At 38.9% G+C, this 118,616-nt stretch overlaps 2 protein-coding genes across 15 annotated transcripts; both read left to right on the top strand.

Moving 5' to 3' along the window:
- Positions 1-11,060: 11,060 nt before the first annotated feature.
- On the top strand, positions 11,061-86,146 carry ABCC9 (ATP binding cassette subfamily C member 9). 14 transcript variants are annotated; one of them, XM_080596780.1, is made up of 41 exons: positions 11,077-11,248; positions 12,610-12,647; positions 18,939-19,104; positions 22,375-22,516; positions 22,885-23,006; positions 24,113-24,279; positions 24,941-25,183; positions 31,062-31,256; positions 34,424-34,588; positions 36,066-36,221; positions 39,006-39,140; positions 40,375-40,537; positions 41,155-41,195; positions 42,085-42,227; positions 44,942-45,050; positions 46,239-46,349; positions 47,284-47,356; positions 49,004-49,109; positions 53,278-53,316; positions 54,898-54,996; positions 56,519-56,603; positions 57,991-58,071; positions 59,075-59,212; positions 59,699-59,824; positions 60,375-60,471; positions 62,105-62,352; positions 63,318-63,466; positions 64,274-64,343; positions 65,181-65,338; positions 68,201-68,293; positions 71,056-71,158; positions 73,451-73,552; positions 76,288-76,408; positions 77,519-77,649; positions 79,012-79,090; positions 82,038-82,146; positions 82,379-82,482; positions 83,160-83,293; positions 83,667-83,729; positions 84,821-85,000; positions 85,860-86,146. In XM_080596780.1, the coding sequence occupies exons 3-40, from the start codon at positions 18,960-18,962 to the stop codon at positions 84,956-84,958; spliced, it is 4,683 nt and encodes a 1,560-aa protein (XP_080452906.1). In that variant the 5' UTR covers positions 11,077-11,248; positions 12,610-12,647; positions 18,939-18,959; the 3' UTR covers positions 84,959-85,000; positions 85,860-86,146. The 14 variants fall into 14 exon arrangements, 11 of the variants coding, with proteins under 11 accessions (XP_080452904.1, XP_080452906.1, XP_080452900.1 ...); XM_080596774.1 differs by having other exon boundaries at positions 11,078-11,248; positions 54,895-54,996; XM_080596771.1 differs by lacking the exon at positions 84,821-85,000 and having other exon boundaries at positions 11,079-11,248; positions 36,066-36,149; positions 54,895-54,996.
- A 10,427-nt stretch (positions 86,147-96,573) lies between these two features.
- KCNJ8 (potassium inwardly rectifying channel subfamily J member 8) lies at positions 96,574-105,444 on the top strand. The gene is made up of 3 exons (XM_080596891.1): positions 96,574-98,106; positions 98,360-98,808; positions 102,545-105,444. Exons 2-3 carry the CDS (start codon positions 98,444-98,446, stop codon positions 103,443-103,445), a joined length of 1,266 nt encoding a protein of 421 aa, XP_080453017.1. The 5' UTR covers positions 96,574-98,106; positions 98,360-98,443; the 3' UTR covers positions 103,446-105,444.
- Positions 105,445-118,616: the final 13,172 nt, after the last annotated feature.

Below are 118,616 nucleotides of genomic sequence, written 5' to 3'. Positions count from 1 at the left end.
AAGAACTCTGCTAGATTACCCTTCTTACTCTAAGAATGATGCTGATACATGTCCATGGAGAACTTAATAAAATCACCAGCTGTTTTTACTGTAGATATATTTCCAGGCAGGCATCTATGATTATTACACAAGAAATAGCTTCTGTAGATGCCATTATTCTATTACGGTATTCAGTTCCTAATTACTGTATTTTATGTTTGTTTTATGGTCAGGTTGAGTTGGATTTCCTATTTTTTACATACCAAAACTTTCAGGTACAGACCAGATGGTGGTTTTCCTTTAATGAAATGAATCACTTATACACGCATGTTGCTCTTCTTCCTTTCAATGTAAACACCCTCCCTGTATCTAGGCCTCAAGCTGGATGGGAAACGAGTACAGTAGAGTGTTGTTGTTTGGACTGGTTCCTATTTTCAACCTCATTGCTGGCTGATGACCCACAGAGCAAGCATAGATAGAAAAGATAGATATCTAGATTTTCTATCTATCTAGATTTTCTAGATAGAAAGCACATGTGAAGTCCAAACATCATTTTGCGGGGTCAGATAAATAGTCCTCTTAATAATTTTCTATGAGCATGTGAATCACAGAAGAGTGTACAAAAGATCAGGCAGAGATCCGGGTCTTCTGATACTACCTTTGTAATTCATGCTGTTAGGAAATCTACTTCCCACTCCCCATCACTTACACAACAGCCGATAGAGTCAGAAAGTTATTTCTCCCGTACCCCTGTGTTTAGCTGTCTTCTCAGACCGAAAGATACTTTGTGTCATGTTTCTGTAGGGTCACTTGCCTCAGCGCAGCTGCTGAGAGTATTACAGTGCTCAGGTCTGCACATACAATCTTCCTGTTTCACTACAATGGAAATTTTTGAAAGATGGTTCTCACACTGCAACTGATCAGTTAGTGAGTAGTCATTTTGGACAACCCACACCAGAGCATGAGACACATCTCATGCGTAATTGCTGCTGGGAAGTCAAGTCATTGAGTATGTGTTTGCAGAAGCTAACATAAAGCCATATAACATTTGGGATAGTTTTTACTTTTTCACAACCCTCTCCCCTCCCCCAAAATGTACTGTGCTGATTATGGATTAAAGAATCATTTTAACTTGATAATAAAGACATAGCACATTCAAACATCTGCAATATAATGTGATTTTATGGATTTTTTAAAAATAGTTTCAGTCATGCAATTTTCATCGATTTTACCCTGATTTTACAGATAGCTGAAGTGACTGGTATGGCCAAGAGGTGACTAGAGTGACCAGGTACCTTAGGTGACTCATGTACTCTCCACTTTTTCCTTGCTGTGTCTTGGAGAAGAGTTGGACACACAAACTTTGTAGAAAGAGACATTATCTATTCATCTTATTGTCTCCCATTTTACGATACGGTTTTCTTATACTTGCCTTTGCAAGGTTTTTGACATTTTTCAGTAAAATCTCTGAAAACATCTCAGGAATTTTTGATAATGTGGAACTAAAAACTTTAGTCTGTTCTACAATGTAACCTCAAATCATATTTCAAAACAACATTGAAAAGCCTTTTAAATTTTCTACGCTTCATTACAGTGGTCTGCTTTCAAATATTTGGGCTACAATTTGCACGTATCATATATCGTGTTGTATACTATATCTTAGAGCAATTTCAGAGATTCACAATTGTTTGTTCTAAGTAATGCAAAACAAAGATCTCTGTTTAAGCGCAGGAGTGAGCTTTCCTGGGGAGACTAAGACAAATCAAACACCACTTCTGTACCATGTTTTTGAAGAAATGACTCCTGAAAAAATAGTAACTATTGACAATACTGCACTTACAGGGATCTATGTGGTGCGTGGTGGTACCAACTAAATGCTAATCTCTTGCCTGTTACAGTGTTTGAAAAGCATTACATCTTCTTTAATGTCAGAAATTGTTAAAACTACCTGAAAATAGATATTTGACATAGGAATAAGGATTTTTCTAAGGTTGGATTAGCTGTGTCTCAAGGAGAAAGTGCACAGATGGCTGCAAGGGGATGCCGTTCTGGAGCTGGAGCTCCTCCTGGTGCTGACCATAGCCACGCTGACCAGGACAATTAGCATCCAATTGCTCTGTCAACTATTTTTCTCTTCAGGCTAAATTGTCCGTGTAAATAACACTGTAGGCTAATTTTCTCCATGTCTTTCTTCTCATTTTCCTTAATGAGCTACTCTGTTAGCTCAGACCAAGAATTTTTATATCCACTGAGGTGTTTCTTAGAGCTCAAAGGGAATGGCACCTATATGGTCTGACAGCAAGCACTGTTCATAGGGAGGAGGAACCTGAATCATGTATTGAATGAACATGATGCTTTAGCTTCTGAAATTCCAGCAACCTCAATACTTGCTTCAAAAGGACTACAGGAGAATGTTGTAGATATCTACATAGGATGGTTGCTCTATCAACATGTTTATTGGTGGTAGTTGATAATGAAATACAGAACATTTTTCATAAGGGGACTATTCTGCCATTGTTACAAGCTTTATAAATTTTCATGGTGAAAACTGAAATGCATATTTGCAGGACAGAAAGCTTTCTGAACAAGAATCCTATTTTCTACTGGTTAACGTGTGTACAGAAACTGGGGTAAATGCAGTGGGAATATAATCTATTGTAAAACAGTATTTCAGTTTGTTTTACTTATCAGGATTGCACTTTATGGGTTCCCCAGACATAATTCAATGTGTTAGTACATTAAGTAACTCATTCCTCATGTTCATATTCTTCAATTATTACATAAGTCTCTTTATAGCTTTGTAAGTTCCTCAGAAAAGGTGATTCTTGCAGATGCCAGGAACCAGCATCTCCTCCCAGCTTCAGTGGAAACGTACTTAACAGAATTAGCACTTGTTCTTAAGGAGGGAAGTTAAGATTTTCAAAATACGGGGTCTAAACTTAGTATCCAGTATCTTGAAAGTGTTGAAACAAATGTCGTAAGAATGAGAATAAGAATTTTTCATGTGTAAGACTTCTCACAATTTTATCAAACTTTTCATCTCAATAAATATGAGATATCAAGGACCCGCAAAATTCCAAATATTAGGTTTTCCAACTTCTTTCTCTGCATTTTGCTACTAAAAGAAGGAAGGAAATAAAAGAGGAAAAAAAAAAGAAAAGAAAAAACAGCTCTATTTTTCACAAGTAAAAAATGAAAAACTTACAAAAATATTTTGAACTTTTTTTTTCTTTTAAACTAGCAAGACAAAAGTTTTTCAAAGCACAATTTCAATCAACTCTACTTGTCATGGATTTCCTACCAGCTAGTATAAACCAGCCTGATTAAACACTAGTTACCTGGGTGAATGGTAAAGAGCAGAACAAGGTATCCTTTACAACCACAGGCAGCATATGAATTTAAGAAACTTCAGAACACAGTTGCCATGCAGTGGACCTGCCAGTCTTCATCATTATTCTGTTCTTTTCTGAAACTGACCAAATTCCTTTTTCTTTCTTTCAGTCCAAATGAAGTCACCTTATCTTACAAGAGTGTCTGCTAAATGCAGGTAAAAAGGGGATGAGCAACCATATTTTTCCTCAAAGACACAAATGCTCCTAGTCATCCTTTATAGCGTCTCCACTTTCTCTTCCCTTCACAGTGTAAATAAAAGATTGCACATATGCATCAGTTGCTCAGGACACAATACAATCTATGAAAAATGTATTGGACATGCTGCATTCCAGTTTCGTGAACTCATATTTCCACCCAAGATTTTCTGAAAAGGGACAAGGGAGTTCTGCCTCATGACGATATCATTTCCTCTGTTCAGATATAACATCATATGTATATGATTCTTATAACTAATGGCTGTTGCTGTATGTTTCAAATGCAAAACTGCATTATACTGCTCTCAGATGTCCCTCAGACACATCTAGCAGTTAGTTGCTGCAAGATGACACACAGAATCTGTCCCATTGTAGATAATAAAACACCCTTCAATTTAAAACATCTGCTGGGTGATAACACATCTACAAACCAGATCTGGATCTGAGCTGTGCAAATGGGGTTCATTTTTAATTGTGGCTGGAATGACAAGCAATACATGACTTAACACGTAGTGCAGACTCACATACATGTACTAGCTTGCTTCCTGAGATAACTGAGAGGAGGAATAAATTAATTCATCAGAATAGCTGCGTTCAAGATTGTGTGCAATCAACTTACAAACTGACTCACAAACTGAAAATTTGGCTAGAGTGATTCTGGTCATATTTGTTCAACAATGTCCAGATTGCCTCAGCATGTCAGCATTTTGTATGCAAAGTTACAAAAGAATCTGCTGGTCTACTTGAAATGAGGTAGTACTCCCTATCAAGTCCATTACTGTCGCAGGGACAAGATGTAAAACAGAGAATGAACACTAGCGAAAGTCTGTTTAATTCCCTTTTACATTTCTCAGACCATTTGCTTTATTGCAGCAAATATGATGTAAATCTCCCTGAAGTCATATTAATAAATCTTACGGTGTCTGCTGAGAGTCTGCCTGGAAGCATTATATATCTCATGGTGTTCATTTTCTACTACTGTTCTATAGGAACTGTTATTTTCACCCCAAAGACTCTTTTATTTTCTACCATTTTGTGCCATATGGTATCATGTTATTGCTGTCTTGGAACTGGACTGAGTTGTGCTGTAATAATGTTTCCCACTTTTTCTGTATGTATACAATCCCTTTGACGATGCTGTCAGACTGCTGTCACAGATCGTGATGAAATATTACAGAAGCACCTTAGATATACCCTAATGAGGAGCTTTCAGAAAGTGTTTTTGGAGAGTCTATGGGGATATCATTCCTTGTGACGTGGTGTTTTTACAGTGTGCTGATTGCTGGACAGTTTAGGATATTTTTATTTATTTTGATTTGAGGTCTTCTGTGTCTTCTGATAAGACATTGCCTTCCACTGATGTGCCATTGGCATATCCTTCTGTACAGAAGTAGAATTATTTGAAATTAATCTTTATGCTTTTAGCTAAATTTTTTTACAGATTTTAATCCTTGTAACCATGGGATTCAATAATGTTCTCTGTGCTGTAAGATAGACTTTAAACTGGTTTTACCATTTGCATTTCCAGCAAAGGTCATAGATGGCATCAGCAAGGAGAGAAGATGAAAAGGTCACAGATACAGAACACTAGTATTTAGTACCCACTAGATACAGAAGTAGTTGATAAGTCAAAAAGCATTTTAAGACCTGAGATACTACACCCATACTGCAGCAGTTAAATTACCCAGATGACATACTATTAACTCAAATACAACATAAAGAGTGATCACAATTAAATATATTTTAAATTTGCCTTTTTTTATAAAAGTGAATTTTAATAGTTGTTTTTTTTTTTTTAAAAAAAATTATTATTTTTTTAGTTTTTATTTCCAGAAACCTAGACAGAGACTTTGTTAAAAAGTTTCCAGCTTCGAGATATGCAACTTCAGAGACTGGACTATGAGGATTTAGATAAAAGGCAGATGTGGGACCCTTTTTTTTTTTAGAATAGCAAGAGACTGCACTACATATCTTGCTTTGGGAAAAAAAAAAGAGAGAGAGAGAGAAGGACCTTCTTAAGGATTGAATGCATTCTCTTACGGTAGTGACTTTTAGAAGAATGTATTATATCTGGTGGAAATAACAAAACAAATGCTGTATTTTGGATACAGCAGATGTCAAATTTTAGGGTTAGTATAGGCAAATATGGACTCTATGTTTTCCTGTAGAATGTATTTCTTATAAATCTTTCTTATTTCTTATAAATCTTTATTTACATTTATACATTCATGCTAGCATAGAGCAAAATACTGCTCAAGTATGATTAACAAGTTTCAGAACTACCATCAGAGATCGTAAGGCATATTGGAGGAGGCTTGTGTGGGTTCTACCAGGTCTAGTAAAAATGGTAAGGATTACTTCTATAAGACACTTATCATGATTATTACTCTTTTTATCACATTCTAAAGGACTCTTGCCATATAAAAAAACATAAAGTGGACCACATGCAAAAATATCTCTTGTTGATAATTATTTATTTCCATACCTCAAAGAAAAAAAAAAAGATATAGGGTAGAAAAAGATTTTTTTTTAGAAAAAGGTAGAATTTTCAAAAATGCTCCAGCTATCTGGATTCATAATTCTCATTTCTAAATGTAGCATAGAAGCAGGTGTCCACTTCACTAATTCTATGTGTTTGAGAATTACTTAGGCTTAAAACAATCATACAGACTCTCTGTTAGTCTATGGAGTGAAATAGTGAAATATCCAGAGGGTAATGAGTCCCCAGTATCTTATATGCTTGCTTTATGATGAAAAGAATATATTTTTCTCTCCAAATTCTGTATAGATAGTCTAGGCAACTAGCCAAGATGTAAGCAATCAATTATCAGCCATCTAATTCTAGGTAAGGTGAGTTCTGTTTTCTGGGATCCCCTTTCAGGAGTTCACATTTTAACATCTTTTTGTTCCTGTCTATGATGTATCTGAAAGCCAAAATTTGAAAAAAGGTGACTTGTCAAGGTAGGTGGCTGGTTGATTTCTATGGGAGAAAATGATTCTCTCCCTAGTTTAGTCCTGTCATGTTCGCAGAAAGGATAAAATCAGACCAGTAGGTTTGCTGGTTTAGAAGTGAAAAGAGATTTTATGGTCAACATGCAAGAACAGTCTAAATTGTCCAATGTCGGCCCCAAGGACACAAATTCAATACAGCACAGATAAAAACAAAGAAAACACTAACACTTTGCTCCAGCTCCAGCCAGACATACACACACAACATCCACAACAGTGTTGTCATTTATACACGTGAGTCTAAGCATCTAGTAGAATTTAAATTGTAGTACAAAAGACTACTTTATGAAATTTAGGATCAAACACCTCTATGCTTAAAGGACATGCAAGTCTTCTATTGTTCTTGACAGCCTCAAAAAGCCCTCCAGTATTAAAAGAATAGCTGTCAGGTTTTGTGATTTTTTTTTTTTTTTGGACTAAAAATGTGTAACTGAATAAAAATGTGTAATTTTGGATAAAAATGTGTAATTCAAACCATACATGTTTTCTTGCCCATGTGACTGCACATCAATACCTTTACCAAACAGAACAAATAAAACTGGAGATCCTAAAAGTAATACTGTGTTTAACATTTAAACATATAACTAATTTTTCTGTATTTATTCTAGTGCTTTACTTCATATTTCTGGGATCTGAGACACTGAGACTCAGCTAGTCTATCTCATTTTTGCTTGCAGTCACTTTCTAGTTAATGCTCTGTGTACAAAGGCATTTTATTCAAGTGTTCCTGTTGCAACTTAGAATTTTTTAACTCTTTATGTGATTGGACTTGTGTTTTTGAATTCATACAAAAACTACTTGGGGCTGGAAGTTTGGCAAACCAATGTGAGGAAGCATCATGGAAGGATGTGCTAACAACAGTAAGTCGTGGTCCAGGCTTGTGTTTATGAGCCTTACACGGGGCAACCCAGATACCTGCAGCAGTGCAAATCTCTTCTGCGGATAAACTGCAATTTTGCACCCTGATTCAGCCAAGATTATGAACTACTGAGATGAATGTAGCATTGCATTTGGTGCCTGGGACTTCACTACTGCACCACTTAGACTTAGTTGTCCGTCAAAAGATCAGAAGGATGGTACATCCCTGCTCAAGTCATGTGGCTGTATACACCTTTTATAGTGATGAACTCCGAGTTCTGGGATTTTCTTGTAGTTCTCCATATAGAGCTCTTTTCCACTTAGGTTGCTCTGTTGAACTTTTGCTGTATATATTTTCCACAACACTTTTCCCCATAGAAACCAGGAATAATAACTTTTTTTAAAAGCTGTGGAAAATATTTGAAATAATGCTAAGCTTCTGCTGCTTCTCCTCTCCAAGCTTAATCACAATAAATATTTAAAAGGGACAGAGAAGTTATTCAAAGAGCAGGCTGCATTTTCTATTACATTAAAAAAAATAAAATAGAAAATTGAGGTTTTGCTTCTTCTTTAATGTGTTCTTGGCAGATCCATTTTTTGAGACAAAATTAACACAAATGCAGAAAACCTTTCTTTTATTTTAAATAGAACTGTAAGCATAGATACAATTAATCTTGAAGGTGTGTCACTCTGGTCTTTTTATATGATGGCAAGAGTCCTGACACAGAGCTACTAAAGGCTAGTCACTGTGACAAATTTAGAAGTAAAATAAAGACTTGATATGCCTTAGCTTATATAATTTCCTCCTAGCATTGCCTATGTAGCTATATTAGTGTAAGACTCTGGTGTAAATGATACACATAGGTTTAAAATAAGTCAAGTAATTTATCCGCACTTGTTCAGCTGAAGATCCGTGAGAGGTTTTCTCAGAAACAGCTGGTTCAGTGTCAACAGTTCAAACAAAACCTGCCTGTATATGTGAAACAATGATGATTTCAGCTCTTTACCTAAGGAATGGGAGAGACTGAGGGCTAGCATGCAGCTACCTGAGTTGGGCTAATGAGCAATAGTTCATTAAAGTCCAATTACTTGATTGCTAGTGTTGGTGCGCCGTGAAGTACATGTCGAAGGACATCTATGGACTGGTCTGCAACGTAGGAGAGAGCTGTACTCAGCTGAGACTCCACATATTGCAAAACAGCTCGTTATGTGAACAGTGTGCAAAGCACAGGTAAACTCTGCCGTGTGGTGAGTTAAATAATCCAAGATAATCAGAGTGGAAAGTACTCAGCTGGGAGCTGTGGCAAATTAATCCATGGCTGCAGTGGATTGTATTCACAAAGGTGAGTGCTATTTCATGAAAACCTTTTCCCACTCCCGCTACTCCTTCACCATTTAGATTCCTTCGGGTTGAGCCGGTCAAGCATGATGCAAGCCCGCAAACAGCGCGGAAACTGTTGCCAGCATGTTAATGGGCTTTGGCACTTGATTTTTACCTGCCTGCGAGCCAGCAGCCAAAACTCGGCGGTTTCCTAAGATCCGCACACTTTCACCCCAGAGTCATCAGGTAATGTGGCTGGCGGCGCTGCGCTCCGCAGCCCTTCAGCCCTGATGGCCGCACACCCGCTCCCCGAGCAGGGACAGCGGCGAAAGGCTGGGGCCTAGGCCGGGGCTGGGGCTGGGGTCGAGCCCAGGGGACAGCGGCCTGCAGTGGGGGGCATCCGGGGGCTTCTGAGCGGTGGGTAGCGGGCCTTCGGGAGGCGAGAGTGGGAAACTGGGCGGGAGGTTTTGGGCAGAGATACCTAAAAATTGCCCTGTTTTTCCCATTTAGTTACAGATCTGAACACATCTCGAACCATTTCAAATTCCTTGTTATTTATTTGTTTATCTGGCGAATCAACAAGCCCAAATGCAAAAAAAAAAAATAATTCTGGATCAGAGCAGAATGTTTTCTGACGTCTTAGAGCTTTCCGCTCTCCTTAATCCTTCTAAACATGCATTTATTTACAAAGCATTTTACTAAAAATTAAAGCATTCAATTGGTAAATAGAAAATGAAACATGCTGGTAGCTGCTACGTTTATTTTCATTTACTGTACCCTTTTTTCCTTCCTTTTAAAACAGTTTGATGGAAATGGGTGAACCAAATTTTCATGTTTTAATTAAGAAATTCTTTCCATTAATTTTGTCCCCTTCTGTCTGAAATTATACTTTTTTTTTTTTCAGAAACACCACATGATGGGTTAAAGATTTTATTTTACATCATCTTTAATGAAACATAGATATATAACAGAACTCAGATCCTTTCCCTTCAAAGTTATTTTTTTCTGAAACATTAAATATTAATACGTTAGAGAGAAGGAAAGAAAGTAAAAAAAAAAAAAAAGTAAAACAGCAAGTACTGTGGAGGACGGTCAAGGGCTGCCTCAGTCACTCAGTGTAATGGTCTGTTGATGTTTCAAGTCAATGGGATATATCAAAAGGCAGTACTTTTCTTTAGATCCGAGGTTTCCACTTTTTTTCCCCTACAGTCGTAAGGTAAAAAAATAAAAATAAAAAATCTCAGAAAAAGGAGAAGGCTGGGTTTGTCAAGATTTTAATGATTCTACCAATGTTTGGCCCCAAGCATTCTCCCGCATACTCAGCTCACAGTTTTCTGTAATCCCTTTCATAGCATGAAAACATATTTGACCACAATCCATTTGAGACCGTCTGCTCCCCACTGATCTCAGTGCAACCCCTGGATTCTGCTAGGTCTGAGCAAACTTTGTCCCAGAGGCCTCCAGCTCTGGTACTCAACCCCAGACCTGCTGTGCTCGTAAATGCTCTGAGTATTTATGCCAAGCCCCAGGTCTAGCCCTAACAACTTTGCCATTTTTGGCCTCAAGCTGTATGGCTTGATAAGATGAAGTTATCATGACAGAAAATCTGAACCTTGGCATATCTTGGTTCAATGGCACTGAAAGAAAATAGGCAACAAATCAGCCTGTAGGCTCTCGAGGACCTCTTTATCTTTAAATAAAGAAACATATGCAATGTAGCAACTTCCAGTGCTGCCAAAAAATATTATCCCTTATAAATAAGGGCAATTGTATTGAAAATTATATCCCTGGAATAAACATAAAATTTACTTTGAATTTTATTTCAAGATTGTTTGTTTTAAATCTGTTTCAAAAGAAAAGCTATCCAGTGCTTTAAGTGATAAAAAAGTGGGATTTGTTCTATATGTTAAGCTGGAGAGTCTGGAGGGATATAAGGTAAAATATCTGAGTAGACTTATCCTTTCTATTTTGCTCGAGATGATGGACAATGTACAAAATTATGTTGTCAAATTCAAATTAACCAAGCTTAATTCAAAAGAATTCAAAAACTGAAGCTCCCATGCCTGCCAAAAGTTAGACTACCTTGTCCAAATCAATTATTTCAAGATAACCATCTGATAATAGCCTGCGCGTTTTAATGCAGCCTCTTGGATTCTTACCACTCCAGCGAGTAAGAATGAAAATAAAAGCAAGCAGAAGAAATCCCAGGGGACTGTAGCTTCAGGAGGCAAAAAATTGGTGCTTCTTGCTTGCCTGTCTCTTCCCAGTTTCCTGCCCCCTTCGGCGTGTGAGAAAGACAAGCAGAGTTTGTGCGCTTTGGAAACTCGATAGGAGGCAGCAGCTGATCTTCCCATCACCAGCCTAAAAATAATCCACTCCAGGGCTTGGAGCTGCTTCATTAAGTGGAGGAAAATCCTGCCACCGGGATGATATTGATCACATAGCACAACCGAGTGAAAATTTGGGTTGGTATTTTGTTTTTGTGTTTGCAAAGGTAAGCTACAGAGTTTGCTCTAACATTCAGCAAGCAAGCGGGGCATGCAGTGACCCCCCCGTCATCCCCCACTAACCGTCTCCTCCTCCTTCGCTTTATATCTGTGGGACAGGGCTTCTCCTTGTTCTTTCCTGGGATTACAACTCAGATCTGTTTTCCTTTTCCTTTTCCATTCTCAGGCATTCTCAGGCTTTACAGTCCCCTACCGCTGATGTTTTCTTTGCTGCTGTGTGCAGGGTTACGTTTCTTTTTTTAAACCGTCCTGTCTTAGCATGTGAAGCCATAGGTTTTGCAGCAGGCAGCGTAGCACGCTGATGGTTGAAATCGCCTTGTGTTAAGGAGCTTACCAAAAAAGAAAAAGCATTGTCTTAGATGCATGAGAGCACTGCAGATGTTTGTGTGAAATGCTTTTCAGCATCAGTATTGTGTTTAGCAGCCTTGCTGTTGTGATTTTCTCTGTGTTTGGGGCCTGATCCAAAACCTACTGAAGTCAATGAGATTCTTTGCATTGACTTCAGTGCAGTTTGGATCGGGCTGCTGGTATACACCAGTTAGCGATGAGAATGCTGACAGGTATCAGAAGTAATTCATCACCTTAAGGCCCAAGGTAACTGGGACAGTGCTTAGCAAGGAAGCAGGGTATATCTAGGGTAGCTGGTCAAAGCCGAAATAGAAATGAAAAGGAAAAAGAAATTTGGTACAGGATGATTTTGGGTAAAAGAGATTTTATGTGGGCAGCACTTTTTTGCCATTGACTTAGCAGAACTCTTTGCAAATAATGCATATCTATGATTTTCAGATTCCATTAGATCAGGTGCTTTTAGGGAGGTAAAAAAAAAAATGAATGAATAGGTTTACACCTGGAAAGGAAAATGATTCAGAGCACTAACTGAAAATCCATGGCAAGTTAGACCTTCCATACTGCTTATCCAACCTAAAAATAATTTGATCTTTGTTAAAGTTTTCTCTGTGAATTTCAGGAAAGAAGGAGAAAAATCTTACTTTTGTAATGACTCCATTACTGAGAAGTTGAAAGCCAACTACTTTCATAAAACTCTCAGTACTTTCTCCATCCTGCATCTGTATGTGTACGCATATACATATATATATGTATACATGTGTACTTGTATATTTGCATATATGGGCATATAATGCAAATTCTAAGACCAAAAAAATATGAACTGAGACCCAAGTATGCTCTGTAAGCTGATGTATTTTAATCAGGAAGTGCAGCTATTGATTTTATTATTTTTTTTTTAATATAGGCAACTGAACTACTGAAATAAACACTTTTTTAAAGTTCCATATTTCCCCCAAGCAAGGTCCACCTGAGAACTGTATTTATGCTCTTTCCTTTACAGTCATATCTTGCAAAGCGTGCAGAACAGTGATAATCCAGGTAAGATAAAACTCTTGAATATGAAGACTTTTAAGCCCAATTTTGAAGTCCCTAAGTTAATTAAAATGTCTGTAACTCGAATTCTTAACAGTTTTGCACTCAGTGAGGATGTTCTTATTGTTTTTATGGAAATCTACATTATCTGCCATTTTCCCATTTTATTCTTTTCTATAGCTTATGTAAAATCTATCTCAGGAATGCATTAAGAATCCCAATTTCAGTTTGTTAAAATGAGATTTGTAAGTGTTTAGGTTAAATGCTACATCACATTCATGCTTAATTTGTTGTCCTATTACTTTTTTCTTCCCAAAATGCTTTTCTTATTCACAATGAGTATATTTTCCTAAACTCTTTTGTACTGATTTCTGTTTATTATATTATGACAATGTCTGTACACCTTAACTCAGAACCAGAAAGTCTCAGTTTGCCAGTGATGGAGATTTTAGGATGAAAATTTAAATGCTTAAAGGGCATAAACTTTTTTAGCTATTTCATTGCAGGGTGAGCTACTGTTCAGACAGTTCACATCCTCATTAAAGCAAACCAACAGGGAATCAGATTCCCAAATGATGTCAAGGAGAGATGAAACTCTGTCCACTGGCACCATTATGGACTCATTCTCCTGACTGTTCTTTTCATTCCTCTACTCTGTGAAGTTCTGCTCATTGCTTTAGCTTGCAGCAGACTGTTTGCAAAGAGAGAAAGAAAAAGCACCACTGAAAATCTGTAACTAGTTCTACTGTTTGCAAAGACTGAAGTTAAGCTGAACAAGTTGTCATTAATTTTGAAGAACAAAGCCCTCCCATTGTACAAGTGATAAAACAAAAAATTACCAGGTATTTGGCAGCCTTACTGGGGTGCTGAATGTAGCTGCTACCCTCAGATAGTATGCACTTGTTATCCGAAGATCTTTATCACATTACTGCATTTCCCCTGACTGAAATGCTAGGTTAAGCCTAGTGTGCTTGGCAATGTTATTATAAAGTGTAGTATTCCTACTATAATTAGTAGTAAAGCAAATATATAATGATATCCTCACTTTGGTGCAATCAGCCCAGCATAGTTTGGTGGCCTACTGTATTCAGCAGAAAGAGAAATTATCTCTGGGAAAGCCATTTTTGTAATAGCCATGACTAATACTGTTTTCTGAAATGTTAGGATCTCAACAGGCATCCTGAAAGGCTACTGCTACTTGATGAGAAATAGTGGTCAATAACTTCAGATGTCCAAAAAAATTCAGAACAACTTGTTACCCTTTCATCTGTCCTCTCCTGAATATTCATGTTTAGGTTATGCATTTTGTTGTTTTGTAGTGGCAGTTAGACTGCTCCCATTTATTGCAGTCATTCCCGTACGCTAGACAAAGCCATCTGCCTGTAAATAAGCCTTCAGGTCCAAACACTACAAACTGAGTAAGAACTTAGAAAAAAGTTCTTGGTAATTCATGTGAGAAGAAGAGGTCTGTGTGCTTTCCAGAGGCTGTCCCTTCCTTTAGAATACATAGGTAAAGATTTGCTAAGAAACCAGTGGACATTTCCCTGCTGTGCTATTCCGCATGACTCATAGGTCCTTGAGCTTGTCCTAAGTGAACTAACATTGAAATTGAAGTATGGCAGCTGCAACAACTCAGCACTGATCTCGTCTCAGGATAGCAGTGAGCAGAGCTTCTTGTCTTGGAAACAGTACTGTGGTAATAGAACACCGTTAACTCTGAGACTGAGTTAATATTTTTGTGGTTCCCCATTGGACCTTGTAGAGTACAGCAAAGCAGGCATCTGCCTGGAGCAGCAGGCTGCTGGGGAAGATAAAGCAACCTGGCTTTGCTGCTTAACTCACCTACACACAATTCCAGGAAGAGAAGGTCCGTGCTGCTGCCAGTGTCGCCAAGGAAGAGGGCTTGGCACGCATAGGAGGGCAACTGCTGCTAGGGAAAGTGATAACCTCTCTGAGTTGTAACAACCTCTGCTGTTCTCTCTACCATCCCTTAACAACAGAAATATCCTCAAATCTCTCCTCATGTGGCTCTGCAGCCCAGCTTTTCCTCTTTGATGCCTCATTGCATACATACTGCAGCCTGAAAAGTCTGTCTCCACATTTTTGGTAAGGAGAAAAGTCAGCTTTGGCTACACCGTGTGGAAAGCTTGAGTGAACTTTGTGTTCTGACTTGCTTAGAGCTAAAAGAGCTTCAACATGGCTATTCATTTCAGGCTTAGACTGTTTTTCAGTGTGGCCAATATTCTGTCTTTGGCAATGATAAAGAACTGGTGCTTGGGAAAAACATAAGTCGTCTTTGGAGTATTTAATTATGTTCTAGCATGATGCTCGGCACTGAGCGAAACAAATAGCACTTCCTCATTTAGGCAATATACCTCTATCCATCTCTCTATAGGTCTAGTTCTAAATGAACCCTAGCATAGCCTTACTAAAGCCAATGGAAGAGAAGTCTAATTATTAATGAGGAACCCAAATTTGGTCAGTGGTCAGTCATAAGTGTTCCATCTTCCTTTCTAAATCTAGCTGTAGTTTTGATGAGTTTTAGCAGTAGGAAAAACTGCAATTCTTGATATTATTTCTAAATTTGATGTTCTTCCATTTCACATTTTCATTCTGTGAAAAGAAATCTTATGGTATTACAGAACAGGAGGGATTAGTGCTTTTTCATTCTGCCTTTTATCAGTTATCTGCAGGTGAGATCTTCCAAGCTGTCTTCATTTCCAGGGTCAGTTTTTTGACTCAAAATTTTCAAATGTGCATCTGTGCATCTCCAGAGCCGCCTATGGAGATGAGTTTTCCAAAAGTCAGAGCTAGGTCTAGTGGTTTGGGTCACATAGGCAAAAGGATAAGATAACCTCCTCCACATAGGAGGTTATATCTGATCTTATCTGATCTGATACCTTCTGCACCTGAAGTGGATGCAAAAGGAATGCTGGAGTGGTTTGTTGCTCCCTGTGAGGCACACTGGAGGAAAAATTATTTCTCTGTCTCTAATGTAATGCGGTGTATTTTCATACATCACTCTTCAAGACACAAAGAACAGCTAGCAGCCTGTCTTCAAACACCAGAAAGCATCCATGAAAGCTGGCATGTACCAACAGATGCAGAACATGGGTCCTCCACTCACAGCCATAGTTCAGGTCTAGCTCAATGACAGATGAACAGTTGGAAGGAAGGAAGGAAGGAAGGAAGGAAGGAAGGAAGGAAGGAAGGAAGGAAGGAAGGAAGGAAGGAAGGAAGGAAGGAAGGAAGGACAGATGGACAGACAGGCTGGCAGACCACTGGAATATTAATGTTTCCTACCAGCCTTATCTCTTCTGTTCCCTATCACTGCCATAATGTACCATATGTGCGTCCTGAAGCAAGTGCTGATAAAAAGGGAGGTTGCACCTGATGAGCATTTCTTAAAGCCAAATCATAAGTTGTATTGGGTCAACACTGCATCATGACACTGATCAGAATGCTTTAATAGATTTTAAGCCTGAGGAGCATTAATAATGGTGGTCACTGGATGTGCTGATTAAGAAAGAAGTATTTTCTGATTTAATAACTTGGGAATTAATAGTCAATTACTTTATTTCATTTCATTGACAATGCGATCTTTTTGATTGTCTGTTTTTGTTTGTTTGATTGTTTGTTTGTTTTAACAAACTAACCAACCTAGACTCTGATTTCTCTCATTTTAAGAGAAGAAAATTAAATTATACCTCTTTGAACCTGTATCAGAAGTGTTGTAAATAGACTGCTTATGCATGTCTTGAAAATGATGATCAGTATGACAGACACTGTCTGTCTGTATTGGTATTAATGATAGAAACAGATTATTTCCTCAGCCCTATCAATGTACAAAGGATGGTTGTTTTTAAGACAGTATATTTTTGGACATGCTCCACCACAAAACTGAGCACAGCAAAGGTGCTATGCATCTTTCTTGACAGCTTCTAGGGACCACTGTTTGAGGTGTAATAAGAATCCTCTACAAACTGATAGTTAGGTCCTAGCTATCAGAGAGCACTCTCCATGCAGATAATGGCCTATTCTTCCATGGGAACATCTACTGCCTATATTCCATTTCACTTCCAGAAAAATGGAAAGAAAAAAAAAAGGCAAAACAGTTTCCCTTTGCTTCTCTTGGACACAGTTTTAATCCTTTCTCCCAGATTTATTTTTGACTAGAAGCCAAAAGCTACACTTAAAGTCAGTGATTCAGTACTCATTTGAACCCAGGATCCCCCTGCCCTTCAGTACCAATCCAACCACTAGACCACAATAATATCTTATGCTGTCTCAGAAAAGAGCCCTACTTGTGGGAAAGGGAGGAAAATTCCCAGCAGAACTCCCTTGGACTTCTGACCTTCGATAAAAATGAGGAAACAACACTACTGATTTTCAAGAGATTATCATTACCATTATGTTTCTCTTAAAGGAGACATGTCAAGCTTTTACAAATTAAAAGCAAACAAACTCCTTGTAGTTTTTTTAAAAAGCTTTTTGTTTGTTCTGTTAATAACTTCTCAGACTACTTAGAACGAATTCATGTATTCAAAAGAATACTTATTTTGCATTACTAATCATTTAGAATTTTGAATATATTTTATATTAAAGTATAATGTCAGATTGATAGTGGTCATATCATGCTATTCACTTTGGAGACTGGGTCAAATTCTCCATCAAATTTTGTTCTACTGAAAATTGAGTGGGTTGCCCATCATCTGTTGTACCACAGTAAGTACATGAATTCATGTTTGCAGAATGTGGTCCACCGTATGACACTGAGTTATGCTTAACTTCTGGTAAATATCAATCCACGAATCCCTGATATGTTTAGAAAAGGGGCTGCATTTATCACATTCTTTTCAATTAAACTCCTTTACAAGTTTCAGTGATATATTTCAATAGGGATTATGCTTTCTGGACCCAGCAAAAAACTGCTTAAAAGCAAAAAGAGGGGGTTAGCAGAGGTTCAGAGTGCTTCTTTGAACTCTATTCTTTTGAAGATCTTTGTATTTGTGTTCTCTCCAAGGGAGTACTTGATTAATTTATATTTACCTTGTCATACTTACCGTTTTTAAACAAGTAAACTGATAAAACTAATCTGAACTATCTAAGGAAATAAGGAAAGCATTTTTCCTCATTGAACTAAACTTTTCTTTTTTAAATTGTATTCATGTATTTTTTGCATGTCTTCATTGTTCTGATTATGCAAAACTCATTAATGCCAATGTTATTACAGAAAGATGCACTCACCAAAACATACAATACACTTTGCTGAATTAAAGGCATTCTTTTCATTTAGTATGTAAAATTTGGAAAACAATGTTGTGAGCAGATAAGTTTACACAAGCTATTCTACAGCGCTACATTTCTGTGTATAAGTTTTGGGAAAAGAAACCAGCAAGGAAACATTTTGGTGGCAATATTTTTTGATCTTCCTATAAAGAAGAATGAATAAATAAATAGTGCACAGGGTGATAAAAGCCAGAAACTGCCCATAACTCTGGGTCATATTGTGGCCCACACTCTGCAAGCACGAACACGTGAGTTTATCTTGGTGTACAAAGATAATCTCATAAGAAAACATGGAAGCCAGAGGCTGGCCTAGATGAGGCTAAGCAAGTGCATAAGGATTTGCAGGATCAAGCATGAATGCTGATTTACTGCCCATGCTATCTTCAATACAACCTTCTTTGATTAAGAGTTTCGCACTTTATCTGGAATGACTAGTGTATATGATCACTGTTGTTCAATGGGACAATGAAAAAATGCAAAATATCAGGGAATTCAAAGCTGCCAAACAAAAGGTTCAATGTGCTTGCACTGAAAGTGTAGTGCAACAAATCATATGAACAGAGAAGTTGTGCAGAGAGTGTTGTCTCATCAAAGAAAAAGTAACACACAGGATTCAACTAATGTGAACTTGAGTTTTCTTAGTAGGAATGAAAGTATTTTTTCTCAAAACTTTCTTGTTCTTTTTCCACATCCTGTTATGAATATAGAGCACTTTCAGTCTAACTCTTGTGCATATAATGAACACTAGAAGACATTGCACAGTATATTTAATTAATGCATATTCGTTTAATATATTTAATATAAACACGGCCTTCTTTCCAATGTGCTTATACTTGAACAGGCCCCAGAGCATTTTCGAAATACAACAAATTTATCCTTTGTCAATTGCTCAGTGTGTTCCTCATGTATCTCTCTCTCTCTCTGTATGTAGCTGAAAGAAATGCTAGCAGTCTTGGTAGTCAGCTCTTGCTTCAACATGTCTCTTGTATTCTCTCTTTTTTTTTGTAGTAGCCAGACCTACTGGAAGCCATGAGGCTTGCATTTTGTGGTAATGACAATGCTTCAGCCTATAACATCAGTGCTGGTGTTCTTAGAAATGTCTGCTTTGTGGATGCCCTCAACTTGGTTCCCCATGTCTTCCTGCTTTTTATCACCTTTCCAATTTTGTTCATTGGTGAGTTATTCAATGGAGCTGTGCAATCCTACAAACACTTGAGCGTGTGTTTAAACTCAGACATGTTTACATGTGCTTGGAGGCCTGTAGTGCAAACTGCTAGATGCTTTGTATTTAATAATTTTAAGAAAGAAGAGAAAGAGTGGTTTGATCCAGAGGACCTGAAGCAAACCCACTTGACATATTGGGAATTTTAGATACAAATCTGAAGTAAGCAACAAGAAAGATGGATGAGAACCAGAGAAACCAGTTTGCAGTGCTTTGAGAGGCTTTCTTCAGATTTAAAATTAGCAACTTGCAAACTTTTTTATTTACAGATGCTAGAAGAGTTAATACAGTGGGTTTGAATTCCCTTGAAGTTATGCAAATTTTGGAGAATATCTTGGATCTAGCACTAGGAGAAGTGTAGGAAACTTTTAAAACAGAACAATTCTCTCTTCTGCCAATATTTGGAAGCAAAGGTAGAGCAAAGGTTACAATCTTTGCCTATGGGAATGAAAATAATAAATGATAAATATCTCTCGAAGAATTTAGGACAATGAAATGGCTCTAATTTATATACTTTTGTTAAAAGCCCCATCAAAACTAGTACTCTAATGATATTTTTTTCAGTATAGTCTTCTCTTTATCCTAGTTACTTGTAGTGATGAAATAAATACCATTTAATGATTGTAGAAGATGAAGACACTTGAATGACTGTAAAAAAAGGCAATAAATATTAATAAAAATTTAATACTCTCCTGACAATTGCATGAGGTCACTTATTCCATATTCCCTTCATGGTGTTACATATTTGCATAGTAATGCATTTCTTACATAAGGAAGATTTGAATTTAGGATTATATTTGAATGAGAGATATAAGGACTTCCATTATTCAAAATTAATCCAAAGTGATTGAATAACAGGCTACAGGAGCCTGTGGGCTAAGACACTTAATAACTAGCAGTCAAAGGTATCGTAAGGTCCAGAGACTGAAAGCTAATTAAATAATTAAACAGGGGAATAAGAAACAAATTTTAACAGAAGGATAATTAAAGACAGGAAAAAAAAAAAAAAAGAAAAAGAAAAAGAAAAAGAAAAAGAAAAAGAAAAAGAAAAAGAAAAAGAAAAAGAAAAAGAAAAAGAAAAAGAAAAAGAAAAAGAAAAAGAAAAAGAAAAAGAAAAAGAAAAAGAAAAAGAAAAAGAAAAAGAAAAAGAAAAAGAAAAAGAAAAAGAAAAAGAAAAAGAAAAAGAAAAAGAAAAAGAAAAAGAAAAAGAAAAAGAAAAAGAAAAAGAAAAAGAAAAAAACACCTTCAACAACAAAGGTTATGGAGGACTGCCTCCAACTGAAATCTTAATATCAGTGCTGGATCTCTCTCTGAGGTAAGATGTGAGCCATCCTTGAATTACGGGGCTTGCTGCAGAAGTGTTTGATTGAAACTCAGTACAGGGTCTGAGGGCTGACATTATCTTTTACAACTTTCTGTGTTGTATCAACTTGTAGCAGGCTCCTGTAATATTTTTACAGGTACTAGCCAATTAATTTTGAAATAGTGTTGCGACCACTGAGAATTCACTTTGTTTTCTGACAATGTTAGGAAAAAAACATGGTAGCTTAAATTGTATGGCATGCGATTATATATACGTGTGTGTGTGTATACAATTCTTTCTTTTCTATTTTGTACCATGATTGCCAGGAGAAATAGGTATTGGACAGAGCCTTAAGAGCCAGCTGGAGTCCACAATATTGACTGAATCTAAAATTGAAAACTGATGATGAAACGTGTGCAGATTTATGTGTGAAAGGAAATAAATATGAAAAGCAGCTTGGAAGAGACAAAGATAAAAGCAAGGTCAAAGGAAGACATATTAGACTAGGAAAATCTTTGGAAACTCTGGAGCGTGCTTGAGTTAGAGGGAGAAGAGAGGATATTTTGTTCCTGCAGTACTTTGCGTATTAAAGGATGAAATGGGGATAAACTGACAGTTTCCAAGAATGAATAAACAGGGGTTCTTGTGTATGTCTTAGTCACCTGATAAGCTCTGTGCATTATGAGACACTACCTCCATCCATGGCAGGGACTTAGAACTAGATGAGCTTTAAGGTCCTTTCCAACCCAAACCTTTTTATGATTCTATCATTCTGTGATCCTTGTGTATCAAAGGTATATCCTCAACTTTAAATTCAGTTCTGCACCATCTGAAAGAAACAGATGGAAAGCTCACTACCCTGATTAAAAATGTTTTTGTTTGTTTGTTTGTTTGTTTGTTTTTTCTTTACTTCCCCTAAAAATTGGTGTTCTTGAGTTTCTCTCTGTGATTTGGGAAGTCCATCAGTGAGTTCCAGAATTTGCCGTATAGTAAGAGGGACATGTACAGGCCAGAGCATTTAGGCTGAATGGTTCAGGACAGGCCTGTACCAGAATGGGAAAGGACAGAGGACAAGTTGCCTTACAAAGCAACATGCAAGAAAGAACTCGACACCATGAGAGGCTAACCTCTGATCAAACTTCAGCTCCCCACAGCACTGACACGTCTGTCAGGTCCCTGGTGTCCAGCTTGTTTTCAGGTTACTGGCTTACAGACAATCTTCTCTGAAGAGGATAGTTGATATCTGAGGTGATGAAACTGAAATAGGCTTCAAATTTAATTCATTGATTAAATCAGCTAAGTTCTGGTGGCCTAGTGGGAGCTTTGAATGTGCAAGGAATGCACACCACGAGGCCAGGCTGCGCCAGAGGAGACTGGGAAATGGCTGCCTGGTATCCCCTGAGACAGTGCTCCCAGCCAGGCCTGAGAGAGACATAATAAATTTTATTTGTTTGAAGTAAATATATCTCTTTGAGGCCTCATTGGAGGATGTATTTTTATATCAGTTGGCAACTTTGCCCACTCTTGATCTGTGGCTGGGAAAAACATGACGACACCACCATTTCAGTTCTGTCAGCCCCTGTTGTGCAAGGGAGAGACTGAGATATTTCTATTGTCTTTTTCATCTTTGTTCTTGGCCAGGAACCTCTTCTCTTTGATTGGAAAAATCAAAGAGAAATATTTTGGAAAGTCTATTGTCCTGTTATCTGCAGGGTCAGATCTAAATTATGGAGGGCTACATGGCAACTCAGACACTCTTGGGTCACAAGGGTAGCAACAACAGGTCTTGTAGCTCTTTTATGCTGTTGATAGTTGATTTGCTTTTCTACTGATGAAGCATGACTATGGCTTAGAATGGATAACCAGATCTCTTGCTGGCTGAAAGCTAACTTTATTCCTTCATTAATATTATTTTCCAGGCTGGGGAAGCCAAAGCTCCAAAGTCCAGATTCACCACAATACATGGCTACACTTCCCTGGACACAACCTACGGTGGATCCTGACATTCACTCTCCTGTTTGTACATGTGTGTGAAATAGCAGAGGGCATAGTTTCTGATACGTAAGTGACAGTGATGGGTGGCTAGCCAAGCTAACCAAATTTGTTAACATACACTGTTAACATGTGACACGCTTGCTAGTAAGGTCTAAAGAGTTGCTTTTTTTTTTCCCAAAAAAGATGGAGCATCAATTCAGAAACTCTTGATTTCAATGGGATAATGAAATGATTGTTCTTAGCTCATTGTTATTCTTCTTTCAAGCTATAACAGTAAGTAAACATTGACAGAAGTTAACACATACACATGGAGAAAAAAATGCCACTAGGAAAGTCATATTTGTCCTCTTAAGTAGTTTAACAGAATACCTAGCAATGTAACAGTGGTGAATAAAGACACCGAATTCACTAACTTATACCTCATTTATTTTCAGACAAATGAAATCTCGCCATCTCCATCTATTTCTACCAGCTATAATGGGATTTGTGGCTGCTACTGTATCCATAGTCTATTATCATAATATTGAAACATCTAACTTTCCAAAGTTACTGTTGGGTAAGTTTGAGTCTGATATTTCTGTACTCTTACAAAAAGCAGTAGGTTAGCCAAAGTCAGCTTGCTTAGATTGAAAAGGAAGATGAAATCCAGGGGAATATTAAAAGTAATTTTCTGCTCCTAGAACTAGTATTGTTGTAGGAGTTACTACACCTTTTATTAGGTACACAGTGAAAACTATTTTAAAAAAACTATCACAAAAGGGAAAGCACAGTATGCTTATTGTATTTCTAGCACGAGCTTTTAGGTGTTTTTTGACACTGCTCATTAATTTTGGGGAAAAAACTTACTCAACTCAAAAGGGCTATTTTGAAAGGCCATTTTTAATAGTAATCTGTTCACAAGCCATCCTGTGCAGATGGCTGTTGTTTCTTAGCATCTATTGCGGCTTACTCTGCATTTATCCAGTCTAATGAATGCCATCCCTTGCTTTTTCCAAATACGATTGGCAGGTAGGGGATAAGGAAGGTTTATCTTTGAGAAACACAGCTACCTTGTATTCATGATATCTATCTCAGTCAGCAGGTGGTCAGAATTTGACTAGTCAATGCAGGATAATGTTTCATGGAACTATACTGTCCAAATTACATGTAGCTCAACAACCTGAACTAGTAATTGTCAGATAGAAACCAGGGTGCAGGATATAATTAAACTATATATACTTTGTTTCAAAATAAACACATTTCCAAATGCACACGTATGATGAACCCTACTGTTTCAAAGAGGCAATTTGAATTATTGAGATATTTGTCATGTTAAGTGATTTTTACTTCATTTTAATAACATAGTTTTCCATCAGATTATCTTCAATAGACTTTTGTAGTTGTGCAAAGACTCAGCATGGTGGATCTCTTTGAAAGGTGGTAGCCCAGAAAAGTAAACAGTGACTTGGGAAAAGAAAATGCAAAGCAAATCTCTCAATCCCGATCTCCTGACTTTGGCTGACATTACCCTGGGCCAGCCTGCAGGCTGGTGATATAGAGGATCACCATGCTTGCATCAAATTAAGCGTAAGAATATTTCTGCTTGAGAAAGCTACAGCTTCTGCAGCATTAGCATAGCTAAACTATGTATTTTATAATGATGCATGTGCACCTGTTTTACAGCTCTCTTTCTTTATTGGATAATGGCATTTGTCACCAAAACAATTAAGCTTGTCAGATACTGCCAGGATGGTGTGCCTTTTTCTCAGCTGCGTTTCTGCATCACTGGAATTATGGTCATTCTCTATGGACTGCTGATGGCTGTGGAGATCAATGTTATTCGAGTTAGGGTATGTGATTTCTTGATCAGGTTCTGAAAAGATATCTGTAGTATCTCAGGGATGAAGATGGATCATTAGTCCCAGTAGTTGTAACTTGTGTCAAGTTTACATCCAACTTTGTCTTAACCATGAATATCTCATTAATTCTGTAGAAATCAATGGGACCTGGCGTCTCTTTTAAATATATCCTTGATTTAGGCCCTAGACTTGTTATGTATGTGTGCATATGCATATATATACATACAGAGAATACATATGTGTATATGGATATACAAGCATATTTGTGCATATATCGGTATATGTGTGTATAATCTATACAGTATATGCTGTGCTAATGCAGATAAACTATATATGCATAAACAAGCATATGCTTTTACCCATTGTAATTTAAAATATATCCCAAGAGTTCTTTTGTTGCTATTCAGACAGAGATAGGTGGTACTGGTAGGGTATAGTGGATTGTCTACATACCATAGTGGTCAATTATTTCACAGTTACATTGTCAAAATGGAAATACTCCTGTTTAAATGTAAATGTATATTTAAAGTTAATGTATAATTGCTTTTACATGCAAATTTGTCACTGCAGTTATATTGTACATATTTTTTACTAGAAATTGCCCTTAATAAGATAATTCCTGGGGACATGCTGTCTATTTTCTTCTTTCCAGAGGTATGTATTTTTTATGAACCCTCAGAAAGTAAAGCCACCAGAGGATCTACAGGACCTGGGGGTGAGGTTTCTTCAGCCATTTGTCAATTTGCTCTCAAAGGCGACTTACTGGTGGATGAATACTCTCATCATATCTGCTCACAAGAAACCTGTGGACTTGAAGGCAATTGGGAAGCTCCCAATTGCAATGAGAGCACTGACAAATTATGTTTGCCTCAAAGAAGCATATGAGGAACAAAAGGTAACCAGAGATGTCCATGTCAGTGTTTTGGCTTTCAGAACCGTAAAGTCACTGTGAATTTCTACTGCTTCTATGAAATCCTAGTTTTAGGATTTTTAACTTAGGACTGTTTGTTCCAAGGTAAAAACTTGGCATAGGAAGTTCCAATCCGATAGTTACTGTTTGGTTTTAAGTGAATTTACAGCAGGGAGAGTTGCCAAATTGAGAGCAAGTGGAAACTAAAACCATAACAGAATGATCACTTGCTAGATTCCTCTTTAAAAATGAAAGCGTAGTTTAAATATTAGATATTCATGACAGCATGTTAATTTAGAAGACATTTTAATTTTCCATAGTTTCAACTGGAAACACTCATCTTCACTTTCTCCTCAGAAATTGTGCCTTAGAAATATTGCATATTTAAGTAAATGTTGTCCTTTACCCTTGCAAGAGGGTACAAACTCATGGACAAACCTGTCCATATGAGGTAAGGGCTCAGCTGTGGTTTTCCTCTAAGATGCACGTTGGAAGGGGAGCATATCCTTCCTTCTTTAGACAGAAAGTGGTGTTTGAACACAAAAGTCTTTGGGCATACACAAATTTTAAACCTCCTCCATTTAATTACACCCTAATTTCAAAAACACACACAAAGAAAAACATGGTGGGTTGGCCCCAGCCAGCAGCTAAGCACCCAGCCACCCACTTCTCCACTGTCTCATTGGTAGGAGAGAAGCAGAAGGGGAAGAGTTTCTATAGTATCTTCTGCATGCATTTAGGCAAAAACATGGGAGTTTCATATGTGCTTAATGCTGGTGATTTCTGCATGTGTGCACACACAGTCAAGAAATCCTTTGTTTTGTAGAAAAGAGAGATGATTATAGAGCCTGTCTTCCGGATTTGTACATAACATGTCAATTTTCAAGCATAACCAGAGAGGTTACAAGGAGTCAGAGGCCACTTTGGACAATGTAGCACATAAGACAAAGGCATGTAAATCCCTTTCTTGTACACATCAGATAAACTTGTTACCAAGCAGCATACAATTAAGAATGTCAATGCAAGGGGAAGCTGGAAAGAGCAGCTCTCTCCACCCAGTAGCTGGTGGAGCTTAAGACTCTTTTGTGGTCTCTGATGTGAAGGCCTAATTAGTACAATTCTTTACATTTTAGTAGATTGAAGTTGCTTCTTTTGCCTTTTGTAATGGATTTTTACGCTATCAGAGAGTCCAAGACCCTTCTACTTTAAGCAGAAAAATACTGAGTCATCAGAACTGGGCTTTTCACACCAAAGGAGAAGTGCATCTCTTAGACCAGCTCCTTAAAGAAGCATTTGGTGCCTAAATCTTAGTGAAAGAGACCAACAAGCCTTAGGCACCTACATATCCCTGAAGAGCTCAGTCTTGTTCTTTTCTTTATCACAAGCATGCATAACAGTGCAAGCATTTGTCTGTAGCTCATTTATATTTGCAGATACAGCGTGTGCCTGCACAAATATGTGAGTCAGATTCCAAAAGGCAACTGAAGTGTGTTATTGCTTCTGTGCATGAATGCAAGCATTCAGTGCATAGCTTCCATCAATGTGCACCATGAACATATGAACACTTGCAGTATTTTGCCCTTACATTTGCATGCACCTACATTTATAAAGATGACTTACATCAGATTTTTTTCTTCCCGTTTGTTTGCATAAGTGTTTAAAGTCTCAAGATTATGATAGCCTCTATTTGTGCTAATATTCTAAAACAGGCTGTAACCCTTAACTGATATTTTATAGACAATGTGGAAGTAAACCAAAGGGCTAAAAGCAACGTGTTGGTTTTGTACATGGCCAGGTCAGAAAATAGCCACAGAATTTGGAAAATTGCATGGTCTGCAATCTGGAATAGATGCTACTTCACTGTCTCTGTTGACAGGGTGTATTTTACACTAACCTTCCACAGGTGGTGAGGGGAGCCCCCATATCCACTGGATTAAGTTGGGTTACCCCTGCCTGTGCCTGCACAGAGCTGATCTCAGCTGTACTCTCTGGCCATGTGGGAAGAAAGCTACTGTTCCTTTCCAAAACCTTTTTATCGCACCTTGATGAAAGACACTGTGCAAGAACATGAATGTTCTGTATTGTAAAATGCCTTTGACACAGCTCACATGAAGTGTGGTTTGTCGTTTTGTTGTTGTTGTTGTTTGTTTGTTGTTGTTGTTTTTCTGTCCCTTCTGCCTGAAATTAAATTTGAAGGCATACCAAAAAGTAAAGCAAGGGAAATTAATTAGGTTAATGACTGTTTGCTCAAAATCACTGTTTTCCTAGTCTGTAGCCCAAGCATATCGGACTGTAGGTTTGTAGGGCTGAAACAAATGTTCTATGGCTGCTGTATTCTGCTAAAATAATATTATGCCACTTGAGTAACGATGAAGTCTGTGAACACTGAGTGAAACCTTTTCTTCTTACCTCTGATGCCAGTAGAATCACTCCTGAAATCTGTATTCAACTCTGTTGACAGAATCCTTCTGGCTCCTTCCAGATGAGGGTTTGCCCACTGACACATGAGACCACAGTTAACACTTCTTGGTGACAAATCTGAATTCACTATTCTTTTCTTACATTTACCAATCTGCATCAAGCAGTTCTTGGCATTGTTAATACAAACACTGCTCAAAATTCTTTAGTTATAACTATTTTTTCAAAGCATCAAGTCATTTAATTTTAATATCACTTTCATGCTGCATTATATTTTATAGACTATTGAAGTCAGTTATCAGTAATGTTATTATAATATAAAATATTTTAAAACAGTGCAATAAAGGCTAAATAACTGGAGATCGACATTCTAATTGTCTGTTAGTCTAGTAGTCAATACTGCAAAAGGCATTCCAGCTCTTACAATAAGATATAGGTTATTTGTTACTGGATTTGGAGATTGTTTGTAACAGGCAACATAAAATAGAATATCATAAAACGGAATACAGCATGTGTTCTTTCAAAGTAGAAAATATTATAAATTAACAGGTAAAACATGCTCTTTTGATAACCAAGCTTACTTAAATATGTTTTTTCCTAAACAATGTATATTCAACAAAACACACTGCAATTGGCTTTCCTTTACATTATTTTTTTCCATCAGTAAATATCCTAAAAGATAGACACAGTATATTTTCTTGCTTTTCTAGATAGTCTGCCCTAGAAACTGAAATACTTGATCTTACTGTATTTTAATATCACCTTTCTAAGAATTGTAACAGTGGATGTGAAGGTTGCTTCTGCAAAATAAGCTGTGGTGCACATCATGCACATAGGGTTAGACCTTTAATGCATGTTCCTAGTTCCCACTATATAAAAGGACATTTTGGCTAAAGATAAAAAATTCTTTAATAAGATTAAGATGATAAAAAAGTACTTAATAATATCAAACTAATCTCTCACAGCCAAATTTTTGGACCAATGTACTACATGTGAGTAGGACTTGTCATATAATCCTTAAAAATATTTTGATTGTGTTTCTGCTGTTGCTTGATGGTTATTTTTTTTGGTAACTGTACAAGTGGTCTAGATGTTTCAAACCACAAACTAATGCATATATCACATATCCAGGAGAGATTTGCATTGTACACCATACTATACTGAAGTGCATAACATCAGGCCTAGAGGACCATTCCATAAAATCTCGTGATTATTAAAAAAAAATTCACTCTTCTTTCTCCTCCCATCACGTTAGATACCTCAGTTATGTTGAAGTCCTGATTAAATACAAAAAGAACAAACATTGTTAAGCAGTAAAGATTAATAGTCTGACAACCTATTGACAGATATGTCTAATGACGTTTCTATTTTTCTGTTAATAATTAATGTCTTTTTTTTTTTGGTAGAAAGTTCTTTGAAGGAATATGGAATGACTTCACAAATTTAAGTGGCAGATATCAGGGAAAGAAAGTAACTCTAAGGCTTACATTTGATCTTTTCTTTTTTTTGTCTTTGATATACTTATCTTGAATAGCAAGGAGGATGACAATTACACTTGTAATTAGAATATTAATTTAGTTAGTAGAACTCCAGTGAAGAGTAAATGCATTACATGTAGTGATGACAATTATGTGAATTTTGTGTAAGTAATGAAAATGGCAATTAAAATATCAAAAATTAATTAAAGACATAAGAATTCACCATTACCATTTCCCAAATTTGCCATTGATGGAATGCCCAGAATAGCATGTGTTGTTGTTTCTAAAAGACGACATGCATTTTCCTAAGAAGGTAACTTAGCTCCTATCAAACTGTTAAAGTGCAGGTCTCTGTAGCTGTCTGGTGAGATACAGATGTGTAGGAGTGCCTGGGTGCAGAGGTGACCACCATCTGCTGCTGTGGTCTGGATTGCCCCCAGCAGCAGTGAGGATGGGGGCACACTGCAGGGCAGAACATGTGTAACACCCATTCAGACCAGGTCACTCTGTCAGTGCCGTAGTTTCAACAGGAGAGAAGAGGTTTGAGAAAATTGCACTCTAGCTCCTAATTCTAAATTAGTTCAATGGGATTTTTGGTCTGTCTGATTCCACCTGTATTCATTTATTTATTTATTAATCTGGTTGTTTCATCTTCAAGTTCCAAAACATCTTTAAAATTTGGTCTCTGCTACCTGAATAACCCAAAGTTTGTCTGTGACATACATTCTACTTGCCTACAAACAACAAAAAAAGAGAATTACTTCTGTGAAGCGGTAAGCCTGAAAACAGCCTGTTAGCTCTAGTTTGTCCCCATGCTGCCTATTTCTCTGTACTACACTTATTGCCATTGGTTTTGACCAGCCTGGCGTATTCTCTAGAAGTCAGCAAACATTTATCTGCCCCTCCAGTACATTTGTACATTTTTGGCACCATGGGAACATTCTACCTTACTGTTGAAGTGGCACAAAAGGAAAAAAATGAGAAAAGAGAAAAAAAAATACATGAACCAGACAGACAGTACAGACATACTAGCTTTTCATTGGTTAACTTGCTGGGGCAGGGGCCTGTTATTACTGGGCTGTACTTAAAATGTCTCTGTGAACACTCAAGAGTGCTTGGCTTAGGTTATAACTTGCAGGCATTTGTGCTACTTGAAAAATGACAGATGCTTTTTTACAGTGTCAAAAGCTGCTGCCCAAAGTGCAAGACAGCACTCTGCAGACCATGGATCTGTTAAATAAACCTCTTTCTTCTTAAGATTAAAAGGGCCTCAGCAATATCAGTACTCCTCTGACAAGGCTCAGAGATATCCATTGGCTGGTGTTTTAGTGCAAGAGTCAAGATATTGCACAGATTCACAGAACTGAAGGCTCAAAGGGACCACTAGATGATTTAACCTTACCTCCTAAAACAGCCCACTGCTTTCACCTTTTTGAGTGCAGTAATTAGTGATCAGCTGAAGTATAATCATCCTGAAAGGCATCCAAGAGAGAGAAAAAAATCCAGATAAATTAAATTAAACGATATTCTTCTAGGTGTCTGACCATATTTTTTCGCTCTCATATCAGAAGCCTTTGGATGAGGTGGTTTCACACCTACTGTGAAAGTAAAGGTTATCCAGGAGCAAGGGCTTGAAAGGTCAGACCCTTTCCTGAGCACACATGTGATGAAGAGCAATATCTACATACCAGTATGCTTAATCTGTATTTGCATTCCTGTGTTCATGGGTTGAGAAAAGTTTTAGGCTTTAGAGGTGAAGAACCACAGTTACCAAGAGTAGGCAGAATTTGAATTTGCTGTGAAGAGTGTCTGAAATCTGCTGATACCTACATCATGTTTGATGCTTTGTCTACTCTACAACACACTGCAGGAACCATTTGGGCATCCAGACAAGAATGAAATAGAAGTTGCCACATACTGCCAAGGAGGCCTCTTGGTGCATTGACACCTTTCTCTCTGTTTTCCAGAAAAAGGTAGCAGACCAGCCCAACCGGAGTCCCTCAATATGGTTAGCAATGTACAGTGCTTTTGGACGACCGATTCTTCTCAGTAGCACCTTCCGTTACTTGGCTGACTTGCTGGGTTTTGCTGGGCCATTATGCATTTCTGGCATTGTCCAGGGCTTCCAGAACACAACCAATAACACAAATACAACAGAAAAGGTAACCCGACAACATGGATTAAAAGATTTTGTTTGGCACAAGTTCTTGATTGATATCAGGTATTTAATACTGTATGTTCCTATATGCCTATGATCATCATTGTAATGTTTCATTATTACTTTCAAGCAAATCGAGTATTTTTTTGTGAGAGACCATCAAGTTATAGACCTGAGTAGTGAAAGTCTTGGGTATGAATGCAGCACAGGTACAGAGATAGTGCAGGCTTCCCCCAGCAGCCCAGCTGTCTGCCTCTTTGTGGAGTCTGTTCTGAATTTCTGGGGAGAAGGAACAGTTTCTGTGCATCTCTTCAACTGTGCCTCCTCATTTCAGGCAGGACACCTCACTGGTAGTGCCCCAATGATGGATCCAGCAAGGAAGAGTCTGGGGATTCTGCCTAATTTCTGTCCATCTGTCCATTTGTCAGTCATTGACACTTTGAACAATTTGCAATCCATTTTCCTCTGAGAAGCCAAGAGTAGTCACCCTCTATGACTGATCATTCTGCTTGTTGCTGTGATGAAATACATTGAGTATGTGCAAAGTTGAAGACCATCCATTTTGTTCAATAGAATCCTTTCTTCTAGAGATGCACACAAGTTGCTAGTTCACATATCATTTCAAGTTTCACTGAGACTGCACTTTCAGATATCATCTCTCAGAGCGCTGAGCAAACCTCTGATGCAAAACATTTTCTGTCGTAAGAACAGGAATTTGTTAGTAACTAGTGAAAACATAAAGACAAAATTTATTTTACTAGCTGACATCAGACAAAACACAAAAAAGGTATTTTCCTTTGTCTTTTTTAGGGTATGGAAATACAACCATACACTTTATATAGTGAATGTTTTATATTTGAATGAGCAGATAGGTATGTAATGGAATAAAATTTTCCTCTGCAGATAAAGCATTTGACTGTCGTCGCTATCCAAGCATCTTCTTGGCTGCTTGCTCCTAACATTCATTTTCTTGACTGATTCTCTGAATTTGGCTTTAGACTCTCATCCAGCCATTACACTGAAGAAGCAGAGTGTAACTGTGCAGCTTATCAAATAAAGCTTTTTATCATCTTTGAACCTCCACATGTTGGATTTGAGCCACACAGTTAAAAGGCAAAGTACATCTTTTGCCTCAAAAATAGGTGGTGTTTTTGTTTTGTTTTGTTTTATTTTTGCTTGTTGAACAAACAAGACATTTTAGTTTGGAAATGATCATTTCTGGATCTAAAATTTAGCAACCTGTACCTTTTCCCCTTCCTTTATCTGTTGCACTCTTTGGTGAAGTGTTTTATTTGGTTGCATTTTAATCACCACTGCCTAAAAGGAAGATTAAAATCATTGGAGAACTTGAAAGTGCTCCAAAAGGCTGGCTTGGTGACAGACAGTCACTATTTCTGTTGGATATATTTCAGAATACATTTGCTTTTAATTTACAGATTTTGATAAACTTTCCCTTGGTTGTTCTTGCTGTTATGTTTTTCTCCTTTAAATTATTTCTAGCTTCAATTAATGTAAATTACTTGAATTTTATGTTCATTCTGCCTTACTTCTTGAGAACCCTATATATATATTGATAAAGGTATCTAAAATGGTAGTTTGTTATTGATATCCCTACTATGTAGACATGGGGAAGTTAGATGCAGCAGAACATTGAGAGAAAATATTTATCTGACCAATTATGCACTTAAGCAGCCCTCATTTCAAAGAGTCTTGAGCTGGTAACCAACTCAGTCCTATTATTTCAGCAGGATTTAGGTGTCTTACAGACTTTGGCTCTTTGGAAAACACCATTAGGTACTTACAAACATTTAAGTACCTCCATGACTTTTGGAATTTTATGGTTTAATTTGTACAGAAGATGTCTGACTGGGGATGGGAAATGATTCCCCCCCAGCTCCACGACGGGTTCAGGCCAGACCCAGGCTACTCATCCACTGTGTGTCTCTGACAGAGGGAGGAGAGTGGAGTGAGGTTAGAATAGAATAAAACAGAACAGAACAGAACAGAACCAGAACAGAACAGGAAGAACAGAACAGTTCAGTTGGAAGGGACCTTCTAAGATCATCTAGTCCAACTGCATGACCACTTTAGGGCTAACCAAAAGTTAATGCATATTATTGAGGACATTATCCAAACATCTCTTGAATATTGACAGGCCTGTGGCATCAACCACCTCTCTAGGAAGCCTGTTCCAGTGTTTGACCACCCTCACAATAAACAATTTTTTCCTAATGACCAGTCTGAACTTCTCCTGGTTGGGTGACCATGGTGAAGTGCGCCTGCAAGCTCAGGGCACCTCTCTCCTCCCTGGAGTCCTCTGGCAGGTTACAGCAACCCAGAGCAATGAAAGACTCTTTAAGAGTGTAGGTACGCAGCTTACCTTTCAGTATTTCCCAGACCTTTCATCTCAGCATCAGGCTGGGGATTTCAGTAGAACAGGCTTTTCCTTTCTTCTTTTTTTGTAAGAATTCCAGTACATCCTGCTTCCAGCTGGATCGAAAATGCTAAAGGAACAGCCTTCCATGCAGTATTTTGGTGCATTTATTTCCTTCTCTGGCTGAAACAGAGCAGCACAATGAACATAAAAAAATAGAAAAGGAAAACAAATTAAGTGTTTTAAACAAGAATTGTTTTTCCTCATAGAGACATTTACATGTCATTTCATGGGAAATACTGGCAGCTAAAACATTTCTTTATTCAGAGTTCACAGGTGAAATAGACTATATTTCTGGAAGGAATTGCTTCCATATTGTACAAATGCAACATACTCAATATTGCAATATCAATGCAATAAACCAATCGTGTTACAGAAAATACTATTTCTGCAACTTCTTCATGTGCAGGTAGAATAAGCTTTATCTTCTGCTGAGTGGTATTTCTATCCTCCAACTCAGAATTCAATGGATAAACTAATGATAAACCAAGCATGGTAACCTCACTGTCCCTTTTCTGCTAAAAACAATTTATTTCAGAACTGCTTGAAATTAGTGTGCTAAATCTTTAGAACAGGAACAGACAGTTTAAATTCTGCCTAAATGATTGTGATATGTACAACAGTAAGAGCTATAATTCCTGTAACTTTCCCATATTACTATCAATATAGTTTATTCTAATGCAGAACAGACAATCCCTCCTTTGCCATTGTTGTCATGTTTTTCCTTTTCTTTTCAGTTGAAGGATCCATCAAATTCATATCTCTCCTCAGAGGAATTTCTCAGGAATGTCTATGTTTTAGCAGTTCTCCTCTTCCTGGCCCTTATCCTGCAGAGGACATTCCTGCAGGCTTCCTACTATGTGACTACAGAAACTGGTATCAACCTACGAGGTGCTTTACTGGTGAGCAAAGATGTTCCCATGATCTGCCAAGAAATTTACTGACATTAGCTCCCACTTTGTACTTTCATTTATCTTTTTTTTTTCTTTTCAAAAGACTCAGTTAATAATAATAGTTTGAGAGAAGATATGCACTGTATTTTTACACAGAAAACTAGAAAATGTAATATCACCGACAGAGCCAAAGTCATGGTAGCAATTCCTTTCACTGAGAACTAGACACATCATAGTAATACGGAGAAGTTTAACAGTCTGTGCATCTAAGAACATATCTCTGCAGATAGTATTAGTTGTATGAAGATAAGCAACATTATTCAGCATACTGATGTTTGAAGCTCTGTGTTTGCCTTGTTCATCTGCTTATGAATTTATTTTTGCTGACTGTGAACAGAGTCATCTGCCATATCATTGGCTGAGCTATGTTTTACTGGAGAGCTGTCCATGAATCATGAGTGGTGATTCTGAACAGTTATGCCCTTTTGCACAGAGCCCTGTGGGATGAGACAGGAGTGATTCATCTCCAAAATTGTCTTTAAAACCAGCATCTATTAACCCTCTGTGAAAGTCATGCTTATGAACTAAAGCCAGCAGCTCCAGCTCAAATTGCGGGCTGTAGCTGGAACATCCACAAACCAAACTCCTCAAAAAGTATCAGGACTTTGAGCAGAACAGAAGTTGGACTGATGTTCTCCCAGGTGTAACTAACCACAGGAGTATTGTGCCGTTGTGGAGGCTTCTCTTTCTGTGTGCACAGTGACTGATGTAGCTGTTTTAAACATTTTCTCTCTTCTCTCAGGATAGAGGGTATAGACTTGGTGAAGAAAGAGTACCTGATTATTTCCTTATGTTTTTATGATTCCTGGTTGCCAAAATGGCGGTTCTAGGATCTACCTTGCTCACAGACAAAACAGGGCAAAGAGTACAAATTATTTTTAAAAATTCCCTAAAGCTGCACTGTGTGAAATTTAATCATAGCAGTGACTGGGCTCACAGCATTTGTCTTTAAAATTCTTGTAGGTAGAAGCCCTAATTAACCTTAAACCCTGTTAAGCTCCTACAGATTTTATGGAAATAGATGGCTAGGTACAGGAGAGAAATGCAAAGGAATATAAATCCACCCTGTTCAAAACTTCATAGCTTGAATTCAACTATTTCACTGGAAACAAGAATTTCTTTGACAGTGCCCAGAAAACCAGGCTCACCACGTGTTTATTAAAAAAAGATCTGCCCAGTCTCCTCAATGTTGATGTTTTCTTGTCATTTTGTTCTGTTTTAGGTCAGCATTAAACAGCAAAGCTTTTGGAGTTTTTAAAAGTCTGTTCTCTCTGGTTCTTTTTCTCATTCTGTCTCCATCTCTCTTTGTCTCAAATGAGAGTCTGTGCTAGGTAATCACTGATGCTGAAATGTGAAACATCCTGCTGCTGCTATTACTTTATAATGACATCATTTTCATATGTGCCATTTTATTCCTTTCCCACAGGCAATGATATACAATAAGATCCTGAGACTTTCCACATCAAACTTGTCCATGGGAGAGATGACACTGGGACAAATCAATAACTTGGTAGCCATAGAAACAAATCAATTAATGTGGTTCTTGTTCCTGTGCCCCAATCTGTGGGCTATGCCTGTTCAGGTAGAGCATCAAAGTAAGGGCCAAATGTCAGGATCCTCCAACCTGTTTGAAAAGAGTATACATCTTCTGTGAGACTAACACCAAATTCAGAGGGGAACTGCTAGCACTGGACTTCATGCTCATTTTCCTGGAAGAGGACTAACAAGCAGAAGAGTGGCCCATCATCTCCTCCAAGAACTGGGAGGCTGTCTCTTTAAGGGCCGATAAAGAGAGGATTTATTTTTTTTTTTGAGTAGGATTTTGCTGTCATTGATATGATCTGTGGCTTTAAAATTATGACCTGTCATCTTTTCCCTGCTCATCTCTCTTCCTCTACTGACACAAGTCATTGCTTTTGCTTCTGCCACATAGCAGCAGCATGGGCATCTCTGCAGTGCCAAGTGTTGCATTTGCAGTGCCCACTTGTAACTGCACTTTGTGGCAGGAACAAAAAGCAATTGAATTATGCTCTGTGACTGATGGCAACACCAACAGTGTGCTGCATAAAATGCTCAGAGGTGCTCTGACACAAACACCTGGTTTTTATCAAGGCTGGAAAAAAAGGAAAAGCAGATGTGTAGGAAGGAAAGGTAAAAATTATTAGCCTGAAAGAAATCTTGAGAAGTACATAGATAACTAAGGTCCTAAGCCACACTCATTTTCCATGAAGCTTGAAACCCTATAGCATCTTCAAAATTTTAGCTTCAGGTGGGATTGGCATGCTCCTAACCTATAGGTGACCCCATCAACACCAAACAAGTTAAAAATGGGATAGAAGCCATTCTTTTTGCCTGGAACTGCGTCAATAATTGATTATAATAGACAGCAGTAAGACTACTGCTAATGGAAACAAATATTGTTTTTATGTGTAGATTGTAGGATATGGTAGGGTTTAGAAGGTCATAAAATAACTAATAGAGAAAAAGACCAAAAAAAAAAAAGAGTTTGCATGGTAACAGACCTTAGAAATAATGCAGAGGATTCCGTCTTAAGTTATAAATCAATAAAAAGAGGTTTCCATTTCACATCCAGGTTTATTTGGAAGTGTTGCTGTTAATATTGGAGTGTTACTAAATGAACAGGCTGTCTAGTTCCACTGAAGGAATGTAATGGCCATCCTCGTCAGTACTGTAAAAGGCTGGTGTGAGGAAACTTCTGTTCTTGTATTTCACTTTCAGGGAATCAGTAGGCAGTGAACACAGGGACAACTTGATCATATCTTTGTCCAAGAATGAGCATAACATCACCCAGGAATTAGCACCTGATGATGAATTTAGTGAGTGTCTGTGGCCTGGGTTATACTAGTCTCCTTCTGTGCTTAAGCACTATAAATTGTAGTGAGTACTTTACAGCTCTGCTTCAACAATAAAATCAGAAGAAAAATACTATTTCCTTCTCAAAGTGTTATGCAGATGATGTCAATGGTACTGTTATTGTGATAATGTGTCTTTATGCCTGTTCAGTTCAATTGGCAGCTCTTTGAAAAAAAGAAGAAAAAAAAAGAAAAGAAGAGAACGAAATAACCCTTGGTAACTGTGGGCTGGATTAGAAACATACTGCTTTGGAAAAGATGATGGAACTATCCTGTCTTGCCTTATGCAAAAGAGATGAGCTTCCAGGGATGTCCCAAGAAACAACAGTTGTAAAGGCTGCCCATTCCTCAAGCAGAACAGCTTCTAGCAAATACTGAATTTATATCGACCCAGTGTGATCAAATGTAGTGTAACTGGCCATAGCCTGCTGAAAACTGTCACTAACCTTAGGAAATGTATTGTGTCTCCACCGATATATTTGGCCTACTATCATATGCTATTTTGCCCTACTAGGGCAAAAACTCATTACAGGATTGGGCCTGCAGTAAGGATTTTGGAGTTTACCCCAAGTAGAAATTATTACCTGTAACATTGTACTATTCTGCTAAGAATAAGGCATCTAGGTATGTTAACTTGCATTACAGATGCCTAGAAATGTAAATAATGCTTTCAAAATGTTGAAATCCACTGATTCTTATTTTTGATACTGTATAATAGGGCAGATTTAAAGAGAGAGCTGAGTCACGTGAGGGAGAGCAAAACAAAGTGGGGAACAAGTTCTTTGTGTCCTATTATCACTGAGGATCTTTCTGTACCATAAAGTGAAGCTTTATATGAAAATACTTATGTTGTAGAGCTTGTATTAACTCTGGCACCAGAATCACAGTAATTGCATCAGAGTCATTCCCAAGTAAACCTTTGTGGGTACTGTTCCTAAACATTTTGTAGTGCTCAGCTAGCACCTTGGTACTTTCCTACAGAGCTACATGGTATTGATGCACAAGCTCATGCTTGTGTCACTCCCAGCACGTCTGCTTTGTGCTTCAGTGCCTGTCTTAGACATGCCTCTGTCTGCAGTTGGAAGAGGACCCATTGTACAGAATGCAAAAGTGATTCATGACAGTACCATGACCTTTGAATGCTTCCAGCTTGATGTAAGGAGCTCTAGTGTAAATAAGACTTGAGGCCAGTGATTCTGTCAGATGCCTTGGGGCAAGCACCATCTTTTTTGGCGCTACTTCAGTTCTTTGGAATCATTGTCTGGAATTAGGACTACCAGGCACCAAAACAAACTGTGCAGTTAATGTCAGAAATAAAGGCATCTGGGTTCATTTCCCACACTTTCTAAACATGACCTTCTGAAATAAGGTCTAACTTAATTCCTAGGAAACATTTAGCTGTTTATTAGAAGAATAAATATATAGATATATTTGCTATCATTCCCGTGTATTGAAATCTACTTTTCCTTCTATATTTCTTTTTTTCTTCATAGATAATAATGGGTGTAATCCTACTCTATAATTTGCTTGGAGTGAGTGCCTTGGTTGGTGCAGCGGTTATTGTACTGTTAGCTCCAATACAGTACTTCATAGCTACAAAGTTGGCTGAGGCTCAGAAGAGCACACTGGTAAGTAATTTATATCTGGGGCAAGCCATCACTTAATTCCATCATTCTTCCCTTTCTGTTTCTCTGTGGCTCAGCAGCCCTTCCTGTCTGAGAAAAGCACCTCAATGTTTGTCAGAAAGAATCCAAAGAAATTGTGTGGGCCTTGACTTGTCCTCTCCACAGAGAGTATTTTCACCCAAATGGCACAGTTTTCTCTGAATTCAGTTCCATGAAAGGATGTTACTCCTAAATTCAAATGTTGTATTTCATGGGATGTTACCAAATAGTACAAATGACTGATAAATTATGGGAGTATGTTATTAAAGAATGTGTACAACCCCCCTCTGAAATGGCTGGAGGTTACATTCTCATTCCAAGCCTTTGCATTCTCTAAAACTCAGCTAGCATTGCTGGATTAATATCTATTTTGCCCTCTTCAATGCTGTGAGTTTATTTTATCATCTAATCTAGTTTACCAGTTGCACGTGTTTTCTGATACTTTGTCTAATGTTTAACCTTATTCTCATGGTCCTTGAACTTTTTTGATCAGCCTTTGAAGTATGAGTCCTCAAATATTTAGAGATCATTGTTACCTTAATATTCAGTAAGCAAATTATAGCTAAGTGTATCTACTCTTCAACATACTTCAATCCTGTTGAGTTATTGCAGTTTATAACAACAGAGGATTTATCTTCTGCACTGTTTCAGAAGTCTTTCTTTCACCATTTCTGAATCTTTCTTTTTGCTCTCCTCTGAATTCCTTCTGACTCATAAAATCTTTTGGGTTATGATTTTACCTGCACATATGAGCAATGTTTTCTGGTGAGGAACAATTAGGTAAATACATGAATAAACGTCTCACCTATTTTCATGACCATTCTGTATGAATCCCAAAATGAATCTTGTATCAGCAATTACACGTGTAGTTTTCCGTCTGTTCTTATGGACACCATCGACCTACTAATCCACCTTCCCGAGTTTCAACCTGTTTGAGGGATTCAGGTATTTTGTTTTATTTCTCTTCTCATAACAGAGTCACTTAATTTTCCCTCATGATTGTAAGTATTTTAATATCTCCAAAGAACCTGAAATTGTATGTTGCCTTACTCTGTTTGACTACTGAAAGCCTGTGCAAAATCACAAATAAAATTATAATTCTTTAATGAATTTTACAAGAGAATTAAAAGGAAAAATATTCTCATTAAAAATACAAAACATTGTCAATTTCTTATCCTTGTTTTCTTTTGAAATAAAGGACTATTCTACTGAGAGATTAAAGAAAACCAATGAAATACTAAAAGGCATAAAGTTATTAAAGCTCTATGCCTGGGAGCACATATTTTGTACTAGCGTAGAAGAAACAAGAATGAAGGAACTCACCAGTCTGAAAACATTTGCTCTTCATACATCTCTTTCCAGTAAGTAACTGTTTTTAGCTCTTGGAAATGCATCCTGTTCCTCATGTCAACATTCCTTCTGACTTCAGCTACAGTGAGATACAGCTGTGTCTATGACATTATTCTGTGTGGAATGTATTACAATAAAAAGACATGACAAATATATAGCACAGAAACTTGAGAAGACGTCTTGTTGATTTTTGTAGTAAGTTTTCTGTCACCTTAATTATGACATTACAACTACAAGTTGTTTTATAGCAACATATTATTTGATATTTATATAAATATATTTGATTACAGCAAAGATAAATTAGTGTCTAAAAGAAATTGTATTCCTTGTACTGAGGAAGAGCTGAGGGGATAATGTTTTAGTTATGTTGCATAATAATTGTGCACATAAAATGTTTTATCCCAGTTCACTAAAGTATACAAATGAGATAATTCTTTGGCTTTTTCATTTGTATGTTTAAGATCTCTCTGTCACGGAAGGAAATTTCTTCCTGCAGAGGAATTTTCCCTTGGGAGTTTTAAGTACTTGAATTGGAAATATCTGGATTATTCTAGTGCCATACAACTAATTGTAAGAATGTTTTTTATATGTCATGTAATCTGATGCCTATTTTATCTCTCTTCCCCAGTTTTTATGAATGCAGCCATACCAATAGCAGCTGTTCTTGCAGTAAGAAATGCTTTTTATCACTTTTTCTTAAAAAGGGGGAAAGAAAAAGAGAGGAGGAGAAAGAGAACAAGGACACTGGTGTTATTGTAGGACCATTGTTAATGGTCGTAAAACCAGCACGAGTTAATGCACGTGTGCTGGCTGGAGCATAGCATGACATTAGAAATGCCCATTCCCAGTACTGGTATTTCACCAGCTGTAATTCAGAAAAAATGAAAGGCACATTTTAGAAACTCAGAAGGTCTCGTTTTGAGAGCTCTCATTGTGAGCTCTCATTTAGGTGGCTTTGCTTTTCTGTTGTCTAGCAGTGAAAAAGCATTCCTGTTACACAGTGCATTGTAAGCCTCCATTTAAGTATTCACAAAAGCATACTACAAAGTTTAAGGAGAAATAAATTTTGTTTGTCCTCTGGCCAGATCTAAATCTCAGCCTATTCGCTACAGTAGTTATGGCCTGCTGGTCAGTAAGAATTCTGCAGAGACCAAATTCTGGCCGTACTCAGAGAATGATGATGGTGTGTACCAGAATTCAATGAAATATGATTATAGTTCTGTATCTGTGAAAAAAGCGTAACATTTAGTAGATTTTTTTCTGAGTTGTCTGTTTTCTCTAAACACTGAAATCAGCTACAAAACTTTACAAAACTAAATGCCTTGATTTTACAAAGATTTTTATTTTTCATTCTTAATTGCTTGAGTCACTTGAAATTACTGGCAAATGTTTAGATTCTTTTTTACTTTAACAGGACTCACCTTTTTCTTCAATTTTCTGGAATTCCCAGCAAACTGCGATATGTAGTTCTTTGCCTTGTTGAAGTAAAACATTTTGTTTGCTTTCTTTGTTTTCAAGAGCTTTTATACTAATATGCTCTGTTTTTCTGATGTGACAGACATTTGTGACTTATGCATATACCAATGACAAGCCACTGCAGCCTGCCCAGGCCTTTGCATCACTGTCATTGTTCCACATCCTTGTCACACCATTGTTTCTGCTCTCCACTGTGGTTCGTTTTGCAGTCAAGGCTATCGTAAGGTAAGCAGTCCTTGTAGTTTCTCCAGCTCTTAACATCTACATTCATTAATACAGCAGGAAAGGTGCTGGAGAAAAAGGTTGTTCCTACCTGGTCACCTGGAAGAGGATTTAGAGGTGGGACTCAGAATGTCTATAAACCTGAGAGAAAACAGAGTAACCGTTTCTCTTCACTGCATGATACAGAGACAAATAAGTTTTCTGTTCTTTTTTATAACTTCACTAAGTTTCTAAGTCTGGATTCAGAACCAGGCCAGTCTCTCTTGTGTTGAGGTTGCTTCTCTTCTCACATTGTTGCCACCTATCATCGCACTCACATAGTACTTTTCTGGGCTGTAGCCAACACAGAGGATGATAAGAGAGGCTGGGTTGCAGCTGTCTAGCAAGGCTTGCCTTGCTGGTGCAAGGAAGAGCAACAGGCTGAACTTGACCTCCACAAAGGATACATTGTGCGTTAAGTGAGAATTTAGTATAATCCTCTCTCATTGTCTAGTGATAACATGGACTCTCTTTGGAAAAAGAGTGATCGGAGGAACATTAGGCACTGAAGAACTAATTATGCAAGAGCAACAGCACTACAGAACTTTTCTTATAGAGGAAATTCTGATTTTTTACTGCCATTCCCCTGAATGACATTAAAGAGGTGAAGGAGAGGAAGCAGAGAAAGGCAGAAATTTGGGAGTTTAGTCTCCAAGTGCAAGAGATCTTCATGTCAGGACAGCAAGGAAGCTGGCACGAAGTGGAAAAATTAAAAAAAAAAAAAAAAAAAGAAAAAGGAACTCATAAAATGTGTTGCTTCATCAGAAGCATGTGTGTGCCAGGCATACACTTCTGCAAGTAACCTGACAAAACAGCTTCCTTCGTGCTGGGGTACAGAACACTTAATCTCAAGGAAGCTGGTTGGTAGTAATTCAAATTTCAGATCTTCAGCTATTGCATCAGTGGTCTGTATGGAAAGAATCATGGTCATAGGGCAGTTATCTAGATGTAGACACTGCCAGGCTGTCCGAAGAGGAACAGACTGACATCTGATGGGCAGTAACATATCAGAGGTCAAGCACTAGCAGGACATGAAGATCAAACTAGCCTTCCCACCTGGAAGTTCCTTAAAATAAAAATCAGTGTGACTTCAGGCTACACAGCTGTAATTTACCAGCACCACACTCACTAAAAAACAAAAACAAATTAAACAAACAGTGTTTATTTTTATCAAAGCAGCATCAGAGCCACATGAGAGATTTTCCCTAGGTTGAAAATGATTTCTGACTAGTGGAAAATATCAAGTCTGCCTTATAAATCATCCTAGCCTATACATCTTTGTACTATATTTACACAGCCTTGATATCAAAATGGTGTGGGCATTTTCCTTAGCACTGCTGGCTATCCCTCGGGACATTATTTAAAAATATATTTGCCAAAGCAAACTTTATCCTTTGGCAATCTTCTTTGATACCGTCTTTCTCCCATGAGCATCACATCCCCCAAGTAAAGAATGAAGAATGCCTTCTGTCAGTTAAATATATGTATACAAGTATGCACTCATTTGTGTTACGGTTAAAACACTAATAGTTTGGTCAGAATCTCCATTTCATTTTAAAGAGTAGTTCTAGTAATACAAAAACTTTTGAGGGTACCTGTCCTCTTTCAAACACAAAGTAATGTTTGATGTCTCATTAGGCAGATGATTGGAGCAAGGTTTCTTATCTTCTACAAGATAAATTTTTGCCTGATGCAGATATACTTATGAAAGTCTGAAATTCTGTTATGTGAGTTAGACAGCTGAAGAACAGGTATACCAGCAAGAGGAAACAATGACAATAGCAGTACATTCTTGCTAACCACTACCTCTGTAGCTTGAACAGCTACTGGTTATTCCATACAAAATGCTCAGACAGGTCTTGAAACAGGTCTGCTTTCCCATTTACAGGTTCATGTTCAAATCATTGATCTAAAGGCATATATCCTCCTGCTTTCTCCTGCACCTAGATCTTAGTTTTTGCAAAGTGTTGTAGCTTCACCATGGCAGGTGGGAGCTTATGTTCATCCCTTCCTCGGAATGATGGAGCCAAGTAATTATGGCAGTCTTACAGGAAGTGGGACAGAAGAAAGATCAAGCCCTTCTGTGATGAAGAATTAAATGAACCTTTGTGGTGTATTTCCCAGGAAGCAGTTTTACGAAGTAGGCATAGAGAACTCTTTCTGTATTTCTTCAAAGCTCGTCATGGCTGTGTTGTTTTGTGTGGTGTTGAGTCCTGTTAGTATGTAGTTTATGCCAAAGCTGTGTTCAGGATGCACCTACTGCACTGATATTTTCAGAGGTAGGTGAATGACTCATTTATGCATCCTGACTGTGTGTAGAAATGGCAGAGGCACAGAAGAGAGAAGTCTGCTGAGATGGAAACCATATTCACAGGGTTCTAGCAGCAAGCACATGACTTCAGCTCTCCTCTTCATTTCCAGCTACCACTGCATTTATTTCATCTGTCCTCCTGATAGGTGAAAATTGCCCCAATGGCAAGTGAAAACTTGCAGACAGTTGATAGGAAGAGGAAAATATCCCTCAAACTTTTATTGAAATATTTTTGGTGTATCCTGCTGGCTGGACTGTAGATAGCTGGAAAAGTACCTGTGGAAACCTGGGCTTATTTAACTCACTGTCCTGTGGTTGTTTTGTTGTTGTTGTTGGTTTGTTTTGTTTGTTTGTTTGTTTGTTTAAGTGTACAGAAGCTGAATGAATTTCTCCTCAGTGATGAGATTGGAGATGACAGCTGGAGAGGTGGGGACAGCTCTGTGGCTTATGAATCCTGTAAGAAGCACACGGGACTTGTAAGTTCTCTTTCATGACACTGAATTTCAAAGCAGAGAACCCATACAGCCCAGGACAAGGCCAATGGCCTGGCTGATAGGGTTCAGTTTTTTTGGCTTCTTACCTGACGTTACTGTTGACCAGTTTTATAACTGTCCCAGGTGCAATTCCTGTGTTTACAAGGATTGTTCTGTACATTGACAGTACAATCCATGGTACATTGGGCATTTTTAGGTAGGGCAACTCCCTGCTCTGGGAAATTCAGGGCTGGAAGTGGAAAAAAACAACACTGAAGTTTGTGAAATAGGAATTCATTCCAAAATGCTGTTGCTGGAGTGCTAAAAATCTAGCGAATTTGGGTAAAATTCGAGGAATAGTTCTAGCCAAGACAACGACAACAAGGAAGATGATTTAGGAAAAGACATTTTTTCATTTCAAAATTTTTCTAAAGCTAGCTAATTCAACTGTTTCAAACTGATGGTATCATTTAAAATGTGACTAGAACTCGAAGAAAGCAACAGAAAGAATTAGCACAAAATAAGTTTTATTTTGAGCTGAACTAACCTTTCCAACCCAAAACAGCATTTTTTTTTCTGGCTTAACAATTATAATAAAGGAAATAAAACCAAAATTATTTCAGTGTTTATTTTGTTTCTTTTGTCTACCTACTATGCCTATTCAGCTCAATACAGTGCTGCTTACAAATACCCCAGGTAGTTCTAAACAAGCTAGTTCTACAATCACAATTATGCATTAGTGGAGGATTCTGCACAAGTTAATATAATATGCTTTTCACTGTTGCATCTATTTTGCTTCCAAGAACCAAGCTGGTAACTCTGCGTGTCTGTAAGTCACTCTGTGTGTCTGTTAGTGACTTTTACTGACACAGCTTTGTTTGGAGCTACCTCAGGTAGGGCAGATGCACCTAGTAGTTTGAGGAGGATGACAGAGCTGCAATTTGGGATGGTTACGCATGGGAGACCAACATCAAAAAGATCAATTCCAGTTCTTCACTTAAGGATGTTTAAAACATTGCAATATATACAACACAGTATAGTGTTTTATCACACATATTGAAAAGCACTCTTTTCTTCTTGTGACAAAGAATGGTGAGAGGAAAGGGAATGGACTTTCTTTTTTCTACGGAACCAAATGCTTTCCTTTCTTGAGAATTCCAACTTTTCTCTTCTCTTCACCTCACTATTTAGCACACCAAGGCCATCAACAGGAGGCAGCCCTTGAGGTATCAGCTTGAAAGCTATGAACAACCATCAAGGAGGCAAACACGTCCTGTGGAAACAGATGACATCGCAATCAAGGTGGTTAAAAAAATCAACACATACTGTCCTCCTGCTAAGTACTACAATACTAGAAAGCACCTAATTGCTGTTCCTCTTCCAAAGGCAAATTGTCCATTGCAAGAACAAGAAAAAATAAAAATAAAAATATAAGCACTTTATCCAAAAATAAAATGTGAAGAATTGTCTTCAGACCACCTATTTACAGTGTTTCCCTGTCTTTTCAGGAAACAAGAGGCATCATGAGTCTAAAGGAACAAAAGCTAGATAATCTGATTTTCAGAAATTAATACAGATTTTTTAGAGTTTCCCTTCATGCACTTCTTTTTCACTCTTAGAACCAGGATCAAAATTTTGTGTCATTTTTTGTCGTTTATTCTGCCACATTATTTTAAGTTATTTTGGACAACTTTTCACCACAAATGTCCTTGTTCTCTTTGCAAATAATGTTTCATGGATCTGTTAACTCCAAAGGAGGTATGCACATAAAGGCCAGGTTCTACTGGGGAATATTTTTCTTATGTCCAGCATGAACCTTGAGGATATTTAATGTGTACTTTGGGAATCCATTCACAATAGGCCATATATCACAATATGCAGAATTACTCATTCCTTGATGAGCTATGGTATTTAGAATGTCACCTGTGAGATCTTGTGATCATTATATTCAGTGTTTAATCTTTTACTTGACAGAATGAAAGTGTTCGGTACAGCTCAAGATCACAACTTTATTGCCTTTCATGCTGTGTATATATTTGTGTACGTAACCTTTCTTATTCCCAAACATTTCTGAGTTTGACAATCTTTTCTAACCTAACTTGCATTTTTATGTGTCTGTGTGAGAATACCTCATCATTCCTCATAGGTTTTTTTAGTAACATATTTTAAATACAAACTAGACATTCTAGATTTTGCTCCTCATGTTTCTGTATCTGACATGATAGTTGTTTTGTAGGTGACCAATGGATACTTTTCATGGGGAAGCGGTTTAGCTACGTTGTCCAATATAAACATCAGAATCCCAACAGGTATGATAAATGCACATCTTAAAAATGAAATACGTAATATCAGATTGCTAATAATTCCATTTCTTGATGTTGTGAAAGGCTCAAAAATACACATTTAGTTTTTTAAAAGAAAAAATTAAGATTAAAAATATACACAAAGTTATGAATTATATTGGGCATGGAACTTTGTCATCAATATAAAGTACTATATATACACAGAAAAAAAAATGTAGTTTTTATACACCTGTATTGTTTATATTACTTTTATAGTTACAGGAACAACATCAACACTAAGAATAAATGTAAAAAGGATGGTTGCAGAAAAATACATTTTTTTATTTTTAATAGGAAAAAAAAAAAAGAGAGAACTCCAGACTTCTTCAAACCACAGGTCCATCTAGTCCAGGATTTTGTTTAAGCAGTGGCCACCAGTTGGTGCACAGGGACACAGCAGTCATATATTGTACTTCTCCTCTCATTCTTCAATGTTACAGTCTCCCAGTACACAGCTGTTTTCATCTCAGTGCATTCTTTGACCTTCATGCAGTTTGTCTTTTGAGGAATCCTGAATGAATTTCTTTTTCAAGTAGTTTTCTGGTCTGCCTCCTCTACATTTCTTGCATCCACAGCATCTTTTGGCTAGGACATGCACAGGTTTACAGAACATTGATTTGTTTTGGAAAACCTATGTAGCAAGTGCAAAAGCTATTTTTTACTTTGATAATAGTGAATGCTATAAAATTCCTAATGCTGGTCTGGTGGTATTTCATGTTATTAAATAAGATTTTATATATATGCATATATATGAATATATATATATTATATCCTACTGTTTACTTTCAAAATAGTTTGTTCCTTTAAGCTGACACATGTTGGATGTCACATAGCTGGTTAGTAATCCTAGAGTACTTTATTCTATATAATCTTTTTCACAGTAGCATTAGGTGTCCTATACATGAATGAACATCCCTTTGTGCTGGTCCAGTCCCACATGTAACACCAGGAGCAGGTCTTTGCTCTAAGGAGTTTACAATCCAAGGCCACAGGTTCACAAGTTTGGTCAGCCATTCTAAGAGCTTACATACTTTGGAAGGAATGAGTCCGTTAACACATTATCTGGCAAGAAGCTCACTTGGCAAAAGCAACAAATAACACACTTTGTGATTTCAATAAGTTTGTGGCAAGATCTAACACCATTACCACCATAGGGTGGGACTGCAGATGGAAGAGGGGGGGGAGGAGGAGGCAGGAGGAAGAGTACAGCAAAGGAGAAAAGAGTAAAATGGATCTTCTTTCAGATGCAAACACTTCTGTGATTGGCCCAAATTTTCATGGAATCATGGACTGAATAATTACTGCCCAGCCAAATTATCATTTGACCCTAAATAATTTTCACAAAATAATACATTCTCATACAATGTATGATAATGTATGTCAAAGCAATATTCTTGTGCTTATGGGACTTGGTGTGTACTTGTACTATCCATTAAAGTGTATTTCCATAGTTGAACAGATGCAATGCTATCTAATTACATAACATATACTAACAAATTTAACGAACTATCTCAAGTGCTGTAGAATGGGATCTAGTTGGGCCTCATGGACTTGAGTAGTTTTTTTGTTTGTTTGTTTGTTTGCTTTTTAATGTGTTTTTTGTTATTATCATAGGTCAGATGACAATGATTGTGGGTCAAGTTGGCTGTGGCAAGTCATCACTTCTCCTTGCTATACTGGGAGAGATGCAGACACTGGAGGGAAAAGTTCACTGGAGCAAGTATGTATCATATAGCTATTAATTGTTTTCATTCAGGAAGGAGGTAGCTGGATTTTTTTGTGAGAAATGTAAACTTCATGTCTCATACTGCTTCTTAAATAATTACCCATGTGCATCACCCAGATCCTCTTTGAAAAGCATCAACTGAAAGCTTATGAGGGATTTTCATTTCTGTTTTTTTCACAGTTCATAGCAGGCAGAGCAGAGTGCCTCAGGAAGGGAAATGGGCCAGTATGGTGATTAATATCTAATATATTAGCACTAAGAAATTACTGGAATAGAAAGAATAGAATATACTCTTCCTATTATCAAATATCCTTCCGTGGTGGGAATCAGCTCTGGGTTTACAGTACTCATTATATTAGAAGAAAATCTTACAGCAAATAACATGTATTTCCCTGTCGTGGTAAGAACAATGAGGTTCAATTTATATCTGTTGTGTTTCATCAGAGACATTTGTCGTCTAGTAACACTGTGCATAGCATTTGCAACTCAGGTTGTGCAAATAACAAGATTCTTCAAGAAGCATTGAACGGATGGGATAGCTAACCAATGTAAAAGGAAAAACAATGCTGATTCCTACCCAGACTGTTAAATCAGCATTATTATACTGCAACTGTTCACAAGTGAAGGCATGACAGGCTGGAGCTTCTTCACTTGAGAAGTGGTACATGTGGAGTACCAGCATATGGGAAAGGCTGTCTTCGCCACTCAGTGATGTTGCTGCTAGCAGAAGAAAAAATAAATAAATAAAGCTTTAATAATAACATGAGAGAAATGTTTTCCCCCTTCCCTGCTATCTGCCCAAGCTTCACCTGTGAAAGTCATATTCTTCCCCCTATGTCTACAGAAAGCAGACTGAGGATGCCAAATACTGAAGAGTGAGTACTCTGAAGAAGCTGTTATTGGGGAGGGGATTGCGGATGGGGTCAGACCTCTGGATCTACATGGATTCAGATCCAATGAATGAAAACTTCCTATGGAAACTAAGTGGGACACTAACCTTTATTCCAGCGTAGGCAGGACAGAGACTGTGGAAGGGGTGTGCTCTAACCCCAAGACTTGTTCTCTGGTTCTAAAGCTCGGTTCTGTTTCCTTAAATCTACCAATCCAAAATCTTCTTAAGTAGCTTTTTGAGGAGAAAGGCTGAATTTTGTCACAGATACCAATATTATTTTTGCCCTATCCATTGAATAGGAACCTGCTTTGTCATCTTTTTCTTACAGCAATGTTGCAAGCTGGATATTTTTACTTTTCCTGTGTTAGTACGCATGGCATTTTTTTGTTCCCTAGCCATATTTCACTTTCTGCTATTCTAAACGTATGATCTCACTGGAGTAGTAGGTACAGTTGGAGCCAAGGCAAGACTAACTTTAGTGTAATCATATGCAAGATGAAGTTTTGATGGACAAATATGTGACTTGCCATGGTTAATTTTTTCAAGATATATAATGAAAATATTGAGGTCGCAATGAGGTGGATTCTATTCTGAAGTAGTTTAAGAAAAGATGAGCCAGAAGAGTATACATAAAAATTATTCTCACAAATGTTTTCAAAGATATATTTGAGAAAGACTCAAATCAAGTCCTAGAGAAGGATATGAAATCTTAGAAAGATTAGAGAAATAGAGAAATCTTTGAAAGATGCTACAGATTATGAAATATATTATGAAATAATGTTGAACTTTCACAGTGTTTAAGGGATTAGAACCATATTGTCTCTTTACCAGCAATCTGTACATAACCAAACAGGTAACTCAGGTTTTTGCAAGCATCTCAGGCCTTACTGAGTGACTGTTTTCATTGCAAGGTATAATTTGGTTCTTTGCTATAGCTGATGCAAACACGGTTATGTTTTGCTGATAATTTCAGAGTGCCTGACAGAGAGATAAGTACAGAAGGATACGTCAGATATTTAACTGAATGGATCCTATGCTTTACAAAATAGCAATAAAGGTCCTATTTACTTTCTTGAATCGCTTTCCATGTGATTCCATATGCATGACTAACATAGCTACTGATCCAGGGATGATACGCAGGTTAGGTGAATTCTCCAACAAATTCAGGGGTAACAACACAGTAAAGTAATGATGGATCAGACTTTAGCCATAGTTGTGATGGGATAATCCTGCAATACATCACTGTGAAAGCCCATCAAGGGGCTTGAATGCCCTGTTGCTGTTGTGGTTGGCTCTATTGAGAGCTGTATGTGCTATTGCCAGGGTTGTCATCATTTTGGTGTCTTAGGGAAAGCAAGAGCATAACAGATCTTGGCAAGAACAAATCTTATGGGCCAGGTCTCAGTTCTTCCCAGTTATATGAGACAAGCCTCGGGTGCATTGCAAACCTTTGCAAGGAACTGTGGTTTTGTTTTCACAGTGAACAATCAGCTAGACAGATGTCTTAAACACTGAAAAATGAGTCTATCTAGATTCAGTGATTCAGCTGAGCCTGTTTCAGATCTGAGTTACCGTTAATTGTATACTGGGATGGATGTGGGGAATATGCAAAGATGTATATTTTCCTCATCCACATCAAGCCAAGGAGTCAGAACCATCTTCTCAGACAGACAAGCAGGGAAGAGTAGCTAAGAGGAAGGTCCTTCACTTGGTATACATCCATCGAACAGGTTTCTGTGCAAACAGGCTGCTGTGTACTAAGTGAGAAACAGGGGAAATTCAAGAGTTACTTGCATTAGGCTTTCTTCCTTTTTGTTTGGTTTGACCTAATTTCTGACCTCTTTCTAATCTCTCACTAGTGTCCATCTTTTGATTTCTTGTAAATTTCATCATAGAGAAGACTGTGAGCTTCTGCTGATAAAGGACCAACTCTGGTGAAGCAGTGTCTGTTCAAACTGAGCCTCGGTTTGTGGCTCTCTGACCCTTCTGAGATTACCAGCAGGGATTATTCACCTCTGATCTAACATGTTCTGCAGCAGTTGGTGCATGAAGAAAACACACTGATTGTGCACTTAAGGAAGCATTAATTATCAAAGTTCTTAGAGAGCTGATGCACAGCACAGAAAGCAGCATGTCTCAGTTCTAGCACTTGGGTAATATGCTCAATATGTGAGTCTGGCACTATGAGGGCTCTGCTATTAGAATTTTTCTGTCCTTTGCCAGATCTGGATCCTCTGCTTTTGAGTGCAGCTGCAGTTACTGGTATCTCAGCAGGCAAACAGACATTTCTGTTTCAGCAGCAAAAGACTTCATCTGGAGGATTTGTAGACTTGAGAAGGGAGGATTTTGGGGATTTTTGTTGGTGGTTGCTTTGTTGTTGTTTGTTTGTTTGTTTGTTAAGTGAGGCAAATAACACATTAATATAATTTTCCTAGTCCTTTCTAATGTCTGTTTCCATTTACCTGACATAAACTTACTTGTTAAGGTTTTGCAGTTTAGAGTGATGCATTGCTGTTCCTGGCAGCAAGCACCATTGCTGGTCTAGAACTCCTTTATATGGCATTCCATGGCCTTGGCACCGTTAATAAGTTAATTCATGGACAAAGAACACTGCAATATCATTACTGTCATTACTGACATTGTGTGTTCTACAAAGTGCATTTCATGGATATGGTCCTTAGAAGTGGAGGCTGACAAGAAAAGTCTAGGCATTACACAGTGCCATGCATAGCTTGATGCAGCCTCGCTGCTACAAACAGGTTCAAAATCTGTTCTGTTTAAACAGTAAAAGTGTGTCACCTGAACCTTGCGAAATCATATCTGCGAAGGTTATCTTTGCTCCAAAGAAACCTGACATTAGGGTAGTTACCAGCTTCCATAGGTCATTGGTGGAACAGTATAGAGAAGCTGACTTATTGATTGTCAATTTTTTATGTTCACAGGCAATGTTAATAATTTCATTTTAACAGGTTTTACAATGCAGTTTTCATTTTTAATTAATTTTCTAACAACATAGATTGCCTGTTTAGCCACTATGCACAATAGATACAAAACAGTTGTATTTAGAAAAGTTATACGCTTTTAATTGGTCCATGTTTATTTTCCCTTTAAGAGCAAAAAAAAAAAAACCCTAACCAGACAAAAAAAAAAAAGCTGATATTGAGTTCTTAAAGTATATACTTAACTACAGTTTTCCTGTATATAAAACTTACGTAAAATGTTATTTTCTCTATTTCCTGCTTACTAAATGTCATTTACCATAACTTACAGTGTAAATGAGACTGAACCTTCTTTTGAAGCATCCAGAAGGTATTATTTCTGTTTTTAGTGTATCATAATACACTAATTTTTTCAGAATTTCCTCAAACTTCATCTTCATATCCTTCAGCCATCTCTGTGTTTCCTTACTATGTCAATAATTATTTACTGTAGAATTAACTGACAGATTGCTCTAAATCCAATGGATCCCAGTCTTTCCCAACCATTGTACCACTACCTCAGTCTGAGGACCAGCATCCCAGAAAGGCCCACGTCTTGCTTAAAAGAGGTTAAGTGCTCCCAGCTCCTATTTGACAACACTGGGAATTTAGTGTGTTCCGTAACTCGCAAGACAGGACCTCCAGATACAAGTCATCATCACGTGTACCCTCCTATGAGCTTGCATGTTTTCTGATCGGCACTAGGTTTCATGCTGTTGGTAACCCAGCTGCTTGCTGCATGATGGAGCAGGGCACACGGCGTGCAAACGGAGCGATCCAGCTCATGTCAGCCAGTGATTCCAGCCCTGGCTTCCATGAAGGAGCCTGCAGGTTTAAAAGATGGGCAAGCTAAACTAAAAAGGCACACCATAAATGACAAACAAGTAGTGGCACCAATAGCTGTGGTTGGGAGCCACACCGTTATTTGATACCTGACAGTCCTGAGGACATATTTCATACTAGTGGATATCAAACTGCTAAAACTGCTAAAATTTTGGGAGTGCTACTGACTGCTTCTAACCAGCTATTACTCATACCCTATCATCCTCTCTCTCAAAAATACTAGATACTTACATTCAAAGCTAATTTGAATGCTTGGTTTGAAACAATGCAATCAAAGAAATGGAAAGGGAAGATAAGTGTTCAGATTTACAAGCCATTAATAGTGCTTCCCACACATCTCAGGCATCTCAGAAAAAGGCCTGGCATTATATGAACATTTTTGCCACAATACACAGACAAAACATCCAGAAGTAAAGAATATTCTTACCCTTATTGTACATATTTAATGAGGTGTTTAGACACATTTAAAATTAAGCTTAATAAGTACTTGGGATACTGTAATGATTCCTTCCAAATCTGTATTGAATTGCCCTCTTCTCCCACGTCATGTCTGTTCACTGAACATCTAATAGACTTAAAGGAAAAAAAACTTTGCCTGAGAAAAAGATATTTCATGTGCACAGGCTGGTAAAATAATTTGAGGCTTCAGAAAGCAGCGAGACAAGTATAGTGATGACATTTGAACAGTGCCTTTTTACTACCTGTTTCAATGTTGGAGAAAAAAAAATAATTAAAAAAAACCCTCATTTTTGTGATAATTTAATCATTCTGAATATTTATAATCTACTTTTGGATTGAAATTACAGTTACTAAATTGAGGTAGGTACCAGTCATTTATAGTAGAATAGAGTACAACCTAGAATATAGATTGTGCCACCAGGGGAGAGAGTGCGTGCTGTTCTAACAAAAGCATCTCATTTAAAGTTCCTCCCTTCACTTTAGTAACAATTGCTCTGTCTATGTGTTTCTCTGCATTTTCTATGAATGAACATTTTTCCCCCTGATTCTCAGACATTTCATAATGCGGATGCGTTGCTTTTTACTAATGCTCTTTATTCATCTACAGTAGAAACAGATATTCAGTGGCTTACGCAGCTCAGAAGCCATGGCTGTTGAATGCAACAGTGGAGGAGAACATTATATTTGGGAGCCCATTTAATAAACAAAGGTAAATATCAAAACACTTGCAAAAAATAAAAATAATAAAAATAAAAATAAAAATAAAAATAAAAATAAAAATAAAAATAAAAATAAAAATAAAAATAAAAATAAAAATAAAAATAAAAATAAAAATAAAAATAAAAATAAAAATAATAATAATAATAATAATAATAATAATAAAATTGACTGCTTCCTTTAAGGGGTTTTGTCTTCTCCATCTGGCAGAAGCTTGCAGATTCTGAAAAATATCAATGCACATGAACCCTGGTGTGGATTTAGCTAACCTGACTTTAGCCATTTTAAAAGAAGGTTTTTGCTTTAAATTAGCCTTTTGAGGCTCTCTCTCTACCCTGAGTGCATGTCTAAAATTTATGTGAGGAATCACACAGCGGCAGCGGTTCTCCATGGAATACAATGGAAGCCATATGTCTATTTTTCAAGCAGCTAAAATCAGGTGAGATGAATCCCATCTATGGATGCTAGTGCCATATTTTTGTTCTGTTTAGTGGAGCTTGAGGTTGCCAGAGGACTATGGAAACAAAGATAGTAGGCAAGTTTCCACTGAGTTTATGTCCTAATCATGCTGTGATCAAGTTTCTGGAGCAGCCACTTTACAAAAACGATGAACATATGCAGATGGGGTGCCTCAAGGAAATAACCTTAATTCTTCCTATAGAAATACAGGAGAAGGGAGTGTGAAAGCTGAAGTGCATAGTTTCTGTTCTGCCTGTCCAGCACTTGCTTCTTACGTCTTTCCAAAAAGGCCAGCTAACAAATACAGTGGAAAAAATGACTTAAGTAAAATAAATTGCTGTTGTTTCAAAGGTCATACTCACTTTACTTTAAATTATAAAAAATACAACCCATTCCTCTCAGTGTGTGCTTTGATAAGATGTATGGTTCTATTCCCACTTAATAAAAGTTAACAAATATCTCAAAATTCAGATAAGCACCTACATTTCCAGGGACCAGGTTCTTCAGCTAGTGCATCAGCCTAAATTCATTCATATCAAAAGGGCAAAACTGAATTAACATCACTCAAATTTTCTGGTCCCAGTTGCTTATTAGCAGATCATCAGAGATGCCCCACAGACCTAGAAATCTCACAACACATTTCAAGTTTTTGCAAGAGGTTTCCTGACTCAGGATCAGAAGCACTGTAAGGATCCTTTGCCCTGAAATATCACACTGAAGTAAATGAAGAGGCACCTAAAAAGGGAAGAAGAATAACTCATTGAAAAATGCCTTCAAATACTCCAGAGTCCAGCAAAACTGCTCACTGACGGGGAAGAATGTACTAAGCAATTTAAGTAACAGAATCTTCAAAAAATAGTCTTGCCCATGAAAATCTCTGATAAATACATGATTTTTTACAATGTTTGCCTTACTTATTTTTGCAATTATCATTTGCGAAGCACCACAGGGCCATGATAACTTAGCTGTGAATTTGAGCTATATATTATTATTTTTTTTCATTAATAAAGCGTGTGGCTGGTTAAATAATTGCAATGAACATATTGGTTTTACAGATACAAAGCTGTTACGGATGCATGCTCTCTGCAGCCTGACATTGACTTACTACCATTTGGTGATCAGACAGAAATTGGAGAAAGGGTAAATAACCTCAAGGCTTTCATGTTTTCTTAGTCTATGTATTAAGAAGAGTCTTTCTGATGTCACTCATCTAATCTGCTTTGGGTTGCCAGCCTGGTAAATAATTGTAATTCACCAGGGTTTAGTGAAGTTATTTTGCATTAGCTGCTGCAGCGTTCTAGGCAGTCATAACAATGAATATGTGTTATGACACTAAACAATATTGTTATGTGATCTCTAATCTGGAGGGCACAAGACAGATACAAATCTAAATAATGTATTTTGTTTCAGCGATCAGAATTTGCCCCTATGCATACGTTGTTTCTTTGTATGCCATAGAATTACTACACTGGATGTTATGATACACAATGAAAAACAGAGATCCTCAAGGGATTAATTTTGTGCAAATTTCCTAAGAAAATTGGGAAAGATTCATACTGGAATTATTTCAGTGAGTTTGTTGTTCATTATGGGATAAAATTCTAACTGTAGCAATCAGTAAAAGGATAAATAGGGTTTAAAGTGTGGGGGGAAATGGCCCTTTTACAGTATGTTTATATAGCAGAGTGATGTTGCTGTAAGTGAGCATACAGAAGTTTATACTGTATATTTTGTCCTACAGGAAAATTGGGTTACTTGGCGCTGATCTTAAGCCAGGAGAGCTTTATTCCCAAGCTCTTGTCAAGCACATCTCCATTGCAGTCTGAATGTGTGTGAATGAGTTAGTTTAAAAAAGCTAATTCTGCTATCCCAATAATGAATATATGGCCGTATAAAGCTTAATTGAACATCCTTGGATAAATACTTGGGCAGATAGACAGGACTGAGGCCTGTACAGCTACAGCACAGATCAGAAGCTATCTGGTTTATTAAGACCTCAGGGATACGCATGAGTGACCCTCCATCCTTAACTGTAGGATGGACGTGCCTGGAGCAAGAATAACACTGCAATGGTTGAAAAGGAAAGAAAAAGAAAGAAAATAAATTAAAAAAAAAAAAAGTAATGTGCTCCTTTTAAACAGCTGCACCTTGCTTTTTGTTGTATTGACATGTTAAAAATTATTTTGAAAAAAAAATCCTTCTTCAACTGTACCTCAAAAGGGATTTTTTATCGCCAGTATTTTGCTTGCAGAATTTTATGCTAGTATTGGTTGCGTTTTTCAATCTATGAAGCCTACTGTGCTTAGAGAAGCTCTTCATAATTTATACTTATCCATGATTTGTTGCTGAATAATAATTTTTCTTTGTCTATTATGTAAGGATTATGCTTGTTTATCAACAGGATTAGCATTTTAACTAAGCAATTGATTTTTATTGGAACCTTGTATAACTGTAAAAATCATATTTCCCAAGACCTATCATAATGTTTATTCAAAGATGCATATTTCTGATCCATTATATTCATTAGGGGATTAATTTAAGTGGTGGCCAACGACAGAGAATCTGTGTAGCTCGAGCACTCTATCAGAACACCAACATTGTCTTCTTGGTAAGATTTTCTTTTTCATATGGAGCACGTAAAGTTAGTAATAAAACTGTCATTCCTTGTATATATGTTCAGAAAACTTTATATTATCTTTAGAGAACTATAGGGACTTGTATTCAACTACAAATCCAAGTTATGGAGTTAGGAAATAAAAAGCCACCAGAGGCAGTATCAAAACATACTGGGAGACTTAAGAAGGTGGGATCTACAGAGGTTAATGCTGAAGGAGATGAACAGATTGCCTTTTACTCACTCACAGTGGTACCTTGTATCAACATAATCCTGCTGAAATCAGCAAGACTTCAGGATAAGGAGAAGCACCATAATGCAATTAGTTCTGAGCAGTGAACAGACTGAGCATTCAACAGTCTCCTGTAGAACGCTGTGGATTCAGACAGACTTTTTCTTCTGTTGCTAATTTCAGGGTATGTCAGGAATTTCAGGAGTCTACTGTTCATGAAAGGGCTGTCTGAGACCCTTCAAAATTAACTGGGGACTTAACTCTGTTCTTAGAGAAGAAGTGTTTGTACAGCTGAGTGTTATCTTATTGCTAGCTGTACTTACTCCAAGTGAAGACCAAGCACACCTGCAGTTTAGTTTGGGTGAAATTAGTGTAGTTCCTGACTCTGCTTTATCTTAGCTGTACCAGTTTCACATCAAAGTTAGACCGAAGTTTGGCTCTGGATTCCAACATTTTCAATTTTGAATGTGAAATTTCAGATTTAGTGTTCCTGATCATGTTTTCTTCATACTGTCAGGTGGCACCAGCACTGCACACATCTAGACACAAAAAATTAAATGAGTCTATTGCTATGAATTGAAGAATAATGGATTCTAGGTCACTGCTTCATAGTGCACCCTTCTGACTAGGTCTTAGTCATTAGAGAGAGATGATTGGTAATGGGAGATGCTTTCTATTTAAAAAAAAAAAAAATAAAAATATATACTTTTTTAAACCTGTTCTTTTTACTTATTTATTTATTTTATTTATTTTATTTGATTGCAGGATGACCCATTCTCTGCTCTGGACATTCACTTAAGTGATCATTTAATGCAGGAAGGGATTTTGAAGTTTCTCCAAGAAGACAAGAGGACCCTTGTTCTGGTGACACATAAATTACAATACCTACCACATGCTGACTGGGTAAGAGAAGAGCTACTATGCTGCAGATTTGCTAATGATGAGCATACATTTGAAGTTAACACTCTAATGGTTGACAAATTCACTATTGCTTTCTGTAATAGAGTGATTAATTCTATATATCATGTGGCTAGCTACAACATTACATAACATGGATTTTATAATAGAAGAAAACATTTTATTTTTATATTATTTGTGTAGGATTTTTGATGGAATGCCACTAAAGAATTGTGACTTAATTACAATTATGACTATAACTTATGGCTTGTCCATGTTTTTTACAAGTACAGATGAGTTTGGCTTACAGAAGTTTCAGTTTATGAGCTGTGCTAACAAAATTAAGAAATTATTTCTTAAATATTGAATACAGTGAACACAGAAATTTATATGAATGTAATCTCACCAATTCTAGGATGTCTTGTAGGATCCAGGTCAGTGATTATACTACATATATTGCTGAGTAGACCTATTGGATGCTTTCTCCCCTAGATCATAGCAATGAAGGATGGAATGGTACTTCGGGAAGGGACACTAAAGGATATACAAAACAAGGATGTTGAGCTGTATGAACACTGGAAAACTTTGATGAATCGCCAAGATCAAGAATTGGAAAAGGTAAATAGGAGCATGTAGGCAAGGATGTCAAGGAAATATTTTTCAGTTAATTTCTAAAAAATCAAAGCGTGTCATGAAACATGTTTTAAACTAGACACTAAGGAATAACACATCAACAGTTGGAGATTTAAGGTCTAGAAGAGATTGTCTGAGCAGTCCATTTTAGGTGGTTTTTAAGGACACATCAAGCAAACATCCTTTTGGAATGATGTGCACAATTGATCCATTCCTGGGGCAAGGGGTCTACGAAGGGACTTCCTAAAATCTCTCTTAGCCTTATGTTCTGTTATTGCCATAAGGATTTAGGATTCTTTAAGAGCTGTTTTCAAAGTTTTTATCATTCTAGAAGAGAGGGAGGGAAAGAATACAAGGAAAAAAAGCAGAAGAAAGTGGACAAAGCAGGATTTTCTGAAAGAAAAGTCCTAAAATACTGTGCTTTTGCATTCTGTGGCCTCACTGATCCAAATAAAGTCTCTTTGAGGTTAATATTGGTGCCAACACAGTAGCAGACAACTGAGCTCTTAAATTAATGAAAGATTTCTTATCACAGGATATGGAAGCTGACCAGACTACTCTGGAGAGAAAAACTCTTAGAAGAGCCATGTACCCAAGAGAATCCAAATCACAACTGGAAGATGAAGATGAAGGTATGTTTTATCATTTCATTTTTTTTATTCTATTGCTATCATTGCCTTTTCACTTGAATATCCAAAGCTGACAGTTAGCAGTGAAGTATGAAGATGTTGAGGGTAGGCTGGATACTGGCAGCTGGCAACAAGACCCATCAGGAACATCCCTGGGACGACAGACTAGGCCTAAAGGGATTAGTCAGTCCTGAGAAGCAATTTAGTGATGCCAGGGAAGAGAAAATGTGAAGTGCAGGCTTCCTCTTACAGGGAGCACTAATCACAGAGATTCTGGTGGTGCTGTTTGCTGTAATGATAGTAGAATACAGAGTAGCTATTTGCAGGCTCTTTATTAACACCTTGTGTTTCATCTGGCAACACTCATGGTGGATTGCTATTTAGGACATAGATCTGTTGGGCCTGGATTACTGCATTTTGAAGAGATTCCCAATCACTGTACAATAGGCAGAGCTAGACATCAAAGTCCTTGAGATGGAAATGCTACACTGTCTTCATATTTATTTGGTGAAAGTGGGCAGAACAGCTCTTACTATGTGCAGTCATCACTACATTTTATCAGTTAATTTCTTGGAGGAGTTTAAATTGGGGTCACTCCCAAGCTCCTCCTTTTGGTCTGTGCAGGAAAGCCTTGCCAACAACCTAATCACAGAAATTGGAAGCCATTATTTCTTTGTGGGGTAAGATAGAAAATACCAAAAAAAAAGATGTGTCCATATAGTCCACAGAATGCTTACAAAAAAGCAGTCATCGTTAGGATTATAAAATATATATCAATATCTTCAGGGCTGAAATGTAACCTGAGAATGCATTCCAGGTCATCCACACTTCCTATGTTACCTGGGAATGTACACGTCTCTGTGTCCAAAAAAAGTATATAATTTTCAAAAGTGTGTAATATTAACTTTAAAGAAAATGCTTCTTACTAATTCATTTTTAATGTTCAAAAACAGAAATAGGTTGCATACACTGTCAGTTTAGAGCTGTCAAGCAAGAGCAGGTCATCGTTTTTTTTTTCCCCAAGTGTAGCCTGCAAAGCTATCAGACGTATATTCTTTTTACTTGGTGGAAAAATATTTTAATGTAATATTTATGCATATATGAAATATATATTTGCCATAGAAAAGTCTGCCACCAATTGTATTTCAGTATGATGTGCAAATTATCATATAGTCAATGGTAGGCCTAGAAGAAACACTAATCCAACATATACGTTCTTTTAAATAGACAAAACTTTAGTACCTCTAAATAAAGTGAGAGTAAAATTCACTTGTACAACAGATGACAGAGCCTCTGAATGGAAAGCTTAGGAGAGCATTTTGTAATCTTGAACATAACCCAAAATGCTCTGCTGACAGTACAAGAAAAACAGCTGAACACATTGGGAAAAGGCCTAGTCTCTACTATAAATACAGTCAGTACTGAAGACTTGACACTGACAGACTACAGAGTTGCTCAAAGAACACAGGGGAAGTCTTATGAAAATATGTCTGAAGTGTTTTCTGTTTTCAAATGATGAGTTGTATTTTGTCATTAAAACGTAAGGTTCAAAACAAAAGTCAACCACATACAGTAAAGCCAGGTATAATTCTTAGGACTGCATCCAAGCTAACTTGATTAAATGTCTGAATCACAGAGGAAGAAGAGGAAGAAGATGAAGATGATAATATGTCAACTGTCTTGAGGCTCAGGACAAAGATGCCATGGAGAACCTGCTGGAGATATCTAACTTCTGGAGGATTTTTCTTGCTCTTTCTGATGATTTTCTCAAAGTTGTTGAAACACTCAGTTATAGTAGCCATAGATTATTGGCTTGCTACATGGACATCCATGGACAATGAAAATGAACTCAGGAATGCTGCTGATGCTAAGAGCACAAAGAAGGTGGGCCATACCTTGGAACCTGACAGAAAAGAAAAAAATAAATAATTAATAATAAAAAAAAAAAGAGAGAAAATGTTTGCTGTTCATTTCAAAGCCAGCTAGACTGGAAAGACAGATAGATGTAGTAAAATCAATCATGAGGTAGGATGGATGAGAAATTTATGCTAAAAATATAAGGCAATTCAAACTTTATCAGTCTTTTCAAACATGTAAAACTGAAGCAGAAGCATGTTAAGGGTAGAAAAATGGTTGAAAAATGAGGAATCTCATACCAAACTTTTCCAGCTGGATTTTTTAACACCTAAGTCAATGACCCCATTTCCCTAAGTAGTGGCTATCCAGTTATGTCCTGTCAGGAAAGAAAAGAAAAAAAAGAAAAACAAACAAACAAAAAGTCTTCAAATCTTCAAATGTACTGCTTAAATAGGATCTGGTTATTGTTCTAAATGTAACTAATATACAAATATCAGAATCCACTTAGCAAACTTTCAGAAGGCTTAAGTGTGTTACAGCCCTGGCAGGTTAGTGTAGGATTTGCTCTAAGAATTTTTGTGGTGCTTGAACTTAATAATGTGGAAGTTTCCAACATCTCTATAGTGCCTTAATTATTCAGAGATTCTAGTATGTTTGTCTGAATTCCCTGGCTAACAATTTGCATACATTCATGTTTACCAAGAACTATCTTCATAGTTCTATCACTTCAACATCTTGAAGTATATTTATCAGTAGCTTGAGTAATCTTGGAGCAGTCAGATTTTCTAATTATATTAACTTCATGAATTTCAGTTCCATGACAACTCTTTTATTTTCAAAAAAAAAAATATCTAAAATGTAATATAATTATGTAGTATCTGCAATGTGACATACCAGCTGTTTCTACCTGGTACTAGTACCTTGGGAACTTCACAGCAGACAAAATAAATGTGTGGCTACTTCTAGGACTGATATATTTGTTGTTTTATTAGACTTATCATGTAGCTGTCTTCAGCATCCTCTCTGGAGCAGGAATCGTCCTGTGCCTCATCACATCTCTCACTGTGGAGTGGATGGGTCTTACAGCAGCCAAGAACCTACATCATAATCTCCTCAATAAGATCATCCTTGGACCAATCAGGTACAGGAAAAATAATGTTCCTTCTGGAGAACTACACAGTCAAAATCTGCCCTCTTTGTAGCTGGAAGGGTACTCCTGTGAAAAACTCTTGTAATGGCCCTGTTTCCTTCAAGACTTCAAAAAGTGAAAATAAGCAGTGAAGCAATGGGGGAAAAAATTCAATGTCAGCACATGTCAAATTTTGACCCCTTTTTTATCTGGCTGAAAGGTAGGTGTGTCAGATAGCTGCATGCAAGCTTCAAGGCTTGGATATCAAGGAAGGCTTTGAGTGTAGGCCTGGCTTCACAGTACCCAGAGCCAGCCCTGGGGTCAAATGACTTGGACACTAGGCTTCTTCTAATGCCTGTGGGGATAGATTCTGTACATGCCAAGCATGGTCTCCTGTAGGCAATGGGCTGGCCAGAAGGGTCATATGCATTCCTGCATAATGAATACAGTTATCACAGTTCTTTCACTAAACAACGAAGTCCTGGTGCCTGGACCTGTGCAGGAGGTCAAATAGCAATCAGGGAGAGGATTTGGTCCTTAGAATGGAATGTAAGCCTGGAGGGAGTGTAGATGAAAGAGCAAAAGGTAAAATGATTTGGGGGCTTTTGCAAGAGGTGATTTAGCAGCTAGATGGGAAAAACGCCAAAAGAAGCATTTGAATAGTCAGAATGCAGACATGATGGGCTGGTGTGATATTTATGTTTATTGCTTAGTTTTACAAAATAGCTGGACACAGCCTTGTGTTCTATCTGACTGGGATTTTTATCCAAAACTGGAATTCCATTTCAAATAACTTTTTGCTTTTAATTTTTTCAACAGGTTCTTTGATATGACTCCACTGGGGCTAATTCTAAATCGCTTCTCTGCTGATACCAATATCATTGATCAGGTATACATATCAATATATTCTGTTTTATTATATCTTGGCTTTGTAAATTTTCACTTAGCTGCTGAATAAGGTGATGCATTGAAGTATTCACTGCAGAAGGGCATAGCAAAAAGAGGCTCTGGAAAGGATAATAGACAAATTCAAAATATAAATTAGTCATACATTTGTAGTAACGAGGGCATGAAACTATCAGATTAAATGCGATATGAGACGGCAGCTCTTAGTTTCTTCATATACAGATTAGTAACTTCTGTTGGAAAATCTGGATTAGCAAAACACAAGATTTTGGATTCAAATCAGGAAAACAGACTTTAGAATATAATAACTTTTACTATATGGGAATACATGTGAGATAAATAGGCACTCCATCCTGGCTGTAGCACATATGAATTTAGATCATTCGTGGAGAGGAAGGGATACTTTTACTATGTCTGTGAACCAAAAGGTTTGGATGACCAATAATCCTGAATATAAGGATGATGGGAACATGGAAGGAAAATTAAGAGGTTCTGAGAAAGAGAGTGCTGTTTCTCTAAATATTTAGTATATCGAGAACAATATTCTCTTTCTTCCCTCTTATATAAGTGAGGTGGAAATGGTCCCTACTTCATCTACTTTGGAACACTGACCTCTAGAATAATAACTACTAGGTTGTTTTTTTAACCTCTGCACATTAGGGCAGTGGAACCACAGAAACATGCAGGCTCCCAGTGTAGGGGGGTATCAATGAGTGTACAGTAGTATCATTCCACTTTCCCTAGGGTCCTCTACAGGAAAAGGCATGTAGTGGTGCTATCAGTTAATTTTGTCTTATATATGTTTTTCTGTTTGCTTTAGCACATTCCCCCTACCCTGGAGTCTCTTACCCGGTCCACCTTACTCTGCCTGTCAGCCATTGGGATGATCTCATACGCCACTCCGTGGTTCCTTGTCGCCCTCGTGCCCCTTGGCATAGCATTTTACTTCATCCAGAAATACTTCAGAGTTGCTTCCAAGTATGCATTCAAAATTTGCCCTGAAAATTTCTTTTTAAAAGTTGGTATGTAAGGGCTGTATTGAAATGTGAGATTATTGAACTAGTATAAGGGGAAAATTGCCGTAGTGACCATGCCATCCTGTATACAGTCCTGAGGTATGAGTTTGAGCCATGCGTTAGAGGATGTTTCCAGCTGATCTGACTACAAATAAGGTATTTTGGGAAGTAACATTAGTTGCTGAAGTCTTGTACACTATTGGCTGTCAAGACTGATTAGCGTGAGTTTTGGTAAGTCACCTGAGCCAGCTCACATCTGGTCAAAGCTCCTCTTTGATCTTTTGAGGGTTAGTAGAGAATTGAAAATAACTTCTTGGATTAATGCCAGTCATGACTTTTTCTTCATATTGTGAAAAAATCCACAGAAAGCTATTTCCACTGTACAGCAACATCTTATATTCAGAATGGTTTGGCTGGTTTTAAAGAGAGCATTTTTTTCAGTAGAAAACTGCCATGATTTCTCAGAGTTATGTTTTTAGTACTAATTATATAATTTAGTAGCACATCTAAGCAAGTCATTCTAAGTTTTTTCTTATGTTTACTCAGTCATGCTTCTTTTTTCTTTTATTTTTGTAATCAGACAGATGTCTGACTCGTTTTATTCCACTTCCTGATATTTAAAAATGCCCATCAAGGTACCTGCTGGTGGAACACACATAGAGGCCAAAATAACCTTCTAGTCAGCAACAGTTCACTTCAGGTCCTGTCTCTGTAGTAGGCACATTGCAAAGCATTAACTTCTGGTTTTTAGCATCCATCTAAGAGGAATGGTGCTTTTCAATCGAGTGCTCCAGTACAGTTAATTTCATGGATAATTCTCTTATTTAGGTAGCCTGAGAAAGAATTATGCCAGTTATTCCCCTTAAATCAATGCAGCAAGTGGGGCACAGAGCAAAGTGTCAGTAATTTATCTTCACTGTAGCCGATTTTCTTCAGCTATCCTCAGAATTTCCAATGAAATTTTTTCATAAGAAAACTTCATAAAGTCAGAATTGGCAAAACAAAAACTGTTTAATTCTAAAATAACTGCTTACATTTTCTAAGATTTTGCAAAAACCTTGTTATTTCCACACTGTGTTTCCAAACTGAATCTGTGCGTGACAGTCCAGCAGGTCTCAAGGTGGCTAGGGAACCAAGGGACCTGGTTTTCATTCATAAATTCATAATGATCTTCTGTGTCACCCTGTTGTGCTACACACAGCAGTGCACATCATTTAAACTTCTTAAAATACACAAGAATAAACAAAACCTGATGTATTAGACCCCAGTGAAATACTATGGTTTCTCTCTGTGATTTTATATGTGAGAGAAAAGTCTCCATCCATCTCCAAACCTGTTTTTCCCATGTGCTGAACTGATAGCCGTACCACACAAGCCAGCAAGAGATTGGTCACCCCTGTAGGTCAGCACACACACACATGTACCCATTGGTTTTGCAGTCACTGATATTCTGCAAGTCCATAACTACCTCATTCATTTTATTTCTTTACAGTTTTCTGGGAAAATATGCATCAGCAAGTGCTTTATTTTTTTTAACTTATTTAAATTATTTTAAATCACTTGTGAGGCACACAGGATTGAGTTGTGTTCTTCCACTTCATGATAGAAATGAATACATATAATAGTTATTTGTAGAAAAAATATTCTTGGGAAATGTATGATGAAGGAATAGCTTGAGCCAGTATTTATAAAGTATTTGCATGGTGTACTTTCCAGCCATATAAGCTTCAATAATTTTTAGAAATGCAAATATTTACAGTATTTCTTGCAGCACTTTGACTCTTTATTGCATTTTCCATTACATCTCTCAAAAACTTCTGTGTATTTTCCATCATAAATTTGAAATAGAGCATATTTATCATCAAAACATAAGCAGCAAATTCAGTTCTGTATACTGTAACATTCAGCATTATGGAGCAGCTCTTTCTGCTGGCCTATCTAATGCAGTGTGCAAACAGAGTAGTATTTTAATAAGGAGTTTAAATATCTAATGCTCTGGCCTCTGTTCTGTTTATACTTGTACAGCTGCCTGGTATGCCAATGGCAGAGTGTGACAGAAAGATGTATTTGTCTCCGTGCCTTGGAAAACATTCCTGTTTCAGGAGACTGGAACTTTTAGACTTAAATATCATTGCTCCATACAGTTTTTGAAAATAAGAAAATTTCTCATTCATATTATTGCTCTATCAGTGGTATCTCTATTTCAACCGGTGGGCAAATATTAACACTACAAACAGGTGGTCTGCTATACTCTGCCATATTTTGAGTTCAGCATGCTGTTGTACTTACAGACACTGAAAATGAGGAAAGGTTTTTATGCAAAGGCATCATCTTTGTCAGGCCAGCTGAAACGCACTAAAATAGACAAATTTACAGATACACAAGCTTTATTTTATAACTGATGTAAGAGCCACAAATAACATGCATTGAAGTTTCAAATTAACTGCTCTGAGCTGATTGTATTAATTATATTAATAAATTAGAATGTTTAAGAGTAAAAGGTGATTAACGATGGCTAAAATTGACAGCAGGGTTTTAGCCAGGAGAGAGGTGATGATATCTTCACTGTGGGACCAAGAGAAGCTTGACTGTTACCAAAAACTGGCAGGGTGGAGGTGGCTGCGATGTGATTGTAGTCTTCTATGACAAAAGTGAAGTGTGAGATTTCTGTGCCAGTTTCTTTCTACACTATAGAAATTGTATTTTGCATGATCCTGAAAAGAATATGTTCAATACATAAAATACTGATTGTTGTCCATTAGGCAGTAACATTTCTAAAGGAAAAGATGTAATAGCTTCCTGCTGTTTGTTTTCTCTGCTCCAGGGACCTCCAGGAACTTGACGACAGCACCCAGCTACCTTTACTCTGTCACTTCTCTGAAACAGCTGAAGGCCTTACCACCATCAGAGCATTCAGGTCTGTAAAACCAATGATTAGAGGGAGGCTTGGTTCTGGTCAGGCCCATGTAGCTTTCTTGGAGCATGTCAAATTACTTGATTTGGTGGACTTTAATTAAGCTATCTCATAAAAGGGAAGTGGTTTTTGTTTTCATGTTGCTTTTCCATACCTTTAAACTCTTGTGCATGTTTTCAGTAACACGCTAAACATGTATATTGGTTTTCCTCTGAATTAAAGATGGTGACAGTTTTAGGATATGCTTTTTAAACTTTCAAGATGTTTAGTTTAACTGTGCCTTACTTGGACAGCACAGAGCTCGCCTTTGAGGGCAGGCATGGGAATCACTCCTTCAAAATCCCTGTGCTACAGCCTACAAGCTGTGTTATCCAAGTGCCTCTGAATCATTTCTTTATTTAGCCAATACATCAGTCAGGGATGCATCACTGCTGTACTCTCTAACTGGGAGAGTAAATAAGCAACTAGAGATACTTTCCAAGAAAACTACAACAGAACAGAATCTGATCTTGATATTCTACAATGTAGCCTTGTCAACCAAAACAAAAAATTATATTCCAAGTGAGAATTTTTTCACTTTTCCATGCATGTTTTTCTTTTCTACATGAAATATAGGCCAAATTCTCATATTTTCACTGCATTACAGCTAGCATGCATAACTCTGTCAAAGTGCAAGCTTGATGTTGTCCCCAAGTATAACTTGCACTCATTCTACACACAGTAGAATTTCAAACCAGAGCAGATCACCCTGTACTACTATTTATATATGTATTTGATCTGGTTCAGCTCAGCAGGAGACTTCTGATATTTTTCCCAGCTCTACTGGCATTGGCCCATTTTAGCCAGCATTGATCAGGCTGAGCTTAACAACAGTGCCTCTGCCTCTTTGCAGAGAGATGGGCAGAGTAGGATAGAGTCTAAATCCTAGATGGCCAGTGGCTGGAAGAACTCTTTTCTCATCTTATCAATGAATTACACATTTTCTGAGACTGTTCCATCGCTTCAAGCTAGCTTTAGGACCCAGTCTATTAGTTCAGAGAGCTGCAGAAGGGAATGTGGCAAGACAAGCAAAAACGTATGCAGTGTGTTGAAGAGATATGAGCCAATGGTTAACACAAAATGTTTTGACAAGCTGTATCAATCTGAATGAAGTATTAAACCAGCAACTCATAATTAAGTCCTGATACTGATGTATGCTGAGTGCTTCTTGAGACATTCAGTGTGGCCTTTCATCACGTTATCTCCTGAGAAAGAAGAGGAGCTTAGCATTTCTTGGGAGTCATTCAACTCTTCTTTACCTTACAAAACAACTATGTGAGCTTGGATGGCAGAGAGTAAAAGACAGCCCCAGAAAATGACTAGGCATCGTAACCATCACTTGAGTTTTTCCAAATCTCTGGTGCAAATCGAAGCCATTTCATTTCCCATTTTGTGCTTCACTGTCAACCAAGAACCTGAATTCTCCAGTGGTTTTTGTCAGCAAGCTCATATTTACTAATAATCCCATTAGTCATTCTCTGTAGTTTGAGTTCAGTATGTTCCAGGATAAAATAGAGCAGCTCTCTGCATAACTTACCACAAAGTAGCACAGTTGGATAAGAAAGCAATTTCAGTGACCTTTGCTGTTTGTCATCTGACAGGATAAAAGTCTAAAAGAGCCCAGAAGATGAGCTGGATGTGGATGAAAAGATACAGATCAAGCAAGTCAGATTTTCCATTAGGAAAACAGGAGTTCTGCTGCCAGAATGGCAGACGAGCAGAATATTCAGTGAATCTTTGCTCCTCCCCACGTCATTGCTGTTGCCAGTTGTTGCCTTGGGGAGGTTGCTTGCCATGTTTACAAGCTGTTCAGAGGGAAATGAAGTATCATTGTTGCCTTGGGGAGGTTGCTTGCCATGTTTACAAGCTGTTCAGAGGGAAATGAAGTATCACTGGGGAAAAAAAAAAGTAGAAGAAGAAAAAAAAAAGATAGGAAAGGTTTCTGGTAGAACAAGGGTTACAGGAGCTTCATAGCAGGGCCCTGAAACTTTGAAATGTAAGAACTTGCCATGATAAAACAGACGTTAAGTGGCTGTATGAAGTTTGGCTATTTCTTTCAAGTGATGGTATTGAACAGACAGCAGAATGTGAAATGAGAAAATGTCTTCCACGCAACTGCAGGCCAGACCCTGAAGTACTGCAAGGCACCATGAATTTAGTGTATTTATACCAACAGAGATTTTACTTATACTCCTCCTCTCCACCCAAGTCTACCTTCATTTTCAGGTGCTCTGATGTTCTTGCACTTTTTTTTAAAGATGATGGGCATTACATGGGAGAGGCAATTGACACTGGAGGTGATACAACTCATTTCTGTAATTCAGAAATGATCTATAGGGATCATTGACTACATGGGATCTACTCCCTCATTGTAGCGGTCTGAGCCTCTTAGGCAGTGTATGGCTGCCTGAGAAAACAGCTGAGCTGAGCAGCTGAGAGGTATTGATCTACAAATCAATCTACAACCTACTAATAAACAATGAAACCTTAGAGATGCCACTCATTTTGAAGACTCACAAAGCTGTCCAGCTAACTTCTGCCTGGTCAGAAAGCTCTGGCAGCAGGTTTGGGTCCTTAGGGAAACGCTTTTAATCCAAAGTTTGGCAAAGGCACAAGGGCAAAGAGTTTGAGGTTAAGGGAAGGGGAGGGAAAGAGGAATTTAATGCTTCATCCTTTTGTGTATGAGCGTGTAATGTATTGTAATATAACAACTTTGCTCTCGACAGGCACGAAGCCAGGTTTAAACAACGTATGCTGGAACTAACGGATACGAACAACATTGCCTACTTATTTCTATCGGCTGCCAACAGATGGCTGGAGGTCAGGACGGTACGTTCAGTTTAGTCCCAGCCATGATTTTGAAACCTTGGAAGCAAAGAGATTTTGCATGATGCAGAAGAGAAGATAACAAGAATAAATCTTGCGATGAGATTATACACACTGTTACTTAAAATAGATTCAGATTGTTTATGTTAAGCACATAGGGTTTTTTAAGCTTTCTTGGCCATGAATAAGAAAATACGAGTCTCCCTCATCTTTTGCTGTTGTGATGTCTACTGTCTGAAGAGACTGCAAGAGCAAACATTTACGTAACTTGAAATAAGGTTTCTCTACTACTGTGCAGCATCTGCAGACCTGTCCCTGCAGCAGCTATTTTCAAAGCAGAGAATGGCTTTTAAGTAATTTTGTGAACTGTCATAAATCTGCCAGGGCTATTTCAGGCATCGTGAAGCTCCCTGAGATGTCTCCCCAACAACAGGTTTAATCCCACAGCTGTAATTTAGAGCCCCTATTTGCACAGCCCTTACTGCAGCTGTGAGCCCATACTGTGTGTAATGTACAGTACTGTTTAATATCACAAAATATAGCAGAGCTAGACTTCAACTTAAAAACAGTAGGCCACAACACAGCCAGTACCAGTGAGACAGGCTTCTGGATTTTATAGGGGCTCTCCAGTGACAGCATGTGAGGAACTTCCCTGATGTGCATGAGGGGCAAGCAAAATCACTGTGATTTCCTTATTCATCTGACATGAAAAGAGCAGAGAATGAACAGAGCTGTGACCTGATTTTGCTAGACACAAATAGTAACATACACAACTAATCCTCACATCAGGGGCATTATTCCCACCTTCACTTCCTGGTACACTGCTAAACCAACAAAGATGTGCTTCATTTCTTATGAGGGCATGGCTTTCCCTTGTGCATGAAGCATTCAGCATGTGAGATCAAGCTGAACTTGCATTGACACCAAAGACAGAAAAATAACAGAGCCCCATCCAGTCCTGAAATAAGCTGTGGCAATGCCCGTTAATGTCTCATTCTTAGACTTGCTTACATGCAGAATGAATTTGATCCAAGAATATGCATTGCTTCATCATCGCATTAGAAATAATGTGGTCTTGCCAAGGAATAGTTCATTTAGCTTTACCTAACAGTGCAGTGGTACTAATACCACTCAAAACTTATGAGAGTTTAATGGCAGCTGTGAAGTCCTGTCCCAACTTCTCATGGAGATCCAAGAGCACTGTTCTTCTGTTTCCCAGTAGTTAGGTTAGAGTCTGTCATCTGCTCATCAACACATCTTACAGACAGATGAACTAGGAAAACCTTGTTTCAAATCTCAGAGGAAAAGACTCCAGGCAGGACATTATCAAACAGAAGGGAAAAAAATAGATGGAAAATGCTAACCCTGTAATCCAAAGTAAATATAATGCAGGGAACAGTAAGAGAGTGGGAATGCCAGCAGTTCCATGAATCCTGATTCAATTTGACAACTACACCTTGACAACTACATCAAGACCACATGTATCTGGCATTCACTTCAAAAGAGAGATACACATCAAGGAGATAGGTTCAAGCTCCTGCAAAGCATATGAGAAGTCAGATCTGTCCAATACAATCTCCACAGCAATTTCTGCAAGAGCAAGGCTTACTAGCCCAAATGCAGCCCTATAATTACACGGCTCTACTGCTTTCAGCTACTGATACCAACATCGACATCGTGTTTCACTGCAAGCTGTGAGTGTATAGCAGGCTTAGAGATGTCTTCCCCAAGCACAGTGTCCCATTGCACAATGCTTTATGCATCATGCTTTATTGCAGACACTTTATGTCTGTCTGCCTACAAAACATGTGCATTAACTGTAGAAGTCCTACTAGAATCTTTCATGGACTTTGTGAAGTCAGCATTACTTCTGTTTTGAAAGATAAACCCATGTTTGAGAAGACATGGAAGTGGAGAGGAATAGACTTGATTTGTTTTAGTAGTCGTAAATAAGGGTGTCAATGTTATGCCATTCTTATGTTTTTCTTTACACGCTCAGTAGATTTTTTTATACCTCCTCTTTTGGGTGTAGCCACACTGAGATGCTCCAGCCCAACTGTATTTGAAGAAAATACTGGACTGTTTCACTTGTGTCCAGCAAACTCCAAGAGTGTTTCAGTTTGGGCACCAAAAGCCCTGACCTTTTCCAGGAAAAACAACCCAGAATTAAGGACTAGGTGCCATTATAGAAGTAACTCTCAGTAAACTGAATGTGCTGTGAGACTGAAGAAATTTTCTTGGTGCTGCATTTTAATGTTGTCTAGAATCTTTCTTTCTCCCTCTGTCTCATTTTAGGATTACCTCGGTGCCTGCATAGTTCTTACTGCAGCTGTAACTTCCATCACTGAAGGGCCTAACTCGGGGCTTGTGGGACTAGGTCTCCTGTACGCTCTGACGGTATGTACCAAAGCAGAAGAACTTTCAGACCAATGTATTAAGTTTATGGTAGTTTTAAAAATACATATACATGGTTATCTTCCAGCTTCCTTAATCTTGAAAAAAACAATCTTGCAAATAATGGATTCAAGCCAAAGTTGAGAGAGTTCAGGGCAACTTGGACTTGCTTCAGGTTTTATGAGCCAATTAAAAAAACACAGCCATTCCCAGGCCCCGCGTGCTCCCAAGCAGAGCAGAAAAATTAAAAATGCATGAGGACCTGCTGTGCACTCTGTTTTGAACAACGCTGTGTTGGTTGCTCCTGTATATGGCAAAACCTGCCAGAAACTGCTATCCCACAGACTGTCATAACCTGGGTAATGTTTAACCAATGGCCAATAGAATCATTGCTGAAGAAGCACAAATGCCATTTCTGCTTTCGGAGGGAATCTGCTCAAACGCCCAATATTCTCCATCCAATTCTGGATGTATTTGGGGATTGAGACCTTTAAGGTTGGTAGGCATGGCCCATCATGACAAGTAGCAATTGGAAATCAGAGAAGATGAGGTTAGGAAAGACAAGATTTTGATGGCACAATAGCCAAATCATTTTAACTCTTATTGTTAGCAGTGAGCTATTTGAGATGAGTCACAGAGGCGGAACAGTGTTTTAGTGTAGTAGGCTGTAAGAGAGAATGAGAGAGCATCATGGGCATAGAATGAGTACTATCATCATAGAGAACAAAAATATCACTAAATTCACCAAGAGAGTGGGGATAAAAGCAGGATGAGGATAGTGGCAGGGAGAATTTTTGAAATCATGTCTGGCATGGCACAAAGCTGGCTGCTTTTTGCACTGGTACAAGGAAGGTGGTGTCCTCTAGAGGATATGGGTATGGGTCTAACACTGAGATTTGGCTTTACCCATAAATGCTGGTGAGCCTATGGTTGCAACAGAAGATTCTCGGCAGCTGCCTTAGGGTGGCCTTAGATCCCCTTCAAGCCACTGTTGCAGCACAGTGAGCATCTGCCAGCAACTGAGAATCAGTCCCAGACTTTCAGCTTCACTTTGAAAACATTCCTGGTAATCCTGCTTCATTAGCAGAGATCTGGAAGCGCCAAGATGTCTGCATCAGCTTTGGCTACTTTGTATTTAGTCTGCATTTGCAAACAGATCATTAGTGCAAGTTAGCTGTTTGCTCAAGTCTGGTGTAGCAGATGAAGAGATGCTCCAGTTAAAAAGTGGTTACCTGTCTCTCCCCTCCCCCATAACAACACTAGTGAAACTTTGGATGCATTTGGATGATTGCCTGCATCCCCTGACAGGTTTTTGTGTCGTTTCTCTTTGGAGCTAAGAGAGGGCTGACGTTTGGACCTGGATGAGTTCAAACTGTTTGTACCAACATGATGTTTACTGTAGACATTCAGAAGCTTATTCTCTCCCCTTGTATAAACCCTGCCAATTCTGTTGCACAACTGCGATAAAGGCTGAAACAATGGGCAGAGCCTTTGGGATGCCAGGCTCTTTTATCAAATCTGCTAGAGCTATGATTGCAGATAAATTTCTGAATCAAAAGCTGGACACAGAAGATGTGTATTTCTGAGCAATAAAGAAAGTACTTCACACTATCCCTGAGAATAACTCCTTATCATTAGGGCAAGCAACTAAATCATCTAAATTGATCAAAACAAATATTGTTGACTCTCAGTGAAAAATATTTATTGTATGCCTATTGCGTCTGTATTAGGTAAGTGGTAAAGAAGTGAATCTGAGTGATTTATTCATAATAAACATCTGTCAGATTCATCAGTCTCCGGCAAATAAATGACAAAATCATTCTCTCACTGTGTTTGCATGTAGAATGTTCTCCTTAAGTGAGGTTTCTACACCCTTATTCAGGTTTCTAAAGCTGCTCAATTTCTAAAGGTGCTTGTCAATCAACAGTACCTAATAAGATCAGTTCTTATTTTTTTTTTTTTTTTAAATTGGCACCTAAACATACACTTAGAAACGTAAGTTTAGGAAATGGCTATACAGTTTTCAGCCTTAAATAGTCTTGACTAGGGATCAGCTTCCCTAAGTTACTGGGTATTATTTGACAACTAATAATCAGTAGTTACTTACTACAAGTAATACCTTTTTGATTACAAATGGGAATAAAAACTAAGAAGGAAATATAATTGAGCTGATAATATATTTTTTTCTTATATATTGCTATGCTAAAGAAACACACATTTTCCACTGAGATAAATGGATTATCTAAATATGCACAGAAAGAAGCAGAATTGAAATGCCCATAAAATTCTTTTCAGTGTATTTGCAAATAGTGAATTTTCTTAATCTTTAGTCTGTCTTTGAAAGATTATAAATTGCCATATTCCCAAATGGCATTACCAATTTTGATTTCTTCTGTGTTGTGTGTTTAAAGAAGGTGTCTTTCAGTACTGCTTACTTGGGAACAAGAGATTCCCCTAATCAGTCACATCTACAGACTCTGGGTATAACTTCCTTCAAAAAAAAAAAAAAAGAGTATACTGGGTGCTAAATTACTATGTCACAGTTGTTTGCATTGGAGTATGACAGGCCTGTTATGTGTTTGATGCTGTTCCACTGAGTTTAGGACTGTTGCAATGCCAGTAACAGATCCACAGTGCTGGGTCAGGCCAAAGACTTTCACAAATTTATCTGAGTTTTATTCACAAACAGATAGATGCACAGACCTGAACCCTGTCCTTGTTTTCTTTTTGTAATGTAGATAACAAACTATTTGAACTGGGTGGTGAGAAATCTGGCTGATTTGGAGGTGCAGATGGGTGCAGTAAAAAAAGTACACAGCTTCCTGAACATGGAGTCGGAGAACTATGATGGCTACTTGGGTATTGCACTCTAAACTTTTTTGTTTGTTGATTTCTGCTGTTGTTTTTCTATAGGATTGTTAAAGCAAGGTAGACTTGGTCATGCAAAATTTATAGGTCTCCTTGACATGTAGGAACTCCCACTGATTGGACTGACAAGGATAGCCAAAAGCAGCCATGAGATATGTAGCCTATACTAGTCAACAGGAAAAAAAAAAAAAAAAAAAAGAATAAGGAGGAGGAGGAGGAGGAGGAGGAGGAGGAGGAGGAGGAGGAGGAGAAGGAGGAGGAGGAGGAGGAGGAGAAGAAGAAGAAGAAGAAGAAGAAGATGAAGAAGAAGAAGAAGAAGAAGAAGAAGAAGAAGAAGAAGAAGAAGAAGAAGAAGAAACCTATCAAAATGCGTATAAGAACTATAAGTGCATTAACAGTCTCATGCTTCAGATGTGGGATCTTTGCAGCAAATGGGGGCTACAAGACAGGGGCATGATGGCAATCAAACCTCAGTCAGACCTCAGCAACTCTTCCCTGAACTGTATGCTGCTCTTTGTACTGCTGCTGTTTTATTCAAATTAGCTTTGATTGGTATTTTGCAAGTGCTAGCAGTGCAAGGATGAAGAAGCTCACAGGTCAGAAAGCCTCCTTGGAAAGCCAGGCTCCTATTCTGAAGACAAAACCTACCTGCATATTTGCAAATCAGGATGACATATGAGCTGTGATAATGTCAACAGCTCAACTTGTAAAGCAGTAACAACATCCTTCCTTGCACTGTCCTTCCTCTGCCGGTTACTGACCTCAGAACATGTTAACACTCCGCTGACCTTTTCTGCTCTCTTTGCTTCTCCCCGTTTCATCGCTAAGAGCCCCTTAGGCATTTACCCTCTTGTCTTATGTGTCAAGATCTGGCAGCTAAGTGCTAACATGCCCTGAGACAGTTCTCAGCTCCCCTGCAAAACAGTCTGAACGCCAACCTAGCGGAGGGCGCACCCTTAGCCTATGTCCTTTTGGCATGGCCTAGGTTTCTCAAGTGGCTTCATGATGACTCCCAGGAAGGAGGGAGGGGAAAGGGAAATGTCATAAAAAGTGGCCCTTTGATAGCATTTGTTTTGTTTTGTTTTATTGTAACTATTCCAGACTCTTCTCAAGTCCCAAAAGACTGGCCTCAAGAGGGGGAAATCAAGATTGAAAATTTGTGTGTGAGATATGAAAACAACTTGAAGCCTGTTCTCAAACATGTTAAGGCCTATATTAAACCAGGACAAAAGGTACTGTATAATTGCATATGGTCCTCATTCTGGAGCAGATCCTTCTTTATTGTGTTCTCTTTTCTAAGGTAGCAGAAGAGCAAGAATAACAATTTGCAGTAACATCTGTATACATTGATGGTCCTCTCTGAGGTCCATAGTCATGGGTCAAGAAACACACTGATGATATCACTTTATTGGCTGCGATCAGTTTTTCTTCTGAGACTCCCATCTCTTTCCGTGTCTATCCCCCCTTGCTTAGAGTGAGCATAGGTGGCAGATGAGATTAGATGAACATCAAAAAGGAGATGAGTAAACACTCAAGAACATCTCACATTTCAGTAGATAGTGTCATTTGAGTCCAGGACAAAAAATTACGAAATTGTTAAAATCTTCCTGGAATAGATGTTCCTAAAGATTGTTTAGCAAAAGGGAACTATCTTGTTCCAACATTTTTGACTGAATATCCCAACACTCCTGAAATTCTGTTGTTTTTTATGTTAAATTTCAGCTACTGAATCGTTATAAAATGCTCAAATCAAAGTAATATTAAATTGTACATTACCCCACTGATCAATTCAACAAACTGAAATAACAAAATTCTACAAGAACCAAAAAATATATTTTTTCCCTTGGTTAAAATTGCATTTATTGCAATATTAACATTGCAGAAATTTCGTTTTCCACTGTATGAATTGTGATGCATACATGCAAACTCATTGCATGCAAATGAGAAACACCATAAGGTCTCACTGTGAAGTAAATAATACTCTTTTTTATCAAGTTGAAAATACCTAGCTTTTACGATGTGATTGCTAAGGTTGTTTCTTGGGACAGGTGGGAATCTCTGTCACATGTTCCATGAGCTCTTCAGTGTACACATGAAGCTGCTTCACCTTTCACTTAAGGGTTCCTCTCCAGGTCTCTGTGGAATTTCAGCACTGCACAAGCCATATGGAGAAATTAAGCAGGTTTTCTTTTTTCTTTATTTTATTTTGTTTTATTTTATTTTTATTTATTTATTTATTTATTGAGATAAGGCATCAGCTGTAGCAGCTGAAATACCACTTTAAATAGGTTTTAAAATATGTTTGGTTGTTGTTGTTGTTGTTGTTGTTGTTGTTTTTTGTTATTACCTTCTGCCTGGAGTTTGGAGCAGGGTAATGATCTCTTCCTAATACTCCTTAGCATCAGTGATAGCCCAATGCTTTTCTTTTCATTTTACAAGTCTTTTCTGATGCACAGATCAAAAAGAATCTGCCATTGGCCATTGGGAAGGACCTTTATTCTCGCCAGTAGGGCAATCCAGTCCAGCTTTCCTGAAGGACTGCAAGTCTGACTTACAGCTTCTTTTTATAAGGAACATCTTGCTTTCTTTTTCAGGTTGGGATCTGTGGTCGTACTGGCAGTGGCAAGTCATCCCTGTCTTTGGCGTTCTTCAGAATGGTGGACATATTTGATGGTTAGTTTTCAATGGAGTCTGTTGTCACTCCTGACCTGCTCCCCCCTTATGTCTTCAGAAGAAACTATATTGATATTTTATATCCTAGCTCTTTGGCTTGGAAGACACTTGGTTTGAATGGGGCTTGTTATACCTGATCCTTCAAAGTACAAAGTGTCGTATTGTGAGTAGCATTTGGTTCTTCCAGGAAATGTTACACACAGATTATGCTTGTAAATTTTATTTATTTATTTATTTATTTGGCATTGACAAAACAATATGCCATTTTTGAGGTACGAGGAAAAAATATGCAACTCTCTGGAGCCTCTAAATTTCTCCCTAAAGAATAACTGTATTAACTTATGATAAGTGTCATAATATTAGCAGAATAGAAACTGGAACTTGACAAGCCCGTTCCCTTGATAATTATTTTTATTTTATTGTGTTTTCCCACAACTGCAGCAGAAACTGACTAAAGGTTTTGGAAACTTTTTACTATGTTTTCACTCCTGCAGCATTTCACTCTCCTAGCTCATTGGAATGAACTAGCGTGCAGCAATATGCACCCTGGCATTTATAATAAATATACATGTGAACTGTTGTACAAATATGGAAAACTACTGGAAATTCATCTTTCTGTTACAAAGATTTCTATGTTTCTAAATTGGCTATTATGCATTAAATGTTTGCTAGGGAAACCCCAGTAGGATGTGGGAGGATAAATAAAACTGATGCAGCTAATACTTGCTTTTGTTGTGGTTCTGTGCCTATATGTATATATGGTTTCTGATTCATGACTAAGGTTCCTGGATATATAAGTAGTGCAAACAGTTTTATTTCTGCTCAGCTTTCAGTTTCCTTCTACTTTAATCTTCTTTCTATATCTTTTCTTTGTCTGTTCTTTCTGTATCCCTGATTTTTCCCTATGGGAATTCCTCAGCCTTTTCTAATTGAGCTTAGTTTATCCTTTGTGCTTAACCATCTCTCTCTCAGCAAAACCGATAAGACTCTAAGCTGATCCACTTCTGGGTGGGGTCCTGGCTCTAAAAAAAGATTACAAGTAACTTTAGTGAAGCCAAGATTTCATTCAAGGTATCCATCTTGCTTCCTTATGTCTGTGTTACTTCTTAAAATTTTTATTTATTCCATATTCCATGTTCTCACTTTCTTCTTCAGTCTTTAATGTTTTCCCTTTCTTGTCCTCTCTTCAAACCACCTCTTTCTTTTGTCTTGCTTGAGCGCCCTCATTACTTTCTTGGTTTCCCAACTCCTCTCTACTTCACTTTTTCCCGCAAGTAAATCATCTCATCTGCTCTTTTCTTTCCCTTGAGCACCCTGGCTTCCATCAAAAATATCTTACCTTGTTCCCAAGGCATGCCATATTAATTTTTCTCTCATTAGTCCACTTCATATTCTGCTAACCTTCTCTCATGTCCTCATTCATGGAGAAAAGAAATTGCTTGAGTTCGTGCAACCACTGTTGTCTCATGCTGAAGTGTTATGAGCTGATTCAGTCTTTATGGAAGTCTGGAAATAACTGAGCTTTGCATTCCACAGATGAAATCTTGGTTCCTCTGAACTTCTGAGAAAAGCATAAGCATGTTAGTCTGGCTAGGTGGGGATTGGGTCTTTCATTGGAATAGGCCCTCATATTGTAACCTGCAAAATGGAATCTCATTAAAATTGGAAATGATGGAAGGGTCACACACACAGAGCTTTGAATATCCATTTATTTGCCAGTTCGTGGTTAGGTTCTCCCTGTTTGTAGAGAACTAATGAACATTAAGTAGGTACTTTCCAGGGCTGTGTGCAGTCACACCATGAAGTAATCCACAGGGAAAAGGCAGAATTGAGCCTGATGAAAACACCTCTTATAATATCCTCATCCAGTTTACCCCAGCCCATCCCTTCCACATGTGCAGAGGGAAGCTTCTGTGTCCAGGGAAAGTCACTGGGTTCAGCAGTTCCTGGCTTTTCTTTGAGGATCCAAGGGAAGAGATTTCTGCTGCCCTTCCAACTCTTCTACTTTCAGAGTAGCCATCCACAATTCCTCTTGTACGTTTCCTCCACCTTCCTCGCCTGAATATCTACAGTGGCCACAACTAACACATCATGAATCGTATTTTCAGATGAGATCCGTATGCTCATTAACCTGAAGTAGTGACTAGAAATGGAAAAATCTTCTTGCTTTACCAAGTATCCCAGCTGTTCCAGCAACTTGTTGTATGGGAATGAACTACTAGTTTAAGGAATGATTAATGTGACTGCTTCCAGTAATCTTATGCTACAAGAACAGTGTGTGGCTAATTCACAACCAAATATTTGAATGAAATTGATATATAAGAACTGCCATGAATAGCATTAAAATGCTTGTAGTATGACATCCTTTTTTTTTTTTTTCCTGATCTGCCTCTTGTTAAAAAGTTAGTGCTACCCCATTCCCTCTAGAGTTACAAGAAGATTTTTGGCTCCTGATGCATTATTGATTGTAGATACATACATATATTATGCAAAAGAAGTGAGCATATCTGAAATTAAAGGTCTTCTGCTACTGTTAAAGTCAAGGGGAATAGAGAAAGGTACAGAACATCGCTTAACTGCATAAGTTGCTCCTGTTCTTCTTGATCCGTTTGGCTGTAAACCTTAGGTTGCCCCAAAATAAATTATCTTTCCAGTGCTATTATTAATCACATAGCATGGAAGCCACACATTTCATTGGGGAGGTGTGTGGGTGGGGGACAGACAGAAAGGCAACAACATCACTAATAAACTGGATTCCCTCTGGCTTGTGTTAATGCATACATGCACCTTCTCCATGTTTATGTAACAATGCTGAGAGAATGCAGAGGCAAGCTGTTTCATCGTCTGGAGTCTAGCACAAAGGATCTGCTTTATCTTTCTGCCTGCTATCTGCAAATCACATTTTGTGCAATTCCCTTACATGTCTTCTGCATGTTGTTTTAAACAGGGAGGATAGTGATTGACGGAATAGACATCAGCAAATTGCCTCTTCATACTCTTCGTTCCCGACTCTCCATTATCCTCCAGGATCCAATACTGTTCAGTGGTTCCATCCGGTAGGTGTAAGCAGACAGGGGTTGAAAACAGCATTGCATGGCATGTTTGTGATGGTTACCATGGACAGCAAGGGATGGAAATGGGAATGACCATTCCCAGCTCACCTCAATGTGCCCACACAGTCTGTCCAAGGGAAATCAATTGAGATACACTGTGCCAAATTGTTCCTTTACAGAAGACCTGAATGAACTGCAATTGCAGTAACAAGACTCCTGCTGTTTTTCTTTGCAGATTTAATTTGGATCCAGAATGCAAGTGCACTGATGATAGACTCTGGGAAGCTTTGGAGATTGCTCAGCTGAAGAACATGGTCAAATCATTGCCAGGAGGCCTTGGTATGTCCAAGTAGCCAGGGATATAGGCCAATAATGACATTCTACACACATGAGCATGCACTTATATAAACAGATACATGGGATCTTACACACTGAACCATCATGTTGACAGGTATCTTATGAATATACTGTCTCCATGACAGAGAAAATATCGTTAGTAAAAAGCTGAAGAGTAGTCTTGTTTTCCACTCATTTCAGAGAAAAATGTGGCACTTCAGCATCATAGATGGGTGACCTATCATTGAAGAGTTTTAAAAGTGCAGATTTACCTCTGCTCCTTCAGCAGAATCTGGCTTGGCCAGCAGAGTTGTTGCTGTTGTTGAGAACACTGACAGAGCATTTACCTTATCATTTGAGATTTGGTTCATGAAGGAAGCTCACCTAATTTTTGCCATATTGTGTATTTCATATTACTAAGATACAATCCTGCAGCCTACCAGATTTAACTATTTTTGTCAGCTATTTGCTTAATGATATGTTGATCCTTTCCCAAGAAGATGTGCTCATTTTTCTTGGTATCTCTCCATTCCAGTGTTCCAATATTATGCTTACTAGATTTTACAGGGATTTTGCTTGATGCAGGAACAGTGCACAAGCAGAGCTTTCATGGTGAACACTCAAAATCACTGCATCCTGATTGTATGAACGTACATTCAGCTTAATTGATTTTATTACAGATGCAATGGTAACAGAAGGAGGAGAGAACTTCAGTGTAGGGCAAAGACAGCTTTTCTGCCTGGCCCGAGCCTTTGTTCGCAAGAGTAGCATTCTCATCATGGATGAAGCCACAGCATCTATTGACATGGCCACAGTGAGTATAGCGATTTGTACCATTGATGCATGGATCTACTAGGAGAAGAGGCATCATCGTCCCCAAAATGTCAGCTATGAGATCTAGTTAGAAAAGAAAACCGATGGACTTTTTGCTTTTGTCTTGTGTTTAGTTTCAATTATTTATGTTGTGTTTTGGGGTCGATGCCTGCAGTGAGGGGCAAAAAAACCCACACAAATGAAATATTTTAGTGTCCCTCCTTTTCACCTGTGTGTCATTTCATTGCTAAGAGTCTGATGTGCAGATGGAAGATGGTGTAGAATATGATCCTGTCTTTTTGATGTTTGAAGACACATAACAAAGTAAAATACAGAAGGATGAAATAACTGAAGTAACTCTTTTACTTCGGTAGGAAAACATTTTGCAGAAAGTTGTGATGACTGCCTTTGCAGACCGCACAGTTGTAACAATAGCGGTAAGTATTGACGCTCACAGATGCTCCGTCCTCATTTCTTAAGCAGTTATTCTTGCCTTTCAACAGTGAAACATCACGATGAAAACAACATAAAAGTAAAACCCAAGGTCAGAATATTCCCAAACTAAAACACTGAGATCTGAAGAAAGACTTTATAGGAAACTTCAGCATATAGATTGTCTCCAAAAAAATTTGCAGTCATTCTCATTAACAAATTGAAACTGAATCCATGGGTTAAACCATTATTGAAAGTTGCTTTAAAATCTAGATTTGAATTTTGCCTCTAAAGTTCATGCATGTATGGCATCTAAAACCATGGCTCAAATTTATAAAAGGAGCCAAAATTCCAAAAGATTCAAAAGATTTCTCAAGTTGGATGGTCTTTTCTCTTTTAGACTAAAAAAAAAAAAAAAAAAAAAAAAAAAGTTGGTTTTATAATAAAGGTTTTAAAAATTAGAATCAACAGGGATTACTCAAAACTTAATATCTCTTCAACTGTCTCTGACATTTTTTCCTGTTTTTCCTGCAATTTCTAGTGACACAGAACATACCCAAATATCCAAATATCTGTGCAAGTATGCATGTGTATGTGCATACATATACATACATAAACACACACACAAAGAGGATACCTTTTAGATAAATTCTACCTTGTGATGGTAGGCTTACTCAAAAAGCAGACATTTTATCCAAGAGATAAATATGTGTTTCAACAGCTGTTTCTTCACTGTGTGTAGAATCCAATCCTGTGGTTAGAGATTAGAGTTCTGATTCTTGGACTCTGGTTTCTAGTCTGTCAGTGGCTAGTTGATGTCAGACAAATGACTTAACCCAGGGTAATTTACAACAGGCTCTAAGATTACTGGATGCATAAGTGCTGAAGATGCTAGCAGTAAGCATATTCCCCTCCAGTTAAATGCCATTCGATTTTTTAGTATTGTTCTCTCTGGAATCTCACTTTTCCCTTGCTTTTTGAAACTTGATGTCTCAAAATGGCACATATTCCTCACACAGCTGGCTTCATTTCCTTCCTTTCTTTACTCATAGCTGATCTTTCCTTCACCCACCTGTTTTTCTTTTCTTTTTTCCAGCATCGTGTATCTCACATCTTGGATGCCAATATTGTCCTAGTCCTTTCTGAGGGCTCTCTAGTTGAATGTGACACTGCCTCAAACTTACTCCTCAAAGAGGATGGCCTGTTCACCACTTTGGTGAAGACTCACAAGTAGACTCTCTCAGTCCACACTGTTCACAAGACTTCTGGCTCTATGGTAGTTATTTTTTACCTCTTTAGTTCCCTTTCATTCTGCTTCCTTTCTACTGCACAACTTCTGAAATGATAGTGCAAGAAGGTGTTTATTGTGTGGTTCCTGGGTTTGTTTAATTTTGTCACTATTTATACTAATTATATTTATCTAAAGCCTAGACATGCAACTAACATTGATTCTATGATGTGAAATGAATCCACCCCGTAAAGTAATCCCTGACCTTTAGTCTATATAATGAAATGTCTCACTTTTAGCTAGTCATGTCTATATTTGACTGGCTATATTCACATAGCATTGAAATCAAACTCTACCCGTTTTCATTCCTGTTGTATATAGGACTAAACTATTATTCCCTTCAGCATGCACCAATTTAATCACAGAGGGAGCTAAATGATTTGCAGAAGGAGACAATGTAGGAATTCCCTAAGATGCATGCAGTGTGTACAGACAATGTACAAAAACCAAGGATTGGAGCAGGATGCTAAGCCACCTGACTATGCAGGCATACTCAGGATGTTTCTTGCCCGTATTTCCTTAAGAAGACGTATTTCAGTGATGCCGTGGAATTTATTCCAACAGCTGTGTTGTCCATAAAGGCAATTAGCTGACTGAAATTGAAGTGCGTGCATGCATAAGTATTTTCAGGCTTGGTGCCAGAGGCTATAAAGTATTTTGAGATCTCTTCAGACTAAAGATATAGTACAAGGACCTACTCCAAATACCACTGTAAACAAGGACAGCCGTTCACCAACTTCATAGGCCTCGGATTAGGCCCATTAATGAACTGCAATGAAAACTATCATAATGAAAACTGTATGTTGTTTGTTTGTTTGTTTGTTTGTTTGTTTGTTTTTTACGGCAGCATCGGGTTCACACTATTCTAACTGCAGACCTGGTCATCGTCATGAAACGAGGGAACATTTTAGAATACGATACACCTGAGAACCTGCTTTCTCAAGAAGATGGCATCTTTGCTTCATTTGTCCGGGCTGACATGTGAAGAATCACACGATGTATGTTAATAGCTTATTTTTAAACAAATCAAATGCAAATACTTCCTATTCAATGTAACATCACTTTAACCTTTTTTCAGAGCTTTTTTTTTCTTTACACGTCCATCTTTCAAAATAATAAAACCCATTACAATACATGTATGCCTCAAAGCAATAAAAATATCACTTAATTAAAAATCCATTACAATTCACAAACACAAACACGCAGGCAGAAAGTTTTTATTTCCTGGAAATCTGGCATTTTTCTTAGACATTTTAAGTGACCTTATTTTCTTTTATAGACAACAAAAGAATGCACTGTTCTTACAAACTGCATATGTTATTCTGGAAGCAGGAATCAAATCGTGCAGTTTGTCGAGGAAGCTAGAGACCCTCAGAAGCATTCAGTCCCCAGAGAGGAAAATTAAAAAACAACAAATCCAAACCCATAACACTTGTGGCAATCTGCTGCATTCCAAAGGGATAAACTTTGCTCTTCAAATTGTAGTAGATGGGCAGTGAATGAAGAAAAGGAATTTCATCAGAAATAAGGAAAATCTTCCTGTCCTTCATGTTAGTTCACACACTGTAGTTAGCACAGCACTATTTTTTCAGTACAATGATGGCTTATCCCTACAGCCAGTTCCTAAATCCATATTTATTCTGCAGACTTTTTTGAATTGAAGACCCAAATCATCGTATAGTTATGCATGCTTTGATAGGTTTATAGAGGAATACATTTTGTACAGTATCTTAAGACTTCATATTAAAATTAATCTGAATTTATCTGAACTTGATATTAGTCAATCTTTTAAACATTTCCACTAAGATATTCTATTTAAAATGGCATGTAATTAGCCAACCACTAAATGTTTTATATGTCTTTAGCCCTTCACATTATTTTTTATGCTTGAACAACCTGTCTTTTCCTTTTCGCATTTCTGAATTATCTCTAAATCAGATCTTGTCCAAGAAGACATGATTTTCAAATGACTTCTTCAAGATTTTAGGTGCACTTAGATATATATTTACCTCATACATGTTTGAAAAGGTTGCCTGCACTTGGCTAATGCATATGGCTAGATTCTGAACCGTGATAACTGCACAATGAGCAATGAGCAATGAACCCCCTCTAGAAGGGGTTTCATAGACATATTTTCAAAGGCAGAGTTTGAGACATCAGTTTCACTAGTAGTATTCAATGTAATTCTTATTCATCTATTTTTATAGACAATTTTTATATTTTATATATAAATATATTTTGGCTGGCTGAGGGAGTTGGGGTTGTTCAGCCTGGAAAAGAGAAGGATCAAGGGAGACCTTGTAGCGGCCTTCCAGTACCTAAAGGGGGCCTACAGGAAAGCTGGAGACGGACTCTTTGTCACGGGGTGTAGTGAGAGGACAAGGAGTAATGGCTTTAAACTAAAAGAGGGAAGGTTTAGATTAGATATTAGGAAGAAATTCATCATTCAGAGGGTGGTGAGGCACTGGAACAGGTTGCCCAGAGAAGCTGTGGATGCCCCATCCCTGGAGGTGTTCAAGGCCAGGTTGGATGGGGTTTTGGGCAACCTGGTCTAGTGGAAAGTATCTCTGCCCATGGCAGGGGGGTGGAATTAGATGATCTTTAAAGTCCCTCTCAACTCAACCCATTCTGTGATTCTATGATTCTGTAAGATTGAGGATGAACAAGAAGTGCAGTTATGCCTATTTCTAGTGTAAAGAAAAGAACATGAGACAATAATTGCTACCCTTGGTCCCAAAAAATAGGACTTGAAATTGGTATTGTATTTAGTCTACTATTGTAAAAATGATACAGTGGTTTATGTTGTTGGGTTTGGGTTGTTTTTGTTTTTTTTTTTAATTATGTTTTGTTTTGTTTTTTGTTGTTGTTGTTTTTGTTGTTTTTTGTCAGTAATGTGGGTCTTGTTTTGTTTTAGTTTGGTTTGTTTTTCCCATCTTAACTATTGGAAATAAAAGCTTTGTGGCACAACTAAACAAAAAAATCAGCCTTGAAAATTTTAATAAGGGAAGCATCGTGATTTCCCTGTCTACTACTGCGAAGTTTTTGCTCTTTTCCCAATTAATACCCTGCATTGAACTCTGTCATACAAAGAAAATAAAAAAAATAAGGCAGATATTTATAACATGCTTTTATATAGATTTCAGAGCCAAAAGGCCAGAAATATTCTTGGTTTAATTTCATTGTATTCAGTGACAAGCTAACCAGATTCATTGCTGCCAGACTCAGCGTGAAGATGAAGTACAAATAACTTTACCTGTGTATCTTTCATGATGTTGCAGTCCTGATTTATTTTAAGTGGTACTGATTCTATCATTGAAATCCTATTTCCTGTTAAGCCACATTAAGTGGCTGTAGAGGAACTAGGATTTGTTAGGCATCCTAAAGAACTTAAAAGGGGCCAACAGTTAGCACCTCTTTCCTCTTACATTTGTCCCAAAGCCATCACAGAAGTAAGAAGACCCTTGTTTGCTCATACATCCCTCCAGAGGTATACAGTGTAATAAACACTGCTATTTCAATATGCAGAAAAGAAAATATATTGTGGGCTGTGTATAGTCTACCAGCATGCTTGATTCGTTTTGCTGGGGGAATGCAGGAGTACTGCATGGAGTTCAGGAGTTACGCGACTGTGGTCAAAGTGTTTGATAATCATTGGAGCATATCCTCTAGCAAGTTTAAAAGCACGGTTTGGTTTCTCAAGCAATTAATCCTGCTCAGTACACACAGATTCCAAGAGACAAAGCACACAGATTGCCATAGATCTATCAGATCTTGCATTTTAGCCACCATGCCTATGTTATGTACTTACCAATGGAATACATTGAACTTTTGCTTTTTTGTGTTTCCCACTAATGAAGAAGGGTGTTCCCAACAGTCACACAAGTCAGTTTTGTTACTAAAACGGGTGCAGAAGGGATGAAGTCTTTGAAACAAAGTTCTCTTGATTACATGTAAAGGTCTTAACTGAGGCCCTTTAGGAGCAGTTTTCTTAGGCTGTTGGGCCTACATGGACAAGGAAGCATCAGCCTAGAGATTTTGCTTCTTTGACTCTTGCCACACTCCCGCCTCTGGTGTCACTCCTCAGCACCTGTTCTCTTGCCACAACCTCCTTGCTTTTTTTCCTCCCTCAGCACCTCCATATATCATACCCTCTTTGAGGTTCGTGTTTGTATTCCTGAGTGCTCACTACTCTGCCTGTGGCCTTCCACTCCTTTGTTTAACTCCGTGCCCTCTGCTCTATTTCCTCTCTGACACAGCTTTGCTCTCTCCTCCTTCCCCTGCTTTTCTCTAGCTTGCTACCCTAACACCCCTCCTCTTCATGGGACACATAGTCTAGTGTGATCATGATTTGGATTTTTTTCCCCAAAATCATTAACTAAATAAGGCTTCATTATTGCAATATTATACTCTAGAAATATCAAGTTCCTCCTTTTACAAAGGAGCTTTGAATGCAAACACTGGCCACATGTACAGTTTTTTAAACTATGGATAGAGGAAAATCACCTCTTGTGAGACTTCCTAAATTAAGTTTCTCATCTCATCTGTAATTTTTTTTCTCTGTCAAGTGTTTTTCTGGAATGTTTGAAGTAAAATAGAAGGCATAAGGTCCCTTTTTGCCAATGCAGTTGTTTGTGGATCCACAACTGTGTTCCTCAACCTTTGAGCTGCAACCAGTGGATTGTCTTTCCCTTTCCCTGAGGTAGATGTATTGGCTGGCACAAATGGCCCTGTGCCCTTCTTGTATGTGGTTTTCCACCACACTAGTAACAGCTAACTGCTCATTACTGCTTCTTCTCCACCAGCAATGCCCCATACAAATGTTGTGTTTATTTCTGAGCCAAAATGTTCATGTGCCGTGAATCCCATTGCAGGGGTTTTAAGTTGTGTTTCAGACAGGTCCATAAGCCTCTACTATCAACACTGTTGACAGGTAGGAGGGTGAAACTTCTTCCTCCTCCAGATACAGCACAATGGATGTTGGGATTCATCCAAGCAGTACTGTTTTACCAAGGGTTTTCCAGGTAATTTCAACATGAAAGATGATGAGAATCTCCTTAAGCATAGCTTTGTCTGAACCACTTGTGTTCTGCTGTTATTTATGATTCAGGAATTTGGGGAGCACAACAATTTTTTTGGACTTGACATTTCAAACAATACAGTTGCCAAATAGGAAAGGTTTTTTTTTGTTTGTGTGTGTTTTTTTTTTATTCTTGTTTGTTTGTGTGTTTTATTTTTTTTTAAGGAAATAAATCTATGGCTGTGAGTACTAATTCTGAGCTGAGTTTGTTGCTGATTTTTTGTAACTTCAAACTTGTTTTAGATGAAAATGATAAGTTATTTAAAAGAATCCCATAAAACTCACTATTCACAGTCCCTTCACTTTGTTATGAAGACCTCTCAGGACCACCTGGATAAGTTTGCCACTTCATACACAGTGTGTTGTCTATATGTGTGTGTGGTTAAACACAAAAACACACACGCAATCTTTTATTCTGAAGTTTATGATGCAAGTAACTCAAGGTTCATTTCCTTCTGGTCAGAAGAAAGGTTTCCCAGAACAAAATCATGCTTTTTTCAATGCCAGGCAAGGGTTTGTGACAGCCCACAGAATAGTTCACACACACTCTGGTGGTGCTCATCTCTCACTGATGTCTGCAAAGGGAATCCAGGCAATGAGCTTGAACTAGATATCTGCCTGTTTGGTCACCCACTTTACAACCTCAGAGAGCCTCTGAGAGGTGGAAACAGATGACAGGTGGGGATTTCTAGACATGTATAAACCACAGAGGAGGCACAGATCCACCAGTGTTTCGCGTAAGACAGACAGCCCTAGGCACTTTGGGATAGCTCTGATAAGCCAAGGACATAAGCAAAGCAAAGTCTGCAGGGAGAAATCATTGCTTTGATAGGAAAACTGGTATGCAGAAAAAGTATTTTTATTTGCAAGAGCTTGCCTGCTTTTTCCAGCTATCATTTCAAATCATTTACATGAACAAATACATAATGAAAGGCTTCTCAAGCACTTGGATGAGCAACTTCTAGTTTCAAGTAAACTGGCAGAACATCTCTGCTATAAACTGATGCACCTCCACCAAATTCAATCAGTACCAACAGCAAATATGGTCCAGCTGATCTGGCATCTCTTACATGTAAAACCTCTGCTAGCAAAAAGTAATAGTGGTGTATTATGTTTTCTTAAAATACAGATTACATCAGTTTTGAACATGGCCAAGCAGGTCTCTTCAGAATTCTTACAAAATAAACTGTTTCATGTAATTGCTTTCTTTTTGCTTACTAAAACAATGGGCTCTTGTGCTTCATTGTGAAAAGATGCTGTTACACTCACATATGATGTTGCTCATGTCTCATGAGAAGATGAAGGAGACATCACACATCCATTTTACCCAAGCTGTATAGGCATATTATCACAAACGTAGATATACTTTATTTCAGGGAAATGCCTACCTTTATAAAAAGCTGTGGACAAAGACTATGTTTCCATTATTAGGAAATGAAATTTTTTCAATGTGACAGCAATCTTGGAGTATTTTTCCCTTGTGAGCACTGCAGGTCAATATCCCCAATGTGATAGTGTCAGTAGAAATCAGTTCTAAAATAGCTAGTGAAACCACATAGCTACTAGTTAAAATCTCTCTGGAGCAATGATTCTCCCATAAAATGTGTTAAAAAGCAAAAATGAATTCGTCAGATTTGCTATTTTATATCCTCAAGTAGCACCTTTTGAAAGCCTAATTTAAAATCTCAATAAGTTTTGTGAACTCTCTGATATGAATTCAGTGATGGCATGTGAGGAGTTCTTTGGTTTCTTTGGAAATAAATCCTTTCAGAGGCAAAACTGAGGGAGTACTACAAAAAAAAGTCTGAAAACAAAACTGTAAATCAAATTCTTCACTGCCATGCAAACATTCCAATCATTTCCACATTGTTTTTTTACTGCTCTGTCTTTTCTCCACCAGAACTGACCTCTGTGTAGAATTGTGGGGAAAGACTACCAGGTTTTCAAATTATCAAAAAATTGTTGTGAGGCAGAAGTTCCCTGACTCTTACAAATCAGAGATGTGCTGACGCTGTTTTGGCAGGACAGCTTAGAGTATTGGCTTATATGAAGCTGTGAAGTTCAGAGAAGCTTCCAAATGTAATTCTTCAAGAGAAGAGAGATTTCTAGAAAAGTCTTAATCAATTTCCTACACAGTCATTATTAATTATTCACCATTGATAAAATCTGTCTGGTGTTAGACACTACTCATGCAAACATAACAGACATTCCTGGCAGGAGTTTTTTTATTCCTCTAATAAAACAAGCCACATTCTTAACGGACTATAAACAAACATTTATTGCAAAATAACTTTTATTAATAAAAAATAGTTTCTATTTGGAGTATTGACACTCACTATGTGCAAGAAGTCTTAATTCATTTTCATTGAATATGGAGATTTCCATCCTATGAATTACTCTATAATAATGCAGCATTCAGCTCAAATGTTACCATGTTGCAAATTTCCCTGCCTGGTACACTGATTCTCGTGTATGCATATTAGTCATTTTTGTAAATAAATACTTTACATAGTTGCACATCCTCAGAATAGAAGGTATAAATAAGTAACAAACAGTGACAGCTAGAACTGCCCATGAGTGTCTCTTAGCTATTCCCATGACATTTCTTAACTCTCCCTTTATTTTACTTCAGGGTTTACTGGCTGTACCTGCTTACATCCGAAAACATCACTTAAACATCCAGTAAAATATTTAACCATGTAACTAAGGAACTAATGTACCTCAGTGTAAGTGACATGGTCCAGAACCACTGTCCTTCAATATCAGTTACAGGTGCTCCAAAGCCGCATATTCTTTGAAATGCATAAAGTTATAGATTCGTGGTTGACAGTTATGTGTGTTTTTATCATACTAGCTAGATTTGGCCCTTACTCTTTCAGCAATACCAGCTATGAGTGTTAGACTACTCCATCAGAGGTGGAGACCTTAAGTTGTGAAAAGCTCTTTGTACCGCAGATTTTCACAGCTGAATCATTTTGGTTTGGGGTCATCTATCGGGGCCACCATAGCATCTGAGACCAGAGGGTTCAGAGTTGCCAATTATTCTGTGATATTATCCGAAGATGAGAGGTGGTGTCTATTTTCCATCAATGGCATATCTTAATTTAACCCTCACTCTGTTGCCAGCAGAGAGAGCTGTTATATCAATCACTTGTAACCAAAGCGACTTGGAAGCACAGAGATGGAGATACAAAAAAAATCCATACCTTTATGGAATTTTATGGAGATAAAAATGAATTATGCTACTCTGACGCTGAAGACAGCCACAAACCTTCTGGTTCCTGCTACACAGGAGGAATAGGAGAGTTTGGACAAGGACATCAATCAAAAAACCTTTGATACCTGGCTCTGTTTCTCCAGATCCCTCCAGAGGTAAAGGAGAAAATAATTGTCCAAGCCCTAGCAACAGGGGTATGTACCCTCTCCTAACTTCTGGTTCTCCAAAGTTCTGGCACAGAAAAAGGAGACAGAGGCTGTTCTGCCACATTCAGCACTTTGCTACCTTAGGCATCTTTGCCTGTCCCTAGAGCCAACTAGGGACAAGCAACTGCCCTATCAAGGGATAGGGCATGAAGGTTTTGTGACAGGCTGAGTCTCTATAGTGCTGAGACTCAGCAATGTGCAGCCTTTTGTTTTCAACCTGCACTATTGATATTTGGAAAGAAATAAACACACTGCTAAAATAAAAGACAAAGGCAGGGAGATGGGTAAGTAACGTGGGGCGGCAAGAAGTCTTGGTGGGTTTTGCACACAGACATAGTACGATGTGGTCACCTCTAGAGGGAAATGAGGCTGAGAGTGAGTATAAGGTAAATCCTGGAGCACAAGGCGTTTCTTTCATCTACCCCTTTCTTGGCTCAGCCATGTCTCTGGAGCAGAGGTGGAGTATAGGAAGCAGAGGCTAAAAGATGCTGGATTTCATAAATCAGATCACTCTAGGAATCACATGGTTTGGGCACGATAATCTCTCTCCTCTCCCTCCTCCTCCCCTCTCTCTGCTGACTCTGCAGGAGCCCCAGCCCAAAAGGGACCTCCCTGCACCATTTCCCTAAGACCATGCCCTCTGTCACAGATGCATGCTGGTGGCCTGCGTGCTGATCCTCTGGAGCACTGAGGGGAGCCCTCCAAGTATGGCAGTACTTCCTAGGAGAGGCCATGGGAGCCAGCAGGGCCAGGGGACCTCGTGTTGTTTTGCAAGCAGTAGTAGGGGCCCAGCTCTGGACAAGTTTGGCTGGAGTACCACTGCCCATCCCAGGACACATTCCTATGCAAGCAGACTTGGCCCCTGTTTCCTCGGTGTAGAAAGAAGCATGAAAGGGGCATGTGCTATCACTTGTTCCATAAAATCTTGTGTCAAAACTCCCTGGAACCTCTCCGCCACTACAGTGACAGAGAAAGCCAAAAGAAATGACTATTTCTCCAAAAAGTGGCTAAGATCTCAACAACGTGTATCATTTCCAAACCAGACAGTCTTAATGCAAATCAATGCCTCTGCCAGCAAACCCACAGGACATATACAGACTCTACTATGTAACCTAGCAATATTGGATGAGGGGCATGAGTTACATGCATTTTGATGATAAAGACTATTTTTGTCCTGCTGCTCTTGCATGAAACAGAAAAGAAAAAAGAAAAATTGCTTCAGGGTAACAGACGCCCTTAGTTTGCAGTTTCTGCTCTTTCATGTTTGATGGATCTACTGCCAGTTCAGCTGGGGAAGAGTTCATCCATGCTGTCCGTATAGGGCTTATCAGCTTTGTGTCTTTGTGGAAGCCTTGTGCTGAGTGCATGACATCTCTACGCCTGAAAAGTCATCCTATCTCTAAGCTAAGATTAGAATTTCAAACAAAACTTATTATGAAGCAGGATTTTCTGAAAGGACTGGGCACAGCTATAATGTGGAAATTTAAGATTCATGCTTAAGAACATTATTTAATGCTTTTTAGATAAGCATAATTGTGAAGTGATATTTGCCATAATATCAGTAACTCTTGTGGGTGGAGGGCAAATGAAACAGCAAAAAGGGAGAAGCATAATGGGCCGTAATAAACCTGGACCCAAACCTGCCATCAATTCTGACTTTTTTTTTCCCCTGTACAGGATGTGTTCACAGTACTCAGACACTATGTTCTTAACAAAAAGGGCTAGGAGACATTTTGGGAGATTTTCCCAGCTATTACTTAAATCTCAGACTTTCGTGTGCATGTGGTAACCAAGCAAGTATTTATAAGGGCAAAGGGGAACATTTTTGGTAGCTGTCACTCTCTGGAGCATATTCATGTACTGGAGCTTGGGGAAGTGTGTGCTGTGCTAAAAATCATGTCTCATATTATTGAACCAGGAATGGTTCTTGTTAGTAGTGCTCCTGACCTTCACATGCCAGCAGTCATGGCCCAGCAAGCTTCCTCGAAGCTGATCTCAGGTATAAGAGTGGAGGGAGGCATCCCTTTCTGTGAGGGGGAAGCTCTTCCAGTATTGAGTAGGCAGAGATGGAAAGATGGGATTTTAAAAGCATTTTTCTTCCAATGTATAATGATGGGGAAAATAATTGATAACTTTGGTGTAGTCACAGTGGGTTACACCAAGACTATCTGTGTATGTTTGAAGGGACCCCTTCCTATCCCAGCTATGCACAGTGCTCCATACGTGGTGAGGAAGTGGAGCACCCTCACATGGTGCTCCACCATGGTGAGGAAGCCCCCAGCAGTTCATGGGAAACAAGAGGGACTGGGAGGTAGCAGGGGGCTCTGACAGCCGCAAGGCAGTTCCTGTTCCACCTGACCAGCTTTTGGAAAGTTCCTCCTCAGAACACCATCAGCAGATAGGGTAAGGGACACACCAGCAGATAAAGTGCCTTGGCATGGAGAGAAGGGTCTGAGACTGAACAGAGTAGCAGTGGTGGGTTTTGCTCTAAGGTGGCCTGGTATTTACATGTATCCATTTATAAAGCTATGGATGTCAGTAATAACCTTAGGGAAAACTAGAACTGGCTGCATGGCATGAGTTGTGTCAGAAGCAAAATAATAATATGCAAGGATCTCCTGCAAAAGGAGGGGGGTTTGCATGGAATTTCCTGACAGCTCTGTATGTTTTTTGAAACACAGCTAGCAGCCATACTGGGGAAACATCAGTCTTGTTTCTAGCCCTAGCATGGAACAAACGTTTCATGGGGCTAGAAGGGGGAAAGGGGAAGGGAGAGGAAAAAGGAAAGATGATTTTTTGCATGTGTACTAAATCAGCTGTTTCCAACAGTTACACCCAAGTGAGATGCTCTTCTGGAGGCTGCAGCAAACGAATGAGTCAGTCCCCCATGACCAGCCTCTGCCACTCCATTTGTAGCAGAATAACCTCCCGAGCTCTCCCATGCCAGCCCATCGAGTGCCACAGTGGACAGCAACGCCGATCCTGCAGATACACACACAAGTGACTTTATGTGCTTACACTCAAGCCTGGTTACAACTCAAAGTAATTGCTTTAGAACCTGATTTTTCACACTGAAGCTGGTCATCTGCCTGGAGTTAATTTCCTACAAAAATGTTTAGCTAATTGCCTAATATGACCGTGGCTTTGAGTCTGTCTCTTTTCTGACTACTGGATACTTGGTATTAGAAAAGGATACTGCTAGAAAGGTTTCCAGGAATCACTCCTCTATTTAAACTTGAGCACGTGCATGTGTTTGATAGGATGGATATCTTCAAGCTGAGGATTACACTGCCTGTCAAATGTGCCTTCTCAATTTTTCCATGCCTGAATACACTTAAAAACTTCCTGACTGCAGCAGGCCTGTGAAGCATTTCTTTCTGTCTCCAGTTTACAGAGAGAAGTAATGTATTATGTTCTGTGTAAATTTTATACTGTAAAGGTCATTCACTTGAGTGATACTCAGAAAACTTTAGAAACCTCCCCACTGTACACACACATTCCTTGGGCATGGAGGAGTTAATCTGACACAATGAAATCTCTGCACTTTGCTTCATTAACATCTAAATTTAGATCTTTTCATAAAGTTGATGTACTGTTTATTCTTCCTACTACAAACCCTAAGACCTTGGAAAAAAAGCTGTAATTTCCAAGAATGCAAGTTTCCATTAAACACAAGAGCCAAAACTGTAAACCTCGACCTGTGAGAAAACGAATGAACTTCTGTTATTTCATTGTTTGTTTTTGGCATTGTGCATAATTTCTCCTATACCCATCAAATATATAAAAACCCATCTGTCAATGCCTGTTCCACCAGCTGAAGATTATAATGGCCCTGATGCTGCGCCCGTCCAAGTTAACACAAATTGTGAACCATATAAAGGAATGCCTCTTTTCCTCTCACAGAAACAGGTAATTAAGTTTGTCAAAAGCAGCAAAGGCCGTGAGATTTTGGCATTGCTCCTCCAGACACTTACGCACATGCTTCGCTTTCTGCCTGCAAGCTGTCTCGCTGAGATCCAAAGCACGATAAGGCTAAAAAGGCAAAAACCCTGGGCTCGCCAGCCCTGCTGCTGCCAGAGGTGGGCTTCGCGCAGGGAGCCGCCTTGCCTCCTGCCACATTTGCAGGATCTGGCCCTAGGGGATGCTCCAGCATCCCTCAAGGCGCCTTTTCCAGCCCCACACCACCGCTGCTGGGGCCACGGAGGGGGGCCGGTGGTGATGCTGGGAGCCCCGCTCGCTGCTGCTGAGCTTTGGCAGCCGGCTGGGGCCAGGGCTGGGGATAAAGGCAGGGCTGCCCCGCCTAGTCCCGGCACGGGAGGAGGGCTGCGAGGGGAAAAGGGAACGCCTGCTCCGCCAGCCCTCTCTCCAGCTGCCAGCTCGGCTCCTTCTTGTGACGCTTTCTGGGGACCGGACGGGGGCTTTTTGGCAGGGCCCCGCCAGCTAAAGCCCTACTGAGCGAGGCAAGCCTCGGTTCGAAGCAGAGGAGCCCAACTCTTCGAGTCCCAGAGGATGCAAACCACCGAGCACCCCACTTTGCAGTACCCACCCGGGCACAGCTGCCTCCCGGAGAAGCTGCCCGAGGATCCGTCCTATCGTACGTCAGGTTACTTTACACCGAGTTTGCGAGACGGCTCTGCAGCCTGCCTTCCCGCAAGGAGCGTGGGAATAGCACCTTTCCTTTCCGTCGGGAGCTGATACCGACTGCTCGCATAAAAGTGACGGGCTGAGAAGGGGAGGGCGCTGTAGAATAAGACACTCAGTGACATTTGATGTAAAGGTTGCTGATGTAAGGTTACCTAACCACAGTGCACGGGTGACAAATCTGACTGGCTTTTCTCTCTTCTCAGGGTAGGCAGTGAGCCCTCCAGAGTCGCGCTAGAGGGACTGTCCCCTGTTTCACATCTTGCTAGGTGGACTATGGTGGCAGGAAGATGCTGGCTCGGAAGAGTATTATCCCTGAAGAATATGTGCTGGCACGGATCGCTGCTGAGAACCTGCGCAAGCCCCGCATCCGAGACCGGCCGCGCAAAGCCCGCTTCATCGCCAAGAATGGGGCATGCAACCTGGCGCACAAGAACATCCGCGAGCAGGGGCGATTCTTGCAAGACATTTTCACCACCTTGGTGGACCTGAAGTGGCGTCACACACTGGTCATCTTTACCATGTCCTTCCTGTGCAGCTGGTTGCTCTTCGCCATGATGTGGTGGCTGGTGGCTTTCGCCCATGGCGACATGGACCCAAGCACAGAGGGCACCACAAACAGCACAAAGTGGACACCTTGCGTGACGTGTGTCAGGTAAAGTACAGTTGGTGGGACAAAGAAAGGGGGGAACAGAGCTGCCTGCTGTCCTGCCGATACCTGAAATGCAGCTTTTTTAATGAACCGTGATGTTTGGTTGAGACAATTGAAAAGTGTGGTGTTTTCCTCTAGAGTACATAAATTCAGCAAGCCTTCTGGGCTTGGAAAATACTGTACTGTAGATTTCTTTGATTCCTTACAGGATCTGAAAGAGAGGGAGACCCGCTGCTTTTCATGTGTCTCCACACTCTGTGGGTAACATACCCTGCCTGTCGAGATAAGAGCCTGCTACAAGAGTGGGTATGTGTTACACGTATTGTAATGTTGTCTATGGCAGCGGGAGCATCCTGAGCGTGGTGCAAGCCGCTTGCCATGCTGGTAAAAGTTCGCCCACCCCAAAAGTGCTGCCTGAGAGGCAGGGCACTGGCCATGGGTATCAGCTAGCAAGAAAAGTGCTGCTTAGGGCAAAGCTAAATGTCTTTTGAGACAGTTCCCATGAGAGAGCTCCAAAATGCCTGTCCCTTGGTGAAGCCACAGGCCAGCGGTTTGACGGATAAACTGTTTCCATGACGTGCATGATGTATCAGACAGTGAAAGCTTAAGGGACTGCTGGGTTAAATGTCAGCTGTTAAAGAAAAATATTTTCCTCTCTGTCCCCAAAGCCATGGCAATTTTCAAGGCTCTGACAAACTGGCACATATTTACACAGGCTAGAAGAAGTGTTTGTTACTTGGAGGTGGGGGTAAGCAACAAGATTGCTCTGCCATCAGTAACATCTCTTTTTACAGCACAAGGTTTTTAAGCAGAAAGATCCAGGTTCAGAATGGCCAGAGCAACTGCCTTTACATGGTGCAGTGTGGTAGGGACCATGAGGGGGCTGCAGAGCTGGCTGAGGGTATCCACTCCTCTTTCCTCCTCTTGGAGGAAAACTCCAACGTGGAGTTGCATGTAGGTTTTGAGGCACCTCAGCAAGTATGAAGGCACATCAGATCTGGCTCATGAGGGAGCAGTGATTTCATTCTACCTTCACTTTGACACTTGTTTTGCTAGATGAGTTTTTTTCAAACTGAAAGGAAACAGGGATTTTCCAAGCCAACCTTCCTCAACTTTGGGGGCTGAGGCAGGGGGAGGCTGCTCTTATTTCTCTTCCATTAAGTGGCCACAGTTGCCTCTGAAGTGAGATGTCATGGCCCAGCTTCTGCCCACTGTGGAAGTCTTTCAGGGGTGTCACCCCCAGCCTTTCTGGTGTATTGGTCCTAGAGAGAAGGATGTGTGGGATTTGTCCAACCCAAACTAGCTGGTAGCTGCACTCAAGCAGCTCTTCAGCATCATCTGGGAGGACACTCCCCTGTTTGCCTGGAGGCCCCCTTGGGACTCCCAGACCACCCCACAAAGCCTGTTCTGGGTGCTGAGGACTTCATGCCACCAGGACAAAGGAGAGCCATGGCCCCTCACTACCTCCCCAGCAAGCCCGCTGCTGCATGAACAGCCTGGAGGGATGGGGATAAGCAGAGCCAATGAACTGGTGTGGCTGCGTGGCTTAGCCCATAACAAACAGCACACATCGCACTCTGCTGTGAGTGCCTGAGGAGTTTCAGCAAACAGCTGCTCAAGTATCCATCTTCAAGCCATGGAAAATCTTTTATCTTCATCTTCTTAAACCTGGCTACCACTTTGGACACAGCCATGCAACAGCAGTATGACTGCTGATATTTTTAAGAGCTGTGAATTGCTGGATGTAAAACATTTCATGCTGAGACAATCTGCCAAAATAATAGCAAATATTTTTTAACTTACTTTTTCTGAGATTTAGGCCCAAAGATATTTCAGGAGAGCTTTTTGAGTAGGTGCCATTACAGATTTATGGGAAACCTGGCTTTGGAAATTCTAATCATTGGATGGAACTTGCACAACACTTTAATTTTTCAAAGTACTGCAGAATTTCTAAAGCTAGAAGCACTTTGCCACGCAAATCAAGCATAATCCAAAGAGGAAAATTTGCAGAGCTCTGAAGAGAGGGAGCTGGGAATAGTGTGATTTGGCATTTATGGCTCCCTCTTCGCATGTTCAAAATGCTGTACAAGCTTGCTGCTTCTGTTACTTCTGCTGTAAAAAGGTAGATTCCCCCCCCCTTTTTTTTCCCTTTTAAAATGGCTACTGTTAAGGGGAATCAGAATATTTCACTGCACAGAGCCTTCAGTTGAATAAAATTGAATTAAGTTTCAGCCAGAAGTTTAATTCTGCATGTAGATGAATATTTATGAGCATAGAAATCATTCCATGAATTACATTAATAAAATCCCTCATCACTGATTTCTTTAGAATGAAATGCAGAAATAAACCCCTCAATACAGGGGATCTGCCAAAGAATGGGGGGGGGGCGGGGGGAACGAAATGACAAAGTTCTTTCAAAGTTATCTATGCGGAGGCTGGCTGGTTTTCTGAAAGATGAGCTTTCTCATTCTACAGAAAATTATCCCTGGTATTACCTATGCTATTGTAATGTGTCTTCATGATCCCAATGATCCCAGGCTCACTGCAAATATGGTTAGGAAAAACAAACAACAACAACAACAGAACAATAAGACGTTATTTAAAAATGAATTCATTGGAAAGCAAACCAAAACCAATGAACACAATGAATGTCCATCTTTATGGACAGGATATATATTTTCCATAGTTAAAGCCACAATGAGAATGAGGATGCTTCAAGTGTTTGTGTGTTGCACTGTGTTAAAAGGGTAACTATAATGTTAGTTCATGAGATCCCATGTCTACCAAATAAATTCCAAGGTACAAATTCTGGACATAAGAGACTTTGGTGAAGGACATATCTGTGCTATAAACAGAAATTAAAGATCCTGGTGTATACAGGGGAGGTGACATTGTTCAATATTATAAACCATGTGTTTTGGAAAGCTTGTGGACAGCCTAATCTGATGTCCAGCACTGTAGCTTATCAGGGACATTTAACTTAACTCACACTTCTACAGTACACTTCTGTGTTGAAATTTTCCAGCTAGCCTTGACACAACAGTGAGCTAAACCCAAGCCCAGGTTCACAGTGCTGTCCTCCTGCAGGGATGCGCAGAGGGGACCGCGGAGGCCACTGCCTTCCCTCTGCAGCCTGATCCAGCAGGCTCAGTCATGAGGCAAGCGTGGGTTTGGGAGGTGTGAGAAATGTGGGAATGTCCCCTTTCCCTCCAGGGAATCCTTTTAAAGGGGTTCAGGACAGACGGGCAGGTAGTGTGAGTGAAATGCTGCCATTTGCCCAGCTTCTTTTCCAGGTGCAGGGTGGTGGGAGAATGTCAGTGTGCAGCCAGTTGCTCACCTGTCTCCAAAACCACAGCTCCACCAAGATCTCCGTGGGAAGGAGAAGGTGGAAAGTCACGCTGCATGTTAAAGCACTGTTGGCTAACATGGTGTGGGACATATCTTCCGGAACAGAGGTTCTAGTGAGCTTCTCAGGTTCACCTCGTATTACAGATGGTCTTATAGGAGCTCAGGCTCTCGGGTCTTCCTTCCCCTCTCACCATTAGATGCTGCTCTGATAGTGCAAACACTGAGTCACCAAGAGTGCAGTCTTTCCGCTGATGTTAACAGACGGCTTAAATGTACAAGGACTGCAAATATAGGCCTCTAAGGCCATTTGTTTCTAGAAAGTACATGCTAATAGCTTATCAGTTTATGTTCGATGTACTTTGAGTTAACTTTGTGTAATCTTCCCCTCCAGGTCTTTCACCTCTGCTTTCCTCTTCTCCATTGAAGTTCAGGTGACCATTGGTTTTGGCGGCAGGATGATGACAGAGGAATGTCCCTTGGCCATCACAGTCTTGATCCTACAGAACATTGTGGGTCTGATCATCAATGCTGTCATGCTGGGCTGCATATTCATGAAAACTGCACAAGCTCACAGGCGGGCAGAGACTTTGATTTTCAGCAGGCAGGCAGTCATTGCAGTTCGAAATGGCAAACTTTGCTTCATGTTTCGAGTAGGAGACCTGAGGAAGAGCATGATCATCAGTGCCTCAGTGAGAATCCAGGTTGTGAGGAAGACTACGACCCCTGAAGGAGAAGTCATACCCATTCACCAAGTAGATATCCCTGTGGATAACCCCATTGAAAGTAACAATATTTTCCTGGTGGCTCCCTTAATCATTTGTCACGTCATAGACAAGCGGAGTCCTCTTTATGATATCTCTGCTGCTGACCTGGCACTCCAGGATCTGGAGCTCATAGTGATACTTGAAGGCGTTGTAGAAACGACTGGCATCACAACGCAGGCAAGAACCTCGTACATAGCAGAGGAGATACTGTGGGGTCACCGCTTCGTGCCCATCGTCACTGAAGAGGAAGGTGTATATGCTGTTGACTACTCCAAATTCGGCAACACCGTCAAAGTGGCAGCACCACGTTGCAGCGCTCGAGAACTTGACGAGAAGCCATCAATTCTCATTCAGACCCTGCAGAAAAGTGAGCTGTCCCACCAAAACTCCCTACGGAAACGCAACTCCATGAGAAGAAACAACTCCATACGGAGGAGCAACTCCATGCGGAGAACCAATCCCTCTCTCATTGTGCCCAAAGTGCAGTTCATCACACCCGAGGGGAGCCAGAGTGCCTCAGAAACGTGATACACAGCCTTGTGTGAGGTCGAGGAGTTCAAAAGGAGGAGGCAGTGTCGTGTTTGATTTAAATTTTATTCTACTGAAGAAAATGAGAACATGATGCAGAAAAGGACTGTTCAAGAACTATATTACTTACTGAAAGCACCACCTAATGGCATTAGGAAACACGTTAGCACTTAGTGTATGAATTAATAAAAATGGCACGTACACTAAAGAAAACATAGTCCACTCATGTAATATAAAGTGTATTTATACTTCTTTTAATGGCATGCTATTGTTTTTAAATCATAGTTTTCCTATCAAAGGTCTCTTTCTTATCTGTTTCTGCAGGCTGTCACAAAATGTGTTTTTTCCTGTAGAACTGGGTTACCCACCTGCAGGCAGAAGTTCAAAACTGCTGCGTATCAACAGCTTGCACATACATTGTGTGGAATATTTGGATATCGATCTTCTTGGGGTGAATTCTCTGTTCTCTTGAAAAGAGTAGCTAAATTCCTCAGTGATTTCACTGGAGAAGAGCCAGGATTTTCCCTTCAGTTTTCCAAGTCTTTTCTTTCCATTGTTTTATGGTAAAGTCATTTTGAGAGCAATGCCAGTCAGCCAAAGTGACCTGGCCACCCCAGAAGAAACCTGGTGCCACTCTGGGCAGAGCCAGGAGAAAAAAAAAAATTTCAGCAGGCCCATGAAATGGCATGACCTGTTGCAGGACACTGCTCTTGTTCTGTGGGTGAGATACACAACTGCGGGACAGCGGGCATTTGTTATGTAGCCGTAACCCAAGACACAAGTCTTCCAAGACACCACTTGAGCATCTATGTCACTGAAATTATTCAAGTTGGAAACAGCACACATGTCCTTAACATTCTCCTTGTACTGGTGGAAGACCAAATCCTGTTTTTGTTTGTTTGTTTGTTTTGTTTTGTTTTGTTTTCTCTTACAGATTAATATATTGAAGGCAGGAAGTCTATTTCATTCACTTACATTACTTTTGTAGGATTAAGTACGTTTGCTTCAGCAGGTTACTTTTTTTGCCAGTGGGAATTCATGAATGGGAATGAGAGGGGATCGTGGCAATAATATTAATGATAATATTTTCAAAACCAGATGAATAATTTTCAGTTAGGGGGAGTAGGGCACTGTTGCTGAAGTATTTTGCAGCAGTCTCTCTCTTGTGTTTTTATGTAAAATGGCAGTGAAAATTGGTGGTAAGCAGCTTTTCTCTTCAAATTAAAATGGGCATTTGTTATCAACATCCTTCTCCAAAATGTCACCACAAGTTTTTCTACAAGAATAAATACATGTATAACAACTAATTGTGTCACCTTTGGAAATGCTAAATTGATGCAAGCTTCTTTCCCCTGTGAATAATAATTATGGACAAATTTCTGTTCATGTTTCTTCCAGGAGTTGCCTTATTAAGTCTCTGGCTCGAGGGAAGTACTGACTTCCCTTCCCTGTACTGACTCTGTAAACCACCCAACCACATAAATACTCCTGTAATTTTAAATATCTGCTTACTCCTATCAGGTAAAACAGTCAAGAACAATGCCAGAGTCTCATTCTCTTTACAAGCCAGTTCATCAGCACTTGCATGGACAGTTTACAGCTTCTTTTGATGTTGGTTGTGACATGGAAGAGCATTTCTGTGTAGCGTAGGCACTGTATATTTGGAGCAGGTGCTCCCCACAAAATAAACACTGACAAAATGCTTTATCTGAAGCAGTAGCAGAAACTGAAGTTTCTGCTAAAAGCATTTATTCCCTGTCCTGCCCGTCAATGTTCTGGGAGGATGGCTGGTGAACATCTGGAGATATTAATCTGTCCATTGTGCGTCCAAACAACGAACATCTGTAGCTTCCAAGAAGAGTCAGAGTGAGTATATACAATTTGTCTCTGGCCTCCATTTCCAGGGCTACAAATTTCCTTGAGGCAGTCTGTTTGAAATATGGTTAAGCCAAATGCTGTACAAAAGCAAATTTTCTAAAAAAATAAAAAGTGACAATAATGATTTATTCCGTCTCTGATTTTCTCCTCATTTCTTTTCTTTTTTTCTTTCTATTCTCCATTTGTTTTTCTATACTCTTAGTCCTTCTTCTCTCCCAGCCTTTTCTATGGTCCCTGTGAGTAATAATTTAATATTATTTCAATACTTTCTTATTATTTCAGCTGAGTTTTTTTTAACTACAATCCTTTTTTTTCTAATTTTAATTTTGCCCTTGCCTTTCCCTCTGCTTTAGACCTGGTGTACTCTCTCTTTCCCACACTGACATTACTGGAATATTGGTACTGTGGAGATAACACTAAGGCACCTTGGTCATATGCTAGGGTGCTGCACAGATACCCAAGGCAGACCCTTCCCAGCCAGCTGTATCATGACTTTCACGTTCATTTCTTCTGTGCTCCTGCTCCTTGCAGAAATCCCCTTAGAGCAAAGACCCTTCCTTGAGGGAGCATTGCAGTCCTGGATGAGGCAGGCTGGCAGAAGCAGCCTAGTTGAGCCACCTGGCTGGCTGCAGAGAGCAGCAGTTTTGAGGCTGGGAGCTGTGTTCCCCACTGAAGGATGGTCTCAGACCTGTCTTCACAGCACCAAGACTGCTGGAAGGGGATGAGCTGTTAGTATTGCCATTTGAAATGTTTAATGACTTATTCTCCCTGGCAACTTTATCAGGGGAGGTTATTTTATATTTGAAGATTTCTGTATTTAAAATACACTGTCAAGTTAAGAGTTACAAATGACATTTCTACCAAACACTGCTGATGGTTACACACTGGCATCCATGCCAGGATGAGAATAAACAAGATGCTCAAAATGCTGAGCACCCAAAAGTTCCATTTGATGCCCGTGCCTTTATCAGCCTCTGGTTCCTCAATAATAATTCAGAATAATTAGAAGCAATCATTTATAAGCATTGTTTGTCTGCCCTCTCTTCACACTTCACTGATTTATGTGTGTCCCTACCATTACCATCCCCCAGTAACATGGTATAACTGGAAGGGCATTATTCAGCATCACCTCTTCTGTACATTTACTATGTTTGGCTCTGTAAACAGCACACCAGGAAGGTGTCCCTGTCACTGCTGCAGCCTTCTGTGGGGAACAGAACTATTTCCTGAGAGCAGAAAAGTCCTTCCAGGATTTTAAAAATTATAAAGTCCTTCCAGAACAGACATAATTTTAAATAGAAAAATGGCAGGGAGAGCCTTTGTTCTCTCAGTGGCTAGCCAGAAGATTCAGAGTTACTGTGATGGGGGCACAGAGAGCAAATAAACACAGAGAGCACTTAGAGGGGATATAAAGCTTAATGCTACAGGGTGGAACCAACCTCTAAGTAATGGGATTTGGAGGGAACTTCTCCCACTGGCAGGTCATTCTGTAGCTGTCAATTTCATGTTTCCTTGCACTCTCTTCCAAAACATCTGGTGTGAGCCACGGTCAGGGCAGGATCTGGGGCGGGTGGACCTCGAGCCAGCAGAGTGAGTGAGGTGCCTGCAGGAGGGGTGGCAGACCACAGACACCCCTGTCTGCCTCAAGCACCATCCGACGCACCCCGCTCTGCACAGCAAACCTGCCTGAAGCCTTCCCTCAGTTACGCTTCCAGCCCCTCCAAAAGCGATCCACCCCTGAGCACTGCCTTGTGGGAATGTGCTGCACCATGGCAGTTCACCCTTGCAAGTGCAGCTGTGTGGCTCCATCTGCAGAAGGGTTATCCCAAGCTTTCTGGGACACTCAAGACATCATATGGCATGGGAGCAAAGGGCTTATTTAGGTTTAGCTAATAGCTCAAGTACGCAATAGGCCTTCGCTGTAATGCCATGTCTTACTGTAGCCCCTCAGCTCATTTCAGAGGCATGGGACTCGACTTACCTCACAACCATCTTGAACACATTTCACAGAAGTACACACCTTCTATTTTGCATAACATTCAGGCAAGGCATTATGCTTTTGTTTTTCTGTCTGGAAAGCAGTATGCACACCCCATTCTGCTGACTGAAAAAACATTGCTAATTTTGCATATCTTTTCTTCCTTCACAAACTAAGATTGAGGACATTTTGTGAAATCAGTTTCCAAGCTCTCCAGTGATTATTCCTAGCAAATGCTTGTTGATGCAAGCTGGAAAATGTAGTTGGTGCAAGACCAGAAAGGAACTTTGCCTGAAGAAAAACATGATACATTATATGATGAAAGGAATAAAGCTTTCATTATTTTTGATAAATGATATTCTTTGCAGAGCATGATATTTTCAAAACACTGGTGAAGGTTTGGAAGGTACTGTCAAACAATAAATCACGTCCCACTAGCCTTTGATTTTGTGCTGTGCTGCCATTAGCAACAGGGTTTTGCAGCCATGGAGCAGCATCCTACCAGTGTGTGTCAGCCCGTTCTCCAGACACCTGCAATCACCAAACCCGTGATGCTGGGGATTCATGGTGAGCTGGATGGTGACTGGCTCCAGGAGCCGTGGTCACCAGTTTCTATGGGTAGCAATGCCAAGGGTTGTGGACACGGAGTTAGGGCTGGAAATGGCAAGGACCTGGTGTCCTTATGATATCCAGGCCCATGGGCAGGACGTGGACAGCTCTTGCTGTCCAGACATTTTCCTTCAGTATCCTTCATAGGAAGATATCATTATTCATGCCAAGGTGGTGGGGGAAACTCCTCCTGTCTGTAACAGAAGGCAGTGAAATATGAAGTGATAGAGTAAAACCCTGTTTCTCTACACCTGATTTCCTGCTCTGGGTTGCTTGCAAAGTCAGGTGAGTGATAACTTCCTGCCTGTTCCTCTCTTCCCCGCTTCCCCCCTCCCCAAATTCTTATGTTAAAATATATTTTCTGTATATTTGTGCTTACATCACATCCAGACTAATCTAAGCTGATAGGCAAGAATTTCTAATACCCCTAACATATTAATAATGCTTCTTCTTCCTATCTCTCTGAATTATATTTTCTACTTCCCTTTAAGACTTCTTTGAACTTGAAGAAAAAAAAAAAAAAAAGATTTCTCATGTGATAACTAGACAGCAAAGATAAAATATGTTCCCACATTCCTCCATTGGATAGTGTAGAGAGATTTACCTTATGGAGACAAGATCAGTGCTGTCCAAGAGAAACAGCCACTGAAATTGAGGCACTTGCAGTTAAGACACATCACCAAGAGGCCTGGATTAAAAGAAACCTTTAAAAATACTAAGTGTATTTACAGGACTCAGGACTCTCCTTCCAGGCCACTGATGAGTTAAAAGTGAACAGAATATGCTGGAAACATCAAGCCATACTACAACATAAAGACAAAAAACATTCATTCAAGGAAAATATTGTCCATACTTCAGCTAATGCTACCAATAATTTTAACATTTGTGTTATATAGTCAAAGAGGAAGACCAAAAAATTGATGGATTCTCTATTCATATCTAACAAATGTTTAACCTCTTTTTTTCTTTTTTTCTTTTTTTTTTTTTCTCTACTCTAAAAAAAAGAGTTGATCCAACTGAACACATTACTTCTACCCACGAACCTGGTCTATGTTTCTGGAGGATATGCATTAGCCTCAACACACATTTCTGGGCTCAGTACAGGCATATTTGCGCATGATGGCAGGGCCTGTGCTACTCAGGAGACCAGATGGGAAGATCTAATGGTCCCTTCTGGACTGCAAATCTATTAATAGGGAAAGTTAATGAATTTTGGTCAATAGAAAGGCTTCCTCTGATTCAAAGTTTTAAATTAAGCTCCCACTGAGGAAACAAACAAATGTGCAAAATAAAAAAACAGTGTTAGGCATCACCAAATTGTTGATTTATTTTGAAAAATGCATTTCAGTGTTAATTATGGACCCTTCAAACATTGCTGACAAATGTCCCTGAGGATAATCTGTAAAAATTAGGGTATCTTACCATTACAGGAGTTTACTTTGCTACCTACTGCTGTTAAATTTTGGCTTACTAGCAACGATGAGAAAGTCAGCTTCTGCGTGGGCCAAAGTGAAACTATATTTCTTGGTTTTATGGTCTGAGGTCTACTGCAAAGGCCATTAAATTAAGGAACAGCACTGGAGTGACTGAAAAGGGCTGTTGTGGTTTGGGTCTCAGTGTCTTCCTCATCCAGGGAGCACCACTGTTCTCCTCAAGGGCTATTTTTGTAACCACAATAGTGATGACAATTAATTGCATCCTTCCATGGCCCAGCCTCATTGTTCTTCAGGGTATATTTTTTGATGTTAGGTCTTTGATTTTGGGTGATCTGGGTTGGTCTGTCAAAACGTGGCTGCTTCTGCTGACTGTCATGATTTTTATATTCAGTCAAGGCCAGGATTTAAAGGAAAACTGAAGGGTTGCAACACTGGATAAAGGAAACACTGCTGAGTTTGAGGGAGAGCAAGTAATGATTGTTAGCCCCTTGGGTGGCCAGTTTTGTGTCTCAGAGCATTTAAAAAATATATCAAATAATAAAAGATGTTCTATGCTCACTCTTAGCCAGTGTTTCTAAAGTATGTTATAAACAGATACTATTCCTGGCGGATCAGATTAAATTGTTTGTAATGTGCTACTTTTTCCATATACAAAATCTCACCATATTCTCTAAATTTTATGTATTAAATTAAGAGAACAATAAGGCTTCTGAACTAAAGGTCTCCTTATAGTTAGCCCCTTTGTATTGCCTATATACCAACATGAAAAACGGAATGCAAGCCAGGATGAGATTTTTGAAATATTTAATATAAGCTAATTTTAAAGACACAAGTATCCCTCAGTTTATGTTCGTACTAAGTATGCCCTTATCAGCCATGTTTTTTTTTTCCTTTCAGGGACAAGAGTATGTTCAAATATCAATTCAGATATTCTGGTTAAAGATAAAGAGTAACAGACAACGAGCAAAGTGTAAGTTCACATTTTGCTTGAGTACAGCAGAATTGCTTATGATATAGCATCAGGTTTCTTCAAAGGTTTGTAGTAAATTGTGTAACCGAGGCCATGGTTTTCATCATGTCCTTTTTCAGAGATTAAAAAAGAAGCAAAAACCCCATCCATAATCCAATTTATTGTGGTAATTCTTGAGGAATGACCCCAAGAAAATATATAGCTGGGCATGACTACATGTATTACCAAGGTCCAGGTCAGTGCTGCAATTAAGTGTGTGCTCAATTTTGAAGCACAGCTGTCCTATCATGGAAAGAATAAGACTATGTCCAGCACTAAAACTGGGTTTATTCTTTGCTTGTATAACAAAGTTATTTTGTTAAATCCTTGCAAAAGCATTACTGTGGTGTAAGAGGCATAAGAGGTTGCTGTCCTTCCCTTTGGGCCATGGTCCACCTCCCCCCATGTGTCAGATGTGCCCATCCTGGCTCAGCCTGCAAGTAGGCATGGGATAAACACCCTTCACTGCCTTCAAGCAGAACAAGTTGGGCCCATTTAGAGCATTTTCAGTCAAAAGTGGATCACCTTGTAGTAAAGCAGATGAACGACAAGCACAGGGATGGGGAGCATTTGCCTGTGGCACCAATGGGTCCATGCAGTGGCTCCATGCATGGTCAGCAATCCATAATTGCCTAAGTTAGCTAAAAAACAACCTGTGAAAACCTGGCCTAATCCTCCAACTCAGATCAATTAAATCAGCCGCTCTCATGGACATGGTAACATTGACCCAACTGCACAGTGTACATGTACATCCTCACTGTCTGTTGGCTGGGGTTAACTCCTGCACATTTTCAAGTTAAAGATCAAGTACTTTGTTCAGTCACAGCCTAAATTATAATCATCAGGTTGACAGAGAAAACCTACATATGTCACCCATGAGATACTCTTGTGACTAAACCAGTAGTAGTAAGATGATCACATAAGGCCATAAAGCTGATGCTGATAGTGGAGCTACCTGACCCCTATTTGCACTCCTTCTGTCAGTGGACACTCCAGGAAAAATGGACCATCTTTTAGGTTGTTTTTTTTCCCAACAAATGTTCCACCCTGATTTAAACTTGGAAACAGTGCAACACAAATCACGCACAACACCCTGAAACATTTTGTCACTATAGTTTTAAACCTCTCACACTGATAATTAATGGAAAATCCTATATCTAAAATGTGAAGATCTATGCTGTACATTGCTTCCAGGGGAGGTTGGAGGAGGTCCAGGGCTAGTATACTTCAATCATATCAATTACCAGAGTAAAAGCTTGAAATCAAAGAAACGAGGATTTAAGATAACTAAAAGAGGGGTTTCCTGACCATGCACTGAGTGGTATGTAGAACAATCTTCAAAGCAAAAGTGGGAGAAACTTCACTGATGGCAATGCTAAAATGAGACCATACACAGGCATGTACAAGCCGTAACAACTTAGCAGGGAGACATGTAGACCAAGTTAACTGTATCTTTCTCATTTCAAAGGTCAAGATCTGAACACTGATTCACTGAGAGGCTACTAGTAATGTCCACAAAAAAGAAAGACCATCTCAGGTACATAGGGGCACCTTGCACAGTGCTTGCAATTCTCTGCAAATCACACAGCTAGCAGCTAGTGATAACTTCTCAGGGTCTTTCTGCATGATACATCTGTGCATATTATTACATTCTTTGCTATTCCCCTTCAAGCACATGGCTGTTAACTCCTCACTGAATTCCTTAAACTTAAATTCTCCTTGTATACATTAGCAAATCAAAGGATAAAAGCTTGTTTAACTTGCTATATATAGAAATAGAGGAGGTAAGTGTTTGCACAGCCAGATTTGATGATAGGGATTCTCCAGGTTATAGTTAATTTGGTTTTCCAGCCAACAGATTCCGCATAAAGCTTGGTCTTGGTCTCCGGCCACACAGACACACAAATTATTTATACATCAGGAATTCTCATGTCTCAGAGACTCTCTCATGTGCTTTAGCACGGAAAAGAACATCACTGTGACTATCATGCCTTTGGACTTCACTCCCACCCAGGGCCTCGAATAACCTCATTGACCTTTGAACAAAGCTACCAGCTCCATCTGTTCTGGCAAACATTAAGGAAGGTCCAACACAGAAGATGCATTTTTGTTGTTGTTGTTTGGGAGAACAGGCTGTGAAGGGGGAATTTTCATCCTTATTAGGGCAACCTAGCAGTGATTAATGTGACATCATGTCACAGGAGAAGCACTGTTTCTGAGACCGGTTGTTGTTTATAACTCTTTGAAATGTGTTGGTTTAGATTTCTGTCAAGTGTTTCAGAGAGCTTCACATGACCACTTTCCTCTTTAAAGTTTTCAGATTGACTTGCATGGGGGTGCAGTGGCAGAGAAAGGCTGGTACATGCCAGTGTGCCATCTGGACAGAAAATGGGGCAGGGTAGTTAAACTTCAGAAATGTCATTTTGAGTATTAAACAGGGGAAATAGTAGTGTAATATGTGCACATACAACTGTGCAAACACAAGCATGCAAAGACCATTTATGTTTTATTCCTGAACTTTTTTTTTTTCTGTGAAAAAGGAAGAGTTGTTTTAGTAGAAACAGATTTCAAACTCCCTTTGAGAAAATTGTGTGTAGTAATTTGGTGCACGAAATCTTGAAGAGGCTATGGCAGTTCAACTTGGGGAAATTGCCTTACGCATGGACCCATCCACCCAACAGCTAAGTCATGGTGCACACACACACAAAAGAGGGTACAAATAGACATTCCAAGGGGTGACATATTTATTAGCAAAGACATGGTAGGCTAACCAAAAGATTTCATTCAGAGGTCTGAGCTTTTAAAGGTTAACACTCAATGTCAGTACATGCTCATGGCCCCAGGGAGCACCACTAGTGCAGATGATGGCGTACGGGAAGCTGCACACAATGTGCAAGACATGTTCTTCCAGTCATGAAAAGGAATGGCGAGCTCACAGTTACATGCCTAACTGTTCACATCAGGCAGGGACTCACTTCCAACTTGGTTGCATGCCGTGACCATGCAAACATCACAGTAATGGCAAGGATCAGCCCCAGATCTTCCAGCTCCCTAAAGTACATGTGCCCAATGTCCCCACAGGGAAGACTCTCTCTGAGCTGCCAAAAGCAGGATTCAAAGGACTGTGAAAGACAAACCAGAGTCCTGATTCCTTTCCACAGCTTTTGCTTTTCCTCTTGTTAAACAATTGATTGTTGCATAAAAGGGTTTCGCACGCACTCTGAACCAGAATATTGCTTTATGCCCTCTGGCTGACCTTGATTCTCTGTACTAAACTGTGGACAATGAATGCTGATCCAGTTCCTAGGGTGCTGCTATGGTTAATCAGCTAAATAAAGGTCTGCTGGGCAAAAGAAGCAGAAAAGTCAAGAAAAGTAGGACAAACCATCCTTCAGCACACATGGAGTAATATAAAGAAAGAAATTCAGGGCAAGGTGGAGTCTGAGGATAACAGAGATTAAACTACTGCAGCAGACTTGAAGGAAGACATCATCTACAGGAGGATGGCTCCTCCAGGGATCCAGGCTAATGTGGAAATGTACCGAAGAAGTCAAGGGATGGCTGGCTTTTAAGGAAAGCATAAGTGAATGTCAGCTGTTCAGTTTAAAAAGAATTTATTGCTAAATGTCTTACTTTTTTGGTAACGTAAAAGTGATTTTGATTTCAGATACAACTGATTAAAGACTTCTGAAAGGGAGATCTACAGGTGCTGGATTCCAGCTGCTGTGCTGGGTAGGGCATGATAACACATGGGTACCTAATTAAGTATGACCTATAGAGTACTATCTGATAACATGAATAAATGTGAACATTATTAAAACACCAAGGCAAGGATACTGTTACCCACTGAGACAGAAACACCTCTGCACTGTTGAAATGCAGCAGTCATGAGCAATTCAGTGATCTCTACACACTTGCTTTAAGTTCTCTCTAATTTAGGAGGTATCTCAAGGAAGCCTCTGAAGTTAAATACATGCTTAAGTGCCCAGAGTCCAGGCAGGAAGAGTACTTAGTGTGAAAAGTGACAGGGTCTCCAGAGCATAACCCTGCCTAGACGGGGCCTTTTCCTAATTCTGATTCAACCCTTCCCAGGCAGCGTGGGTGTGTGCTTTCCAGCCCCAGGGAGTTATTTAACCCTCAACTTACATAAAAACACAAGCATATTGGTTTAGACATCTCGGCGCAATATCTGGAGGAAATTAAAATGGCAGGAAGGTTCCTGTTGTCCTTTATGCACGAATGCACTGTGCGCTTGTTTCATACTTAGGCACATTAAGAAAGAATTTTGTCTTCATTGTTATTATGGCATTGTGTTAATTTCCAGAGCTATGGGCTGCTCCAACCCTGCCATATACAAAGCACATTCATGACATTTTGGTAATAAAAAGTATAATCTCACTTCAAAGCCTGGTGGAGTTAGAGATAAAATGCTGTATAGTTCAGATGAACTTTCTTCGATGAAATTTTCAGGCTAGGTAGGAACAGTCTGTGGATCCACCTCTGTCTGGACAAAACTGTCTCTGGCCTTTGCTATAACATAAGGAGTTGCTATATCTGTTATGATATTCCAAACTGACAGAAAGAGAAGGGATTTCATGAAAAAAAAAAAAAAAGTACAGAAAAATCAGCTGCCATGAGCTTTCAAGTAGATTGTGACCAAGGACTGTGTTCTTTCAGCAGTACTTTTAGCAATTTTTTTTTAATTAAAAAAGGAAGATTATGCAGCATTGAAGAAGAAGAAGAAGAAAAGGATAATTAATAACTTTGAATGAAATCCAACTAACTAAAACCAGAAATTCTTATTTCCAGAATTCCATTTAATAATGTTTAAAACATTCACGTCAGAAAGAAGGACTTCACAAAGTAGTGATATTAAAAATACTTTAAATGATGCCATTTCTCTGAAATCATACAGCTTGGAGATTTTTCATGCAGAGTTTAATTTCTGTTTTTTTTTTTAATTGTTCTTCTTTTATTAACCTCTTTTTAAATGCAAAGCCTTTGATTACTTTAACACTTGGCTTGTCTGAAATAATTCGATTATGATCAAAACTTACCATTAGTGTCTATCAGACATATCTTGAAACTGATATTAATAGAGCCTTTTACTGCAAGTTGCTGAAACAGGAACCATTACTGAGTGGAAGTATTGCAAGTGCCATCAGCTCTAGTCATCACCTGCATGATGTATGCTTTGCCTCACAGCAACCTGAGAAGGAGCATCAAGAGAGATGCTAACAACCGCATCCATTCTGGCTTCACATCAACAAAACCTCTCAGAGTATGAATGTGAAGAGTTACTGTAAAGCTGTACAATGAAAATAAATTTAGGTACACGGTTTGGATCACCTGTGTGCATTTATTAGCTTTGCCCTTCATGTGAGTCTCCAAAAAGCCTTCAAAATGCTGTGATTGCTGGCAGTTCATAACAGAAAACAGTATCAGGCAGAAAACAGATGTCCCAGTTAGCTAAAATTTATAATTAGTTCAGACATAATCTGAACTTCTGCTTCTAATCCTAACTTCTAATTCGCACAATGTGGAGTACTTCAGGTTTTCCAGATGCAATCCCTGCCTATTTTACAAGCATTATTCACACTAACTATGCCACATTTCTAGAAGATAGAACAAATATGTGTTTTCATTTTATAAACAAAACAGAGTTTGTTTCTGGTTCAATGACATAACATGCACACCAAAGCTACAGCTGGCACAAATGATCTCTGGCCCCTTATGCCAAGGATGCTGCCCTGGTTTGCACTCAGGTCTGTTGACTCTGGCCCCCAAATTCCCCATGAGAGAATGTATGACAGCAAGCATGGACAACAACCCAGTAATAACTGGGATTTCCAGAGATCCTTTGAATACCTGCTACCAAAATACAGCCGAAGCTGCCCAATCCAGTCTTCCTCAATAGGCACCAGGAGGACAAATCCATGTATATTCACTATTATAAGCCAGTTTAGCATGAATTATAAAGGAAAGAGCCCTGCAATTACATAATTGCATGTACTACTTGACGTCAGGGAAAGAAAAATTATTTCTCTCATCTGAGCAAAGGCCCAGTAATCACTTGAAAAACAAAATGTCAAACAAGAAGCATCTCCAGGGTACTGAGCATTCCCAGAGGAGACACACTGCTCCTTGGGATAATTTCCCATCAGCAGAAAACAAGGCCATCATGCAGATTACATAACAAAAAATTGAACTGATCCTGGTATAATAGATCAGTTAAACTTTTTTGGGGGTGGGTTTTGCTTTTCTTTTTTTTTTTTTTTAATCATGAAGTGAATTATCTACAAACAGCATTTTATATTATTTTCAGGGTGATGTGACTTCCTACTTGCCATTTAAAATAGAAGGACCCAGTCTCAGGATTGAAATACAAAATTTCATTGGTATCAAAACAAGACCATGGTTCACACATGACCTTCTAACATACACTATTCTATTCTATAAAAGAATTGAACACATGACAAGGTTTTAATAACTGAAATCATAGGAGTTGGTTTACTGCTGAATTCTCCTATAGAATATGTCTCAGAGAACAGGGAAGGGAGGATTTGTCCAGTCCTCTGTGCATCAGCCAAAGTTGGAGTTGTCTCAAAAATGGAGAAACACCTAGACACCCAAAAGAGGTGCCCTATTTTGATATAACTGTTTCTTACTCACTAAAGCCCTCACATGCCAAGGAGAAGGATAATTCTTGCTTTCCCTGTATAATAAAATAAAGTTCTGGAAAATGACTGAATTCTTAAATGTTTCTTCTCTTTCCACAGTCTAGTGCTCCGTTTTGGTTACCTCAGATGTATACACACATCCCTTCCTTTCCTCTGACTATAGTTGACTCTGTCCTCTCTCACTTCTTGTCCCCAAGCAGACAACTCAGGAACCACAGCCCTGCTCAGGCCACCCCTTCTCCTGGAGGCAATGTGACTGTGGTACCGCATGGTGAACCTGTAGCACTGGCAATCTCCTCTGACGATCAGCTAAAAAGATTCAGAGATGTAACTGAATTCCAAGAAAGAGTTAAAAAAAAAATCTATTGAAAACCCAGAGACTGTGAGAAGATAGGGGAGGTAAGGTTTAAATTTCATGCCTAATCTCTTTTACTGTTCAGGTTTCCAGGGTCAGGGTTTTTTGAGTTTATTTCTTTCTGGGATAGGAATATCTAACCACACTCAGAACACTATGCATTCTTAAACTTTCATGGCCTCAAATTTGATTGAAGAAGGCAGACGGTTTTTATTTATTGTTTTTTAAATCTGAAGAGTTAATGCAGATTTTAATGTCATGGTAAGACACTACTGTGGTATTTGTCATACTTTTGTATGACATCAAGGAATAACAGAGGTTGAGACAGATGTTTTAGATTTGACTTTTTCCTAATGGTGTCTTTCATTGGATTCATAACAAGTCTTGCTAGAAATATATTTATCATACCAACTGAAACAGTCAAACTATTACTGACAGAATATAAAAAGATATGAAATTTTAGGAATAGGAATCAATTCTTGTTACTGATCAAGGCTGGAGGCTGCTTATCAGACTGGCTTTACAAGAAACAAAACCATATAAATCCACAGATATTCATTCCTGTCCACAAAATACAAAACTCCAGGAGAATGGAAAATTAGAATAAACATTCTTTACTCGGTGTGTATATATCTATACAAACACATGCATATATGTAGCTAAGCAACAATTTAAGCAGTGAAGATTAACAGATATGCTACATTAGTCCTGAATGTTGATCTTCTAAAAACTGCAATATATTTCTTCTGAAAGCCTTTAAAGGCTTTTAAAAATGTACCCTGACCTCTGCTGCACAGTTGCCTGGATGGAAAAGGATGCATAGCAGATCAAGATTCATGTCAGATATATGGCATTCTCTCTCCCCTAGGACATATTAAGAAATAAGCCACTGAGACAGTATGTCATCCTTCAATGATAAAGAGCTATTAGATCATGCTTCATTCAGATGAGAAGGCATATTACAGCATATTTCTTGTTGCATTCATCAGTAAGAAGGGACAATCACTCACCAAATATTTTTTGGAATCCATTCTCTGAATTTCCCAGCAAATGTATTGTTCCATAAGTTAGTAATGTCCTATACCTATAGTCATTTCTCTTACTGAAAGATTTGGGGATAGCATTGAAATGAATCTCAATTGTTTTGCTCCTGCTTTTTGTCTTTCTTTTGGGCTGAGGCAGACAAATAAAAATGAGTCAGGGACAAATAAAAATATTCAATATAC

Source organism: Anser brachyrhynchus (genome assembly GCF_964034855.1).
Source record: "Anser brachyrhynchus genome assembly, chromosome: 1".
Taxonomy (NCBI): domain Eukaryota; kingdom Metazoa; phylum Chordata; class Aves; order Anseriformes; family Anatidae; genus Anser; species Anser brachyrhynchus.
This window is presented reverse-complemented; position numbering and strand designations above follow the sequence as displayed.

Coding starts and splice junctions, on each gene's coding strand:
- KCNJ8 (XM_080596891.1), top strand. CDS start 98,444: ATGCTGGCTCGGAAGAGTATTATCCCTGAAGAATATGTGCTGGCACGG. Junction 98,809..102,544: donor CCTTGCGTGACGTGTGTCAG/GTAAAGTACAGT, acceptor CTTCCCCTCCAG/GTCTTTCACCTCTGCTTTCC.
- ABCC9 (XM_080596778.1), top strand. CDS start 18,960: ATGAGGCTTGCATTTTGTGGTAATGACAATGCTTCAGCCTATAACATC. Junction 31,257..34,423: donor ACACAAATACAACAGAAAAG/GTAACCCGACAA, acceptor TTTTCTTTTCAG/TTGAAGGATCCATCAAATTC. Junction 53,317..54,894: donor TCTTTTGAAGCATCCAGAAG/GTATTATTTCTG, acceptor ATTCATCTACAG/TAGAAACAGATATTCAGTGG.